Source organism: Solanum lycopersicum, chromosome 1, assembly GCF_036512215.1.
Source record: "Solanum lycopersicum chromosome 1, SLM_r2.1".
NCBI classification, from domain to species: Eukaryota; Viridiplantae; Streptophyta; class Magnoliopsida; order Solanales; family Solanaceae; genus Solanum; species Solanum lycopersicum.
In genome coordinates this window covers 4,177,736-4,321,914 of record NC_090800.1, presented here as the reverse complement: position 1 = coordinate 4,321,914, position 144,179 = coordinate 4,177,736, and the positions used below count along the sequence as shown (strand labels likewise).

Below are 144,179 nucleotides of genomic sequence, written 5' to 3'. Positions count from 1 at the left end.
CTTGATACAAAAATTCACCCAAATTTATAATCAAATTCGTAAATTTTGATGCCAATTAACATTTTAACAATCATATTTTTTAAGTTTTAAGCCTAAGGTTAAGTCCCAGTTTTTTTTTCAATATTATAATTCGAATGGTATTCATATAATATCATATTCTTAATATTTAATTACCTATCTTACTATATCAAAACCTTAATTATAATGTGATAACTATCAATAGAAATCCAAAATTAGTCAAGTAACAAGATAATACCTAAACCACAGACCCCTAGAATTGAGTCGCAAAATCTATATACGCTTGAAATTAACTATATGCTAAATTCATTCTTTATCGTATTCTTTTCCTAATGATTGGCTAGTAATTTGGCCATCATTCTTGTTAAATTTATGCTCCCCTAAACCAACAGATTACAAACATAACTTATAAATTACTTTACCCCTTATAGATTCAAATTCCAAATTTATTAGTAAATGTCACTTTTATTGTCATTATTGGTATATATATATTCCAAACCTTCAATTTCTTAAGCATGTTACTAACATAAACAATTGAAAAGGAAAAAAAATGAAAAGGGCCAGATAGTACCTGTGTTTGTAGTCTTTGACCTACGACATCTCATTTTCCTCTTTTTGTTTTTCTTTTTTTTTTAAGTTATAATAATATAATTTCTAAAATCAACCAACTTATTTTAATATATATGGGTCAAGTATCCCATGGTTTTAAATAAATTATCACTTTAGCCTTTTAATTATCCATTAATTAACTCAAGTTACACTAATATTTAAAATTTTCGAAAATGACCTTCCGGGTCATTACAATATAATATGTAATTATAGCCTTCGTACTATATTTCTCTAATTGATGCAATTTCTCATTAGCTTTCTTGTTTCACTATATCAAAGCATTTAGAGAAGTGAGAAGACATATAGTATTTTATGAATATTTTTTTATTGGGTAAATGGAAAACTGAAACGAAAATTATCGAAAATTGATAAACTGAAAATCGATAAAAAATATCTTATTTGTTTCTTGAGTTCCATATTTAAAAATCGAAAATCGATAAAGCGATCCGATAAAACATAAAACCGAACCGCTTAGATAACAAAGAAAAGCAACACGTTATCACGTTATTAGTGGTGCATAATTTATTAATTCTACATCACATAATCGACTTATATCAGTTATTAATTCTTTACTTGTTCATTTTTAACAAGTAAAATATGATTAACATGATATAAGTCAATGTAAGATGCAGAATAATAAGTTATGTACTATTAATAGCTATTATTTTTGTTTGTTAGTTTCTGTTAGAATTTTATTAATGCTAATATGATCCATATTATATGGGTTCATTATCCTAATTTATGGACCCATTATTCAACTATTGGGAAGGTAGTTAACTACCCATTATCCCATTAACGGGAAGGTAGTTAACTATCCATTATCCAACTATTAGGAAAGTGGTTAATCACCCATTATCCCACTAATGGGATAATGTTTAACTACCGATTGTTCCACTACATGAATTCACTATCCTACTACTCTAGTGGTTGGTAAATTCTCATAACCTCTTAACTGATCTTGTTGGGATTTAACAAGTGTGAATGGGAAAAGAAAAGAAAAAATATAAAAAGTGAGGAACTACTTTGGAGGGAAAATAAAAAGTCATTTCTCCCATATCGGCAAAAGAAAGGGAAATCGTTGTCCTTATAGAAGGAAACACTTCCATTACTTCTTAAATAGCTAAGAAGAAGATTCCCTCTCGCGCCGTCGTCGTCGTCGCTCGCTCGGCTTCGGATTTGGCAAAGGATAAAATTTATTTAATCAGTTTTTGTTAAATCAAATAAATCCTGTTAAAATTATCTCTTATAGATTTGCAGGTAACTGTAACATTCCAAAAAGTTGTTACTCTTTTCAAAAAGTCGTTACTTTCCAAAAAGTCGTTATTTTCCTAACAGACACAATTTTCTGAAAAGTTGTTATTTTTTCCAAAAGACACAACTTTCTAGATAAAATGGGTCTGAACAGATTTCACTGAACAGACATGTTCCTTGCTGAACGGCTTCGGCTTAGGATTCGGATTTGGATTTGGCAAAGGATAAAATTTATTTAATCAGTTTTTGTTAAATCAAATAAATCCTGTTAAAATTATCTCTTATAAATTTGTAGGTAACGGTAACATTCCGAAAAGTTGTTACTCTTTCCGAAAAGTCGTTACTTTCCAAAAAGTCGTTATTTTCCTAACAGACACAATTTTCTGAAAAGTTATTATTTTTTCCAAAAGACACAACTTTCTGGATAAAATGGGTCTGAACATATTTCACTGAACAGACATGTTCCTTGCTGAAAATGGCTATAAAAGGAAGTCAATTTTTTATTTTTTAAGAACACTGAAAATTTTTTCCTTCTCTACATTTATTTTTTTCTCAAATAAAATCAAAGTGTCGATCGACTGAGTCTATGTGACTTGTTGTTGTTCTTAAGTTCGTTGAAGTTAAATAAGTTTGAGGTACCGCTATTTCTTTAACAGGTTTAATCCATTTTATCTTGGGAGAAATTAATCCATAACCTTGGGTACAGTGAGGGGATCAAATTTCTTAAGGACACACAGTAGTTTCTGTGGACTCGGATTAATTCTTGTATTTTATATTTTTTCTTCTTCGTCTTATTTCTGTTTTCGTTTATTAACCTTATAAATACAGGTTGTTGTAAGAATAACATTCTTAAGAAATTTAACAGTTTCTGTATTTGAGGTTTCTAGAGATTAAAACCTTTATAGTTTTCTACTCTGCTTGAATTTTTAAAATTCATTCGATTAACGATTAAAAGAACATAAAAATTTTATCGTTAAATCAGAAACAGTTTGTGTAAAGATTTGTTCTTTATTGTTAGTATTTCAAATATAATTTATCTTCCATTTGTGACAGAAAAAAAAAGAGACTAATTCAAGTCAAACAAATACTGGAACAGTAAGTGCTGCAACAACAACGGTTGCACATAATCGTTCAAATGCTGCCTTAGCACCGGGTGAGAAACCTGCAAAGTTTTCTGGAGTCGACTTTAAGAGATGACAGCAAAAGATGTTCTTCTATCTCACTACGTTGAGTCTGCAGAAGTTCATTAATGAGAATGTTCCTGTTATATCAGATGAAACTCCGGCTGATGAACGATTCTTGGTTACAAAAGCATGGACACACTCAGATTTTTTGTGTAAAAATTATATTTTGAGTGGTCTGCAAGATGATCTGTACATTGTGGAAGGACTTTAAAAACTACTTGAAACACAAACGCAAGGATATGACTATTGAAGATCTCATAGTAAGGTTAAGAATCGAAGAGGATAATAAGGCTGCAGAAAAGAGGTCACGTGATAATTCAGCAATATATGGAGTAAATTTTGTTGAAGAAGATCCCACAAAATTAAAGAAAAGAAAGAAAGCATCTGGTCCAAAAAGCAATCCTCCTAAGAAGAAATTCAATGGAAACTGCTTTAATTGTGGAAAACATGGTCATAGGGCTAATGAATGTCGGGGTCCTAAGAAGGACAAGAAAAAGAATGATCAAGAAAACTTTGTTGAATCCAAAGGAGAAATGGACGATCTCTGTGCAATGCTTTCAGAATGTAACTTGGTTGGAAATCCAAGAGAATGGTGGATAGATTCTGGTGCCTCATGCCATGTTTGTGCCAACAAAGAATTATTTTCATCATATACTCCAGTACTTACAGATGAAAAATAGTTTATGGCAAACTCCGTTGTTGCAAAGGTTGAAGGAATTGGCAAAGTCCTATTAAAGATGACATTAGGCAAGGTGGTGACTTTGAATAGGGTCTCATATGTTCCAGAATTGAGAAAGAATTTAGTTTCAATTCCAGTTCTGACAAAGAATGGATTTAAATGTGTATATGTTTCTGATGAAGTAGTAATAAGCAAAAATATTATGTATATAGGAAAAGGCTACCTTAGTGATGGTCTTTTCAAACTCAATGTAGTTGCAGTTGATATGAATAAAGATTTTGCTTCTTCTTACTTGCTTGAGTCTAAATGTTTATGGCATGAACGTTTGGGACACGTTAATAACAAAACCTTGTGAAAACTGATTAACTTAAATATTTTGCCAAAATTTGAGTGCAATAAATCAAAATGTCAAATTTGTGTTAAATCTAAGTATGCTAAGCATTCTTATAAATCTGTTGAAAGGAATTCAAATCCTTTAGAATTGATTCACACTGATATTTGTGACATGAAGTCAACACCATCACGTGGTGGGAAAAAGTATTTCATAACTTTTATTGACGATTGCACTAGATATTGTTATGTCTATTTGCTAAATAGTAAGGATGAAGCAATAGATGCATTTAGGCAATATAAAACTGAAGTTGAAAATCAGTTAGATAAAAAGATCAAAATGATCAGAAGTGATAGAGGTAGAGAATATGAATCTCCATTTGCAGAAATATGTTTAGAAAATGGAATAATCCATCAAACTACTGCTCCCTACACTCCTTAATCTAATGGAATTGCAGAAAGAAAAAACCAAATTTTAAAAGAAATGATGGATGCATTACTTATAAGTTCAGGTTTACCACAGAACTTATGGGGGGAAGCTATTCTTACAGCAAATCAGATACTTAACAGAGTGCCTCACTCAAAGACAAATGTAATTCCATATGAGAAATGGAAAGGTAGAAAACTCAATTTGAAATATTTCAAAGTGTGGGGGTGTCTAGCCAAAGTCCAAGTTCCTATCCTAAGAGGGAAAAAATAAGACCTAAGACTGTGGATTGTGTATTCATTGGATATGCCACAAACAGTAAGGCATGTCGATTTTTGGTTCATAAGTCCGAACATCCGGATATTCATGATAATACGGTAATGGAATTAGATAATGCTGAATTTTTTGAACATATCTATCCGTATAAAACTAGACTTGAGTCATCTAATGGGGGATCAAGACGCAGTAAACGTCAAAAGACATCTACTTCATTTGGATCAGATTTTGTAACATTTCTTCTTGAAAGTGAGCCTCAAACATTCAAGGAAGCAATGTTGTCTAGCGACTCAACCTCTTGGAAGGAGGCTGTTAATAGTGAAATTGAATCAATCTTAAACAATCATACTTGGGAGTTGGTTGATCTTCCTCCAGGGAAAAAACCCTTGGGTTCAAAATGGATCTTTAAAAGGAAGATGAAAGACGATGAAACTATTGACAAATATAAAGCAAGACTTGTTGTCAAAGGTTTTAGACAAAAAGAAGGTCTTGATTATTTTGACACATACTCGCAGTGACTAGGATTACATCAATTCGGATGTTAATTGCACTAGCTGCAGTATACGGTCTTGAAATTCATCAAATGGATGTGAAAACGACCTTCTTAAATGGAGAGCTTCAAGAGAAAATTTACATAGAACAGCCTGAGGATTTTGTAGTTCCTGGTAAAGAAAATAAAGTGTGCAAACTTATTAAGTCACTTTATGGGCTAAAACAAGCATCAAAGCAATATCATGCAAAGTTTGATCAAACCATGTTGTCAAATGGATTTAAGATCAATGAATGTGATAAATGTGTTTACATTAAAGATACTCCAAATCAGGAAGTTATTTTATGCCTATATGTAGATGATATGCTTATAATGAGAAAAGACATTGCTAATATAAAAGCTACAAAGCGTATCCTTGCTAGTAAGTTTGATATAAAAGATTTAGGAGTTGCTGATGTGATATTAGGAATTAAAATTCTTAAAACTCCTAACGATCTAGCATTGTCTCAAACTCATTATATTTAAAAGATACTTGAAAAATTCAAATTTTTGAATTTTAAAAGGGCAAAGACTCCAATTGATGTAAATGTTCATCTTGCAAAGAGTAAAGGTGAAAGTCAGTCTTAATTGGACTATGCTAGCGTAGTGGGAAGCTTAATGTATGTCATGAATTGTACACGACCAGACATATCTTGCGCTATCAGTAAACTGAGTCGATACACAAGTAATCCTAATCATAATCATTGGTTGGCAATGAAGAGAGTTTTGGGATACTTAGATGACACTCAAAACTATGATTTACATTACAACAATTATCAAGTCGTTCTTGAAGGATATAGTGATGCATATTGGATTACTGGGTCAACTGAAACAAAATCCACAAGTGGATACGTTTTTATATTGGTGGAGGAGCAATATCTTGGAAATCATCCAAACAAACATGTATAGCTCGCTCTACAATGGAGTCTGAATTCATTGCTTTAGACAAGGCAGGTGAAGAAGCTGAATGGCTCCGGATTTCTTAGAAGATATTCCATTTTGGCCCAAACCAATGGCTCATATATGCATACATTGTGATAGTCAAGCTGCAATAGGAAGGGCTGGAAGCATTATGTATAACGGCAAGTCTCGTCACATAAGACGAAGACATAACTCTGTGAGACAACTACTCTCTAGTGGAATTATCACAATTGACTATGTGAAGTCAAAAGATAATGTGTCGGATCCATTTACAAAAGGCCTAAATAGAGAGGGAGTTAAGAAATCATCGACGGGAATGGGACTATGGCCGAGAACAAGTCATCGTGGCAGTAACTCTACCTAGATGACTGGAGATCCCAAGATCTAGGTTCAAGGAGATAAAACAAAGTCATTGATGACGGTTCAACATTGTCAAAGGAAAAGGAAAAAAATTATTATTTTATGGTTCATTCTCATGATGAGACAATGTTTAGTAACCAGGATAAAGACATAAGGACTTTTTAATGGTTTCTAAGTTTGATACAGGGAATATCAAATGGTGTATATATGGGATAACACATTTAGAAATCACCTATGTAAGTGTGAAGTGTAAGCCGCTTCAAGGAGAATCTGGTAAGGCTAGTGCTTTAAGCACTTACTATCCAAGATGTGTTCATCGCTGAAATGAACAAAACAATGAGAACTAAGAATAGTTCAAGGGTTGATTGTGTGACATATGTTGTCTAGGTATACACCAAAGCTCGACGGTTCAAAAATATCAAATCTACCGATTGACCGAGTATATCCAATATATGTTCACTATGAAAAGTTTAAAGGGAAACCTACTAATCCAGATATGATTAACCTTTACCTACAAGACACACAAGTTTTTTCATGCATATGTTTTAACAATAGCCTTCCCCATTCATGTGGGGGATTGTTGGGATTTAGCAAGTGTGAATGGAAAAAGAAAAGAGAGAATATGAAAAGTGAGGGAACTACTTTGGAGGGAAAATGAAAAGTCATTTGCAAAGTGCAAATGAAAAGTCATTTCTCACATACCGGCAAAAGAAAGGGAAATTGTTGTCCTTATAGAAGGAAACACTTCCATTACTTCTTAAAGAGCTAAGAAGAAGATGCCCCCTCGCGCCGTCGTCGTCATCGCTCGCTCGGCCTCGGCTTCGGCTTCGGCTTCGGATTCAGATTCGGATTTGGCAAATGATGTGATTGATTGATAAATTTTTTAGACAAAATTTATTAAATCAGTTTTTGTTAAATCAAATAAATCCTGTTAAAATTATCTCTTATAAATTTGTAGGTAATGGTAACATTCCGAAAAGTTGTTACTCTTTCAGAAAAGTCGTTACTTTCCAAAAAGTCATTATTTTCCTAACAGACACAATTTTCTGAAAAGTTGTTATTTTTTCCAAAAGACACAACTTTCTCGATAAAATGGGTCTGAACAGATTTCACTGAACAGACATGTTCATTGCTGAAAATGGCTATAAAAGGGAAGTCAATTTTTGATTTTTTAAAATCACTGGAAAAATTTTCCTTCTCTGCATTTATTTTTCTCTCAAATAAAATCAAAGTGTCGATCGACTGAGTCTGTGTGACTTGTTGTTGTTCTTAAGTTCGTTGAAGTTAAAGAAGTTTGAGGTACCGCTATTTCTTTAACATGTTTAATCCGTCTTATCTTGGGAGAAATTAATCCATAACCTTGGGTACAGTGAGGGGATTAAATTTCTTAAGGACACAGTAGTTTCTGTGGACTCGGAATAATTCTTGTATTTTATATTTTTTCTGCTTCATCTTATTTCTGTTTCTGTTTATTAACCTTATAAATACATGTTATTGTAAGAAAAACAGTTCTTGATGGAAGAACGGTTATAAATATGTCATTTAATTCAAAGGTCCCTAAACACATTACTTCTAAAAACTCCATACCATCTAAGAGTGAGGTTTTAAGTGCTTAGAAGATCATTGAAGAAAAAAAGAATTGTAAACTATATCACTAAAAATGACTGAAAGTATGTCGATTACACTATATTTCCGTTGTGTCATTGCTCTGTAATGTCTTACAGTTTCTTCTTGGAAAAGCACTCTTGGCCCTTTTCAAATTTGTGTTCATCGGGTTCTAAAGATTTTTTGTTCTTAGTGACATTATTTTTCTCTTTCAACTTTTGTAATTCAACTATATTAAACATATTTTATGAAATACAAATAGCAAGATGTATGAATTAATATTTCATGTTCGTACAAAGTAAACCTTTTCTTCCATATTGTGAGCTCTTAGTCGAAAAAACTAAGGAAATTATACTGACCAATTTCAAAATTTGATAAAATACTTCAATTTTAGAAATAATATATTTTTTTTGTATGAATTATAAATAAAAAAAGGAGAAATCTTTTTTTCAATCATCATTATGCTTAGTTTAAATCAAATTCAAAAAGTTTGAGTATATATTCATGCAAAACTATGAAATACGGACACTAACCATTGAGATATGTGGACTACAAATAATATAAAACTAAACATTCAGAAATATATGAATTAATTTTACCACAAATAGGAGGCAAAAAAGTGAGAACAAATATTCTGTGTCAATTTATATTGGAGTTCAACTAATTTAGATTTTAGCACCAATCAACACAATAGAGGGAAGCATTCTATGAAGTATTTGTTTGTATTTTATTTATCTTTTATCTATTATGTTCAATGTTTATACTGGAATCTAACTGATTCAGAATTTCTGCGCCGAAAACACATTGGAGGGAAGCACTCTATGAAGTATTTTATTTAATTTTTCATCTGATGTATTCAATATTTATATTAGAGTCCAATTAATTTAGATTTTGACGCCAAACAACACTATTGAGGGAAGCACACTATGAAGTATTTGTTTGTATTTATTTTTCATCTAGTGTATGTTCGATATTTATAGTGAAGCTTAAATGCAAACACATAGTAGAGAATCACTCTATGAAGATAATCAGTAAAAGTTTTAAAGAATCGATCTAATAATACTGCTTTGTTATGCCCCACTTTCGTGAAGGGTTGTCGCATCCGTGAGGGTCAGGTGGTCTGGACTAGATACTCTTTTGATTGAAATACTTGATGCTTGTGATTGACATACTTGATATTCCTGATTAATTAACTTGATACTTGTTGATTGTTGAACTGTGATTATTGAACTATGATTGTCAAGTCTTGTGGGCTATGTATTATAAATTGTTGGAGGACAAAACACTTGGCTTTGTACTTGTCAGTGTTGAGTTGTCGGCCGAGTGGTGAGACGAGGTGTAGCGTTGTCTGGTCAGCGCTGAGTTGGGATGATTTTTATGAAGGTCGTAGTTCAGGTGGTTCGATTGAAACGAAAGGAATAATAATATTCTAGCTTAGTTTTACCTAGTTTAGTGGCTTTCTTGCTAAGTACCGTATTGTTTAATATTCACTAATTTCTTCTACAATTGTGTAGGTTCCGAGTCCTAACTCTTGTAATCATTCTTCATCTTCTTCGAGGCTTTGAGAGAATATAATGAGACATAACTGCTTTTCATTCCCAAGTCGTTCCTTAATTTATGCTTTAATCTATTCGAGAAATCTTAACATTTTTTGGTGCAAGAGTTGCTACAAGATATCTGACATTTTATGGCGCCAAAAGTTGATACTAAAGACCAAAAAATCGCAACTAAAAACATTTGTGGTTACCTTAGCGTTGTGACAAGTACTTTCATAACTAAATATTATTAATAACGACTATTAATGTCACCACAAATAAAATACCCTTTTTCTTTTGAATAAAAAATACAAAACCAATATTTCTAATAATACTGCACAAATGTATTATAATAATGCATTGACAATATACTAGACGCAACTAAAGAGATTACCCAAACAATAACATTAGAAGAAATTGCATAGTTTATTAGCGAAAAAGATTAAATATATACTATTTATTTAGTGACAAGGGTATTATGCATAACTTTTTAACGAGAGGTATTCACTTTTAATTGCACAGTAATAAATATCCCGAAATTAATTATTTTTGTAGTGTGAAAAGAAAATCAATAAATAAGTACTTATTTATTTGATACAACTATTATGTGATGTATAATAACTCTAAATTATAATTTTAATAACGTTATAATCATTAAAATTTTCCAATATATGATTACTTGTTTTAAGTTCTTAAAAATATAAATTTAAATTACTTATTTACTAACAATAAAAAAATAAAATATAATTAAAAATATATTATTTTGACTTTTTATACAAAATTGTACAAATAAACATCAAAATAAAAGAACAGTTCTTTTGATGGCAATTTATTCGCAACAAAATACTTAAAATTGTACAAATAAATATCAAAATAAAAGAACAATTCTTTTAATGACGATTTATTTGCAACAAACTACTTTTTAGCAATGATTTTTTAAGAGTAGCTACAAAAATTTCTTCTATCGTGTTTTTTAGACACACGTTAGTAGCATTCCAAGAGAAGTCTTCACTCCATTTTCTTTTCTTAATATGCATTGCCACTACAACTATCAATATTTGTGCAACGATATTATGTCGCCACATAAGTCCAAAATCTATTTATTTTTCAGGAAAACATTTTCTAGGAAAACATTTTCCTTCATACCAAACATATCCTAAGAGTTTAGCCATTTGTTAAACATACATTACCTTGAATTGTGTTGTAAATTTTTTATTTATTAGTATAAAGATTTGAATTGTTTAATTTGAATTTCTAAAATATTTTAAATAAAAAGTAGATAGTTTATCTTTCTTTTTTAATTTAAAAATTGTGTATTTTTAAAATACTAACTAATATTGTTTAAGTGAAATTAAATCCATAATATTCACTATTAGAAAAATTTATGTCTCAAAAAATTTGAAGCCTACAACAAATCTATAGAAGTCTTATTCTTTGAGTCACTCCTACCTAAAATATAGGAACTTAATCAAAATCTTTCAAAACATAAATGGTGAATCAGATTGGGATCACTATTAGTTTATCAAATCTCAGATACCATCTTGTTTGATATTTTAATTGTAAATCTTCTTGGAATGTCATTAAAGATAATTTCTTATTTATATCTATTTTATTCCTTTTTATTTAATATTATTTATTTTTTAATATTTAAATGGCTTCTAATTAATAGAAATGATGTAACATAATCTATCATTTATTATTTTTAAATGGTTTATTAAATGAAACATCTACAAGTAAAAAAAATATTGAGGGAGTAGTGATTTGTAACATATGTATCTGACCAAACACATTTAGAGCCGTCAATACGGGCTAGGTCTGTATGGTCGGCCTAGCTTAACTCGTGATTTGATGGTGTTGAACTACGATTTTTGGAGCACATTTAAGAAAAGAGTTTTTAGCCAGACCAAATAAGTCTGCCGATTTGTGGGACTTGAGAAATAGGAAAAGGACTGGCCCGTGGGCTAAATAAAAATTAATTAAAAATAAAACAAAATAAATTATTATAAGAACTCAAAATATGTTATAAGTTTGAAATACTACAATTTAAATATAAATTTTATGTATATATAATAAGTACTACATAAAATAAAAATTTCCTAAAACTTCTATGGAATAAATAGGTCGTAACCTATAAGGTTTTTTTGGCGGCCTTTTATTATTGATATAATTAAAAGAAAAACTCAACAGAGTTAAGGCAACGGGGGCTAGACCTTACCTTACCAAGTCTAATGAGGTACAATACCTATACTAATTAACCCACATGAAGAAAATAAGAGCTAGAAAGAACGAAATAATCTATGATCATCACAAAGTTTATAATACACTCTATGACGATATTACAAATGAGGATGCTTACCCGTAACCCGTAGAATGTTTTCATCGTTTTTATGTTTTATTATGATCATTAAAAGCAATTAGGTTAATATTTCTATTTAGCTATTATGTTTTACTTGAAATCAAACTTAATAAACAATATAAAAATAATTTTATTTGTGAATTTGATTAACAAGTGATAAAACTGGCACCATATAATATTGTCTTGTCGATATTTATGATAATATTTTAAATTATAATTTAATTCAAAAAATATAAAAAATAGTTTTAAAAAAAGAAGGTTGGCCCTGCAAAACCCTTAGCCCAAATACTTGTTCGCTGAGCCGATAATTTTTTGGCCCACACCAAAAATAGGCTAACCCAACTTGAACCTTAAAATTCAAAGTCGGTATAAATTAACACGAATGGGATGAATCATCCCACATTAATAGCTCTAAACAAGTGGACACACACACACACAGACACACACACACATATATATAGCACACGAAAATCGTCTAAATGGGGGTATGCGCGCTTCGGGGCTTGTTTGACCTTTAAAATGGGTTGAAATGGCCGTGAGGGACAACCGGATGGATAGCCAAGGTCTTGACGGACGTTCACAAAATTTTTTGGCATTTTTGATGTCGCAATTCGGATCACCCAAAAAATAGTTAGCTAAAGCACACGAAAATCGTCTAAATGGGGGTATGCACGCTTTGGGGCTCGTTTGACCTTTAAAATAGATCGAAATGACCGTGAGGGACAACCGGATAGATAGCCAAGGTCTTGACGGACGTCCACAAATTTTTTTTGAATTTCTAACGTCGCAATCCGGATCACCCAAAAAATGGTTAGCTATAGCACACGAAAATCATCTAAATGGGGGGTATGCACGCTTTGGGGCTAGTTTGACCTTGAAAATGGGTCAAACTAGCCGTGATGGCCAACCATCTACACAGCCAAGGTCTTGAAGGACCTCCACAAAAAAATTTGGTATTTTTGACGTTGGAATCTATATCACCCAAAAAATTATTTGCTATAGCACACAAAAATCGTCGAAATGGGGGGTATGCTCGCTTTGGGGCTCGTTTGACCTTTAAAATAGGTTGGAATGGCCATGAAGGTCCACTAGATGCATAGCCAATGTCTTGAAGGACGTCCACAAAAAGTTTTGGAACTTTTGACGTCGGAATACGGATCACCCAAAGAATGGTTTGCTATAGTACAAGAAAATCGTCGAGATGGGGGTATGCTCACTTCGGGCTTGTTTAACCTTTAAAATGGGTAGGAATGGCCGTGAAGGCCAACCGGATGCATAGCCAAGTTCTGGACCGACGTACACAAAATTTTTTGGCATTTTTGATGTCGGAATTCGGATCACCCAAAAAATGTTTGCTATAGCACACGAAAATCATCAAAATAGGGGGTATGCATGCTTCGGGGCTCGTTTGACCTTGAAAATGGGTCAGAATGGCCGTGATGGCCAACCATATACACAGCGAAGGTCTTGAAGGACCTCCACAAAAAAATTTGGCATTTTTGTCGTTGGAATCCGGATTACCCAAAAAATTGTTTGCTATAGCGCACAAAATCATCGAAATGGGGGGTATGCTCGCTTTGGGGCTCGTTTGACCTTATGGCCGTGAATGTCAACTGGATGCATATCCAAGGTCTTGACGGACGTCCACAAAAAATTTTGGAATTTTTTACGTCGGAATCCGGATCACCCATAAAATGGTTTGCTATAGCACACAAAAATTATCGAAATGGGGAGTATGCTCGCTTCAGGGATCATTTGACCTTCAAAATGGGTCGGACTGGGCGTGAGGGTCAACCGGCAGCAAAGCAAAGGTCTTGACGGACGTCCACAAAAAAGTTTGGCATTTATGACGTCTGAATCCAGATAACCCAAAAGATGGTTTGTTATAGCTCAGGAAAATCGTCGAAATGAGGGGTATGCTCGCTTAAGGGCTCGTTTGACCTTCAAAATGGGTCGGACTGCCCGTGAGGGCCAACCGGCTGCATAGACAAGATCTTGACGGATGTCCACAAAAGTGTTCGACATTTTTGACGTTGGAATCCGGATAACCAAAAAATGGTTTGCTATATCACATGAAAATCATCTAAATGGGGAGTATGCGTGCTTCGGGGCTCATTTGAACTTGAAAATTGGTCGGACTCGCCGTGAAGGCCATCCAGATGCATAGCCAAGGTCTTGATAGAAATCCACAAAAAAAATTGGAATTTTTGGCTTCGGAATCCTGATCACACGAAAAATTGTTTGCTATAGCACTCGAAAATCATCGAAATAGGGGTATGCGCGCTTTTGGGTTCGTTTGACATTGAAAATGGTTCGAAATGGAAGTGATGGTCAAGTGGCTGCATAGACAAGTTCTTGACGGACGTCCACAAAAAATTTTGGAATTTTTAACGTCGGAATCCGGATCACCCAAAAAATGGTTTGCTATAGAAAACAAAAATCGTCGAGATGGGGGTATGCGCGCTTAGAGGCTCGTTTGACATACAAAATGGGTCAGACTGGCCGTGAGGGACAACCGGTTGAATAGACAACATCTTGACGGACGTCCATAAAAAAGTTTTGCATTTTTTACGTCGAAATCCAGATAACCCAAAAAATGGTTTTCCATAACACATGAAAATCGTCGAGATGGGGGTATGCGTGCTTCTGGGCTTGTTTGACCTTTAAAATGGGTCAGAATGGTCGCGAAGGCCAACCGGATGAATAGCCAAGGTCTTGACGGACGTCCACAAAAAATTTAGGTATTTTTTATGTCAGAATCCGGATCACCCAAAAAATGGTTTGCTATTGCACACGAAAATCGTTGAAATGGAGGTATGCTCGCTTCGGGGCTTGTTTGACCTTGAAAATGGGTCGGACTGGCTGTGAGAGCCAACTGGCTGCATAGCAAAGGTCTTGACGGACGTCAACATAAAAGTTTGGCGTTTTTGACGTCGTAATCCAGATAACCCAAAAAATGGTTTGCTATAACACACGAAAATCGTCAAGATGGGGTTATGCACGCTTTGGGGCTTGTTTAACCTTTAAAATGGGTCAGAATGGTCGTGATGTCAAAGGGGGTGAATAGCTAAGGTCTTCAGGGATGTCCACAAAAATTTTTGGTATTTTTGACATTGAAACCCGGATCACCCTAAAAAAATATTGCTATAGCACACGAAAATCGTCTAAATGGGGGGTATGCGCGCTTCGGGGATCGTTTGACCTTGAATATGGGTCTTACTGGACGTGAGAGCCAATTGGATTCAAAGACAAGGTCTTGACGTACGTCCATAAAAAATATTAGAATTTTTTATGTCGGAATCCATATCACACAAGAAATGGTTTGCTATAGCACACGAAAATCATCGAAATGGGGGGTTTGCGCTCTTCAGGGCTCGTTTGACCTTGAAAATAGCCAATCTATTGACGGACGTCCACAAAAAAAATGGAATTTTTGACGTCTTAATTCGGATTACCCCAAAAATGGTTTGCTATAGTACACAAAATTGTCGAAATGGGGGGTATGCTCGCTTTGGAGCTCGTTTGACCTTGAAAATGGGTCGGACTAGCCGTAAGGGCCAATCGGCTGCATAGTCAGGGTATTGATGGACGTCCACAAAAAAGTTTGGCATTTTTGACATCTGAATCCGGATAACCCAAAAATGGTTTGCTATAGCATATAAAAATCATCGAGATGGGGGTATGCGCGCTTCGGGGCTTGTTTGACCTTTAAAATGGGTGGGAATGGCCGTGAAGGCAAAGCAGATGTATAGCCAAGGTCTTGAAGGACATTCACAAAAAAATTTGGAATTTTTGACGACGGAATCCGGATCATCCAAAAAATTGTTTGTTATAGCACACGAAAATCGTCTAAATGCGATATGCACCCTTCGCGGATCGTTTGACCTTGAAAATGGGTCGGACTGGCCGTGATGGCCAACCGTCTGCACAGCCAAGGTCTTGAAGGACCTCCACAAAATAAATTGGCATTTTCTATGTCGGAATCCATATAACCAAAAAAATGGTTTGCTATAGCACACGAAAATCGTCGAAATGGTGAGTATGCTTACTTTGGGGCTCGTTTGACCTTCAAAATGGGTTGGAATGGCTGTGAATATCAACTGGATGCATATAAAAGGTCTTAATGGACGTCCACAAAAAATTTTGGAATTTTTGACTTCGGAATCCGGATCACCCAAAAACTGGTTTGCTATAGCACACGAAAATCATTGAAATAGGGAGTATGCTCGCTTCGAGGCTCGTTTGACCTTCAAAATGCTTCGGACTGGCCATGAGGGCCAACCGGATGAATAGACAAGGTCTTGATGGACGTCCACAAAAAGGTTTGGCATTTTTGACGTCGGAACGGATAACCCAAAAAATGATTTGCTATAGCAAACAAAAATCATCTAAATAGGGGGTAAGCGCACTTCGGGCTCGTTTGACCTTGAAAATGGTTTGAAATCGAAGTGATGGCCAAGTGGCTGCATATACAAGGTCTTGACGGACGTCCACAAAAAAGATTGGCATTTTTAACGTCGGAATCCGGATCACCCGAAAAATTATTTGCTATAACACTCAAAAATCGTCGAAACAGGGGTATGCGCACTTTGGGGTTTGTTTGACCTTGAAAATGGTTTGAAATTGAAGTGATGGCCAAGTGGCTGCATAGACAATGTCTTGACAGACGTCCACAAAAAATTTTGGAATTTTTGACGTCGGAATCCGGATCACCCAAAAAAATGTTTGATATAGAAAACGAATATCGTCGAGATGGGGGTATGCTCGCTTCGAGGCTCGTTTGACATACAAAATGGGTTGAACTGGACGTGAGGGCCAACCGGCTGCATAGCCAAGGTCTTGAGGGACGTCCATAAAAAAGTTTGACATTTTTTACGTCGAAATCCAAATAACCCAAAAAATGGTTTGCTATAGCACACGTAAATCGTCGAGATGGGGGTATGCGCGCTTCGGAGTTTGTTTGACCTTTAAAATGGGTCGGAATGGTCGTGAAGTCTAACCGGATAAATAGACAAGGTCTTGAAAGACGTCTACAAAAAATTTGGTATTTTTAATGTCAGATTCTGGATCACCCAAAAAATGGTTTGCTATTGCACACAAAAATCTTCAATATGGAGGTATGCTCGCTTCGGGGCTCGTTTGACCTTTAAAATGGATTAGACTGGCCGTGAAGGACAACCGGCTGCATAGCCAAGGTCTTGACGGACGTCCATAAAAACGTTTGGCATTTTTGACGTCGGAATTCAGATAACCCAAAAAATGGTTTGCTATAACACACGAAAATCTTCGAGACGGGGGTATACGCGCTTCGGAGCTTGTTTGACCTTTAAAATGGGTCGAAATGGTCGTGAAGGCCAACAGGATGAATAGCCAAGGTCTTGACGGACGCCCACAAACTTTTTTGGCATTTTTGACGTTTGAATCCAGATAACCCAAAAAATGGTTTGATATAGCACACGAAAATCATCAAAATTTGGGGTATGCTCGCTTTGGGGATCGTTTGACCTTTAAAATGGGTCGGAATAGCTGCGAAGGTCAATTGGATGCATATCCAAGTTCTTGACGGACATCCACAAAAATGTTTTGAATTTTTGACGTCGGAATCAGGATCACCCAAAAAATGGTTTGCTATTGCACACGAAAATCATTGAAATAGGGGTATGCTCGCTTCGGGGATCGTTTAACCTTTAAAATGGGTTGGACTAGCCGTGAGGGACAACCGGATGCATAGAAATGGTCCTGACGGACGCTCACAAAAAAGTTTGGCATTTTTGATGTCGGAATCCGGATAACCCAAAAAATGATTTGATATAGCTCACGAAAATCATTGATATGGGGGTATGTGCGCTTCGGGGATTGTTTGACCTTTATAATGGGTTAGAATGGCCGTGAAGTCCAACCAGATGCATAGCCAAGGTCTTGATCGACGTCCACAAAATGATTTGGCATTTTTAACGTCGGAATCCGGATAACTCAAAAAATGGTTTGCTATAGCACACGAAAATCATCTAAATAGGGGGTATGCGCGCTTTGGGGCTCTTTTGACCTTGAAAATTTTGTCGGACTGGCCGTGAAGGACATCTGGATGCATAGCCAAGGTCTTGATGGACGTCCACAAAAAATATTGGCATTTTTAACGTCGGAATCCGGATCACTCAAAAAATTCTTTGCTATAGCACTCGAAAATCGTCGAAATAGGGGTATGCACGCTTTTGGGTTCGTTTGACCTTGAAAATGGTTCGAAATGGAAGTGATGGCCAAGTGGCTGCATAGACAAGGTCTTGACGGACGTCTACAAAAAAATTTGGAATTTTTGACCTCGGAATCCGGTTCACCCAAAAAATGGTTTGATATAGAAAATAAAAATCATCGAGATGGGGGTATGCTCGCTTCGAGGCTCGTTTGACATACAAAATGGGTTGTACTGTCCGTCAGGGCCAACCGGCTGCATAGACAAGGTCTTGAGGGACGTCCATAAAAAAGTTTGGCATTTTTGACGTCGGAATCCAGATAACCAAAAAAAATGGTTTGCTATAGCACACGTAAATCGTCGAGATGGGGGTATGCGAGCTTCGGGGTTTGTTTGACCTTTAAAATGGGTCGGAATGGTCGTGAAGTCCAACCGGATGAATAGCCAAGGTCTTGACAGACGTTCACAAAAAATTTTGGTATTTTTGATGTCGGAATCTGGATTACCAAAAAAATGGTTTGCTATTGCACACGAAAATCTTCAAAATGGAGGTATGCTCGCTTTGGGGCTCGTTTGACCTTTATAATGGGTTAGACTGGTCGTGAAGGCAAACCAGCTGCATAGCCAAGGTCTTTACGGACGTCCATAAAAAAGTTTGGCATTTTTTACGTCGGAATCCAGATAACCCAAAAAATGGTTTGCTATAACACACGTAAATCGTTGAAATGGGGGTATGCGTGCTTCGGATCTTGTTTTACCTTTAAAATGGGTCGGAATAGTCGTGAAGGCCATCAAGATGAATAGCCAAGGTCTTGAAGGACGCCCACAAACTTTTGTGGCATTTTTGACGTTTGAATCCAGATAACACAAAAATGGTTTGATATAGCACACGAAAATCATCAAAATTGGGGGTATACTCGCTTTGGGGCTCGTTTGAACTTCAAAATGGGTCGGAATAGCCGTGAAGGTCAGCTGGATGCATATCCAAGGTCTTGACGGACGTCCACAAATTTTTTTTGAATTTTTGACGTCGGAATCAGGATCACCCAAAAAATGGTTTGCTATTGCACACGAAAATCATTGAAATGAGGGTATGCTCGCTTCGGGGATCGTTTAACCTTTAAAATGGGTCGGACTGGCCGTGAGGGACAACCGGATGCTTAGCCAGGGTCTTAACGGACGTTCACAAAAAAGTTTGGCGTCGGAATCTGGATAACCCAAAAAATGATTTGATATAGCTCACGAAAATCGTTGATATGGGAGTATACGCGCTTCGAGGATTGTTTGACCTTTATAATTGGTCGGAATGGCCGTGAAGGCCAACCAGATGCATAGTCAAGGTCTTGATCGACGTCCACAAAAAGATTTGGCATTTTTGACGTCGGAATCCGGATAACTCAAAAAATGGTTAGCACACGAAAATCATCTAAATTGGGGGGTATGCGCGCTTCGGGGTTCGTTTGACCTTGAAAATGGTTCGAAATGGAAGTGCTGGCCAAGTGGCTGCATAGACAAGGTCTTGACGGACGTCCACAAAAAATTTTGGAATTTTTTACGTCGGAATCCGGATCACCTAAAAAAATGGTTTGATATAGAAAAAGAAAATCGTCAAGATGGGGGTATGCTCGCTTTGAGGCTCGTTTGACATAAAAATGGGTTGGACTGTCCGTGAGGGCCAACCGGCTGCATAGCCAAGGTCTTGAGGGACGTCCATAAAAAAGTTTGGCATTTTTTACGTCGGAATCCAGATAACCCAAAGAGGTTTTGTATAGCACACGTAAATCGTCGAGATGGGGGTATGCGCACTTCGGGGTTTGTTTGACCTTTAATGGGTCGGAATGGTCGTGAAGTCCAACCAGATGAATAGCCAAGGTCTTGACAGACGTCCATAAAATTTTTTGGTACTTTTGATGTCGGAATCTAGATCACCCAAAAAATGGTTTGCTATTGCACACGAAAATCTTCGAAATGGAGGTACTCGCTTCGAGGCTCGTTTGACCTTTAAAATGTGTTAGACTGGCCGTGAAGGCCAACCGGCTGCATAGCCAAGGTCTTGACAGACGTCCATAAAAACATTTGTCATTTTTTACGTCGGAATCCAGATAACCCAAAGAATGGTTTGCTATAACACATGCAAATCGTCGAGATGGAGGTATGCGTGCTTCGGAGCTTGTTTGACCTTTAAAATGGGTCGGAATTGTCGTGAAGGCCAACAGGATGAATAGCCAAGGTATTGACAGACGTCTACAAAAAATTTTGATAATTTTGACGTCGGAATCTGTATCAACCAAAAAATGGTTGGCTATAGCACAAGAAAATCGTCTAAATGGGGGGTATGCGCTTCAGGGCTCGTTTGACCTTGAAAATGGGTCTGACTGGACGTGAGAGTCAATAGGCTGCATAGACAACGTCTTGACGTACGTCCAAAAAAATATTGGAATTTTTGATGTCGAAATCCGTATCACACAAAAAAATGGTTTGCTATAGCACACGAAAATCATTGAAATGGGGGGTATGTGCGCTTCGGAGCTCGCTTGACCTTGAAAACTGGTCGGATTGGACGTGATGGCCAAGTGGCTGCATATCCAAGGTATTGATGGACGTCCACAAAAAAATTTGGAATTTTTGATGTCTTAATCCAAATTACCCAAAAAATGATTTTCTATAGCACAAAAAAATCGTCGAAATGGGGGGTATACTCGATTTGGGGCTTGTTTGAACTTGAAAATGGGTCGGACTGGCCGTAAGGGCCAACCAGCTGCATAGACAAGGTCTTGACAGACCTCCACAAAAAAGTTTCGCATTTTTTATGTCGGAATCCGGATAACCCAAAAAATGGTTTGCTATAGCACACGAAAATAGTCTAAATGGGGGTATGCTTGCTTCGGGGCTCGTTTGACCTTGAAAATTGATCGTATTGGATGTGAAGGCCAACCAAATGCATAGCCAAGGTCTTGACGGATGTCGACAAAATTTTTTGGGGTTTTTGACGTCTTAATCCGGATTACTTAAAAATGGTTTGCTATAGAACACGAAAATAGTCGAAATGGGGGGTATGCTTGCTTCTGGGCTCGTTTGACCTTCAAAATGGGTCGGACTGGCTGTGATGACAAACCGGCTGCATAGACAAGGTATTGACGGACGTCCACAAAAACTTTTGAAATTTTTGACGTCAGAATCCGGATCACCCAAAAAATGGTTTGCTATAGCACACAAAAATCATCGAAATGGGGGGTATGCTCGCTTTAGGGCTTGTTTGACCTTCAAAATGGGTCGGAATGGTCGTAAGGGCCAACTGGCTACATAGCCAAGGTCTTGACGGACGTCCACAAAAAAGTTTGGAATTTTTGACGTCGGAATCCGGACCACCCAAAAAATGGTTTGTTATTGCACACAAAAATCATTGAAATGGGGGTATGCTCGCCTCGAGTCTCGCTTGACCTTCAAAATGGGTTGGTCTGGCCGTGAGGGCCAACCGGATGCATATCCAAGGTCTTGACGGACGTCCACAAAAAAGTTTGGCGTTTTTGACATTGGAACCCGAATAACCCAAAAAATGGTTTGCTATTGCACACGATAATCATTGAAATGGGGGTATGCTCGCTTCGGGGCTCGTTTGAACTTCAAAATGTGTCGGACTGGCCTTGAGGGCCAACCGGATACATAGTTTGGGTCTTGACGAACGTCCACAAAAAAGTTTGGCGTTTTTTGCGTCGGAATCTGGATAACAAAAAAAATGGTTTGCTATAGCACATGAAAATCGTCGAGATGGGGGTATGCGCACTTTGGGGCTTGTTTGACCTTTAAAAATGGTCGGAATGTCCGTGAAGGCCAACCGGATGCATAGCCAAGATTTTGAAGGACGTCCAAAAAAAATATTGGCATTTTTGACGTCGAAATCCGGATCACCCGAAAAATTGTTTGCTATAGCACTCGAAAATCGTCGAAATAGGGGTGTGCGCGCTTTGGGGTTCGAATGACCTTGAAAATGGTTTGAAATGAAAGTGATGGACAAGTGGCTGCATAGACAAGGTCTTGACGGACGTCCACAAATTTTTTTGAATTTATGACGTCGGAATTCGGATCACCCAAAAAATGGTTTGCTATAGAAAACGAAAATCATCGAGATGGGAGTATGCTCGCTTCGAGGCTCGTTTGACATACAAAATGGGTCAGACTAGCCGTGAGGGCCAACCGGTTGCATAGCGAAGGTCTTGACGGACGTCCATAAAAAATTTATGCATTTTTGACGTCGGAATCTAGATAACCCAAAAAATGGTTTGCTATAACACACGAAAATCGTCGAGATGGGGGTATGCGCGCTTCGGGGCTTGTTTGACCTTTAAAATGGTCGGAATGGTTGTGAAGGCCAACCGGATGAATAGCCAAGGTTTTGACGAACGTCCACAAAAGAATTTGGCATTTTTGACGTCGGAATCCGGATCACCCAAAAAATGGTTGGCTATAGCACACGAAAATAATCGAAATAGGGGGTTTGCGCGCTTCGGGGCTCGTTTGACCTTGAAAATTGGTCGGATTGGCCATGATGGACAATTGGATACATATCCAAGGTATTGACAAACGTCCACAAAAAAATTTAGAATTTTTGACGTCTTAATCCAGATTACTCAAAAAATGGTGTGCTATAGCACACAAAAATCGTTGAAACGGGGGTTATGCTCGCTTTGGGACTCGTTTGACCTTGAAAATGGGTTGGACTGGCCGTAAGGGCCAACCGGCGGCATAGACAAGGTCTTGACAGATGTCTACAAAAAAGTTTGGCATTTTTTACATTGAAATCCGGATAACCCAAAAAATGGTTTGCTATAGCACACGAAAAAAATAGTCTAAATGAGGGGTATGCACGCTTCGGGGCACGTTTGACCTTGAAAATTGGTCGGAATGGCCGTGAAGGCCAACCAAATGCATATCCAGGGTCTTGACGTATGTCCACAAAAAAATTTGAAATTTTTGATGTCTTAATCCGGATCACCCAAAAAAATGGTTTGCTATAGCACACAAAAATCGTCGAAATGGAGATATGCTCGCTTTAGGGCTCGTTTGACCTTCAAAATGGGTCGGAATGGCCGTGAAGGTCAATTGTATGCATATCCAAGGTCTTGAAGGACGTTCACAAATAATTTTGGTATTTTTGATGTCCGAATCCGGATCACCCAAAAAATGGTTTGCTATAGCACACGAAAAACGTCTAAATGGGGGGTATGCGCGCTTCGGGGCTCGTTTGACCTTGAAAAAGGGTCGGATTGACCGTGATGGCCAACTGGATGGATAGCCAAGGTATGGACGGACGTCCACAAAAAATTTTGGAATTTTTGACGCCTTAATCCGGATCACCCAAAAAATAGTTTGCTATAGCACACGAAAATCGTCGAAATGGGGGGTATGCACGCTTCGGGGCACGTTTGACCTTGAAAATTGGTCGAACTGGCCGTGAAGGCCAACCAAATTCATAGCCAGGGTCTTGACGGATGTCCACAAAAAATTTTAGAATTTTTGACGTCTTAATCCGGATCACCCAAAAAAATGGTTTGTTATGGCACACGAAAATCGTTGAAATGGGGGGCATGCTCGCTTTGGGGCGCGTTTGACCTTCAAAATGGGTTGGAATGGCCGTGAAGGTCAATTGTATGCATATCCAAGGTCTTAAAGGACGTTCACAAATAATTTTGGTATTTTTAACGTCAGAATCCGGATCACCCAAAAAATGGTTTGCTATAGCACACCAAAATCGTCTAAATGGGGGTTATGCGCCCTTCGAGCTTGTTTGACCTTGAAAATGGGTCGGATTGGCCGTGATGGACAACTGGCTGCATAGCCAAGGTATAGACGGACGTCCACAAATTTTTTTTGAATTTTTGACGTCTTAATCCGGATTATCCAAAAAATGGTTTGCTATAGAAAACGAAAATCATCGAAATGGGGGGTATGCTCGCGTCGGGGTTCGTTTGACCTTCAAAATGGGTCGGACTGGCCGTGAGGACCAATAGGCATAGACAAGGTATTGACAGATGTCCACAAAAAAAATTTGAATTTTTGACGTCGGAATCCGTATCACCCAAAAAATGGTTTGCTATAGCACACGAAAATCATCAAAATGGGGGGTATGCTCGCTTTGGGGATCGTTTAACCTTGAAAATGGGTCGGACTGGCTGTGAAGGCGAATCGGCTGCATAGACAAGGTCTTGACGGACGTCTTCAAAAAAGTTTGGCATTTTTGACGTCCGAATCCAGATAACCCAAAAAATTATTTGCTATAGCACACGAAAAAAATAGTCTAAATGGGGGGTATGCACGCTTCGGGGCTCGTTTGACCTTGAAAATTGGTCGGACTGTCCGTGAAGGCCAACCAAATGCATTGCCCAAGGTCTTGACGGATGTCCACAAAATTTTTTGGAAATTTTGACGCCTTAATCCGGATCACCCAAAAAATGGTTTGCTATAGCACACGAAAATCGTCGAAATGGGGGGTATGCTCGCTTTGAGGCTCGTTTGACCTTCAAAATGGGTCGTAATGGCCGTGAAGGCCAACCGTATGCATAGCCAAGGTCTTGAAGCACGTCCACACATAATTTTGGTATTTTTGACGTTGGAATCCGGATCACCCAAAAAATGGTTTGCTATAGTACACGAAAATCATCTAAAATGGGGGGTATGCGCGCTTCGAGGCTCGTTTGACCTTGAAAATGGGTCGGATTGACCGTGATGGCCAACTGGATGGATAATCAAGGTATGGACGGACGTCCACAAAAAAAATTGGAATTTTTGACGTGTTAATCCGAATTACCCAAAAAATTATTTGCTATAGAACACGAAAATCATCGAAATGGGGGGTATGCTCACTTCGGGGCTCGTTTGACCTTCAAAATGGGTTGTACTGGCCATGAGGACCAACTAGCTGCATAGACAAGGTCTTGATGGACGTCCACAAAAAAGTTTGGCATTTTTGACGTCGCAATCCGGATAACCCAAAAAATTGTTTTCTATAGCACACGAAAATCATCGAAATGGGGGGTATGCACGCTTCGGGGCTCGTTTGACCTTTAAAATGGGTCGGATTGGTTGTGATAACCAACTATCTGCATAGCCAAGGTATTGACGGACATCCACAAAAATATTTGGAATTTTTGACGTCTTAATCCGGATTACCCAAAAATGGTTTGCTATAGAACACGAAAATCGTCGAAATGGGGGGTATGCTCGCTTCGGGACTCTTTTGACCTTTAAAATGGGTCGGACTGGCTGTGAGGGCCAACTGGCTGCATAGACAAGGTCTTGACGGACGTTCACAAAAAAGTTTGACATTTTTTACGTCAGAATCCGGATAACCCAAAAAATTGTTTTCTATAGCACACGAAAATCATCTAAATGGGAGGTATGATCGCTTCGGGGCTGGTTTGACCTTCAAAATGGGTCGGACGCATAATATATATATATATATATATATATTAATTTCTTATTTAGTGGTAAAATATTTAGATCACTAGATAATGAAAATTTAAAAGATATTGTCTTGGCCTTGAACTTTCTTTAACACGTAACATTTATTCTGATATTGATGGTTTAGATTTTTTTATGAATTAGAAGTGTTAAGGGAAATAATACAAGTAGAAAATAATGATCTAATGGAAGTACTAAATAAAATAAAAAGACTTGATTCTTTCCAAATACACATATTGCTTATAAAATAATTTTTGCTGTTCCTGTAACCGTTGTCTCAGCTGAACAAAGGTTTTTTGAAAATAAAATTGATTAAATCTTCTTTAAGATCAGCAATGTCATAAGCGAGATCGAATGAATTATCTATATTATCATTTGTAAAGGAATTATTAAAACAAATTTATTATAAAACAGTACCCGATGATTTCGCAACTAAAATAGCAAGAAAAATAGATTTTAAATTAAAGTATGTCTGTTTTACAAAATTAATATATTAAGTGCCCTTTTTTTAAGTTTCGCTTTAGGTATCCAATGTTGTTGAGTCGGCCCTACCCATGTTTATGCGAAACATGGAAACCGAACCCATGTTAATGTCGAAATGTGACAACCGATCCAAGTTAGTATGTCGGTATGCAGAGCAACACCTAACTCTTTCAACAAGCCACAATTACAATCACGATGTACATTCTCATAATCATACAATCAATTTATTATTTCATGGCATACAATTATTCAATCATCCTTATTTACGAGTAGTGTGATCAATAACGCAACATTCACATACATTTATGCATAATAATGAAGTGATTGGAAATATACAACGCACCAACATGAAATCACAATCATCACCTACCTCGAATCCAAGCTTGAATGCCCTAAGGCATTTTAATCTTCCCTTTCAGAATTCTTTCCGCTTTTTCTAGGGCTACAAACAACAATTTATACGCAAGGATAAAAAATCAAAGGTCTAATTATCCAGATTATAACGAACTCAATATCCCTAGACCACACCCATGATCCCCATACACAGATTAGGGATTTTTGCACCATAATTCTCATATCAAAATCCTCAGCCATCGATAATTACCTAAGAAACTAAGTTCTAGAGATCGAAACATGGATTCGGGGAGTAAAAACCTTACCTTTAGCCTCAAAAATGATGAGAAAACGTCAAGAACACACATGGGATTGTTTTCTTAGCTCTCAAAGTTGAAGAGTGCAGAATAAAACGTTTTTGGAGTTTTATTAGCGACTTAAGTCGCGATTGTCCCGCTATAGCGGCCCCAACCCACCACGGCCGCCCCTAGTGAGAATAATCTCGCCACATCGCTTTCACGGATATAGTGAGAAAATTTAAGAATTCAAACCATCATTTCACAGCACACTAGTATCATATGACTCTCAGAAAATACCCGTTCACGCTAAGATTAGTTTTGGGAGTTCTACTCACCCAAATTCAATTCCGTAAAGTCGTACGAGTTCCTTAACATCTTCTCTATACATTCATGTAATCACTTCATTAATAAATCTCTCATTTGTTACAAATTTCCTTAGACCTCAGCGACTCTGATTTCGTCCAAATCTAGACTAGGATAGAAAATTCGAAGTTACTATAAAAAAAAATTGTTCCTAATTCTTTCCCCATTGGATTCTCTCTAACGGCGGAAATTAGGTCATTACAGTGATACAATGTTATCCAATTTTGTCAAAGTTTCTTTATCTAGCCAATAAATTTTGAGTTACATCAAAGTTTCAAATTTGATAGTAACAAAAATGATATGGATGCTATTATTTCATGTTTTAATTTTTATAAACAAACTGTGCTTCAATGACATCTTTACCTTTATTGGTCCAAAAGTTCCACCCAACACATGCTGACATATTTAGGGTTAAAATTTAATATATATATATATATATAGGTATGGATTTTCACAAATTTCATGACATTGATTCTAATTTTTCAATAATAGAATCTAATGTGACCAGTGGATGTAATTGCTATAAGATTTTTTCTTCCTACAAAGTTTTCATATCCCAAACAATCAATATCTACAATAAATGAAATTTTGATTAATTATATTTCTACACAGTTCAAATGTAAGTAGTGGTGAAAGAGGGTGAAGGTACTTTCTATATGACGAACTCACAAAAATTTCGGCAATTTCATACTTTAACAGTTTTGAAAAATATTGCCTTAGTGACATTTCTTTACCAAATTTCAATACTACCTATGTTACCCCAAATTTTTTTTTGGTAGTATAGGCCATTTTATTAATTAAATAAAAACAAAAATAAAGTTCTGGACCAAGCCCAAGATAAGACAATCAAAACAATTTATTTCTAATTTTATTAGGGCAAAGCCCATTTCATTAAACGTATCTATAAATATTAACTTGTTTCTTCTCACAACGCTGCCTCCTTGCTCTCGGCGGGATGTTACTCTTTATTCCTTCTCTTGTGGGTTGTACCGGCTCCCGATCTCAACATTTCCATCTCCCTTCTTCTCACACAAGATGTGTCACGCAACCAAGGTAATGTAATTCAGATCTTCTTCCTTCTTTTTCTTCATCGTTATTCTAATTAACTATATTGTTTCTCCAAGTGAAAGAGGTTTCTTTTGTTGAAAAAATTTATTCTAGAATTTTGAATTTTCTTTTGAATATAAAAATGGGCTACAAAGGAAATGTCCTTTATGGAGAGAATCAAAGGAAAATTTTTAATTTCTTACCTAGAAGATATTTATTATTTTATTCCAAAACATACATGTAATCATTACTTATTAATAGGTCTATGATATATATGTTTAGTGATTCAAGATTAAATTATATTCATGTAGTGGTACTCATACATCTCACATAGGATATGAATTAATAATCATGTATATAAAGACACCAAGTAAATTTGGAGTATTTTGAATACTTTAGAAAATTAATGAATGAAACATGAAGGTTTTACAATATGCTAAAGTGGAAATGTAAGCAAGAGTATTATTGTAACTAGTTTGGGTTAGTTTATCTACTATTATAAATAGTAGTACTAGGATGTATTTTAGGGGCTAGTTTTTGAATGAACATTTGAAGTTTAGGCTCCTTTGTGAGTTCGGGGAAACCCTCATACTTGTTCGATTGAATCTTATTGATTTCTTGGGTAAGTCTTCACTTGTATGAGTTTGATTTCTTTTCACCCTTAGAATTTGTTCTAGTAAATATTGAAAAACTTTTATTTTCTAGATCATTCATTTTTTCTTCTAAACCTCTCCATCTTTCTTTCTATTTCTTAGTCATATATCTTGTTTGCTTGATCGTAGTCCACTTTATTTTGTTTGCATCTAGAATCACATCAATTAATATCTCGCAGCTTTTCTTTATATTTCTAAATCATATATCTTGATTGCTTGATTGTGGTTCACTTTATCATTCTTACATCGAAAATCACATCATCTCACCAACACAGGGGCTAGGTAACTCTATCCTTCAAGGCATAAACAAGAGAAATCATCTAGGTCTATGCCAGAAATTGTATTAGACACTTCATGGTTCTCAACTCCTTTATTAACGACCAGGTAACAATTTCTGTTTGTATGCTAAAAAGAATTACATTTTTGATGCAAAATGAACCTCCTTTAGTGAACACAATATTTGAATTGTCTTTTCATTATGTTCCATGAACCCTATTATTCTTGGTAGGTATTAAGTGAATTTAGGTGCACCTCCAATCCCTAAATTTGTTTATATCTTTCAAATCCAATTATTAGGTTAAGATAGTGGTGAAAAATTGAAAGTATAACTTATACATGTTGCCTACACATCCATTCTTCCTCATCCTGATCCAAAATACAAAGAGAATTGACCCTAACTAGCTTGAAATTGACATGTAATTGTTGATAATATCAATATTTTTGACATATGCTTTTATTATAACTTTCACATAATGCCTAATAATGTTAATATGTTATACTAGTATGATCAATATATTGCTTGCTTCGACATTTTACTTAATTTTTGCTTAGTTTGATATTGGATTACTTAGTATTGTGTGTTGCAATATGATTTGGAGTGTGAAGGAGTTACTATTATTCATATACCTAATGTAAAGTGTCACTTGGCTTGGACCATAATGATCCATCGTTTACGTAAAAATACAGGATATAATTTTTTTTATCTTCAATAATATCTTTTTCCTCATACAAAATATTTAGGCGACCTATCAAATGTTGAGACATCGAATAATAGAATTTCATGATTTTAAAGGAGTATGCTTTGCATACATTGACAATAATGATATAATTATTATACATTTATTATATATTTACACAAATTTATAGGGAGGTAATATAGAGTCTCCCATGTCTAAAAAAGGACAAATTTAAAAATGGTCTTATAGCAAAAAATATTATTTTTGCCTTAATTAACATCCGCTTTAGATATTGAAGTGGATTTGATTGTTCAAATGAGACAGAAGAGAAAATTGATTAAATTATTTTAAAAATTAAATTTATTTGGTCAAAGTCTTCAAACAATCAATATTTATTATATTGATGGTGAATCTAATGGTTCAAATGAAAATTTTATCAACTCTTTGAAACTATTTGAATTCATTTTGACATAGTATAGAAGTTATAGACAATTGTGAATTAAAAACTATATAGACATTTGTGAATTTATCATTCATAGCAGAGAAATAAATTTATTTTTCGATTATAATTTATCTAATGAAATAAATTGAAGTATATTTTTCAATTTTCTAGCATTGGTCAATCATGTTTTCGTATTTTCAACTTCAAATTCATTAATCTTGAGGAAAAGTCTTACTTTGTATGATCATGAATTATTAATTTAAATAAATTATTGATAGGTCTTGCTTTTAGCTTTTCACCGTATATGTTCTATATAATCGAAGTATAAAAGTTGAAACAAAAAGAGAATGCCAATAACAACAAGAAATCTGAAGAACATGCAATCTAGAAAGGAATAAGAGAGTTATCAACTTAACAAAAAAAAAAGGCAACAAGCTATTCATGGTGCATAATTAATAAATTCTACAATAACTCTTACTTGTTTATTTTAACAAGTAAAATGGGATGGACATAATAAAAGTCAATGTAAGATGTAGAATTAATAAATTATGTATCCTGAGTAGTTTGTTTCTTTTGTTTGTTAGGTCATTTTGGAAAAATTCTCTTATATCAAATTTGTTTGCATCATGTTCTTCAGATTTGTTGTTCTTTTTGACATTCTTTTTCTCTTTCAACTTTTGTAATTCAATCATATAGAACATATATTACGAAAAAATACAAAAGGCAAGATACATAAACGGAATACTTGAATTAATTTCATGCTCATACAAAGTAAATTTTTCTTCCATACTAATGAGCTCATAGTTGAAAAAGCAAGGAAATTATAGAAAAATGAAAAATACAACAAATGTTTTGTCAATCTTATTACTAGTCATTCAAAATTTATTAGAATCAGAAAAAAAGAAATCCTATCTTACTTAACATCTTTATTTTTAATAAATAAGTGACAATATACTAATTAAGCAATCAATGTATAGATGAACATATGAAAAAAAAAGGAAATAAATTCATTACATGTCAAATGAGATTTAGCTAGAATCAGATCATCATCATATAATTCAAGTCATACATTGTAGAGAACAACAATTGATTGATTGAATATAAGAAGCAAATCAATATTGACTTAATTGCAAATAACAACATTAACAATAATAAAAAAAAAATGAACTTTTCTATGTATAAACAGAAATAAAATTGTATTTATCATAATTAATAATATAATTATATTTTAAAAATGAGTCAATAGTTTTTGTAAAGCATATTCAAACTATATCATATTTTTATTCTATTGTGATAGTACGTCACATCACCTCGTCTATTCCTTCTACACAATTTTGCTTAGAACTTAGATGACTGAAGAGTTTTCGCCATATACACTTATATATTATTGTATATTAATGTATGTCAACTATAATTTACATAAGCATGACAGACAAAAATATATATTTTTAAACATATATATCACATATGTGTTGTTTTAAAAATATATATTTTTGTCTGTCATGCTTATGTAAATTATAGTTGACATATAATAATATATAAGTGTACATGGAGAAAACTTTTCCGTCATCTAAGTTCTCAACAAAATTGCGTAGCAATAGACGAGGTAATATCGATATACTACCATAATATAGAAGAAAGATGTGTTATAGTTTGAATATGTTTTGCAAAATTATTAGACACATTTTAAAATATAATAATATTATTAATTATGATTAATACAATTTCTTTTCTATTTAATCATAGAAAAGTTCACTTTTGTTATTATTGTTGTTTTTATTACTGAGACATTCAACCGTGCTTTTAGGTGTCTAAGGCCACCACCTTAGATATGTAAAAATGAAAAATAGTACCAACTAATGTACTATGTATATGTCATAAAGTTTTTGTTTATATTTATTTATTTTTCAGATGATATATTCGATAATCGGTCTATTGAAAATCAACTAATTTTAGATTTTGTATTTGAGGAAAGCACTCAATGAATTATTTGTTTGTATTTATTTGGTGTATTTAATATTCATAAAGAGTCCAACTAATTTATATTTTTCCTCAAATCAACACATTCAAGGAAAGCACTGTTTAATTAATTTATATTTTATTACCGAGCTTCACAATCCAAAGAAACACTCTATAAAGTATTTTATTTAATTTTTCACCTGTTGTATTCAATATTTTTATTAGGGTTCAAATAATCTAAATTTTTCCACCGAATAAAGCATTCAAGGGCTGTTTGTATTTTATTTGTTTTTTTCATCTATTGTGTTCTATATTTTTAATGAAGCCTAATTAATTTAGATTGTACCGGCTAGCAACACATTGTAGATGAGATACTTCGTCCGTCCTGTTTTATACATTTTAAATTATTAATTATTGTGACTTATAATACTTTTTACATAGTTTACGAATATATAAATTTAATTTCAAAAAAATTAAAAATTTCATACATAAATTTTCGATCAAACTTAAACAGTTTGACTCTGAAAAAACGAAAAGTGTCACGTAAATTGGAATAGACCGAATATTTGTTTTGGTATATACCTAAATGAAATTAAAAACCATATCCATATATATCCTTTCCCTCCCAAAGATATTAAAATGGCTTAAACCAGAACTCGGGAAGGGGATAACAATGGCAGTTCCTCAAGTTCTTATCTTTAAAACCCAACTCAATATTCGTAGCCCTTTTATCCGAAAGAGCAGCTCTGTTGCAGCAGTAGCTGTTGAACCAGTAAAAGTATTAAAGAATCGATCTTATAATGCTTCAGATGGAAAAGGTAAAATTTGATGATAAAGTTTCAATTTTTATGGGTTTTTTGAGCTATATATTGTGAATTGGAAGTTTGGGGTGGTGATTTTTCATTAAAATAGGTGATGGGGATGCACCAAAATGGAAGAAATTGAGTTCAGAAGAACTTGGAATAAGTACATCAATGATTGCGAAACCTACAAGATTGGTTTTGAATGGGCTAAAGAAAAAAGGTATGTGTTCAAGATTATTATTTGATTATTTACTTGTTTTCTTTTGGGTTTTTATTGTGTTGTTGTTGATGTATAAATTTATTCAGTCTTACAAGGTAGAAAAAAAATGAGTTTTTTTCTTGAAGTTTTACTTTTTGTGAATGTGTAATCAACCACAATTCAGAAATTAGCATATATATGTAAGAATTTGTTGTAAATTGCACTTTAGGGTGTGTTTGGTACGAAGGAAAATGTGAATGATTTTCTGGAAAATCTTTTTTGGGATATAAATGAGTTTCTTGCTTACTTTTTTTTTTTTATGTTTGGTAGGTAAGAAGAAAATATTGTACCAAAAATATTTGTATATAACTTATTCAAAGTTTCAAACACTATGGGGATGGGAGTGGAGGTAGGGGTGGTGGGAATGGGGGTTGTGGGTGTGAGTGGCGTGTGTTGGAGGATAGGGAGGAGACAATTGATGTGCAATATTACTTGTTTTCCGTATTTTCATCATTTTTAAGGAACTTGTTTTCCTAGAGAATACTTGTATTGCAATTTGCAAGTTTGGTGATGTAAAGCATTAGGCTGATGTGGAACTAAGGCTGAATTCATAGGTCATCCCCAAGAAAGAAAGTTTCAAGCATCTTAGGAGGGTTTCAAATATCTTGGATCTATAATCTAATGAAATGGGGGAATTGGTGATGATGTCACACACCATATTAGTGCGGGGTGGATGAAATGCAGGCTTGTATCCAAAGTCTTGTGTGATAAGAAGGTGACCCCAAAACTTATAGGTAAGTTCTATAGAATGGTGGTTAGACCAACTATGTAGTAAGGAGCGAAGTGTTGACCAGTTAAGAACTCCTATGTTCATAAGATGCAAGTTGTGGAAATGAGGATGTTGAGATGGTTCAAACACGTGAAGAGAAAACTTACAAAGGACCTAGTGAAGAGGTGTGAGAGGTTGACAATGGTGGGTTTATGGAGAGGTAGAGGTAGGTTGAAGAAGTATTGTAAAGAGGTAATTAGACAGGACAATGACACATCTTCGGCTTGCTAAGGACATGACATTAGATTGGGGGATTTAGAGGTCGGAGACTAGGGTAGATGTTTAGTAGGTAGAGTTCCACAGTATCTCACTTTCCAGTGGGATATGCCTGTTGGTAGTTTGGAGCATGTGTTTGCTTTCTCTGCCATACCAGTCCTATTAACATTATTCACGGTTTTTTGTTCTCCGGTTTTTTTACTATCTGTTGTTCCTAGTAATTCGGTTAACGAACTATTTAGTTGTTGTTAATGTTCCTTTACTTCTGAATGTTATGTAATGCTTGCCACACTATCTTCCATGGCTTCTTCACTTTCATATTTTCTTTTTCCCTTACTGCTTTGAATTGTTCTTCTTTAGAGGGTCAATCAGAAACAACCTCTCTACCTCGACTAGGTAGGGATAAGGTTTGTGTACACCCTATCCTCTCCATACTCCACTTGTGGGACTACATTGGATTTGTTGTTATTGTTGTTGTTTACCTAATGAAAATGTTTTCAAAAAATTTTGATCAACCAAACATCGGAAAATTGAAAAAGAAGTTCTGGAAATGTTTTCCTTTGTACTAAACACATCCTTAGTCTTGCTCTTTGGAACAGTATGATTCTTATTCTCCTCCTTGTGGCCTCACCTTTCCTTTTTTTATTTGTTTTTGGCAGGGTTTGAGGTCTACCTTGTTGGGGGTTGTGTTAGAGATCTTATACTGGACAGAACTCCAAAAGATTTTGATGTATTAACATCAGCTGAACTTAAAGAGGTTAGCTGCACTGCAGTTTTTTATTGTTAAATGTAAGTTATATGATAACTAGCAACAAGAAAGTGCTGTGAGGTAATTACAGAGAAAGTATTACTGCATGAAGTACATGAATCGCACTGTTTTTTTTTTTTTTTTTTATGTTTTTGTCTTCTTAAGATTGTTTTAACTTTTATAGATAGGATATGAATTAGAAGGGAAAAAACTGTCAATTTGGGGTAGCTAAAGATTTCCTGTTGGTTAAACCTAGTGCTCAAATGGTACCCTATCTTCTTAAATCTATAACCTTCTATCTTTTTTTTAGTTCTATTAATAATGATATTCTCTTGTGTAGTCTTGAAAATTGAACCTTAGTTTCATCCTTTACTAACTTTTGTGGCAAGATGGACTTTTGATGTCCTCACAGACTTATTAGGAATTTATGAATATGGGGTTGTTAGCGAATTTGTTTTATGGGTAGGGAGTAGCTATGATATTTTTGAAGAGTCCGAGCAACATAGCTAATAGCTGAGTAGGAGTAGCGAGTTTGCTTTTCTATATTTTTGAAGAGTCCGAGCAACACAGCTGAGTAGGAGTTATTTTGCACTCAGAAGGTTCGAACACGTGGTTATTTAATGATGAAGCTGAAATTTGGCTATCTGTGATGCAATTAATCATGTGCAGGTACTAAAAATATTTCAGCGTTGTGAAATTGTTGGAAGGAGGTTCCCTATATGCCATGTGCATATCGATGATACCATTGTGGAGGTTTTTCTCAAGCAAAATCTTTTTCTTGGTTTGAAATTTTTTCCTTTTTTAGTAATCAAGTAAACTCATTACGAGTGTTAAAAGTTTCTGAGGTATCTTTTTGAGTATTCACCTCTTTCGATTCTTTGTCCAAAGCAGGTTTCGAGCTTCACTGCGACTGGGAGGAAGTTTAAGAGGAATGGCTATAATATTGTTCGAAGACCTCCTGCATGCAGTGAAGCCGATTTCATTCGTTGGAAAAATTGCTTGGCGAGAGATTTTACTATCAATGGGTACATAAAATAGATATGTTAACCATAAGCAATTTTTTCAGTATTTCAATCTAGAAAACTAAAGAAGGATTTTTGTATTGTAGATTGATGTTTGATCCATTTACAAAGATAGTCTATGATTACTTGGGCGGACTGGAAGATATTAGAAGGGCTAAAGTGTGCATGTACCTTTTACAGCTTTTTGTTCTCGTTGTTTAACGTCCTTTAATAGTGTAAATTGTGCTTAGCCTAACTGCATTTGCAGGTGAGATGTGTGATTCCTGCAAATGCTTCTTTCATTGAGGACTGCGGTAATCTAGACTATCCTTTGTTCTTGTTAATATTTGTGTCGTTCTTCTGGGATCTTATTTTTTAGGATCTGCCAATTGTGGTTGGTAATATCCAATTAATCTTTGCATTAATCTCGGGCTGACTTCTTTTAGCTCGCATTCTGCGTGGAGTAAGGATAGCAGGCCGTTTAAGATTTCGTTTTGCTCGAGAAACAGCCCATTCTATAAAAGAATTAGCATCTTCCATATCTAGACTTGATAAGGTAAGTTAATTATATACTTTTACTTTTTCTTGTCAACATAAAATATTTTTTGAGCCTATTCTTTTAATCGCATGATATAGGGAAGAATCTTGTTGGAAATGAATTACATGCTGGCATATGGTTCTGCAGAAGCTTCATTGAGATTATTATGGAAATTCGGACTTCTAGAAATTCTTCTACCAATCCAAGTATGGAAATCCAACCTTTTTGCATTCATGCTACTTATACTAATTATTACCAAGTATCTAATGTATCACTCTATTTGGCAGGCTTCCTACTTCATTTCCCAGGGTTTTCGAAGGCGTGATAAGAGATCGAATATGCTTCTGGTAAACAGGATTCTATGTTGATATAGTTACATGCATCTTCTACACGTTCAGGAAATATGTTCTCTCGTTCAGAATGACTAATTTAGATAAAGAAAGGGGCTAAAAAATTGTCTCCCAGAAAATATAGTTCTCTTTAAATTTCTGTAGGTGCAGGAATTAAAGGTGGATTAAAATTGAATTTTCCAGTTGTGTGACGTGTGTTGTTATTTGTAGCATGCAATCACATCTTCATGTTGACGTTATGCAGACTTTGTTTTCAACTCTGGACAACCTTCTAGCACCGAACAAGCCTTGCAACTCTAGTTTATGGTGAGAAACTATTTCTTCTTCCGATTTGTTACTTGCGTTTTCCATTTTCCAAATTCCATAGATCATCTATGGCGCATAGACTCTCCTGCTTTGATGACACTTCTTTTGAACCGAGGGTCTATCAGAAATATCCTCGCTACCCCACAAGGTAGGGGTAAGGTCTGTCTACATCGTACCCTTCGACCCGACTTGTGGGATTACACTGTGTTTGTCTTCTTGTTATTATCCATAGCTCAAAGAATCTGAAGCAGCAATCTAGAACATAATCATTATGAAAGAATTTTAATGATGCTGCAAAATTTTCATGTTTGTTTGCATCCCTAAAATAATTTTTAACTTTTTTACGTCTAGACAGTGCAAGTATAATACTGGAAAAAGAAGAGCGGACTATAGTAAAACTAAAACAATTTGTTTAATATAATCGAGAATATGAAGCTTTCATGAAAAGCTGAATTGGAAAAACCAAAAGATATAATATTCGGAGAATTACTGATTAAAGCATTGATTTGCGCTATAGTATTTGATCAGATTCTGATGGTGGAGCCTGAGGTAACATGAGATAATTCGTTTGACCACTCGTAATATGAATGAGTTTTGTGAAATGTTACAGCTTTTGTAATGATGCTATCCTTGTATATACCGTCCAGCATTCTCGTGTTGCTGGTCATCAGTAAAATATAGCTGTTTCACAATTAGAAAAATGAAATGTGACAACTTTTATCTTGAGAAATAGAAATTGAAGTTATAGTAGAGAATGTGTGGACTTATTTTTCGAACTGCAGATATGAAAAGTTATATGCCCGTGTTATCAGTATTTGGCTGCACATACATGTTTGATCTACGGCATCTCATGGAAGTTATCTGCATCTGCTTATAGATTATAATTTTTTGTTTCCGACTCATCAGCTTAAATAATAATTCTTTTAGGATTGCCATCTTAACATTCCATAAAGCACTGGTGGACAAACCGAGGGATCCTTTGGTTGTTGCTGCCTTTAGCATTGCTGTTCATTGTGGTGGATCGTTATCAGATGTGTTGGGAATAGTGAGAAAGATCTCACAACCACACGATACAAGGTTTCCTGAGCTTGTAGACCAAAATATTGAGTCGGATGAAGCATTATTGGATGAGATGATGGATCTTGCCACTTATGTCGAAGCTGCATTGCAAGAGATGACCGATGAGCATGTTGTTTCCCGAGCTCTGATAGATTATCCTAAAGCACCGAAGTCAGATCTGGTGAGTAAGAAGTTTCTGCACGAAACCTTTTCTAAACAGCACATATTAACTCATTCCGACTTCCAGCTTCATGTACATGATCTGGTAGGAAGTTATCCCGGCATCAGTTATCCCACCATTTATACCTTAGTGATGAGATAAGTTATCCCATATACATGGTGGAATAACTTATGCTGGGATAAGTTGTTCTCAACCAAACGATCCCTAAAATGGTATGTTCGGTATGGTGGAAATTATTTTCCAATTTTTCTACGTTCGATTGGTCAATCATTTTTTGGAAATTCTTTAGGAGAAAACAAGTTTCACGAGTGGCATTCCTCAGTTATTTGTCCTCCCCACCGTCCAACACACCTCATCTTCATCCCCACCCTCGTAGCCTCCATTTTATGTCTTCATGCAGCTGTTATTGATGTTTTTTCTCACCTTCCCATTTCAATCTGCAGGTGTTTATCTCATGGGCACTTTCACAAAAGGTCTCTGCAATATTTGAGTGTGTTAGAAAGGGAAAGGAGAAGGATTTTCGACGAAAACGAGGCCGTAAAATCGAGTATGAATCCCTAGCATTAGGAAAATTGCTTGAAGTTAGACATATTTTTGCAATGGTTGTTTTTGATACTGTGTTTCCTCCTCATCTCAAAGACTAAGAATTATTTTAGACAGTTGTGCTACATATATTATCATAACATAACTTGCTTGTTAAAATTCAATTTATTTTTTTGTATATGGGGTAAAGGTTTTCTATTTGGATAAAAGGCTCAAAATAATCCTTTATTTTGATTTCAAAATCAAACTCATTCCTCTCGACTTTTTATATGGAGCGCTAATAGTCCTCATGTTAACGTTATAGCACACGATACAATGAGTTGGTTTCTTTGCTTCAAATAAAAAATATAATATATCTAGAATTTATACTACTTATGATATAATTATATCTAGTTATAGCATTACTACATGGATGAATTTGCATAAACAAAATTTTATCAAAAATATCGTTCCATATCAATTATACGTGAATAATATGTTTCTCTCCTTTTTTGGGAGTTTATGTATTTATATAGCCATCTTTTGTAATTTATGACTGCTAATTTTGCCTTTACCTCTATCAATTTGTAATAGTACTCTAACTCAATTGCATTTCACAATTCAATGATTTTGAATTTTTTTCAAATTTAACATCAAATGCAGCTATAACATATTTGTTATTGCTTCTAGCAAACTAATAGATAAATCCACTACGGCAAATTTCCACTTACAATACATAATACAAGGAGAAATACTTTGAGTCTCTATCCATAATTTGTCTATGCCTTCAAGTGGCAGATATCTTGAGTCCAGAACCTAAAGAGTGAAAAATGTTAACAAAAATTTCAAAACGGTATATGAAATTTCTTTTTAATCAAAACGATAAAATCGCTCATAAAGTAGCGATTTTGTCCGCTTGAAAAAGTGAAATCGCTGCAATAAATTTGATTTTTTTAAAAAAAATTAAACGAAATCGCTTCGAAAGGAGCGATTTCCAAACTAATTTTTTTTTCCTAATATGTCGTTGCTAAAGCAGCGACTTAAGTTTAATTATTTTTTTTGCTTTTTTTTTAAGTTCAAATATTTTTTAAAAAAAAAAATTCAAATCACAGCGATTTTTAATTAAATTTTAATCAATGGAATGCAGCACACGAAAATTGGTCAAATTGGTCTTTGCCTACTCTGGGATTCATTTGAACTTGAAAATATATCATTTTCCTCTTGAGATGAACCGGTTTCATTTCCAAGGTCCAAACAAACGTCAATGAAAATTTTTGGTTATTTTATTGCGAGATTCGCGGAAAAAAAATTCACAGGCTATAACATATGAAAATTAGTAAAATTTATCTTTGCCTACTTTGGAATTCATTTGAATTTGAAAATGTGGATCAGTTTTTCTCAGGGGACAAAATGATTTTATTTCTAAGGTATTAATGTACGTCTAAAAAAAATTTGGTCATTTTATTTTGGGATTTCGAAAAAAAAATTCATGGCTATAACACACGAAAATTGAAAAAAATCTACATTCTGCTTTGGTGCTTGTTTGAACTTAATAATTTCATCATCTTTCCGCGGGACGAACTGGTTCATTTTCTAAGGTCTTAAAGGACGTCCATGAAAAATTTCAGTCATTTTATTTTGGGATTTCCGGATTAAAAAATAATTACATGGGCTATAGCACATGAAAACTGGCAAAATTCGCTTTTGCCTTCTTTGTGGCTCGTTTGAACTTGAAAATGCAGTATTTTCCTCGCGGAACGACCTGGTTCTATTTCTAAGGTATTAATGGACGTCTTTGAAAAATTTCGGCCATCTTGTTTTGAAATTTTCGGATTAAAAAATTCACGGGCTATATCACACGAAAATTGATAAAATCTTTCTTTACTTTATTTGGGGCTCGTTTGAACTTGAAAACGCACCATTTTCATGAACTGGTTCCATATCTATGGTCTTAAAGGATATCCATAAAAAATCTTGACCATTTCATTTTGACATTTTCGCATCAAAAAATTAATGGGATATAGCACACGAAAATTGGTAAAAATCTGTCTTTGCCTTCTTTGGAATTCGTTTGAACTTTATAATGATCCATGGCTGAAATGGTCCAATTTCTAAGGTCTTAATGGACATTCTTAAAAATTCGATCATTTTATATCAGGATTTCCAGATAAAATAAATTCATGGGCTATAATACACGAAAATTGGTAAAAATTTGCTTTTGCCTTCTTTGGAGCTCGTTTGAACTTTAAAATTCAATTATTGCTGGACGAACTAGTTCAATTTCTAAGGTCTTAAGGGACGTTCACGAAAAAATTTTGGCCGTTTTGTTTTGGGATTTCGGATCAAATAAAATCCATGGGTTATAGTATACGAAAATCGATAAAATCTATCATTGCCTACTTTGGGGCTCGTTTGAACTTGAAAATGCACCATTTTTTTCGCAAGACGTTCAACTGGTTCTATTTCTAAGGTTTTAGTGGACGTCCATGAAAATTTTTGGTTATTTTGTTTTAGGATTTCTGGATTAAAAAAAATTATGGGCTATAGCACACGAAAATTGGTAAAAACTGTCTTTGTCTGCTTTAATATTTGTTTGAACTTTAAAATGCACTATTTTCCCCGTGGGACGAATTTGTCCCATTTCTAATGGTCTTAACAGATGTCCATTAAAATTTTGGTCATTTTATTTTGGAATTTTTGGATAAAAAAAATTCATACTATGTAGCACACGAAAATCTATAAAATCTGCCTTTGTCTGTTTTGAGACTCATTTGAACTTGAAAATTCATCGTTTCTCCCTGCAGAATGAACTGGTTCTATATCTAAGGTCTTAACGTACTCCCATGAAAAAATTTCGATTATTTTGTTTTGAGATTTTCGGATTTAAAAAAATTAATGTGCTATAACACATGAAAATCGATAAAAAATCTGTCTTCGCCTGCTTTGGAGCTCATTTGAACTTGAAAATGCATCATTCTTTCCCGCGGACGAACTGATTCCATTTCTAAGGTCTTAACAGATGTTTATGAAAACTTATGGCCCTTTTATTTTGAGATTTTCGGATAAGAAAACATCCATGTGCTATAACACACGAAATTAGGTAAAATTTGTCTTTACATGCTTTGGGCCTCGTTTGAACTTGAAAATGCACCATCTTACCCGCGGAAAGAACAAGTTCCATTTCAAAGGTCATTATCGGACGTGCATGAAAATTTTTGGCCATTTAGTTTCAGGATTTTTGGATTAAAAAGTTCATTGGCTATAGCACATGAAAATCGGTAAAATCTGTCTTTGCCTATTTTGGTGCTCGTTTGAACTTGAAATTGCACAATCTTTTCCCCCAAGACAAACTGGTTCCATTTCTAAGATCGTAGCGCATGTCCATGAAAATTTTTGACCATTTGATTTTGATATTTTTCGGATAAAAAAAAACCACGATCTATAGAATGTGAAAATCGTTAAAATCTACATTTGCCTTTTTTGAGGCTTGTTTGAACTTGAAAATGTACCATTTTTCCCCGCGAGACAAACTGGTTCCATTTCTAAAGTTTAACAGGACGTCTGTAAAAAAATTTGATCAACTTATATCGAACTTTCCGAATAAAAAAGTTGTATCAAAAATTAAGTCAAAACATTATTACTTTTCTTCTTATAGAATGGGGTGGAAAATAAAGAAGTAATGCTAATAACCAACTATGATCTTTAACCCCTTTTTGATTGTTTTTAACTATTGTATTATTTTGTTAGTTTAAATATATTATTTGTTTTGATTGTTACTTATGCTTTATGTACCGTATCATTGTTATTTCATTTAAATAGTTATTATTTTACTTAAATCTTATATGATAATTGAACTTCTAATCTCAACTAGGGTCCATAGCTCAGTGGTAGAGCATTTGACTGCAGATCAAGAGGTCACCGGTTCGAACCCGGTTGGGCCCTCTTTTGATTTTTGATTCTTAATCTTTAATTTTGATGGCAAATCTAATATATTATTATTATTATTATTATCAGAACAATAATATATTTATTATATTTAGTAACAATACGGTATTACAATAAAAAAAATTGTATGATAATCGAAATATAAAAAAAAAAAAACTATTAATAGAAGAAGCATACTACAAATACTAGTATGAACAAATATTAATACTTTTCTATATTCTCTACAACTTTCTATCTAAGGTCATGTATCATTTGTAAGTTAGAAATTGCATCATGTTTTATCTAACTATCTATCCTCAATTTGTTGGGTTTGCGTTTCTCTTGAAACCATCCATAGCTAGCTTGTCACACTCCTTTTACATGTTTAAATTATTTCAGTTTTGCTTCCCTCATTTTGTCCTCTACAAAAAGTAGAAATCACTCTGATTTGACTTTGATATTCTCATTTCTAATTTTATCTCCCTTAATATGTCACACATTCATCGCATCATTCTCATTTCTATTACTGAGTTCTTAACTGACCGACATTCCGCCTATTAGAATATTTCTTTTGTACAAAACACACCCTTGAGTTAGTTCCAACTTTACTAGCAAACTTTGATTTCCATTTGGAATTTAACTAATAACTAGACATTTGTGTTAAGAATTGATTAGTTAACGTAGTGGAACTTGATAAGACAAGGTAATAGAGGCAAGGTTAGTAATTTAAATGGTAGAAAAATATTGTGTTTCTTTTTATTTTTTTAAAAATGACTCGAGTATGAAAAAGGGATGTAAATAATTTGGTTATAATTAAATTAAATCAAATACATCATAAACATTTTATCTTGGAATTGATTAAGCAACTTATTTTTGCTTCATTCATCCAAAACAATAAATTGCCACACAAAATTTGTCAAATATACGTCTCATTTGTTCCCTCTATATCGACTTATTAATTCATTTGATGACTCTTTCAAAGTCAACCTAAATTCGACAGGAACTTAAAATAAGTATATAGAAATTAATAGCATCGTCTATAAATTATAAATATAAAAGTATTATGAAAAAGACTTTAAATTAAATTAGTTTTATTTTGGAAAAAAGTCAAATATACCTTTGAACTTTTTCTATAAACTTGAGTATATGTATCAATTTTTTTTAAAGGAAGCATCTTTGACCTCTTAAAAATTTAATCAAACAGACTACACATCATGATAAACAAAATTAATAGTTTCAATAGTGAAAATAAATAAATATTAAATGAAACTGAATCAGACATAATTATTATATATAAAAATAAGTCCACTAATTTCACCAAACAATAAAGTTTGATTTGACTATAGACACGCTACGTAAATTATGAGCGGGGTGTCAAAGAAGTTTGTGTTATTTTCCATGGAAAATGGAATTCAGAAACAACAAATAGTACTCCCTCTATCCCTCGTTTACGAATCTTATTTAGATTAGCTTAAAAGTTTGTTAGACATGCTTTTAAATCATTTTTAAGATTTTAAAAATGTCTGATAATTTTAAAAATAATTTTAAAATAAGTTAAAATGACTTAAAATAAGTTAAAATTTAAATATTCTTGAAAATTCTTGAAAATATAAATAATTCAAAAGTAAAATATAAATATGAACAATTAACTCTCTTAAAATTATCACCTAGAAGATGTAAATGCGGGGCAAAAATAAAAAAAAAATGTCAACTCTCTTGAACTTACATTTCACTTATTTTGAATTATGAAAAAAGGCTCAACAATTCACTTATTTTGAAATTAAAGAAGTAATAATTCTGATTGAGTACATCAAAGTAGTTTTATTGGTTTGTCGAATACCTTAATTTTTCAAAAAAAAAAAAATCTCAAAATAAGTAATTTTAGTTTCCCTACAGTAACGTCAAACATGCTCTTAGTCGTTCAACCAAATTAATTACTCTTTATTGGTTGATTATTCTTTTAATTATGCATAGTGCTTAAGAATTACTCCCTCTATCCCTCATAATTTTTTCACTTTTTTTTTTTTTCTAATTACTTGTTCATTTTGATAAATCAAGAAATGACATTTTTTTACTTATCATACACTCAATTAATTACTTTGAAAAATATATAGCTTTTCGAAAATCTTAAGTTTTTAATTCATCAATTTCATGATTAATAAGGGTAAAATAGTAAACTTACTATATCAATTATTGTTTGTTAATAAGGTGTGTCAATTCAAAAATGAATAAGTAAATAGGGATCGAGTGAGTAATAAATAAGAAAATAATTTTACTAATTTACCCGTAAAAAGCTTCTTAAGAATTTTACAAGCAAATATGAACACTTAAAATAATCAATTTTGCAAGTATAATAAAGGAAAAAACTAATTAATGTTTTCTTAATTTTGTTAGGTGATTAACTAATATGGAATAACTATATATTTACTCTCTTTTCAATTACGTGCAAGAGGTTTACGATCCTCACTTCCAGCGTTTTTATTTTTTTAAAACACACTAGTTGTCTCATATCTTCTTTATGTTTCTAGCCTTGAATTAATTAACCTAATAATTAAAATTTATTGTTTTATATATATTTTCGATCTGTATTAAGCGAATTATTAGGTATATACATTCTCAAGATTTTTTTAAAGATAAAATTAAATATTATTATCCACTATTATAATTTTGATTATTTCTAAACTATCTTTTTTTAAAACGTAAAATAGTTAAGAATCTTACTAAAACAAAAGGTAAATATGAAAAAAAAAATTGATAACTCTTTCAAACTTTAAACTAATCAGTTATTTGAATCACAAAAAAAGTCTCAAAAATTCATTTAATATGAACTAGAGGGAGTATATTCAAAGCAAAAATTGTTTTTGTGACTTTTATTCATTAGTTTTGATTTATTCCATTGATAGTTTTATAATTTTAAGTTTTCATATGATTTAGTTACTAAGTGATATGTAATTTAATTTATCACTCATCGGCAAAAAAATTTTGTGCACCCACTTCACTAAAAAAAATTTTATTGACTCTTTTAAAGTTTGAACAAGCTTGGCGAAATTTCTGGCTCCGCCACTGTTTATGCCTAAAGCTAAACTTCTTGCCTAAACACCCAACTCTCAACATAAGGCCTCGAAAACCTTGTCAACCGCTCTACTTAACCAAACTTAATGTTCCGGATGCGATGAAAATGATGAAATTTCCCTCAGACGCTCGAAAAGCGGGAACTGGGAAGGTTGTCAGACAACTCTCCGAACTCTAAATAACACACGAGATCAAATCAATCAAACGGGAGATTTTGTACCTTCTTTCATACAAAGTTGTCATCTGAATATTAGAATGATAATTATTGTTATAAAAAAACTCCGCAAAAGATAACGTTTGATCCCATTAATCACCAAAGTCCATAATAAAAGCCCAAAGCATATCCTCAAGCACCTTATTAGCCCGCTCAATTCGACTTGGGCCAGTGATTTTTTACATAAGTTCATTAATTTCACAAGTAAATAATCCTTTTTAAAAAATTGTCTACCTAAATAACAAGTTTTAATTGATATTATTTGATTATGAAATTAATAAATCTAGAATTTGTTTACACTACAAATAGATAATATTTTAGAAAAATTATTATGAAATATACCTCTATTATTTATTACCTACATTAAGATGTACATATTAAATTATCAGTTGTAGTCTTTATTATTTTCAATTGACATATATAAATATTAGAATTTTTATTATTATTATTAATAAAACTATTAAAAATTTTATTCTACTCCTATTTATTCTTTTATATATAAAATATCATTGGCTTACACACCTAATAAGTATTTTTTACTTTTCCTTTTGTCTAAGAAATAAAACTTCTTTAACTCAATTTAACTTAAAAGAAAAAATTTAAATAATTATTTTTTTAATTATTTCATGATCCTGGTCGATCCATTTTCCAAATTTTTGATAGTTTTATAAAAAGGGCACGTATACAATATAGTGTCCCCTAATTATATAACGTGTTTAGCTCACAAAGTGCCACTTCTTATACAACGCCAAATGGCTTCAATATAAATCATACTTTTAAACTTTATATAGTAAAAATTGAAAAGATTTTTTTGCTAGTAATAATTAACTAAGAAGTTTTTTTTTTTAAAAAAAAAATCATTTTGGATTTATGGAGGCTCAACAATATCGTGCTAATGAAAAAGATGAAGATGAATTAGTGTTGGAGGATGATAAAATTGGATTAAAAACAAAATTAGAAGATGATCCAAATGTACCAAAAGAGGATAAGTCTGCTTCTAATTATCAGACTAAAGTTACTGATCCAACAGGTGCTAGTAAGTTACTCAATTTTGTATTTAAATATTTAAGCATAATACATAAATATGCTCTTTATTTTATTTTTAATTCGGGATTTATTTTATTTCATAAGTAGACATATAAACTTGTTCGAGCTGAGCATGTCCCTCCCCTATGTAAGTATATCATTTAAGTCGATTTTAGTTAAATTCTCTAGAGGTGAAAATTGCGCGAATTGAGTTAAATTTTAATGGGCTAAGACAATGATTCGATCAAAGATTCGATTTAATTTAAATTTTCTTGGATCAAAATGGGTTACGTAATGCGTTTATATATGGTTGTTAAGGCTAGATTTAGTCCTATTTTTACTAAATTTAATTATTTTATTTGTTCATTTAAAATTATTTTAGGACTTAATGAAATTGAAAAAAAAAAGAACATGTTTTTAAAAAGATTTTGACGAAATTTGTTATGATTCGATTAGGGTTTTATATTTATTTAATTTTTAATGGATTGAAATTGGTTGAACTCATGAATAGGTGGTCAATAACCCGCTCAAATCTAAGCGGATTAGGTGAGTTGATTTTGATTTTGCCACCCGGATGTCCTCCTATGAATTTTATTTTCGGAGTACAAAGTACTTGAAACTTCTATAAAATAAACATGGATCATACTTTTAGCTGCAATAAATAGGTAGTTTAATAAAGAGTGTTAAAATCTTTACGGAGATTAGTTAAATATCATTAGATTTTAGGGACAGAAACAATAGGTACATATATAAAGAGTGTTGAAGTCTTAATGGAGATTAGTTAAATATCATTAGATTTTAGGGACAGAAATAAAGAATGTTAATTGTTGCTAGAAATACATGGTTAGCAGCAATTGCTAATTAATTGCAGCTAAAGTTCATTTTTGACGTAGTGAATTAATCGAGTTTTAACAATATTAAATAATTATCAATGTTAACAAATTATCACGACAAATGTACGTGTATATCAGGTAATTGATTCACTTCATTATAATAAGATTACAAACTACAAAGTGTTCATCAATCCACTTCATTTTTTAAAAAAAGTTATAAACCGGACATGTAATTTTTATTCTCTTACTGATGATGTATATAACTAATTGAATGAAATTAATATTAATGCGCAATCATAACAGATAGCGAGGAGGTGGGAGCTACTCCGCTTGTAGAGTCATTCGAGAAAATGAGCGTAAAGGAAGAAACTAAGCCGGTGAAAGGAGTGTCAATGAAGAACTACTTGGCAGAGAAATTCAAGCCTCGAGATGAAGATAAGGCACTCTCTGAGATGATTTCAGGTACGTGTTAAATGAATCGAGTTAAATTTGTATGGATAAAAATGAATTGAGTTAAATTTGTATCGATTAAAATAGACTGAGTTAACGAATGAAAGAGGTTATGGACTTGGCAAGTAGTTGCTTAGGCATTAAACAGACAGACCCTTAAGTGAGTTGTCCATCGTATTTTCATGGGTTAATTTTGTCACCTCTAGAAAAGTACTTCGTTCGTTCATTTTTATTTTATTTGTCATATTGCGTTTTTTAAAAGTCAATTTGACTAATTTTTAAAGTTACATTAGATTACATTAATTTGATTTTAGATATTCAAAATTATATGACAAGTATTATAAATCGCAATTTTTGACATACCAATATAATGAAAAATACTTTCTTAAAATGTTAAAATCCTACTCAAAGTTCTTTGAGTTCGGCTCTAAGAATAGAAATCATTCTTTGAGTTCGGCTCTAAGAATAGAAATCATGACAAACAATAGTGGACGGAATAGTGGACGGAAACAGTAGCGGGCGGATAGAGTAGTTTAGTATTGTTAGTTGGTGCCTTGGAGTTTGCGAAGCGATTCTTCTACGCCCCTATGAGATGAGGAATTTTTCACTCCTTGTTTAGACTTTTGGGTTATTTTCTGAATTGCGACCTCGTCCGAGTCACTTCGTACAACCGGTGGGGAGCACCTCAGTATGCGGTCCCATTCCCTAAATGGGAGTCCTATTAGTATTGACCAATGACTTTTTTTATGGACTAATTTTATCACCTCTAATTTCAGTCAAACTTTCGGGACGGAAGGACAAAACCGAGGGTTCTGAACAGGTAGAACCAACAGAAACGGAAAAACCGGAGGGCGTGGCTACACAAAAAGGTTCAACCGACGAACAGAGGGACGCGGCTGCCGTCCCGGCGACAACACATGTTGAAGGTGCAGGGAAGAGTATGATAAATAGGCTTAAAGGTGTTGCTAGTTCATGGCTTCACAAAGCACCACCAGCACAGACTCCTACTAGTACCACACATGGTACTTAATTAGTTAGTTATATAAACCTTTCTTCAAAGGTTGTTATATGTTGGTTTGTCTTGTGTTTGTTTTTCTAGGTGTATGGTTTGACCTAAAATTATAATGAGTTGTGTAAATAGACTATGAAGGTTCAATTTTGTTTTGAACTAAATGGTGTTTATTTTGTGTTGTATAACTCTTTGATTTCTATGTTGTGAACTTAAATTACTTTATATTATGTATGGCTCCAAGTATATGAACTAATGGGGTTATAGGTTTATTGCTTCCTAACAATTTAAGAAATTAGGACAAAAAATTGTGTACTATTCTAGTTATTATAAAATACAGGTATGTAAATAGAAATGATTACCAGTTTAATTTAATTATTTTTAATAATAAAACCTAAACCTTTATGAGAGACTTTAATTAAAAAAAAAAAGTTGAAAAGCAATGGCAATCCTAAACTGAAATTGATTGAAATGGATGATATTATTAACTATATATTGTGATTATTTTAGAAATAAATGTTAAAAGATCAATGTGAGAAAGTGGGTGATGTACTTTGGTGCTACGATATACATTTATATAAATAAAATTGATTTTGTGTCATATATCTAAGTCGAGAAAAAAATATTTATTTTAGTGATTCATGAATAGCTAAAATTCTTAGAGATGGAAAAAATTTTCTTGAACTAATGTTCGATAAAATTTTAATATTAAGTGATGTATTATATGTTTCTGATATTTGATTTTGGTTTAGTTGTTAAAACTCTCATGAATATTAGGCACATGAAATATCGTGTTGAACAGTAAAGATCAAAATGTAATTGATAAATCTCTGATTTATTATAAAAATTTATACTTCATAAAAATTGTTTATTCCATCAATAGTTTTATAAATTTAAGTTGTATCAATGTGAATTTGATTGATAGTCTAAAGACACTAATACTTATTTGCATTTAATCCATGCAAATCCAACATGTTCAAATCCTTCATCTATAAAATTCTTTTGAAATATAAAAGGTCTTAAGTAAATTATTTATTTCACAAGAATAAAAAAGTTTTTAAAGTCTTCAAAGATGCATTAAAAAGATGAGAACTACTCCATCCGTTTGAAATTATTTATCATGTTGCGCTTATCGAAATTTAATTTGACTAGTTTTTAAAGGTAAATTAGATTACATTAATTTGATATTTTAAACAAAAAAATTAGCTATTCTAAAACTACATGAAAAATAGAATAAATTACAACTTTTTGCATATTAATAAGATAAAAAAAATGTTAGTCAGAATTTTTATAATTTAACTCTAAAAATAAAAATTATAAAAAATAATACAGAACGAAGAAAATATTTCATAAAGAAAAGTATTTGTTAGATTAGTCTATGAATTTTAATTAATATCTACATTATTAATTTCCACATCACTAAATTCTTTTCTTATAGAAGTGATAATAAATAAAAGGATGTGCTGGCTCTTTATTGAAATCTTTGCTCCATGTTGCAAGTTATTGTCAAGTGTCATTGACACTTGTCTTATGATGAGCTTCTCCTTGGCCTATAAAAGATATGAAACCTATCACACATTAAGTTAAATTGTATGTAAAATGATTTATATCAAAAGAATTTATATTTAAAGTGTACTTAAAAAGTCTTTAAAATGTGTTCTTAACAGATGAAAAAATATATATTCAGTGTACAAGTGTTTAAAGACACTTGTACTAATATTTGTCATGATTTCACCCTTTATCTTCTAATTTATTCTTTTGTCTATGCTTCAGCCAAAAAAAAAAAAAAGTAGAAAATGTTCATCCTTTACCTACTTTGACTTTTTTTTGTTTTCTCTGTTCTTTGTTGTTTACTTTTATAATTTCTCTTTTAATAATTTGTTGATATTAATTAATCTGTTAATATCACAATAATAATAAAATTATCTGTTCTGGAATAGTAGCACTAATAGGATGAATATTATTATTATTATTATGATATTTTAAAATAGTATATTATTGATACTTGAATCGTGTTTGACATTATCTTAAGAAACTATTTTAATATTGTGAAATACTTCTCATAGTTAAAATAAGTCTTTTCTAATTAAATAGAGGATACAGAAATTAAAAAATTTATTAATATCAACAAGTTATTAAAGGAAAATTATAAAAAAAAGTGATGAGGATGATGATGCTTTTAGCTTTTCATTTCTTTTGTGGTATATATAGCTGAAGCACAAAAAAGGATGTAGTACAAGGCAAAGGGTAAAACATAACAAATGTTAGCACTCATTAAATATTTGTGCACTTTAGACATATTTTTTCACTTGTTATTAAAGCTTTATAATAAAACATTTTGAAGACTTTTTAATACACACTTCAAAAATAATTCTTTTGAACCAAATCATTATTTACGGGGTGAGTTTTCATGGAAAAATTTTTAGAAAATATTTTACTGAAAAATGAGTAGATTTATGACTTATTTTCTCATGTTTGGTTGGTGAGTAGAGGATATTTTAAAAAATGATTTTAAATGTTTGATTTATGAATGAAAAAATATTTTTGAAAAACAATATTAAAATTTTGACGTTGAAAAATATTTTTTAAAAAATAAATTTAAATTATTTTTTTTGAAGATATTTTAAAAATATTTTTTTGGGGGGGGGGGGGGGGGAGGAGGGGTTTAAAATATTGAAATTGAAATATTTTTTAAAAAATAAATTTAATTTTTTTTAGGGGTGGAGGGATGATCGGCGTCGACAAGAGCACAGAGTGAAAACATAAATTTTTGAAAATATTTGAAATTGATGTTTATAAAAAAATGTAATCTTGAGTTCGATGAGAGTTTTGGAAAATGTTTTTCTGAAAATTGAAGAGAAGTTATTTTTCTTAATTTTGAGAAAAATAAATTGATTTGAAAAATATTTTTCAAAATTTTGTCCCCACTAAACATGAGAAATTTAATCAGAAAATATTTTCCTTCACACCAACACCCATAATTTCACATAATTTTCAAATGAATTTACACACAAACAAATAACTTGTTGGATTTTTACATGGATCAAATCTAATAGTTGGTCTCTTGAACAATGAACCAAACTTAGAGATAAGATTTAACTTACAGAATTACTAATGAAATATAATATCCTTATAAATTAATAATTCGATGTAAGATAGAGATTTTATTAATTATATTTAGCCTCAAAAATTTTATTATTCGATAAATTTTGCTCTAGAAGGCCATGCATATACCTGATTATTTATGAAAGCTCTAGTGATTAGGTCAAAGTCACATAAAAAATGTCATACTTAACTTCTCATATAGGTGAATTTATGAAGTGTATATTATTTTCAATACACCAACCTTAATTAAGAACTATCAATTCACTAAAAGTGAATAATGCTTCTCTCATAATTAGTAGTAATTTAAGTACTCATAATTATTAGTAATTTAAGCACTCTCAGTTAGTTCTTAGTGTCGATATTAACTTGATCTTACTATATATGATTTCATGTGATTTCCAATCATATAGATTGAATTACTATCATTATTGACAATTATATTTGCCTTAAACTCATCTCTTTTGAGGTTAGACAAATTAATTTTCTTCTTACAATTTAGTTGATGAATTGACTGAATTCAATTTTGAATTCACGTAATTAATTGCAATTATTTTATCTCTCAGTAACAATTCCTAGGTCGATTAGGGAGAAAATGTTGAAACCTCATGAACAAAAATAGCTGCATAACAACATAATGCCTTAATTTCATCAATCTGCTTTTGCCTATAAAATTTATTCTTTGTAATATCAATTGTAGCTTGACAATCAAATTGGTTAAATTATAGACGATAATTCACCCTTTATTAAATATTTCTAAGAAATTTTTTAGCCCCACTAAGCCTCAGAGCTATAAATTCCGACTCCATAGTCGATCTAACTCATATGTTTAGCTGATTGTTAGGCTATTGCACCAACACTTAAGATAAACACATATCAATTAGTGAATTTCTTTTTATCTGAATCATAAATCTAAATTGTATTACGATAACCTTCTAATTTAGAAGGAGATTCGCTATACATGATATTATAATTCATGATTCCTTTTAAATATTTTTTCCGTCTGATTAATGCAGATTAATGATCTTTATTGGAATTGTGAGTATATCTATCCCGTTTACATATATCATATGTTATACTAGACCTTGTAAAATTCATTAAATGTATTAGATTCACAATAATCTTAACATATTTAGATTTAGCATTGGATTACCTTTGTTCTTTTTCAATTGAAAGTTAGCATCATAAGGAGTCGGCGAGTGGCTACATATATCATCTCATAACATTTAACTTTTTCAAAAGCTTTTTGCACGTAGTGTTCTTGTGACAACATTATATCATCTTAACTACTTATAACTATAACTTTCAAAATCTTTCAAAATCATACTTAGTTCACCTAGATCATCAGTATCAAAATTAGTAGACAAAAATAATTTGGTACTTTTCATAATATTTGAGCTTATACCAAATAATAAGCAAATCATCAACAAGAAAATTATCATATAATTATTATCAGCCATTTAGTATAATACATTCATCCATTTCAACTGAAGAAAAACTACCTCTCAATAAGACTTGATCTAATATTTTTTGTCACTTTTTAAAACAAAAAATTTATATACGACACTACAATCAGTATTTTCATTAAATATGCAATCAGTGTTGAATCTATTTTTTTCTTGTTAGGTTCAGCAAAAGAACTTAAGCAAGGAGCCCCCCACCCCCCACCCACCCACCCACACATATTTTTATTCCTATTTACATAGTGAAGATTTCAACGAATTGAACCCCTTGGACATTATGTAAGATTACTAACTTTTTAATTACAACACCGAACTTTTGGTACATTTTAAGTGAAATATCAATCAATTAACACTAACAAACATTCGGAGAAAGTCAAAGGGGGCGGAGCAAAAGTATTAGTTACACCTTCTAATGAACCAAGTAATTTTTGTTTAATTAAATTCTTTATTTATATTAGAAAAAATTATTAAATATGTTAAAGAATGACAAAAGTCCCATATCGGTGATTAATGAGATGGGTGAACTCTTTATAAGGCTTGGACAATCCTCCTCTCTTTGAGCTAGCTTTTGGGGTGTGAGTTAGGCCTAAGACCTAATTTCACATGGTATCAGAGCAGGGTCCGTCTCACCCGATGTTGGGATCCCAAAAATTAAAATTGCCCACGCACCAGATGCTAAGCACTCCTCCATCCTTTGAGCTAGCTTTTGGGGTGTGAGTTAGGCCTAAGACCTAATTTCACAATAAGTAATAGTTTAACTCAATAATTATATGAAATATAATTCCTACGATAAATTCAAAGCTCATAAACTTCAACTGTCCACTCGATCTAGACCAGCAACACCAAAAACAAAAATTGAAACAATATGATATCTTGAATTCATAGAATTTGGTGAACCTATCAGCTTTTATGGAATTGAGAGAGTATTGCAGTGAATTAGAGAATTTTATGGGATTAACTAAAGGTCCACAATTGTTTTGTAAGTTTTTTTGAACATGTGATTTTATTATTAATCTAATCAATTTTCACATTTGAAAAAAATAAAAGAATTAGTTTAATATATGTGTATTGCACACGTATCTCATATCAATCAATAAAACAATATACAAGAATGAACAAAATTATCAAATCACAGATGGTAATTGTATATAATAGCAGACTAATAATCTAAAATAAATGGAGTAGCTACATTTTGATTTAATTGTGCTCCATAGCAAACGTTAGCCAAAGTTTGTCAGTCGCCTCTCTCCCAAAAATCTCGCTCGCCTCTCTCGCTTTATACACAAAAGTGTATAAATTGTGTTTTTGTTTTGTATAAAGCGAGAGAAAATTGTATATACACATGCAAAAACATATATATTTGTGTTATACACTTAATTATACAATTTATAGACATTTTACTTCAATTCAATTGTAGACAAATGCAAATTTTATACAAAAATAGCAGCGAAAAAGGCCAACGAATTATACAATTGTGAATTATACAATACAATTTTCTCTCGCTTTATACAACAGAAGTGTATAAATTGTGTTTCTGTTTTTCTATAAAGCGAGAGAAAAACATATATCTTCTTCTTATACACTTATAATTATGCAATATACATACATTTTACTTCGATTCAATTGTATGCAAAACAAATTTTATACAAATATTGCAGCGAAATAGGCAGTGAATTATACAATTGTGCATTATACAATTGCAGTGAAATAGGATAGCGAATTATACAATTGCAGCAAAATAGGCCACCAAATTATACAATTTAGGCCACCGAATTATACAATCGTAGATGTATAGCGAATTATACGGTTTCTATGTTTGCTATGGAGCGCAATTATGCAAACTTTGGTATAGCATACAAATATGAATTTTTTGTTTGTTATATGTGAAAGTTGCCCAGTAAAAAACAATATGAAATTAAGTAAAAATCCCTACAAATATTTCAGTGTGAACCCAATTATTACTATATCGTTTAACTTAAAATTACGATGAGAATCAATAAATTTTAAATGTTAGATTCATCTTAGCGAGAAAACTCATTTTTTTAGCATATTGTAAAGGAAAAAATGACAACAAGTATACTAGCTAGCTTTATTTATTTTTTTACTTCAAGCTTCTTTTTAACTAAAAGAGCAAAAAAGGACATGATAACATTACTTAGTTTTTCTTGTCCTGCATTATTAGTTTCGAAAAATCTACTAACATTATTTGGTAAAACATTTAGAAAATATAATTTATATGCACATCATCGACGTTTCTATTAAATCCCCCAGATATAAATTCCCCAAAATCGTTGACAAACATTTGATCTTCAAACTTGAGTGGTTGTTGAATCATATTGTTAAAATCGCGATTTATGTCATTGGTAATAACTTCATTCATCCTTAGTGCTGGATCATATTGCGCGAAAGTATCTAAATGGAACATTGAATCGTCGCATCCAAAATTATTCTTTGGAAGATCTTGATTGCTTGTGTTCATGATCTTGAAATCCTGACAGTTAAACCAATCTAATGAGAGCCATTCAGAAAACAATACTTTGGGTAAATTTTTTTTGTACTTTTCTTTTGCAAATTCGTTATTAGCAGATACAGATTGATCTGTATCTGCTAATAATGAACCTTCTATTTGTTCAATTGAGTCCATATTACTTGAATTTTGGGAAGTCAATTTCATTGAGGAAGGTGAAAATTCTCCATTTTCAATTGTATATGTTCTAGCATGCCCTTCTTCACTTTCAACCAATTTGGGCATCCTCTTCTTTAGGTGAGAGTGCCAATGATTCTTTATTTCATTATCAGTTCTTCCAGGTAAATGTTGTGCTATTTGAGACCACCTACACATATATTAACAAAATTAGCAAATAAAAATATTTAATGTCTCATCGATTGATGTTTAAGTGTGAAATGACTCGCTCATTTATTAAATTAACTTATCTTGATTTATATAAATTTTGCTCACCCAAAAATTGAATTGATTTGGATAAAGTATATAACTATAATAAAAAGAATATTCTTTATTAGTTTTTTTAATATATATAAAAACAAATAAATTAATTAAACTTGGTAAAATTAAGTGGTTGAATTGGGACCAATTATTTAGTCTATTTTAACTTAATCTATCTCGACTCAACTAATTATAACTTGATAATACAAGACAATTCACTCAATAATTATTGACTTTAAAGAAAAAGTTTAAAAATAAATAACATGTAACTACTTTTAAATAATTATATAATAACTGATTTATTGATTCAATTCATTTTAACTTGTAAAATTTAATCTGAGCCACCAATTGGCCATTGTCAAAAGAAAGGAATCTTGACATAGTCTGATATCTTATGAATTCCAATAAAATGAAAGGCATATTATGATAAATTAATCATTGTCAAATTATATTAATTAACTTGTCATAGTAATTTAACAAGTCTCTCACTACTTGAAAAAAAGTCAACTTCTGCAATATTTATCGATTAAAGCCAAGTAAAGTGGACTATTATAAAGTCAACTTATAAAAATTATTAATAATTAATTCTATGGCTCAAATATGTAACCTATAGATTACGTGAAAATATTTATTAAACTAAAAGTGTACTTATAGGATTAATTCTTACTTGTTGCCTAACATGCCATGAAAGGTCAGGATTGCCTCTTCCTCATCAGTGCTAAATGTCCCTCTCTTTAAGCCTGGTCTTAAATAATTAATCCATCTCAATCTACAACTTTTTCCTGTCCTTTGCAACCCTAATTAAATTAAAAATAGAAAAATATTACAAGAGAAATTAATGTAAAATATTGCATTCATAATTAATTATTTATATTTTTTTAATATAAATATAAAATATAAGTAAAAATTACTAAGTTCTCGTGAATCATATCTTACAGGCTAGGTTCACACCCGATAGAAATACCAAAAGGTTCATGTCAACTATATAATTTAAAGAATGTTTTAATTGATAAATATCTTTTGTATATTTATATTGAGTTGAATATCTCTGTCATAACAAAAATTCTATTATTTGTTGACTTCTGTTGCAATCCTATTTGTTCCTATAGATGTACCTTTGTCATAAGCCAAAGTTCCTCTATTTTAAAATATATATTTTTCCTTTCAATAATTTTAATTTTATTTTTATAACATGGCAAGTTGGGAGTTGACATATGTTTAAAATTAAAACTAAAAATTTCTAAAGTCTTTCTTTAAATTTTTTTCCTTGAACTTTATAGCTCAAACATCGTCACCCCTAAAATGAAATGGATATGTAGGGAGTATGTGATGTATTATATTAAATAAAATAGGTGCCTTACCTCTTGAATGAAATATTTGTGAAAATGAAGCATTAAAAATAGACAAAGGGCTACCAATGATGCTAATTTTACTAGTAACAAGGATGTCATAAAAAATATATATATTGTATATCTTGGTATTGGTACTTAATAGAAGTAGAAAAGTGTTTAGGATTAAAAAAAATAGTCAACCATTCAATAAGAGGAAATTTTTTTTACAATTTTGGTACAATATAATTATGAGCAAAATTTAACAATTGTAAATATATGGCATTTTCATGATAAATACACTGACAAAACAAAATAGAGCTTAGCCCTAATCAACCTCCAAATATTAGCTTTAGAGGCGAGAGTTGTCTAAATCTATACAAGGAGTCCCATTTTCTTTCTCACAATCGATGCAGGATTAAATATCCTACACATTCAGTACTGAACATCTGAAACGTAAAAAATATAAAGACAGGGTCGCATATCGAGTAAACAATGAATACATAGTACGTACTCCGCTCATCCCTTTTTACTTATCAATAATCGACTTGACAGATCCCGCCAAGAAATAATTAATAAAATGATAATCTTATTGTATTCACCTTTTAATAAATTTAATATTCTGAAAAGGATAAATTAGAAACTTACTGATACATGATATTTCGTTTTTTTCGAAAACTGAACAAGTAATAATGAACATCTATTTTTAGTATAAGAGGCGAAGGAAGGTTTATAGTTAATTAACTAACCAGCATTGATTGGCACAGATGCCCAGCAGACATGACCATGTTTGAGGATATAATCTTTGAGTTTTTGGTCTTCATATGGAGACCATAATCCCTTCTTATGCTTTTGCTTTGGCTTTGATTTGTCAATTTGCTTGCATCCCATTATTTTTCAAATAAATAAGAATTAAAGAGAATATATATGTTTTTTAAAAAAAAATCTGAATATGGCCTTGTGAGAGAGTTTGATGGTGAGGATTTAAAGGGAGGATTAGTTGAGACTAATTACTCATTTTTATAAACAAATCAAACAAAAAAAAATAGTTTAAAAAGGGACTATTTGTCCCTAAAGAATGAAAGGGATTATTTGGCCAGGATTTTCCAAAAAATGAAATTTTAAAATAATGTTTGATTATAGCTAGTATATACTTGATCAACTTTTGAAATGGTTTTGAAGATGTGGTTTGAATTTGAAAAATTGATTAAAGAAATCAAGTGATTTGTTCTTTGATAACTAAAAGAATTATGTTTCTTTTGATTTTAATTTATGTGATGTAATTTCAGTTTACACGAGATTAAAAGAATACGAGAAACTTATACAAATGTGCTATAAAAAAATATTTACCATTTATAGCAATAACATTTTTTTCACTTGATCACTTTTAATTCATTTATAATATAAGTTTAATACATAATACAAAGAACAATTTATTATTCACATATAATACAAGTTTTAGTGATGGATAAATACATTTATCATACATTTTGATATACTTATAATACAATGTGACTTTTTTTTACCAAACAAACACAATATATTTTAAAAATAATTATAATTCAAATATATTGCATAATAATTCACTTTTAATACATACTACAAATTTATCACAATTTTGCTATAAATGATAATAAATAAAAAATATCGCTAAAATCAGTAATTATTTTTTAAAATGTATAAATTCATGTAATTTTTCCATCAAAGAAATATGAAAAGACTTTAAAATGTTCCAACCTAACCTTTCAAATAAATGAGTTTTTAAATAAAATATTACAAGTTTTTGTTAAGTTAGTGAGACCCAACAACAACAAATATATATCGTAAAATTTCACAATATAACATAGTGTACACTACATACTTATCTTTTATCCTAATATCTGTCCTCCACAAAAAAAATTCTAATATCATATCTTAGCTATCTAAAGATGCATCATATCATTGTCTTATCACCTCTATCAACTTCTTCATACAAAGGAAATATTTATTTCTTAGGTTAGATACATATTCCAAGATAAATTTAATTTCGAGAGACTTAATTATAAATATATTTTTATATCAAGAGTACGAGTACATATGTAGATCTTAGGGTGGATTTTTGTACGGAGGAATTGTCTTTTTTAGAAGAAAAAAAATCATGTTTTATCAATAAAAAGAATTGGAATCATATTTTTTTTTGAAGCATACACGTTTTTTAAAAATAAAAAAATAATATTTTATATAAAAAGGAAAAACAAATTTCATAAACAACAGTTTGAACTTATTACTTTCTACTGATCCTCCAACACATCCGGTCCGTGTCGCTATACCCTCAGGTCAATGATTGAGCTAGAAAGTGCGACTTGGTTCACTTTATATATAATATTAAAATTATTTTTATGTATATATAATAAATATTTAAAAAAAATTAAATTTTTATATATGTAACTTTTTGTTTTTTAAGTATTTTAGCAAAAATTCTAATTCAATCACTATCTACGCCAATCAATCACTATAGTGTTTAACTAAGATTACCAAAGAATATTTTATGATACAATATTTTAAACACACTTGTATTTCCTCTTTTCTTCTGCCTTTCCTTCAAGTAAAAGAATTAACCATGTTGAATAAATCTTAACCTAACCATATCTTAAACATAGTTATAAACCCAAGTTGAATAAATAAAAGTAATTTCTCAATCATTATTTTCACCACCCTCTTCTCTTCTAGAAAATAATACAAAAAGTAAATATTTTTTTTCTTTTTTTCTCCATTATGATCAAGTCCTTTAATTGACTTATTCTAAATATAAAATTAAGTGCGTTTTTGGTAGGATGGAGGATTTTTATTCATTTATTTTGTAAAATTTTAATTTACTTTTTGAAGGGGTGTCAAAAATGAACCAAACATAGGTATCCATTCAGAATTTTAAGAGTTGAGTTTAAGATATTTTAAGAGAATTTTCAATTGAACCCAATTGGATCTCTAATTTCGACCCGTTTTAAAACTTTGTATAAAAATATGTTTCGATATTGAAGGTATGAATTATTATCTATTTAACATATTTTAAGATTTATCTATTCATTGGTTACTTTTTTTTAAAAAAAAAAAACTTGAGTTGAAATTCAAATTGTGATTATAAAAGTTAAATATCACTATGTTAAAATTATTGAGATTAAACGGATCATGACCCAATCCATTTTTTTAGCCCATTTGAGCTCAACTCATTTGAGCCCAAAGTAAACTTGAGCGGGTCAAGACTCAATCTGATTTGTATATGTATATTGGTTAGATAATTATATATTATACATATGTATTTGTATATATGACAAGTGAGATTGGGGGAGAGGGGAGACAAGCGAGCGAGATTGGGAGAGGGAGGAGAGAGACGAACGATATTGGGAGAGAGGCGAGCGACAGAGGGGAGAGAGTGGGATAGAAGTGAATTGTATATGTATATTGGTTAGATAATTGAATATTATACATATGAATGTGTATAAAAAGCAAGCGAGATTAGGAGAGGGAGGAGAGAGGTGAGCGAAAGAGGGCAAAGAGTGGGAGAGAGGTGAATTGTAAATGTATATTGATTAGATAATTGTATATTATACATATGTATTTGTATATTCTGGCGAATTATACATATAAAAATGTGGTTATTTATACGAACTCAAAGTATACCCACATAATTAAATTATAAAGTTAGTCATGAGTGGTAATTATAGCAAATTATAGTTATGATGAGTAATTAAGTAGTATAAGTTTGCTTAATTGCGTAATTTTCCCTAGATAAGTCCATCCTTTGGCAACATAGAAACATTTTAAAGAAATGTTTATTTAATAAAGGAAAAATTGTATATAATAACAAACTATTAGTTTAAATTAAATGCTATAAATATAGTTTGATTAATTGTACCACATAGCAAACTGTTGTTATTTCTCCTCTCTCCAGTGAATCTCGTTCGTCACTCTCGTTCTCTCCCTCGCCTCTCTCGCTTTTTTATACAACGCAGATGTATAATGCGTTTGTGTTTGTATAAAGCGAGAGAAAATTGTATATATCCCCTCTCCCAGATCTCGTTCGCCACTCTCCCAATTTTTGCTCGCTCGCTCGCTCGCCTTTCTCACTTTATACAAAAATGCAAATGTATAAAAATGCATCTATGACTTATAAAGAGAAAGAAAATTGTATACATACATATATTTTCATTCCACCCTCTCCCTTCTCCCAAATCTCGCTTGTCACTCTCCCAGATCTCGCTCGCTCACTCTCATCTCTCACTTTATACAAAAATGCAAATGTATACTAAAGATGATTATACAACTGTTTTATGATATATGTATAGCGAAATTATACAACTGCTTTCTTTTGTATATCTATAGCAAAATATACATATTTATGTTTGCTATGAAGGACAAGTATGCAAACTATAGTTATAACATATAAATATGATTTTTGTGTTGCTATGAAAGTTATTTTTTAATAAATTCTTAGCGAGCCCATATACCCATGTGAATATATTAATAAAAAAAAAATCTGGAAATCGTTTTTTCCCTTCGAATTTCAAATCAATTCAAGTATTTGAAATTATTTTTGATAGAATTTCATGTCAATTTAAGTACTTAAAACCATTTTCCTTTGGGTTTGATGTCAATTTTTTACTGGATGATCATGACTATATAAACTATTATAATATTAAGAAATTTAATATAGATGAAATTCGTAAAAGCACGTGGATCGTCATTAATATCTTTGTTTGCGATAATTGTGACCTCTTGAGGGAATTGATGATTGCATCAAAAATGTGATGTTAGTACATCTGAGATTTCTTAATTGGTTAATTTTGTATCCCAAGGGCTATGAAAGAAGGAATATAAGGACCAAGACGGACATAATCAATTTTATAATCGCATATCACAATCAGCTCATAATCGCAATTTTTTTCACTGAATATTTTCTTTTATTCTTTTTGAGCTACTTAGTGAATATTCCCTATTCACAATGACACTAATTTTGAAAAAATTAAGAGTCTAGTAAATAATAGTACAATCTAGGGGTGAGCATGATACGGTATTGAAAAGTTTGATACCGTTATTTGATTTACGATTTTTTTAAAAATATTATTTTACTATCACATCAAATTAATTCGGTATAAATTAATATTTTGTATATCGATTTTGGTATTTCATGGTACTGTAAATAGTTTAATATAGTTTGGTCAACTTCAAGTTTTAAACTTACATATATTTATATAATAAAGAATTATGACTTTGACTTTTTAAGAAACAGCTCAATTATATCATATTACCTTATACATATAAAAATACTCAAAATAAAATATAAACAACTCTCTTTATTAATCAATCACTCAAAGCGAACATTAAAATCAAAATATAGTAATCAAAATCTTTGACATATAAATAATTAGTCACTATTTTTATATAAGTTGACTGGACTTACCATGATATTCATTCAACATACCATGATATAATTCATTTTTCTTTCTTTGTAACTCACTAAATCCAAACAAATATTTTGGGTGTAATAATTTAATGTAAATTGTCAAAAATAACACTTGTCAACACTAGTAAGGAAATAATTTAATCTGAAATAAGTATAATTGAGTCAACTAGAAAGTCAAAGGAAAAAAGAAGGTCTATATAAACACCAATTGAAAAAAAGAAAAAATAAAGAACAAAGAACAAAAAAAAAAAAATACAAATGGCTTCAAAATTTTGTTTGAAAATAGTTTTAATATTAAGCCTTGTTTTTGTATGCACTAATGCTGATGACAAAATTTTTAGTGTCATATCCTATGGTGCCAAAGCAGATGGAGTGACAGATGATAGTGAGGTGAGAACCAATTCATATTACCTTTTAATGCATTTTTAATTAATTGTCATTTTTTATATACACACAAATACTATATAAAAAAAATCAGCTTTTAGCGGTTATTAATATGTACGTTAACAAAGCGTGTTAATATCTTCATTAATATAAATTAATTGTCATTATATTCATTGTTGCTATCAATTTTAGAGACGTTTATTAATTATCATGAAAAAAAATCATATTTAGTGGAAATTAAATTATTGATGATTAATTGCCGCTAAAACTCAATTTTGACATAAGAATGAGTCTCTTTTTTTTTTGTGTGTGTTTATTTTTATTTATTTAATTCATTATTTCATGTATAACATGTCTTCTTCTTCTCTTCTTTTTTTTTTTTTTGGTAAATGAGTAAATATAGTTTTTTTCCTATTTGGTGTTTTAATTAATTGTCATATATATATATATATATATATGCATATTAACAAAAGGTGTTAATATCTTTATTAATATTAGTTAATTATTATTGCATCTAATGTTGCTATAAGTGCATCAGACATTTACTAATTTCCATGAAAAAAAAAATTTGGCGGCAATTAAATTATTATTGTTGATTAATTGTCACTAAAAATTAGTTTTTTTACATAGTAAAAGTCTCATTTTTACTTTTTAATGTATCTTTAATTTTATTCAAGTCTATATAATGATGTCTTCTTCTTTTATTCATCGATTTTCATCCGGTGTTCAATATCCACATTAGAGTCTGACTAAATCTGAATTTACATCGAAGGTTTCACTGGAGTCTGACTAAATTTGGATTTGCACCAGAAGTCCCACATTGGTGGGTGTAAAAGCACTCCCTAAGAAAGGGGATTCCCCACATCCAAAGGGATTCAAACCCGAAATCTCTTAATTAAGAATAAAGCAATACTTACCACTCCACAACGACATTTTATGATAGTAAATATAGTTGCCATTATTCATGTAGATATAAGAAATTTAGTGACTAATTAAATATTCTTTTACTAATTTTTTTATTTTTTTTTTATAAATATAAGGTATTTTTGAAAGCTTGGAAGGATGCATGCAAATGGAATGGAGAAGCTACATTTTTGATACCTCTAGGAACATATATGATATATGGTGTAACTTTTTTTGGACCATGCAAAGGATCCTTAATTGTTAAAATTCAAGGAGTTATTAAAGCTTCAACAAATCCTAATATATTTTGCAAGGGTTCTTGGATTTCTTTTGAACATATAAATAACTTAGAGATTAAAGGTGGTGGAACTTTAGATGGTGAAGGAGCTTCTGCTTGGGGACAATCTCAATGTGCAACTCGTCCTTATGTAAGTTTTCATTAGTTTTATTTTTTTCAGTCGGTGTTTGGTATTTAAATTGGAGTCCCGATTAAATTTGGATTTCTGTTGGGAGGTCTTAAGGGGTAAAACACTCCCTTACGAAGGCGATTATGTCCTAAGGGTTCTCGACCAGAGACCTTTTGGTTAAGGATGAAGAAGTACTTACCAATTTTCATTAGTTACACTATATTTTTTTTTGTCTAAATTACTTTGATTAAGATTAGTTATACTGAATTTTACGTTATCTATTATCTGTTTTAATTTATTTTTTTAAAATGCTTATTTGATAAAGCATTAGATGAAAGTTGAAGTGAAAATAAATCATTATTTGACACGATAAAATTTTAATTTTGGTCTCTAAATTAATTTGTGTTCTTATTTTGTTGTATTCATTTTGTGCCTCCTCTTGTGAAAGGTAAAGTAAATTTTTAATTTAAAAAAAGATTTTGTACTATTATAAGGTCACAAATTGGGGTACACATGACCGGATTAGTGCGAGTTTTTCAAATATCAAATCAAATTATTTATGTCGAACTTTTAAATTTATAAATCAAATCAAACTAATAAAATTCAATTTTTTTAAACCTAGTGCTCCAAATATTTCTTTAAGTCCTATCAGAATATGCGATTTGATTCGATTTTCTGTTTAATTTAATAAAGCTTGTGTTATTTCCTTGATCTTTTTATGGTTTACAATTAATTTCTTTTGTGTGCATGTGAAGTTGTTACTAACTAAATATTATTTTCAATATTTTTTTAGACTATTGGATTGAGTTCTATCCAAAATGCAATTGTGCATGGTATACACTCTATCAATAGCAAGATGTTCCATTTTGATATCTATAATTCCAATAACGTGACATTAAGTCATGTACATATAATTGCACCAAGTGATAGTCCCAACACTGATGGAATTCACATTAGTTTATCGTCGAATATTCGAGTTTTCGATTCGAATATTGGTACTGGAGATGATTGTATATCTATATTTGCTGGAAGTCAAAATGTTAATATTTCTAGAGTCACATGTGGTCCTGGCCATGGAATAAGCATTGGAAGCTTAGGGAATAAACCAAATGAAGTTGTTAAAGATGTACATGTGAAAAATTGTACTCTTATTGCTACTCAAAATGGAATGAGGATTAAGACTTGGGCATCATCAAATGTTGGTGCAGCTACAAATATATATTTTGAGGATATTCTAATGGACAAGGTGGATAATCCTATTATTATTGATCAATATTATTGTCCTTCACATACTTGCAATATTAAGGTACTAATTTCTTTTTTCCTTCATTTCATCTTCAAATTTTATATATTGAGTATGTTTACTTGGGGGAGGGGGGTATGGGTTCAAACGAATCCGAATTCACTAGTTTTTTCGTAGATTTTATATTTATATTAGAAAATTAAAAAAATGTATGTATATTAACTTGCAATTAAACCTCCCACTAAAACTGAATGATGAATGATGACTCTGTGGTACAGAATTAGTGGTGAAAATACTTTTCATACTAGTGTTGTGGGTTTGAATTCTACTGTCGATAAAAGTTTCTATGTGTAAAAAAAATATATGTCTTGCAATATTTTTCTCTTTTATCCTAAATTAAAAAATCCCAAGCATGATTTGTAATATTTTTTCCGTCCGTCCTAAATTTAGAACCCCCAAGCATATTTTGTAACATTTTTCTCTTCTATCTTAAATTTTAAAACCCCCAAGAATGCTTTGTAATATTTTCTCTTCCATCCTAAAATTTAAACATTCAAACTCCCAATCCCGACTTTGCCACTAAACTCATAAGACATGTTCAATAAAAAATAAACTTTTTGAATAATACTTTTCTTTATTTTTGGCGAAATTCTTGAATATGAAAGACATTTGAAAAAAATTGTTATTCCTTCAGTTTCAAAAAGAGTGACCTAGTTTGACTAAGCACGTAGTTTAAGAAAATAAAGAAGACTTTTGAAGCTTGTAGTTCTAAATTAAAGTTTTGTCAAATGTACGAAATTATCTTTTAATTTTGTGATCTTACACATGTCATGTGAAAAACTGAAAGTAAAATGTTTTTTTAAAAAAAGGTCATTCTTTTTTAAACAAACTAAAAAGGAAATGAGAATATTCTTTTTTAAAACAGAGGGAGTAATAAACAATAAAATGAGTTTTTTTTTTGTTTTGTTTTGTGAATTACACATATTTTAGTATCCCAAACACACATATGTCTATGTGAAATATGAAAATTTGTATAAGCTTTATACTTTGTATTAATTTATTGATTTCACTCTCATTTTATTTATTTTTTTAATTTGTAGAAAAGCTTAGTGCAAATCAAGGGTGTGACATTCAACAACATAAGAGGAACTTCAAGTTCATTGGTGGCAGTGAATTTTAATTGCAGTTCTTCATTATCTTGTCAAAAAATTAATCTTAATGATATTGATTTGATTAATTATAATACTAAACCTACAATTGCATCGTGTGCTAATGCCATTGGACACGCCACCGGCATCGAGTTACCTCCGAGTTGCTTAAAGTCTGTTCTTGAATCTTAAACTTAGGGTTATTTGAATTTCAATAAAGTTAGAAAAAAAGAACGATCGATGATTTCTTATAGATTGAGATTTTTTGTACTCGATTGATTTCTCTAAATAATAATTCTTAATCATTCTTGAGATATTATTGATCTTATATGAGATTTTGTTATTTTTAATTTTGGAAAACTTTTTTCTGTTAAGGCATTGATGATTGTTATGGAAATATTGAAAATATGACCATTTGCAAAAAAAATCGAATTTATTTATTTAATTGAGTATATATATCTCTTACTTGTATAATTTTTTTAATACTTTTAATTTAGAATTAAATTCTCATTATCTATTGATCTCATTTTTTTTCACTAAATAGAAATTTAAAAATTCATATGCTTCACGCTGTTAAAAAAAATTGAAGTGAAAAAATAACTTGATATACTATATATAAGATAAAAACAACACTAGAAAACTTCTTCAAGAGACATTGCGATTTATTTTCTTTTTATTTCGATAAGTAGTGATTCGGACCATTATGAAAGATACTATTCATACATTAATGTTTGTATTTCTTTAAGGGAATAATACCTATAGCTTTACAAGATCATGGGGAACAATTGTTTGAGTTCGAAACAGATCATGGCGTTATGCGAAAGCTTATAATTCACAAATTGTATGATAATGAATTAGATGACAAATAAAACTATACTAAAAGACGTAAACTGATGATAAAAAGAAAAATATTTTAAATTGTTGAGAGAATAAATCTCCCCATAAATTAAAGGCATAATACATATATTGGACCCTAAATTTGGTTTCAAATTTTAACTTTGACCTTCAACTTTCATAATGCACAAACATACACTTTAACCATCCAACTTTTAAATAAATAAATGCATGAGTCCTACATGACAAAATACATGTAAGATACCACGTAGGACAAAAAATGATATGTAGGATGACATGTAGGACATGTATGCCTATTTGTTCAACTTTATACAAGTTTAAGTGTCTAATTGTGCACACCCAAAGTTGAAGGACATAAATGTGATTCGAAGCCAAGTTAAACGGCATATTTATGTATTATGCCTAAATTAAACTATTAAACGTCTACATTGTGGAAGTTATTGTGTTATGTTATGAGAATAGGGATCTTCAATTAATTATAGATTTTCAGAATTTTCTTCTAAGGAAAGAATAAACTAATATTGAAGAAAATTATATTTTTCTTTCAGAAAAAGTTAAAACATTAATGGTAATAATTTGACTTTTCTTTAAGAAAAAAAAACTTTAAATAAGAAAAGAAAATCAGGGCAAAACTCTAACAAATCTCCCTTTTTGACTGAATTTTCTTATCAAAACTTGATTTGTCTCATTCATATGCTTGATAATTTTGTTCTTCACAAGATCTTCATATATCATTGCTGCTTACCATGATTTAAAAATTGATATGAGTTAAAATTTAAAGTCTTGTGTTAAAAGTTATGAGCAAGGTTGAAAGTGAAGTAAGATGCATGAGTCAAAGTGAATTAATATTAAGGGAAAAAGTTCTGATATACCCCTCAACTTTGTCATTTGGATCTGATATACCCCTCGTTATAAAAGTGGCACATATATGCCCTTACCGTTATACAAACTGCTTACATATACTCCTGCCATTACAAAATAGCTCACATATACCCTTCATTTAACGGAAGTTAAAAGATTAGTTTTTAAATTTATATTTATTAGTTCTAATTTTTTTTTAAAAAAAAATATTTAGGAGTATATATGATTCTTCTATCAAAGTTCAAGGTATATTTTAATTTTTTTCATACATAAATTATTTTTTGACTTCTTTTATTATAATTATTTGAGTTTCTTATTCTTATTTTGTTTTTTTCTTACATTCCTTAGTTTAAAGAAAAAAAATTAAACTATTTTTTTGTGTGTATTGTAATTTAATTTCGTATTCGAAGAAAAAATTTGTTCATCTACAATAAGTTTTACAAGAATATTAGTGAAACATAAAATAAATTTGATTCAAAATAATAATTATAAATTAGTCATTGAAACAAAAAAAAAAGTCAAAAAATAATGTTTGACGAGGATTAAATTTTCTCATATAGGATTATACTTTTTAGAAAAAAATAATAAAAATTTAAATTAAAATTATTTTTTTTTCATTTCCGTTAGAGAAAAAGGGTTGAGCCATTTGTTTACAAGTAGGGGTATATATGAGTCAATTTCATAAAAAGGGGTATATCAGCTCTAAATGACAAAGTCGAGAGGTATATCAGACCATTTTCCCTAATATTAATATCATAAGTTAAAAATGGAGCTCATGCATTAAAAGTAAGATGCATGAGTCAAAAGTGGCGCTCATGCTTTAAAAGTAAATATACATGAGTTAAAAGTGAAGCTCGAGCATTAAAATTTGCAGGGATTGAAAGTTGGAGCCCAAGCTCTAAAGTAAGCATGAGTTAAAAAGCAATTCTATTTTATAATATGGAGAGCAACAAGATATTGTTGAAAATATATTTGAAAATTTTCTCCACATGTAGTAGCGCAAAATTTTTTATTATTATCACGTTGATTGCAAATTGATTTGAAAATCATTTGAACATGTCTTCAATCTTGTTCAACCATTGGATGATTAAATCTGATATCACTTGTTGGGTTACGAAGGTGAATAAGGTGTCATGCAAAAACTTACAATTGTAAATCATAAAGTTGATAAATCAAATGACAACTTATACTAAAAACATATTATTATTATTATTATTATTATTATTATTATTATTATTATTATTATACGAAAACTAATATAAAGAAAATATTAAAACTGTTGAGAGAATAAATCTTCCGTAAACCAAACCCTTAAATTTCTGTACTGTGAAAGTTATTCTGTTATACCATGAGAATATGAATCTTCAATTTATAGATTTCCAGACTTTTACTCTAAGAAAAGAATAAACTAATATGAAAGAAAAGTATATTTTTTCCTTCAAAAAAAATTCAAGCATTAATAATAATTCTAATAATTTTTTTTAAAAGAAAAAAAATAAACTTCAAATAAGAAAAAAAAATCAGGGCAAAATCCTAACAACAATACCTATTGCTTCACAGTGATCCACGTCATATTGTAGCATTTAGGGTCAGTCAACAAGAATTAAGTGATTATTTAAGTTATTTGTGTGTCGATACATGAAGTTTTAGTGATATGAATTTCAAACACTTTTTTACAAAAATTTTACAAGACCCTCCATAATGAATTGGAGGAACAATGCCTATAGGATAACTTTGATTCATACCACTTTTTAGCATTATAAGGTCACTCAATAGTAGTTAAATGATTTTCTCAATTTTTTCGTGTTTTATAACATGAATTTTTTAGTGATGGATTTTGAGGAAAAGAATTGCAAAAACTTTATAGGACCCTCTGTAATGATCTGGGAAAAAAATACACAGTGTCACTATGATCTCGCCACTTTTTCGGCATTTAGGGACCACTCAACAGGAATTAGATGATTTTCTCAATTTTTCATGTGCGTTAGTACACGACATTTTTGGTGATATAATTTTCAAACACTTCTTTAGCAATTGGAGAACAATATCTCACTTTGATTTACGCCACTTTATTAGCATTTAGGGGTCACTCAATAAGAATTAGACGATTTTCTTAATTTTTCGTGTGTATTAGTGCATGAATTTTTCAATGATATTATTTTTTTAAATGACATGGGGGAACAATGCATACAACGATTCACGCCATTGTTTTTAGCATTTAAAACCACTCAACAATAATTAGGCGATCTTTTCATGGATATGATTTTGCAGTCAAGTACATGAAGTTTTTGGGGATATGAATTTCGGACACTTTTTGGCAAAAACTTTACTTGACTTGGGAGAACACTATCTATAGTCTAACCATGATTCATGTACTTTGAAAGTACTTAGGCTCAATAAGTATTAGATAATTTTCTCAATTTTTCATGTGTATTAATATATGAATCTGTTGGTGACATGAATTTCAAGAAGTTACTTTGCAAAAACTTTACAGGGCGTCCTACCTAAGTAAACAATACATATTATTTCACCATGATTCATGTCGGCTTTTTAGCAATTAGGATCACTCAACAAGAATTAGGCGATTTTCTCTTCTTTTTTTTCCACGAGAGTTATTACCTAAAGCTCTTGATTATATGAATTCTAGGCACTTCCTTTCGCAAAACTTTATAGGACCCTCGTCCTTCTTGGAAGAACAATACTTATAATCTCACCATAGTTGATGCCACTCTTTTAGAGTTTAGTAACCACACAATAGAAATTAGGTAATTTTCTCAATTTTTTATGAACAAAGCACATGAATTTTCTGGTGATAAACTTTTTTGCAAAAACTTGACAAATACAGAACCCTCTATAATGACCTACGAAACAAATCAAATAATACATATAATCTCACTATGATACACGAAACTAATTTAGCAGTTAGGGGCTACAAACAGGAATTAGATGATTTTCTCAATTTTTCGTATGTGTTAGTACACGAGTATGTTGGTGATATGAATTTCAATAACTTGTACAAAAATTTTACAAAACCCTCCAAGGGAACAAATATCTATCATCATGATTCACACCATTTTTTTAACATTTAGGGTCATTCAACAGAAGGTACAGGCCAACATTTAGGATATTTCTAGACCACAATAAGCTAGTTAGATGGTTAGGAAAATCCTAGATGCTACAAGAACTGTGCAACAGATCAAGAATAAGATACAACTGATAGGAGATCATCCCAAAACATAGCTGAGGTTTTTATCCCAAAACATTGGTTTAGAAGAAAGTGATTCACAGAAGAAAGATCAGTTAGAATTGCTTCTTCTAAAAGCCTCTCCGAACGAAAGAAACTTAGCAGCACTATGTCAATATTCAACAAGCAAGTACGCAAAAATATGTCAATACTGTAACTGCAAAGTTGCATATTAACAGGCTATCATACTGTATCCATCGCTGTGGCCGTCCAAAAGAAACCAATTTAAGACAAACGATCAGATAAGAGTCATCTATCTGCCTATTGTAGAAAAGTGAATCAAGTCGCCCTCAAACTATGGGAACCAAAACAAATCATTTTTATCGCGGAGGAGAATTTGAATCTCCATCTACTATCTATTGATTGATCATGTTGAACTGCAATCTGGAAAGCTGTTGAGGAATTGTAGATATTACAGGTCCATATCTCTGCGATGAATTAAGAGAGCATCAGTATGCTAAGAAACTATTATAAAGATGGTCGCAGATATGATTACTACTCGCTGATGAAAGATAACACAATCCTGAAAAGGACCCTTTCATCATAGTTCTTACATACAAACTAAATTGAAAGAACAGAATAGGAGGCAACAGAGAAACCATAAATCATTCTATACCTGAACATTGTCATAAAGCTCAAACAATGGCACAGCAAGAAGTTTAAGATTTTTGGGGACAGCAAAGTATTCTCTTTCAGATAAGTGAACAAGGTAGAGCTTCTTACACTCCTGCACCACATTCAAAGAGCCAACTAAATCAGGCAAATATGAAACAAGGGATAGATTAGTGATTCATGAAACAACGGGATAGATCGGTCGATCAGAAAAACTTTATACTACTGTACCTTAGGTTTTGTTATATGTGGAGGACAGTATGGATACATTATGGTTTCAAAGTTAGGCCTCCACCAGGTGGCTATGCACTCACCTATCTGCATTTACAAATGCCACATCATAGGAAGATGTATTTATTTATATTTCAAAAGTGATAGAGAGAGAGGGAGAGAGTTATACCTTATATAAGAACAAATAAAGCGAAGTAATAATTGGGCTGGTTGGCTTTTGACACGCTTTTTATCCCATTTCAGCCCAAGTAACTTTCGGCCATGTTATCTATCGGTATAAGAACAAATAAAGCCAAGTAATAATTGGGCTGGTTGTCTTTTGACACACTTTTTATCCCATTTCAGCCCAAGTAACTTTCGGCCATGTTATTTATCAACTTATAGCCCGTTTGGCTAAACTAAAAAAAGTAGCTTTTTAAAGTTGTTTTTGAAAGTCAGACCTTTAGTAACTTTTAAATTAAAAAAATGAAAAGTAGCGGAGTACCTACTTCTCAACTTTTTATCAAGTCAAACAAAAAACGAGTCTCAAGTGAACAAAGAACTATCAATAAGTTCTACTGATGATGGGATAAACTGAATCGATCAAAAATTATGGTGGATTATGTTTGTGCATACAACGTTACACTTAACACTATGCAAGAAGATGAGGATCTTGAACCTTTGTCTGTCGAAGAATGTCGATGAAGATGTGAAAATGGCATGAGGCAATTCAATCAGAATTGAATTCACTTGCTAAACATGAGGGGTTTGAACCAGTAGTCCAAATTCCTAATGATGCAATAACTTTTCGAAATGTCATCAATTTAGTTGTACATGGAAGTATTGATACTAGTTCAGAAGATACCGAATATTAAATATATCTAGATGATAACATATCCATAACCTATCCTGTGATCTATTTAAGTTAGGTGATCTATCTAAGTGTAAAATACAGTAGTGATTATTTATAGCCAAAAAGTAGTGTACAAACATATTCTAATAGAATTGTATAAACCTATTCATATTCTAACACCCCTCAAGCTAGTGCATACAATTCATGTACCTAACTTGTTACAAATGTAATTAACACGAGGACCGATGAGGAGCTAGGTGAGATATCTACAAGTTGATCACCTCGACTTTAAAAAATTGACAATTGATCTCAATGTGCTTAATCTTCTCATGAAATATTGAATTTGATGCATAATGTCGATAAAACAAAGTGAGATAAAATTACAGTACTGAACTTCTCAAAACAAACTTGCAAAGACTGTTTCAGGCCCTAGAATGACTCACATAATCGACATATGCCGGAGTACTAGATCTGATGCCGGAAAGTGGCCACAATCTAAGAAATAAAATTATAGGGGTAGGGTCAAAATGATGGCAAGACCCAACTAGAAATAGAAATTATATTGGAAAGGTCGAATTGATGGAACAACCCTATTGAAAAAGAAATAATATGGATAGGATCGGAATGATGGCAACATCCTACTGAAAAAGAGAGATTATATGGGTAGGGTCAGAATGAAGGCACAACCCTATGCAAATCGAATTTGAGGAGTCACTGGAAAGACGAATGGAACTATGCAAATCAAATTTGAGGAGTCGCCGAAAAGACACAGTGTTATACAACTCAAATATGAGAAAGTAGTCCGGAAAAATCCACAATACTACGCAAATTAAATATGAAAAGTAGTTTGGAGAGAAGCACGATGCTACGCGAATCACATATGCAAAAAAGGAGTCACTGAAAGGATGGTACGGTGCTACACAAATTAAATATAAAAAGTGATCACCGGAAAGATCACATGGGTACACATATAGGGTATTAAAAAGTAGTCACCAGAATGATGGCACGATGCTACACAAATAAGATATGAGAGTTTTACCGAAATGACGACATGGTGCTACAAAAATTAATTATAAAAAAGTAGTGGCCGGAATGATGGCACGGTGCAACACAAATTAACTATGAAAAAATAATCACCGGAAAGATGACACGACACTATACAAATTAAATATGGAAAAGCATTCATTGGAAAGACGACATGGTGCTACAAGTTTTGTTAACACAATCATTGGCCAGACGAGCGACACATATGGATAATAGTCACCCGCCGACAACGGAAGCTCTTTGATTGTTTACCAAGATTGTAAAGGCTCTAATGCCATATGAAAAATATAGGAAAAGAATATTATTGAATTGTTGTTGAAGAATATTATTGAGTTGTTGTTGTCTACAATATTACGTTGAGAGCCTATTTATAGGAATACTAGAATACAATCCTTTACCAGGACTACTAATTTTATTTCTATTTTGTATTCCTATTCCTATTATAAAATAGGGTTGTATAAACCTATTCCTATTCTAATAGGATTGTATAAACCTATTCATATTCTAATAGACCCCACATGGCATCCACCTTAGTTTTACAACACTCCCTTGAATGTCTATGTAAAAGAAAAGTTCGAAGGAAAACATATATATAGATAGACATCCATAACATCATTTTAAACTTATTTTAGGTTATCTTTAACTATGACAAATACTCTCAAAAGCTAAAAATGACTTGAAACTATATTTGGCCAACTTTTAAGCAATCCAAACAGGCTCTTAGTCCATTTTAACCATCTCGCCCATTTAACGCCTATATATTCAACCACACGAATTATACTTCAAAATTAACACCTTATACCATAAAAGATGTCCAATCCTTGTTTCTTTTATCACTATTTCCATACAACATAAAGTCTGTTGAATACCTCCAATACCCATATATCTCGTATACAGAAGAAAAAAACAACTATGATTCAATTTGTTTGCCTTTAGTTTAAATTGGCACAGAATTTAAGAAAGTAAAAAGACTTAAACATTGTTGTCTCAAACTAAACATGTGTTAATGTAGCAAAATGTCGTTTAATCTTGTGGTCTTAAACATGCCACGTGTGAATTTGAAATTAAAGAGTTAACAAATTAGGAATGAGACGTTCTTTTTTAAATAGACTAATAAGAAAAGCACAACAAACAAATTAAATCAAAGGGACTACTAAACAGTGTAACAGGCACCTAATTACCTTCCAATTTGGCTGATTGGCAGGAGGATTAGCAGCAAGTTTGCTGGAAAGTTTCCTTTTCAAACCCTCGATTTCTGCAAATAACGGAAGAGAGAAGAAAAACATAAAAACATAGCAAGAAATTCACGACTTAACAGAAAAACAAAGGGAGAGAATATGGTAAGAATTTAATTTAATTCTTAACAATATGATAAGAATCAATGTGTCACAAATAAAGACAAGAACACACCATTTTCTCCTGGCTTTAGGCGTCCACCTGGGAGCTTGCAAAATGTGTTCCCAATTTGCAGAAGAAGAATATGAGGATGGTTATGTTCTTGTACCTGTGAATTTTACACACAATTAGTGATATCTGAATATTTGATAATCAGAGTGTCATCTGATAAAACAAACTTCTCCGATCTGGTTGATTTAGGTGCCAAAATTAGTATTTTCACACATCTTCTATACTGTACCACTTTGCCACATATCTCTACAGAATCTATATGAAATGTGAAGACTGCACAATTTCAAATTTTCAATAGTATGAGCTAGGTTTTTTGAAATTTGGAGGAAAAGAAAGCAGCTGATAAGTCATCTTAAATTCTTAATTTGATGAGCGCGTATATTCATTCTTTTCCCCTCACAAAATCGTAAGACCTGCTAATAGTAGCTCTATGAAGGAAAGAGCATCAATCGCCGACAGTCTCAACAAGGAAAAAACTTTTCAAAAGGTGAGGCACTACCAAGAGAAGAAAAGGCTTGATATAAGGAAAGGTGTACTCAAGCCATCTGTCCTACATACTTCTTATTCAAACCAACTAACACGATTCACCAGTTCTTCCAACTGTACAAAAATACTTAAGAAGTGTGGTAGATAACTATCTAAACATCAAGTATCCTTCAATTCTGAAATAGTTTGGTAACATTACATAAATCCTATGTACCATTCTTCTCTACTACAGAGGTTCTTCAAAACTAAAAATAATTTAAAACTCACATTCATCCCTGCATTGACATGCAAATCTATAACTAGACTAAGAATATCAAAAGATAACACTGAACCAACTGTGAATGTAATTAAAACTTCCTTAATCCCAACTAAAATGAGCTATTTTATAGATCCTTTACTTCCTTTGTGCTTTTAACTTATCCACCTTGATTTCAGGAGATCGTCTGCTATTCACTACCTTAATAATTTCAATCATTATAGTATTGCATCCACAGGCACAGACCCAAAGTCTACTTAGGATATGTTGAAACTATTTCAGGTAATATTCTTTCACTTATCCTCTCTGTGTCACTTGCATCCTCTATTTGACTAAACATTTCTAACCTGGTCCAGTTTTGTATAACCACACATCTTAGAAACAACAATCCCATACCCAGTGTAATCACACAAGTGAGGTCTAGAGAGGGTGGGGTAGAGATGTTTCCCATAAACCCTCGGGTCAAGAAAATCGTTTTTCAGGACAGGTTTGGAAAAAAATGCGCGAGTAAAAAAATATGATGAAAATATTGAAAAACAAAAAGTAATAACAGTAAAAATAATAAAGATAACCAAAGTAAAAAATACAACAATAATAATAATAAAATTGAAGAATAAGCTACTGCTAGCATATTAATGATAACACATTTATCTTATCATCCACATTAATAGAGGCCCAAGCCACCCAACAGTTAATACCACACGCATTGATAGTGCAAGCCCCTTATTATTTTTAATAATCAGACTCCACTTTGTTTTGTCCAATTTTCTGACTCAAGCTCTCATCATAAAGCTGCAAGAAAAATCTTCATGCCAGACTTGTGGCACTGTGAAATTTAGCATAATCAAATATGCTATTATATGCTTTCTCCCGGGCTAATTAACATCAGATGGAGATTCTTCCTCCTTCCTAGAAACTCCAAATAGATCTTCTAAACTAAAAGATAGCATGCATAAATACAGGTCCAATTCAACCATTTTGCAAAATTTGCCTCAGAGAAAGGAAAAACAAGCTAACCCTAATTATGGATGAGCTAACCAACACAATACTAGATGAAATCTCATAGTCTATGCTATTTGCTGATTATATTGTGCTAAATCACATAATTGATGAAACCCGGGAGGTGTCAACCAAAAGCCGCTTGAACTAGGGAGAAATGCTTTAGAGAGTAAACGGATGTCTGATTTGCAGTATAGGATAAAGTAGTTAAGAGTATAGAACTGTACAACATTTGTTCCTCTGTTTGGTTACTACTTTCTTTCTTGGTATAATAATCGTTGTATAACTTATACAGGAGTCATAGTTTTATTATATACCATCTCCTATGTGGGATAAGCATTACATTGATTTGTTACACATGAATAATAATCGAATTGACAAAATTTCCTTCTCTCCAGAGATTTTTAATACCTTGATCATTTCTCTTTCTTCAAGGACCAAGAGTAAAATTGGAAACAAAAATTTATCCAACTTAAAACCAAACACATGATTTAAATTGTACACTACATATCTCATTTTTTATGCAATGAACCAAACACCTGATAAAAAGTAATCTTTGCATCACAATCCCTATATTTTTTTTTTTTTGAGATTCACAATCCCTGCATTATTAATCCATGCATTACAATCATTGTGCAACTTGTTTTTAAATCACACGACTCCTAAAGACTTTAGGGTAAATGGAAGTAGAAAGGTATACATGCACACCAAGGTTAGTCATTAGTCAACATTGAGAAGAGCAGAGAAAAGGTCAAGACTAGCCGAGATTGAGGTATCAAAATGCAAATAATTAATATATACGCTTGCCATTTCAAGAGAATTTTAGGATAGATGAAGAAATGAGCATGCCAATGAACCTTTTGGAAATCAAATGGCTATTAGACATGAAAGGGAAGCCACAAAGTTATATCTGTCTGTTCCTTTTTCTTTTCACCTCGTGACATTTTTTCCTTCTGTCTAACAGCCAAAGAAATCTCTACGAATCAACATATACTTGTGTATACTAATAAATGCATCACCCACTATCTTAGATTTTATAATAGGTGGCATTGATCATCAAAATAAGCATGTGATAATTTCTCTGATCTGATTATTCTTTCCAAGATACTTTCTTAACTCTTCCCTAACAGGTTTCGGGCATGTTGTACAACTTCTAACATTACCTCAGTAAAGTATTACAACAACGTACCTGTGATCCCATAAATAAGGTCCGAGGAGGGTGGGGTGCACGCAACCCTTACTCCAACCTTAGGTAAGGTTTAATAAGACCCTCGGCTCGAGAAAAGCATTTTCGAAATAGGTTTGAGAAATACAAAGAGTGAAAAGTTCTCAAAATAAAACAAGAGTGGAAACTTATATAGCAAAACACGGAAGACAAGTAAAGTATTGCCGACAAAAAAATAGTAGAGATAAGCAAAGTAAAAAAAGACCACACACAATAGTAGTGAGACAGATAGGGGAAAGGTAAGCAATAAAAATGTTCTAAACTAGCGCCAAGTTCACCCACAGATAAGAGAGACAATGCTCAACTACCAACCTTCTACCCAAATCCTCGACCTCCCCTTTCTCCTATGTATAGCATGCCCTCGATGTGTCATGTCATGTCTAATCACCTTTCCCCGATTCTTCTTCTAGCGCTCCTCAAGCCTTTCACTGCCACTCTCACACCTCCTCAGTGAGGCATTTATGTTCTCACTCTTACATGCCCTAACCATCTCAATCTTAGATGCCCTAACCATCTCAATCTCGCTCCCGACATCTTTTCCACCATGGAGGTCCACGGTGGTCACTCCCACCTTGTCCCGAATATAATCCTTCCTAATGTTATCCCTCTTAGTAATGTTTGTAACAATCAATAGCCAAAACTTGAAAATGCGGCAGATTAGTTGAAAAACAGCCACTTGAGCTCAGGGTATTCAGTTCAAACTTCAGGAAATTTTCCTAAAATTATTCTCTCATGTTGCCTGTTGAGATTCGCATCTAGGTGTATTGTAAACAAAACTTGTCTGCTTTATAAGTGATAGTAAACTAGCAACAAGATGCAATACACAGAACATAAGTCAGCATCTAGGACAAAACCAGACATATACATATACATCCACCCCAGAGGTTGAGGCTTCGGAAAAAGTGACAGTAATATCAAAATGGGGTGACATTAAAGCTAATGCAAATAGAAGCCTTAAAAATTGAAATGAAGAATGGAGAACCATACCAATAGAATTCCTTCAACACTTGTCCTTACACCCTCCTTCATGTAGCTGCAAACAATACCTTATCTTAGATGTTTGTTAACAAAAAAAGGTAGAACACGTTTAGGCGTGAATTCTATACTTAGGTATTTTTGCAAATGCTCAAGTGTGATACTGAACTTCTCCGAATTTTCAAGTGCTATACTAAATTATTGAGTCTAAGGTCCATTCACAAATCTACAACTTTCACAAAACCATCATTTCTAAATGAAATTCATGTTCAAAAGCAACTTCAACTCCAACAATCTAAACGCCTATTAATTTGTCAATCCAAATAATCAAGTATTAGATATCTATGCGTCCAAAGAAAACAGAACAGTCTTAAGTCCCCGAAAGGGTTTAAGCTAGGGTTTTATGGAATCACTTAGTCCAAGAACGAAAGTGAGTATGTGTTCACTATAGCCGACGAGAAAATTTTCCAGAACGAAAGGAAAAGCTACGTACTTGACTTTCATACGAGCAAGGCGATCGGCAACGGATGTATCCTTCTCCATTTTATGCTCTTTTGTACCAAATGTATAGCTAGAGAGTGGGTATGTATTCACTATAGCGGACGAGGCCATTTTGATCAGTTCAATCGCTTCTTTTGGGCAAGAACGGCGAGAATGATTTTCCGGCGACAGTTCGCCGGTGATATGGTTTCTTCTTTCTTGGTTTTAGATGCTTCTGGACTTGAGAAAAAGATTTTGAAATTATATTAGGATTTCATTAAATACATATTCGCCATGGTATCTTCATCTTGATTTTTGAGATAATTATGAAATATATAATCGATTAGGTATTCGTTAATTTGGTGAATCGTTACTTTATTTTGAAGTGTTTTAAATATAATTATTAAGAGTTTTAACATAAATATATTTTAATTTTTTTAGATAATTTTTTCCTGATATAACAATAGAAATCTTTGAATGAATTTGAAATGTTTTATGTTCGTCTTTTTAATAGAAAATAAGTATGATTTTGTTTGTATAAAAAATAAGTTTGTGATTTTAGTGTATGCAACATTTAGAGATTCAATGAAGAAAATTGCTAAATAAATTGGTGTTGACTTGAGATACAAATGTATGAAGCTTAAGTATAAGATAAAAGTCAGTAATGTCCCTTTGAAAATAAACAATGAGATTTGTGTAAGAGTGTATATGTCGTTGAAGAAAGATAATAGGGATTTAAAGAAGCATGCCCTTTGTATGTCTGTATTTATGAAGGATATCACAGTTGATACACAATTATGAGTGCTTAGTGTATCATTCGTGAGTGAACAAATTCTGATATTATTTCAAACATCAATAAAAAAAATAATGACAGATGAAGTTTACAAGGACAAGGAAACTTTAAAATTTGTGATAACGTAGTGTGTCATTGATCATATGCTCCAGTAAAAAACAAACAAATAAAGTAAAACCATGTATGTATATTTGTATACTTAATTAAATTGTTCTACTAACAATCTTCATGTATGTATTATGTGTATTTGTATTTTTAATCGTTTCAAAAGTTATACTCTTTTTTGTGTGTCTGAGAATTGTGGATGAATAATGAAGTCATCTAATATCAATTCATTGAGAATGTTTATAATAAGAAATTCATAAATGAGCATACATGTCCCTTGAAAGGCTAGGTGTATTGTTAATGACACGCAACAAGCAATTTTGTTGGAAGGATAATCAAGTCCAAACTAGTAAATCATAAAAGAAAGTTAACACCAGAGGATATACAAGATAATGTTAGACTAGACTTAGAGTAGATGTATCCTACACAGTAGCATGAACGACTAAGGAAAGTCTATAAATTCATTAGAAGGGACACCATCTAATTCTTATAGTAAATTGTTGAGTTACTTATACATATTGAATACTATCTATCCTGGATCACATATAAGAATGAAGAAATCGATGAAAATCAATTTTTATATCTTTTCATTTCTCTCTTTCCGTTCATAAAAGAGTTTTGAAAGTTGTAGCGTGATTATTGTAGTGAATGGCAGCCACATCATGAGACTTATAATGATATGGAGCAGATAATTCATTTATTATGGATAATATTTTATGTAGTTTTTATAATTGTATTTTTTAATGAAATATTAAATTTCTATTGTTTGTTCAGGAAATAAATTGCCACTAGCGTATGATATTATATTGTTGATTTAGAGAATGATGCATCCTGAACTTGATTCTTTGAATAATTTAGAGAAGTTCCTGATTTAAAAGAAAATATGTATATTGTATTCGATGAGAACGAGAGTTTTGTAAGACAATTTTGAGAGGATACAATGGAGTCTCACATTATGCTTATACATAACATATGTGGAAAAATGTGAAGGGATCATACAATAGGCTTCCGAAAGCGTTTTATGCCATGACAATAGCACACAACAATTTGATTTTGATGTACGGGTGAAAAAGCTTGATTAAGTGATATGAATTTATGTAAAAAAAAGTTGCAAAAATCTTTATAAGACCCTGCTTAATAACTTGCAGGAATTATATATGTAGCGTTACCATGATTCACGTCATTCTTTTTAGCATTTAAGACTACTCAACAAAAATTAGATGATTTTTTTAAATTTTTGTCTGTAAAATACATGAAATTTTTTGGTGATATGAATTATACTTTACAAGACCATCTGTAATAACTTGGGAAAATACTATCTATAGTCTAACCATGATTGACGGCACTTTGTAAGCATTTAGGAGCCACTTAACAAGGATTAGATAATTTTCTCAATTTTTCATGTGCATTAGTATATGAACTTTTTGGTGATATGAATTTAAGAAATTATTTTGCAAAAACTTTATAGAATCTCCTTAATGACCTAAGGGAACAATTCACCATGATTCATGTCTTTTTATAGCTGTTAGGGTCACTCAACAAGAATTAGGTGAATTTCTCTTCTTCTTTTTTTATGTGAGTTATTATCTGAAGCTCTTGAATATACGAATTTTGAGCACTTTTTTTTCCAGAATTTTATAAGACTTCGGAGAAAAATACTTATAACCTCACAATTGTTGATGGCATTCTTTTAGAGTTTAAGAACCACTCAATAGAAATAAGATAACATACATGAATTTTTTGATGATATAAATTCCTAAAAAAAAACCTCTGTAATGACCAAGGATAACAATACATATAACCTCACTAGATTCATGACACCTTTTTAACAGTTAGAGGCTACTAACATAAATTAGACGATTTTCTCAATTTTCCAATCTTCCAAATGTGTTAGTAGATGATTTGTTTTTTCGAAAACTTATTTTTGCAAAAACTTTACAAGACCCTCCGAAAGAATTAGGGGGGACAATATTTAGGTTGGCAAAAACAAGTCAATATTGTAACTGCGAAGTCGCATATTGTACCCATCGTTGTGGCCGTCCAAAAGAAGCCAATTTAACACAAACAATCAGATGAGAGTCATCTATCTGCCTATTGTAAAAAAGTGAATCAAGTCGCCCTCAAACTATGGGAACCAAACCAAATCATTTTTATCGCGGAGGAGAACTTGAATCTCCATCTACTATCTATTGATTGATCATGTTGAACTGTAATCTGGAAAGTTGTTGAGGAATTGTAGATATTACAGGTCCATATCTCTGCCATGATTAGAAGAGCGTCAGTATGCTAAGAAAATATTATAAAGATGGTCACATATATAATTACTACTCATTGTTGAATGATAACACAATTCTGAAAAGGACCCTTTGATCACAGATCTTATATGCAAACTAACTTGAAAGAACAGAATAGGAGGCAACAGAGAAACCATGAATCATTCTATACCTGAACATTGTCATAAAGCTCAAACAATGGCACAGCCAGAAGTTTTAGATTTTTGGGGACAGCAAAGAACTCTCTTTCAGATAAGTGAACAAGGTAGAGCTTCTTACACTCCTGCACCACATTCAAAGAGCCAACTAAATCAGGCAAAATATGAAACAAGGGATACATCAGTGATTCATGAAACAAAGGGATAGATCAGTCAATCAGAAAAACTTTATACTACTGTACCTTAGGTTTTGTTATATGTGGAGGACAGTATGGATACATTATGGTTTCAAAGTTCGGCCTCCACCAGGTCGCCACGCACTCGCCTATCTGCATTTCAAAATGCCACATCATAGGAAGATGTAATTATTTAGATTTCAAAAGAGAGATACACACACACACAGAGAGAGAGAGAGAGAGAGAGAGAGTTCTGCCTTATATAAGAACAAATAAAGCCAAGTAATAATTGGGCTGGTTGGCTTTTGACACGCAATTTATCCCATTTCACCCAGTAACTTTCGGCCAGGTTATTTATCAACTTATAGCCCGTTTGGCTTAACTTCAGAAACTTTTAAGTTAAAAAATGAGAAGTAGTGGAATACCTACTTTTAACTTTTTAAAGTCAAAAACAAAAAACGAGTCTCAAGTGAACGAAGAACTATCAGTAAGTCCTACTGGTAACGGGATAAAACTGAATCAAACAAAAATTATGGTGGATAATGTTTTTGCATATAATGTTGCACTTAACATTATACGACGGTGACGATCTTGAATCTTTGTTTGTCAAAGAATGTCGACGAAGATGTGACTGGCCAAAATGGCAAGAGACAATTCAATTCACTTGCTAAACGGGAGGGTTTTGAACTGGTAGTCCAAACGCCTAATGATGCAATAACTTTTCGAAATGCCATCGATTTAGCTGTACATGGATGACTTGAAATACATTCGATGGATGTGGTTACGGCTTATTTTTACGGTTCACTTGATAATGAAATTTATTTACAAGACTAGGAATACATATTGATAGTAGTTCATACAAACAACAAATATTAATTTTTTAGTCTGCATATACTAAAAAAAATTTCAAATGATTTTTACATGGACAAAGTACATAGATTAAGTACTCCAATGATTTTTTGATCACTTGAAATGAGTAAAGATCCATTCCGATCTCAAGAAGAGAATGATGAACCTCTTGGTCTTGGAAGTACCATATCTTAGTGCAATTGGTGCACTTAGGTATCTTGCTAATGCTACGAGATCTGACATAGCTTTTTTTATTAATTTGTTAGCAAGCTATAGTTCTTCCTTTACACGAAGTCATTGGAACGAAGTTAAACATATATTGCGATATCTAAACGGGACCAATGATATGGGTCTGTTTTATAATAACAAAGATAGTGCCGATCTTATTGGTCATGCAGATGCGGTTATTTATCTAACCTACATAAAGCTCGATCTCCAACAAGCTATTTGTTCACATACAACAATTTCATGGCAATCTACGAAGCAGTCCATTGTCACTACTTTTAATCATGTTGAGATAATAATTTTTCATGAAGCAAGTAGAGAATACATATGATTGAGATCAGTGATACATTTCATCAAAGAAAAATATGTTTATGAGTGTGATGTCAAGGTACCCAGAGTCCTCTTGACAATGTTGCATGCATAGCTCAATTATGAGGCTTCATAAAAGAGATAGAACGCAACATATTTCACCAAATTATTCTTCATGCATGATCTTCAAAAGAACGGTGATATTGATGTACAACAAATTCATTCAAGTGATAATCTAATAGATTTATTTCACCAAATCTTTACCCACCTCAACTCTTGAAAAGATGGTACACAAAATTGAAATGCAAAAACTTAACCGTATGAATTATGGTCTTTATCAAGGGGAGTTAATACGCGTTGCACTTTTTTTCCTTTGGCTAGGATTTATCCTATTAGGCTCTAAAAATTTTTTAATGAGGCAGCAAGTATATTTTTTCCTTCAACTTTACTTTTACATGGACATCTAAGGAAGTGTTGTAAAACTAAAGTGGATGCCATGTGGGGCCACCCATTTGAGGAGTATCATCACTTGTAATGTCGTAAAACAAAGGTGAATGTCATATGGGCCCACCCACTTGATGACTACCATCACCTGACCAATTGAATGACTTCTTAATGGCCAAGAGAGATGTTTGTACATTACTTTTTGACTATAAATAGCTACTACTTCATTTACGAAGGAATATATAATCAAATACAATACAATATTTTTTCTCTCTTTGCTTGTTTGTACAAAGCCCCAAGCATAGCCAACTGATTTTACAGCATTGGTTGTTAGGCCACTGGTCCAAAACCTCTTTCTCTCTCTTATCACACATTCTCTCGAAACCATTTTTTCCTCTTTTCTCCTCTTCTAAATTCTATCTCTATGAAATTTTTTGAGATCTTCAAATCTAGTTCTCTGGAATCCTGATTTATAGTTAGATTTGATGATTCCTTTCATGTCCAAATCCTAGTTTTTTTTGGATCTTTTTTTAAAAAAATTGTTGGGCTGAAAAATTGAACCCATGGTGGGCTGTGTCTGCTGCTGATGATCTCGGAGCCCCCACCAAAGTCATGGGAGGTGGGTGACTTGGATGCTAGCATAAGACGACTTATACTTTCTTCGTCGAAGAATTCAAAGGACACTGATTATTCATCTTCTTCTATGAAGAATAATCAATATGAACTGCCTGATTCCTCGACTTTGGCTGTGCTGTTTTAGGGAGAGTGTCTGATGTTGTTAACACAGTGGATCAATCTCTCCGTGAGGCTTTACAAAACCCTCGAGAGTATCTTTCCATTTTGAGGATGGAGCAAGATGTTGAAAAGTTCATCAGGGATCCTGGTCGACAAAAAATGGAATTCCAACCGCTGCCTACCTCCTATTTGCGGCTGGCTGCTCACTGCGTGGCACAGCATTATTCACTACAATCAATGGTTTTGTTGGACAATAGTTTACTGGATGGCTCGGGTTCAAAAATATTTTGAGCAGACTTCTGAATGTCGGATGCCTTTGAATCGCTTGGTTGACATTCCGGTGAAATTGCCTCAAGGAGATACTAATGTGTTTTAAGGTTGCAATAAAGTGTTATGAAATAACTAACTTAGCAAACTAAGTAAATTAAGAGGAAGAACAAGCAAAGAGAGAGAATATTGTATTCTCTTGCTTCGTAAATAAAGTAGTGGCTACTTATAGCCAAAAAGTAATGTACAAACATATCACTTGGCCATTAAGACGTCATTCAATTGGCCAGGTGATATAGTCGTCAAAATGGGCGGGCCCCACATGGATCCACCTTTGTTTTACAACATTACAAGTGATAATACTCCTCAAATGGGTGGGTCCCACATGGCATCCACCTTAGTTTTACAACGCTACCCTTGAATGTCCATGTAAAAGAAAAGTTGACAAAAAATATATATAGACATCCATAATATCATTTTTAACTTGTAGGTTATTTTTAACTATGCCAAACACTCTCAAAATCGAAAAATAACTCAAAGTAGATTTGACCAACTTTGAAGCCAATCAAAACAGGCTCTTAGTCCTCCATTAAACCAACCCACCAATTAACACCTATATATTCAACCACACAAATTGTACTTCAAAATTAACATCTTATACCATAAAAGATGTCCAATCCTTGTTTTTTTTATCACTATTTCCATACAACATAAAGTGTGTTGAAACCTCCATACCCCTATATCTCGTCTACAAAGAAAAAAAAAAGCTACTATGTTTCAATTTGTTTGTCTTAGTTTGCCAATAATGAAAATTTGACTTGGCAGGGAATTTAAGAAAGTAAAGGAACTTTTAAATGTTGTGGTGTTAAACTAAAGATGTGTATAATGTACCGAAATGTCTTTTACTCTTGTGGCCTTAAAACATGCCACATGGGATGTTGAAATTAAAGAGTTACCAAATTAGGAATGAGAAATCCTTTCTTAAATATAGTAAAAAGGAAAAGTAAAACAACCAAATTAAAACAGAGGGACTACTAAACAGTGTAACAGGCACCAAATTACCTTCCAATTTGGCGGATTGGCAGGAGGATTAGCTGCAAGTTTGCTGGAGAGTTTCCTTTTCAAACCCTCGATTTCTGCAAATAACGAAAGACAGAAGAAGAACATAGAAAATTAGCAAGAAATTCACGACTTAACCTATAAACAAAGGGAGAGAGTATCATAAGAATTTAATTTAATTTGATTTAATTCTTAATAATATGATAAGAATCCATGTGTCACAAATAAAGACAAAAACACACCATTTTCTCCTGGCTTTAGGCGTCCACCAGGGAGCTTGCAAAATGTGTTCCCAATTTGCAAAAGAAGAATATGAGGATGATTATGTTCTTGTACCTGTGAATCTTACACATAATTAGTGATATCTAAATATTTGATAATCAGAGTGTCATCTGATAAACAAACTTCTCCGATCTGATTGATTTATGTGCCAAAATTAGTATTTTCACACATCTTCTATACTGTACCACTTAGCCATGCATCTCTACAGAATCTAGATGAAATGTAAAAACTGCACAATTTCAAATTTTCAACAGTATGAGCTAATTTTTTTTAAATTTGGAGGAAAAGAAAGCAGCTGATAAGTCATCTTAAATTCTTAATTTGATGAGCGTGTATATTCATTCTTTTCCCATCACAAAATACTGAAACCTGCTAATAGTAGCTCTATGAAGGAAAGAGCACCAATCATCGGCAGTCTCAACAAGGAAAAAACAGCTCAAAAGGTGAGGCGCTACCAAGAGAAGAAAAGGCTTGATATAAGAAAAGGTGTACTCAGCAATCTGTCCTACATACTTCTTATTCAAACCAACTAACACGATTCACCAGTTCTTCCAACTGTACAAAAATACTCAAGAAGTGTGGGAGATAACTCTCTCAACATCAAGTATCCCTCAACTCGGAAATAGTTAGGTTACATTACATAAATCCTATGTATCGTTCTTCTCTACTACAGAGGTTCTTCAAAACTAGAAATAATCAAAAAATCACATTCATCCCTGCATTGACATGCAAATTTTATAACTAGACTAAGAATATCAAAAGATAACACTGAACCAACTTGAATGTAATAAAAACTTGTCCTTAATGGCTTAATCCCAACTAAAATGAGCGATTTTATAGATCCTTTACTTCCTTTGTGCTTTTAACTTATCCACCTAGATTTCAGGAGATCGTCTTTTGCAGCAATTGCTATTCACTACCTTAATAATTTCAATCATTATAATATTGCATCCACAGTCACAGACCCAATATCTACTTAGGATATGTTGAAACTATTTCAGGTAATAATTTTTCACAAATCCTCGCTGTGTCACTTGCATCCTCTATTTGACTGAACATTTCTAACCTGGTCCAGTTTTGTATAACCACACATCTATCTTAGAAAAAACAACCCCATACCCAGTGTAGTCCCACAAGTGAGGTCTAGGGAGGGTGGAGTAGAGATGTTTCCCATGAACCCTCGGGTCAAGAAAATCGTTTTTCAGGACAGGTTTGTAAAAAAATGCAGGAGTAAAAAGATATGATGAAAATATTGATAAACAAAAAGTAATGACAACAAAAATAGTAAAGATAAACAAAGTAAAAAATACAACAATAATAAGAAAATTGAAGAATAAGCTACTGCTAGCATAATAACAATAAAACATCTTGAAAAAAAAGGGTTTGGAGAGGTGTCTCTGATGGTGGAAGACCACCGGAGAGAGGGACTGAGGCCCAAAGGGGGTCTTTCAGAAAGTTTCTTTGGGAGATATGCCTGGGAGCTTTTCTTTTTATTTTGGCATCATATTTTAGGAACTATAACAAATCTATCTTAGCATCCACATTAATATGGCATTCACCTAGTGGATATTCTAGGCCTTAGAGGCCCAAGCAGCCACCCAACAGTCAATACCATACACATTGATATTTCAAGCCCCTGCTTATTCTTAATAATCAAATTCCACTTTGTGTTGTCCAATTTTCTGACTCAAGCTCTCATCATAAAGCTGCAACAAAAATCTTCATACCAGACTTGTGGCACTTCGAAATTTAGCATAACCAAATATGCTATCATATGCTTTCTCCAGGTTAATTAAGCATCAGATGGAGATTCTTCCTCCTTCCTAGAAACTCCATATAGATCTTCTAAACTAGAAGATAGCATGCATAAATACAGGTCCAATTCAAGCATTTTTGCAAAATTTGGCAAGTCATAATATCAGAGGAAGGAAAAACAAGCTAATCCTAATTATAGATGAGCTAACCAACACAATACTAACTGAAATCTCTTAATCTATGCTATTTGCTGGTATATTGTGCTAATTCACTTAATTAATGAAACCAGGGAGGTGTCAACCAAAAGCGCTTGAACTAGGAAGAAATACTTTAAAGAGTAAGGGTGTATGATTTAATAGGATGAAGTAGTTACATTATAGAACTGTACAACGTTTGTTCCTCTGTTTGGTTACTATTTTCTTTCTTGGTATAATAATCATTGTATAACTTACACAGGAATCATCGTTCTATTATATACCATCTCTATGTGGGATAAACATTACATTGATTAGTTACACATGAATAATAATTGAATTGACAAAATTTCCTTCTCTCCAAAGTTTTTTAATACCTTGGTCATCTCTCTTTCTGCAAGGGCCAAAAGTATAATTGGAAACAAAAATTTATCTAACTTAAAACCAAACACATGATTTAAATTATACACTACATATCTCATTTTCAATGCAATGAACCAAACCCCTGATAAAAAATAATCTTTATATTTATTTATTTTTTTGAGATTCACAATCCCTACATTATTAATCATGTATTACAATCGTTGTGCAACTTTTTTTTAAATCAAACGACCCCCAAAGACTTCAGGGTAAATGGAAGTAAAACTGAATACATGCACACGAAGGTTAGTCGTTAGTCAACATTGAGAAGAGCGAAGATGAGGTCAAGACTAGACGAGATTGAGCTATCAAAATGCAAATAATTTAGATATATACGCTTGTTATTTCAATAGAGTGGAAGTATAGATGAAGACGTGAGCATGTTAATGAACCTTTTGGAAATCAAATGGCTATTAGACATGAAAGGGAAGCCACAAAATGAGAATCTGTCTGTTCCTTTCTCTTTTCACCTCGTGATATTTTCTCCTTCTGTCTAATAGCCAAAGAAATCTCTACAAGTCAACATATACTTGTATATACTAATAAATTCATCAACCACTTTCTTAGATTTTAAATAAGGTGTCATTGATCATCAAAATAAGCATGTGATGATTCATCTGATCTCATTATTCTTTCCAAGATACTTTCTTAACTCTTCCCCCTAACAGGTTTCGGGCATGTCGTACAATTCTGACATTACCACGGTAAAGTATTACAACAACGACATACCTGTGATCCCATAAATCGGGTCCGGGAGGGTGGGGTGCACGCACACCTTACTCCTACCTTAGGTAAGGTAGAGGGGTTGTTTTTTATAAGACCCTCGACTCAAGAAAAACATTTTCAAAACAGGCTTGAGAAATACAAGAGTGAAAAGTTCTCAAGAAAAAACAAAGAGTCAAAACCTATGTTGAAAAACACGGAAGACAACTAAAGTATTGACGACAAAAAATAGTAGAGATAAGCAAAGTAAAAAAAGAACACACAATAGTAGTGAGATAGATAAGGGAAAGCTAAGCAAACAAAATGTTCTAAACTAGCCCAAACTCACCCACATATAAGAGAGACAACACTCAACTACTTACTTACCTTCTACCCAAATCCTCGACTTCCCCTTTCTCCTATCTATATCATGCCTTCATCTGTCCCCGATGAGCTGAAGATGTGTCGTGTCATGTCATGACTAATCACCTTTTCCTGATTCTTCTTCTACCGCTCATCAACCCTTTCACTGCCACTCTCACACCTCCTCAATGAGGCATCTATGTTCCCCCTCTTCACATGCCCGAACCATCTCAATCTCACTCCCAGCATCTTTTCCACCAGGGAGGTCACTCCCACCTTGCCCGGAATATCCTCCTCAATGTTATCCCCCCAAATAATGTTTGTAACAATCAATAGCCATAACTTGAAAATACGGCAGATTCGTTGAAAATAAGCCACTTGAGCTTAGGGAATTCAGTTCAAAGTTCAGGAAATATTTCTAAATATTCTCTCGTGTTGCCTGTTGAGATTCGCATCTAGGTACGTTGTAAACAAAACTTATCTGCATTATAAGTGATAATAAACAAGCAACAAGATGCAGCACACAGAACATAAGTCAGCATCTAGGACAAAACCAAACATATACATCCACCCCAGAGGTTTATTCTTCTTTTTTTTTTTATTGGGGGAGGGGGGATGCTCCCGAAAAAGTGACAGTAATATCAAAAGGGGTGACATTAAAGCTAACGAGAATAGAAGCCTTAAAAATTGAAATGAAGCATGGAGAACCATACCAAGAGAATTCCTTCAACACTTGTCCTCATACCCTCCCTCATGTAGCTGCAAATGATACCTTATCTTAGATGTTTGTTAATTAAAAAAAAAGGTAGAACACATTGAGTACTAGAGAACCTCAGTACCAGTTTAGGCATGAATTCTATACTTGCGTATTTTTGCAAATGCTTAAGTGTGATACTGAACTTCTCCGAATTTCAAGTGCAATACTAAAATATTGAGTCTAATGTCCATTGAAAACAATCTCTCTACTCACCCGAGACCCTACTTGTGAGATTAACTTGTGTATGTTGTTATTGATGATAAATACTGGTCATTTTTAAATGAAATTCATGTTCAGAAACAACTTCAAATTCAATTAATTTGTAAATCCAAATAATTAAGTATTCGATTGAGATGCGTCCGAAGAAATCAGAACAGTACTAAGTCCCGAAAGGGTTTAATCTAGGGTTTTAGGAAAATCAATTGGTCCAAGTACTATAACGACAAGATAATTTTCAAGAACGAAAGGAAAGTTAAAAAGGAAAAGGAATGTACTTGACTTTCATACGAGCAAGACGATCAGCAACGGATGAATCCTTCTCCATTTTATGCTCTTTTGTACCAAATGTATAGCTAGAGAGTGGGTATGTGTTCACTATAGCCGACGATACCATTTTGATCTGTTCAATCGCTTCTTTTGGGCAAACGGCGAGAATGATTTTCCGGCGACGGTTCGCCGGTGATACTGGTTTTCCTCTGTTTCCCTCCTACAGAAATTGATTTGCTATTAAGGGGGAAAATTTTCAAAACAGTTGCACTTGCATATTTTAACAGGATCTTTTAGTTATATATATTATTTTTTTAATATTTATTTAAAATAGTTGTATTTTAGTTTTGTTGAAAGCTTGGTTTATATATATATATATATATATTTGGCAGAATACAATTAGGTAATAACATAATGGAGAAAATGAATTTATAATTTTGCATGTTTTCCTTTTTCCATAGAAAATAAGTACTATTACAATTTGTTTGTATAGAAAATAAGTTTGTGATATTCTAGTGTGATTGAATAATTGTAGATTTCGTTAAATGTTGTACAAAATATAGTAAAGCTTATTTGTTTTTATTTTTTTTTAAAAAATATTATATCCATCATCGATATAACTTTATAGTTCATAGTAATACTTTGTAGTTGATTGTTTGAAATACAAGATAATTTGTGGTTAAGATACATTCAGGTAATGATTGAAATAATTTCGCATACAATTTACTAAATGTTACACAAAATACACATTAATTATAATATATTTTTGAAATACAAAATATAAGATAAATATATTTGACAGTCATAAAATATAACTTTTTGAGAATACAATGTGTGTTTGTTATACATGAATATTAACTTGGTTGTATTGATTACTAGGATACAATTATTAATTTTGACTGCAAAAAGTAAAATACATAAATTTCTCAATCATTGTGTATACTTTTATGTTCTATTACATGAATGTAAATATGCATATATTGTGGAAGCAAAAATTGTTAAAATACAATATAGTTATGAAGAGTATTAGTATTTTGTTCATACATTCTAAAAGATGGAACCAAAAAAATTCCTATAGTGATTACAACAATAAAGGCAAATATGATGTTAGAGTATTCAACATTTGGAAGCTTAGGTATGAGATAGAAGATAGTAATACATCTTTGAAAATACATAACGAGATTTGTGTAAGAGCCTATATATCGTTGAAAGAGAATAACGATTTGAAAAAGCATTCCCTTTGTATAACTGTATTTATGAAGGATTGTGAATTAACTGAGAGAAATCTTGATGAAGACGAGGTTGAAATATGTGGAATAGATGAAGGTGATACATTTGATACACAACCATTAGTGCTTAGTATGTCATTCGTAAGCGATATGAACATTGTGATATTATTTCAAACATCAATAAAAAAAAGTAATGGCAGATAAAGTTTACAAGAACAAGCGAACTTTAAAAGTTGTGATAATGCAGTATGTCACTGATCATATATTCCAGTGAAAAACAAATAGATAAAGTAAAATTAGGTATGTATATTCGTATACTTTTATATTTGTATACTCAATTAATTATTCTATGGACAATCATCTTGTATGTATTATGTGTTTTGTATTCTTAATCATTTCAACAATCATACACTTGTTTGTATGTCTGGAAATTGTGGATGAATAAAAAAGTCATCTAATATAAATTTATTGGAAATGTTTATAGTAAGAAATTCGTAAATGAATTTTTATCATATTGGATACTAACTATCATGGATCACATATAAGGATGAAGAAAATTGATGAAAATCAATTTTTATATCTTTTCATTTCTATCTTTCGTTCATGAAAGAGTTTTGAAAGTTATAGCGCAATTGGTGTAGTGAATGGCGACCACTTCAAGAAACTTATAATGATATATTTATGTCTGCTAATACTCTAGATGGAGCAGGTAATTGATTTATAATAGATAAAATTTGATGTAGTTTCAATAATTGTATTTTTTTTTTATGAAATATTAATTTTTTATTGTTTGTATTCAAAAAATATATTGCCACTAGCATATGATATTGTTGATTCAGAGAATAATGCATCATGGATTTGATTCTTTAAACAATTTAGAGAAGCTCCTGATTTAAAACATAACATGGATGTTGCAACTGATGGAAACAAGAGTTTTGTAAAAGCAATTTCAAAGGTATGCAATGGAGTCACACATTATGCTTGTACATAACATATGTGAAAAAATGTGAAGGAATCATAAAATAGGCTTTCAAAAGTGTTTTGTGTCATGACAAAGGCATAAACACAATCTGATTTTGATGACTAATGAAAAATCTTGAACAAGTTGATGTTCGGATAAAAGATTACTCTGAGTTGGCAGGGGCATGAACAATGGAATAGGGCATATGCAACACTTGATTAAGGATTTATTATGACATAAAAAATTACTGGTAAATAATTTTTCTGAGGAAGTTAGACAGATGTTTTGAAGATGGAATTTCGCAAATCTTACATCTGCTTCCAATACATTCACCACACTTTGTGGTAAACCTCAAGAAATTCTTGCTGAAAATGAAGAACAATCAATAGGTATGACGATATGTTCTTGATTAGTCTTGATACTCCCAGATGTTTTGATGATATCCTTACAAATGTAGGGATTCGGTCTTCTACAGAGTATACTCATGCAGGACCATATGCTATAAGCTGACCACGTCAGAGTTTGGTGAAGTCGTCAGTGTAACACACCAATCAAAAGGGACGAGGTTGTTTGTACACCGATTAATTAATAACTCTTCATGATTGATAAATTCAACATTACAAACACCAAATCATTAATTCATGCAAAGTGAGAAATTCAAGTTTCAAAACACAAAGGGACCTCATAGATTGCTTTTTTGCTTCCTGAACTAGTTGTTTCTTTGAGTGCTTGTATTTGATATTATATTGTAGGATTCATTTCGCTTATGATAGAAACATTTCAACCTTGGTTGAATTATTGTAAAAACTTAGTTGAAGACAACTTAGTGTCTTACGTCAAAGTATATATTAATAAGTTTGATTAGTATAATGGGCAATGCATGCTTATTTTGGCTCATTGAGTGATAATGTATTACTCAGATTAGCGATTAGGAGGCTAATCTCCGTGTGATTGTAAATTGATATTTACTTTGGCTTGTCAAGTTTAGTAAAAGCAGTTTAAAAATCTTGTGAGATCGTGAATTTACTCCCTTGAGTAAGGAGATTTCCACGTAAAGTACATGTCTCATCTTTACTTTCAATACGTATCTTCTATTCATTATAGCTATATTAAGAACCTGATCCTATCGTACTCAGTAATCACACACATTCCAATAATTTTATTCTTTTTCTTTCTTCTTTTGTATTTCATATATTTATCTATGAAAACTTTTTATTAACAAACACATGAGAGAAACTATCAAAGTCTTTAGCCTTCAAAAATATTTCTCTTTTGCCTTGGTATTTTCTAAAAGGTTTGCTAGTATGTTTTGCTTATGCTACTAGAAATGCTTAATTTTTGAATTGGCTAGCTTCCTAATCAATAACAAGTATTCATTAATAATAACATTATAAACATTGTATCTTTTATTGATCATATCAATCTCCTATAGAGTTCATGGAAACTTCTAGAAGTATGAGTCATTATTATTATCACAAGCAATACTCAATCTCGATGATCACTTAACTTTTAATATTTCATATAAAAATTCATTCAAATTCATTTACAATTCTAAAGTCACTCAATCAGTTATAAATATTGTGTGTTTTCTTATTCCTCTATTTATTTTTATAGCTCTTTATAAAAAAGAAAGGGGGTGCGGGTCAAATTTGCATCTTTGCGCCCTTTACTTACTGAAGGGATAGTGCGTCCGATACATGATTGGTTAATGACGATTCTCAATAGCATCTGTATAATATCGAATTTCAATTATTTATTTAATGCCCATTCACACAATTTTGGAATTGAATGTTGACAAAAACTGCAGCAAGCAACTTGAATATAGAAACCTTATTCTGAATTTATTTATTTTTATTATCAAGTTATGAACTCCCATTATTTGTTGGAATTTTTGTTATCCTTCTTTTTATCAAGTTTTTTTTATGTTTTTTATTTTGTTTCAGCAGGTATATATCATAATTTGTTATTATTGATTACTTAGTTTAAATATGTCAATTACAAGATGAAATTTATTTAATATTATAATAAAGAATTTTGTATTTTAAAAAGCTAAAAAATAAACCTCAAACAAAAATATATATTTTTTAATAAAGAATAAATTTAAAGCCATTTATTAATGTTTGACTTTAGTCATTAGTTCTATTGAGCCGTTCTTGTATGACTTTATCCTGAAATGAAAGTTATACTTACGAGAGATGTTAAAAAAGATTTCACGAACTTTTGCTATGGTGTTAGGAACAAAGATGGAGACACCTTTTTGTTCTCAAAGACACTAATGCTTCTTTGTTTATCTGAGATATTCAGGGTGAAGCTAGAAGTCTGAATACAAATTCACTTGAATTTATAACTTTTTTAACAAAATATATTTGTACTAAAACAACAAAATCTTTTTTTCTTTGATAATTTTGCACATATTTGGCCAATCATGGTTAATATAGTGCTTAGCTCATTAATTTTGCTGAATAAGTCAAGTTTTTTTTTTTTAAAAAAAAAACATAAACTATCACTTTGTATTGCTACTTTAGAAAATTACATTTGAATAAGTTCAATTCTAGGCTTGGTTAACAAACAAACAAACAAATTATAAGTCAAAATTGTTGAAAAAATCCTATGTTTTAGAAATAATTGAGTTGATTTTTTTTTTTTATATATATAAGGATTTGATCAATTCTTAATTTGATATTCTTTTTTCAAACCAAAATTTATACGAAATATATTACTTCACCAAACATGACTTTTTGGAATTCAAATAATAGTAGAAAATACTTTTATTAAAATAAGAATAAGACATGGTGTACGTGAATTGAGATAGAGAGAATTGTTGTTATTATATTATATTATAATATACAAAATAATAGGTAGTTGTGATCTATGAGGATTAGCATCTTTCTTGATGAAGAATAAAACATGGTTTACATCATTACATGTATTTATTTATTTCCCTATATTATACTATATAGTATATATACGATGTGAACATCTTTCGTAGAGATATAAAATTTACTAGCATCGAGTATATATACTAATTCAATATATGTATATCGTGATTTAAATTTATAGTTTATTTTATTTAACTTTAATTAATTAACATGTGTTTTACTTTATCAAATGATTCAAATCATATAATAAAGAAAATTACATTAATTTAATATAAACACCTCGATATTTTTCCTAATTAGATATTATTGTTCAAATTTCAATATAGAGATAAGATAATTCCATTTTAATATTTTATTTGCAAAATTTTAATGAATTAAGTTGATATGCATTTTTTAAAAAATAGTTAAAGTGCGCATAAGATAGCTCAAACATTATTATATTTTTTTCTTAAAAAAATTATTTTTCATGTAAATAATAAATAATATTTAAATAATAGCAAAATAATATTTGTAAAAATCACCATCTACCATTTGTTTCTTAGGAAATTACATTAAATAGAATTGTGTTTGAATTTTTGACCTCCAATTCTCGCATAGTAAACCTTCAATTTCAAAAAAAAAAAAATCATTGACCTTGAAGTTTTTTTAACGATAGTTCGATCTTTATATTAATTGAATTAAATTTCAATTCGCAATAAAAGTTTTATATTTGAAATAAGGTACTTTCTAACAATAGTTACTATGTACTCAAAGAACTCAAACGGAAGATATTTGATTAAAAAAGTATTACTTAATACAACAACACAATTATTGATTCTAAAAATTTTACCATGAGACGAGGAAAAGACTTAAATATGTCATTGAATTTTCAGAAAAAACACTCATTTATGTCATCAGTTGTCATTACCGATAAAGAAAAAACTCATTCATGTCATTTAACAATATTTTTTCAAAATCATTTTTAACACATAATCAGTTATAATTTAGACACATAATTAAAAAAAAAATTAATTCAATATTTATTTCGAAACATAGCCGATGAGATAGGTAAAGTTAAAAGTTCAACATCACCCCATCTATAAAAAGAAAAAAACAATTTATTCATTGGTCTATAGATAATAGAATTCGTAAAAACCAAATGCTTTTTCTATCACTAATTATTTATTTATTTTTAAATTGATATAATGAATTTATTATTTTATTCTTGTTAACTATAAAGTAATTGAATCAAAAAATTTAAAATTATTAAATAAAAATATATAAATTAAAAAAAATAGAAAAATAATTAGAAACGGATATAGTAAGGTTTCAAAAATTGAAGACCCATTCAATTTGTCGGCGGAGTGCATTGGACAAGGACGAGTCTACTTTTTTCCTCTCATTCCAACTCATTGTCATCTGAAAAAACTCAGGTTCATTTCTTGTATATCTTTTTTTTTTTTGTGTGTGTAATTTTATGGCTTATTATGCTTCCCAGTAAGTAGAGAAATCAGAATAATTCAATATTTGTTTTAGTGAATATTAATGTGCTTGAGTTGAACCCTATGAGCTGTACTTAGATCTAATAACTGCAAATTTCTGGTGGATAAATCTACATTTTGGGCAAAATTATGTATATAGCCGGAATTTTAGTAGCTCAGTTGGTTGATTATTCGAACTTTCACTTTGTTGGTGGGATGCCCTATGTCTTCCTGCAATTAAGAAAAAAAAAAGTGTAGTATGTATGCCATATTGATTTAGGTGCTTTTGGTACGAAGAAAAATGTTTTTTTTTTTTTTTGTATTTTGGTTTGTTTATTTTATCTGATGAGTGAAAATTGATGTGTTTTTTTCAGGATAATTGGTTAAGACTGCATCAACTAAACAAAATTTGATCATATTGGGGAAAATGTAATGGATTCATTCTCTATAAATTGTATTATTTAGCTATTTACTTAAAGTCGATTTCTGCTGCTAATGTGTGTTTGATAGACAAGGGATAAAGAAAAGAAATTATGTTGGAATATGATCTGTTGCATCCAAGGGTGTAACTTAGTGGTCGATGAAGTGTGTTGAGAACCATAAGGTTTTAGGTTCGAATACTAGTATGGTGTTTTCTTTTCATCTGTCTTGGTCTTGGTGGATAGAGTTAGCAGGCACCTGTTGCAAGTAGGAGATGACAGGCATCCTTGAAATTAGTCGAGGTCTGCGGAACCTGATTCGGACACTGTTTTGATCAAACAATTAAAGAAACGAATAGAAGTAGCCGATTGTTGACTTAATGTTCTGCTTAGCACCCAAAAACTGAAGTATTTTACTAGGAGGGTTGGTTATACTTTCTTGTGAAGTTTCATATGAAAATATTGCTTTCCTTGAAAGGATAACTTGGTTGGGTGATTTACAGTTTCTTTGCTTGAAGCAATGTTGTCGTACCCGTGTCGGATTCTCCAAAAATGCACTACTTTTGAAGGATCCTACACACATACGATGACATTTTTGAGAGTCCGAGCAATATAGTTGAAAACCATAAGGTTGGAGTTTCAAATCCTAGCAAAGACAAAGTAACTAGGTGATTTCTTTTCATCTCATGGCCTTGGTGGATATAGTTAGTAGGTACCTGGTGCTAGTGGGAGATGGAAGGTATCCCTTGGAATTAGCCGAGGTGCGCAGAACCTGACTCGGAAATTCTCTCTTAAACGAAGAACTAATTATATTATCCCTATTAAAAATGTGAGTCCTTGTCGAAACTAGTTAAGGAAAATGGCGTCAAGTTGTTTGACCTACTCTTTTTGGAAGAAGCTGAACCTTTTTGAGATTGTCTTATGCGATTAGTTTAGTATTGTTACTGATGTTGTTTAAATTTGCTTCCAACATATTTCATTGATGTGCAGGGGGGCACATGTAAAATGGGATGAGGCAAATCTGGAAGAAATTGAGGCAAATAAGCCAGTGAGGCAGAAAATAACTGAACCAAAGACACCATTTCACCGTTCGATCGACGATGATGATGGTATGTTCATGCAATTTCTATTTGTTACCTCATAATAGAAGTTCTCTTGCACCAAGGGTGTTGTCTAGTAGTCAATGAAATGGCTTACTATGAGTTTTCAAGTTCTTATTGTAGCAAAGACAAAAACACAACATGACTTCTTTCCATCTTCCTAGCCTTTGTCGAGAGAGGTACTTGCTGGTGGGAGGTGGCAGGTATCCCCTAGAATTAGTCGAGGTGTGCAAAAGTCGGTTCGGACACAATTTTAAAAGAAAAGATAAAATAAAAGAACAGAAGCTCTCTTTTTATGCACCAATAGATCAAATTTGATGGTGCTGTGCTGCAAATTCTATTTTTTTTACATGACTATAAATATAAATAGATGAAGTGTACTAATGTACAGTTACTAACCTGGTTCAGGACACTAAAATGGTCATATTTTTTGCCGTCAATGGTGTGCTTCTACCGAGGGATGGTTGGGAATCATATGATAGACAACTTAAGAGCTTCTTTGTTTGTTGTGTTATCCCTTTTGAATGAGTCTTAAGTCATTTTGATGATATATAGTTTGCCTTGAGGTTGGTTTTGATTTTTGTTGATAGTTTGATTAGATGTCTTTTACAAGTATTTCGTTAACTCTAAACACTAAAGTTGATTTATGTTCTTCTTGTTAATATTTCTATTGCCTTGGAAGCTTCTCATTTGATACTTAACCTTCTAGATTTTTTTTTTAAAATTGTGGTACGTTGGAGCTTAATGACTACTTATGAACGTTTCAGATTTTCTTTATTGTATGTGGCAACAAACATTGGATAATATATTAGGCTATTTGTTTACAACAGTCCAAGAATTATACTATGTAAGTCGAAATCTTCAAAGTTTCAAAAACAAAATTTGAACCGGTGAAAAACAAGCTGTGCTCGACTTAATATTATCTTCTGGGAACGTTTGAATTCTCAAATTGCGTTGATGAGACTTTATTGAAGGAAATTTGATAACCTGGCAACCTTATACATATAACAAACACATATATAATGTATATGAATAAGTGGTCTTGACCACTATGTAAAAGTTATAATGTGTGCCTCTTCATAAGCTTCATAATCGTCCTTCTAGACGTGACCCTCATAAGCCTAACCCACATAATGCCTTCCTTTTCTCTTCATGTCATTAGCTGAATTTGGCATTATAGGTGGAAGAAAGGGCTCGGGATAGATTTAGGATGGGCCATTGTGGCATTTTCCCATCTCTAGTCATGTAGATTTTCGTTTAAAGGATCTCATAAGGGTAGCGATGTAAGCATGAGATTTTTACTCTATTTAGTGTATTTCACTAGCAAATAAATTATCGTAAAGTATTTGCTATTTTCTTAATTTTTCTCTCATTTTTTGCTATTGAAACTTGGTTTTTTAATGTTTGTTTGGATATGGTATTGGATTTGCAAATGGATGGTGACAGAATTGAATAGGGTTATATATTGTAATGTGTTAAGGATAAAGTTAAATGTGACATCATGTTAGTATACAAGGACTAAAACTATAATTTCCCCTTTTTTGCTGATTATAACGATACTATATAGGATCTCCATCTCCGTGGGATACTATTGAGGAGGCCAGTGCATTTGATGAAGCTTCTTCCAGTGAAAATAAATCCCGACAGTCTGGCTGGCCATCTTCTGACGATGAGGCTGATATCATGGACCAAGATGACGAAGGTATAAAACTTTTATCTGTATTTTATGTCTCAATATTGTGCTTCAGATTTCTAATTCTTGTTATACAGAAGATACTACACGTCTACACCGCAACAATAGTATGTCATATAGAAAAATTCGTCAAAGTATCTTGCTTTTTGTGTGCTTTCTCATTGGCGGTTGCATCAAGTGGTGAAAGGTTATGTTATAGATCACTTGCTTTCTTGCATTGTTATTTTTTGTTATCAACTGTCTGCACTTGACGTAACTGGTAAAGTTACTGCCATGTGACCAAGAGGTCGTAAGTTCTCGCCATGAGAACAACCTCTTGCAGAATTGCAGGGTGATGCTGCGTACAATAGACCTTTGTGGTCCAGTCCTTCCCCGGACTCCATGCATAGCGTGAGCTTAGTGCACCAGGCTTTCCTTTAGTTTATTTGGATTTAACGACTGGGTTAGGTTGGGGTTGCATAAGTGAATTCGATTATGCTGTATGTTTTATATAGTATGCACGACCAACTATGTCCCGTTCTTTGATTTGTTATTCTACAACATCAATAGATTCTGGTTCAGAAAGGAGCAGGAGCTTTAGGGAGCAAAGACGAGCACACTATGACGAATATAGGAAAATCAAAGAACTGCGTAGAGAGGGCTCTTCTCTTGAAGGAGCATCCGACGATGAGGTTGAGGATCTTGAGAAAAGGGATGGTAGGTCTAATACATCATCGTCATTGACATCTGCTGTTGAGGGCATTGACATTTCGGAAGGAAGCACAGACGATTCTAAATAGTCCTCCACGCCAGCCAATCGAACAAGGATTGTCCTGAGTAAGTACATGTTTTTTCTAAGAAGGTTGTTATAACAACCTACTGTTCTGTTCTTCATATGTTCACTTTTTCTTGTACTGTTATAAACTATAGAATTGTTGTAACACAACACTTTGGAGCCACAAGTAAGTTTCTTGAATGTATTCAAGTTTGTGTACTTTTGTAAACTATAGAGTTTCTAAAGTACAACATTTTTCAGTCATTTTTCATTCTTGACTAGCTTCCAAACTAATGCTCTTCACTGTTACATTAATGATACTGTGTGGGTGTACGTGACCGGATTGATTCGGATTTTTCAAATATCAAACTAAATCACTTGTGTCAGATTTTTAAATCTATTAACCAAACCAAATCAATAAAACTCGAGTTTTTCAACCTCGGGTTTTTCCACTAAAGTATTCATACAAACATATAATTTACTTGTAATTCAAATATTTCTTCAATCCTACTAAAATACAACTATCTAAGGTGTTTCTTAAGAATATAACACAAACAATGATATGATTAATGACACTAAAATTTTCAAAAAAAAAAACAATATATATATAAAATAATAATAATAATAATAATAATAATAAAAATAAAATAATAATAATAATGAAATTGTGTATAACAAATATTACAAGTTAACAAGTTATAATGAAAATGATCATAATTTAAAAGTACTAAATCATGCCAAAAATAAGTTTAATAAGTATTAGTTACATGACTGAATATTAAAGGAAATTAAAATTAGATTATGTATTTCAATTGTCTAAACCAATGTAAAATCAAAGAACAAATATTCAATATTATAGTCATCCTTAGTGTTAAATTGATATCCTTGTTGCATTAGTATTAATTTGATTTTGATTTAAGTTTTATTATAATTACCAATACACGTGGACTATAATCTTTATGGAACCATCCAAAATTCTAAGTTTCAAACATGAAATAATATATTAAAAGATAAAAACTATGAAAAAGTATAAGAAATATTTAAAAATTATATCTAAGTAAATATTTTTATGTGTAAAATAAAAATTTAAACTTATATATATAATTATCTATAATTTCTTCCTATAATTAGAATGACATTATATAACGACAGGGAAATATACAATCTGTCAAAACATTATTTAATATTTCTTTCTATTAGAATGACATTATATAACGATGAGAAACGATACAAAATAATACAATACAACATAATACAACACAACACAATACAATACGATATATATCAAGCAAGTACACCATTTAGTTTTTTTTTTATAGCATGAGCGCTAACAAATATTATTACATAAATTTTAGAAAAATAATGTAAAATATACTTTAGTTTTACGTAGAGACAGAATTAACACATCATACATTTACGTGCCTTGGTACACATGGGCGTAACTACATACCTTTTAGGGTGTTCGGACACGCTTCGTCGCAAAATTATATCGTATATATAAGTAAAATATTTTATAAATTGATTAAATAATGTATTTTGAATACTCTTAACATAATAAGGTGTTGTAGTCTAGTGATTTAAGGTTTTATGAGTTCAAATCTCGCTAACAGCAACTTTAAACTCCTTTTTTCTTCAATTTTTTTTATGTATATTACGTTTTTTTCTATAAACTTTCATGTATACCCTTAACATAGTTTTTTTCCTCTTTTTTCCAAATATTAACATACTTTTTTTTCAATTTCTTTTTTTGCATATTACGTAGTTTAATTTTTAAAATTTCTAGTTCAATTTTTTTCATGTATATGACATGTTCTTTTTCAAAAATTTCATACATATTCTGTAGTTAATTTTTAAAAATTTCTAAAGGGCCTTTCATCTTTTTCCTCTTTTTTTCAAAAATATTCTTATTATTTTACGTAATTTAATTATTAAAATTTCTAGTGCACTCATTCAGTCAAAAAGAAAAAATATATTTGTGTACAATTTTTGAATATCCTTTCTGGAATTTTGGCTAGGCCACTAACGGTTTTCTGCCTATAAATTTGCTACTAACTCTGAATAACGAAGAATTTTTTGAAAATTTCAAGTTTTTAATTTATCTACTTCGTAATCAAAAGGGTAAAATTATAAACTCACTCTATTAATTAATATTTTCTTAATAAATGTGTCAATTAAAAATTGGATAAATAATTAGAGATAGAGGATGAGAGTAATAGTTACTTTACTCTTATTGTGATTTTCACTTTTATTGTTTGTACACCACATAATATCCGGCATGTACACGCATTTGCATGTCCTCATTTTAGTTTTGAATTATAATTATTTTGAACTTCCTTTCGTTGTTTTTGAGCGAAAATTATTTTTTTAAAGCTAAAATTAACTAATAAAATTTATGGTATTCCACATTTCATTATTAAGACTAGAATTTTACTAATGATATGCTTTTAATATTGCTCATTGCTAAATATTCTAGCACAATATCAAAAATAGATTAATTTTTTAAATTCTATTAGTGCCAAAATAAATTAAAATATAAGAAGCAATATATATTATTTGAAAGTCACCTAAAAATAACATATGTTATTTAAAAATAATGTAAAAAGTAATGTTATAAGTTACAATAATTGATAACTATTTAATACATACAAAAAAATTAATTTACAATCCAAATTTTATTTATGACATATTAGTTGAAAAAGGAAAAAATTACATATATTGAATTTCTAGTTTCTAGATGAGCACTCAAGTATGTCCTTATGATCAATAAAATTGAACGGTATCTTTAAATTTAGATAATTTTTATATTATAATCACTTCTAATAATGCAGTCCCCTACCAAAGGAATTAAGAATTGATTTGCAATATTATAATCGCTCAAAAAGGAGACTGAAATATGCATTTAGGCACAACCATGTATGATTCATAGCCCTTATCAATGATTTCATTGCATAAGTTCCGGCAGGCAAACCTAATGGATTTTGTGCTAGGAATTTACAAGTCACAAACATATCAAATAAGTTAACATACAATCTCCACTATTTTTAATATGATATATATAGTGTATATCTAAATGAAATAAAATAGTTGTTACATTATTTGTTTAACTTTGCTATAAACCCGACCACCTAATTGAATACAATTGAAAATTTTGATTTATTCCCTAACATTGATCATGCTGTTATTTTTATTAAACTAAAAACACTACTTCCCTCTCAATAAGACTGAGATTGAATATATCCCCAACTTAAGGCTGAGTTGACAATATAACAATTCATATAATCAAACATAACACATTAGCATACATTTATAAAAATTATTATACGTCACACAATACTACAAGTGTTTAAATATTAGGTAACTTTTTATTGATTGTAGTTTTGAAAAGTTTTTTTAATTGAGTCAATTATTACATTAACTATTAAAATTATTCTAGAAATAGTAAATATTTTAAAAATAAAATTAAGACTCCACTTAATGACTATGATTAGAGTTTTATTTTGTGACATCCTAACTTGGGGAAAATATTCCACATTGACGAAAATACGTTAGAGATATTAGATATACGATTCATATGTGTCTAGAAAAATTATTAAACTTTGTGTTGTATCTATTGAATTACTCAACTTAAATATTTGAACCAATAAAATCACCCAACGAAACTTATCATGAATCAAATATATCACATTATTTTATCAATACACATGCAATTAGACTCATTCACAATCCTACCCATTAACCAAAAACTCCAAAACCAATTAAATGATTATTTCTCCCTTAACTAAAGGTCTCAGGTTCGATTCATGAATAAAATAATTTTTTAACAGAAAACAGTTCCCTCCAAATAAAAAAAGCAGATATCGAACACTAAAAAATAATTAAAAAACCCTAAAATTTTTAGAGTCTACATACTCCTAAATTCATTCCTTCCAATTCTCATTCTCCCTTTCTCTCCCTCCCTTATTTTTCACTTCTAAAAAATTGTTCTTTGACTACTTCTTCCTAATTCTAGTTCTTTAGTTATTTTAGTTTCTTTCATATTATAATAGGTCAAAGCAAAAAAAAAAAATGAAGTAAAATACTGAAAATCCACTAGCTTTGAAACATAAAACAATCCAATTAAGAAAAAAAATAAAAAAAATAATCCATTTCGATTTTCCAAAAAAATATTTTTTCTTTAAAGTTTTGAGTTGAGTGATTGAACTGGTACGTCTAAATTTTGACTTTCCTATATAAATTCTCAAAGTTGACTCATCTTTTCAGTATTAACTCAAACTTTTCCATATTTCTTAAAAGGCATAATACACATATTGGACCTTAAATTTGATTTTAAATTTTAACTTTGACCTCTAATTTTCATAATGCACAAAAACACACTTTAGCTATCCAACTTTTAAATAAATAAACACATGAGTCCTACATGACCACAATACACGTAATACACCACGTAGGACAAAAAATGACATGTAGGATATGCGTGTCTATTTGTTCAACTTTATATAAGTTTAAGTGTCCATTTGTGCACATTCAAAGTTGAATGACATAAATGTGATTTGAAACCAAGTTAAATGACAGTATTATGCCTTCTTAAAACTCCGCGCTCAAGTCAAACTAAAGTATTATCATTTATTATATCCCTCTTAACCTAACAAACATTTGTAACCAACATTTCTCCCTCCATTCCATTTTCCTTGGCAACTACCAATGCAGTTATACATAATTCAATTTGTTAACTCAAATTTTCCCTATTTTTTAGAACTTCATAACAAACACTCAATTCTCTTTGTGTGGATAAGCTATATTCTCATTGATTTCGTATATAACTCGTACTTCATTCAGTAACTTAAAGAGTTTAATCTTTCAATTTTCTCTCATGGCTGGTCCTAAAACGCCTCCCTACTATAGCCCAACGTACAAGAAGAATGGAGCAAACTACCCGTCTTCACCTCATTCGATACGTATCAATGTATATACATTGGCTATCGCGTTTACTATCCTCTGTTCTATGTCGTATTTGATAGGCAGAGGATCCATTTCTACCTCCCCTGTTTCTAACGCTTCTTCTTCCGTCCCCTGCATTCCGTTAAAAATCACTTCTTCAACCTCTGGAGTATACAAAAATTCTTCCTCTGGTGACGAGGAAGGGGAAGGCGCGGTATCTGATGATGTGAAACTTTATCCACCATGTGACTTCAAATATAGTGAGTATACGCCTTGTGAAGATCCTCAACGATCGTTGAAATTCAAGAGGGATCGATTGATATACAGGGAGAGGCATTGTCCTGACAAGACTCAGTTGTTAAAGTGTCGTGTACCAGCGCCTTATGGTTATAAGAAGCCGTTTAAATGGCCTAAGAGTAGGGATTTGGCGTGGTACGCCAATGTACCTCACAAGGAGTTGACGGTGGAGAAGGCCGTTCAAAATTGGATTCGTAAAGAAGGAGATAAGTTTAGGTTCCCTGGTGGAGGGACTATGTTTCCTAATGGTGCCGATGCATACGTTGATGACATTGATAAGTTGATAAATCTTAAAGATGGTTCCATTAGGACAGCCATTGACACGGGTTGTGGGGTAATTTTACCATCTTTATCTGTTACAGGATCGCGTTTTTTACATGTTTGTTATAAAGTAATCACGATGTGAACTATGCAGGTGGCGAGTTGGGGAGCTTATCTTCTATCGCGAGACATTCTAGCAATGTCATTTGCACCTAGAGATACACATGAAGCACAAGTTCAATTTGCTCTTGAGCGAGGCGTTCCTGCATTGATTGGCGTGCTCGCGTCTAAGAGGCTTCCCTATCCATCTAGAGCTTTCGATATGGCTCATTGCTCTCGTTGCCTTATCCCTTGGGACCTATATGGTGCGTATAATCAAGTAAATGAAAATGTGTTATCTCTTAGATACAAATTTTGTTTTCTTATATGTTATGTTTAGATATTGGTGTGTGGTGTATATATATATATATCAGATGGCGCGTACTTAATGGAAGTCGATAGAGTTTTGAGGCCCGGTGGATATTGGATACTCTCCGGTCCACCAATTCGTTGGAGGAAATATTTCAAAGGATGGGAAAGAACTAAAGATGATCTTAACGGTGAGCAAACCCGAATTGAAGAGGTAGCTAAGAAACTCTGCTGGAAAAAATTCGTCGAAAAGGATGACATAGCAATATGGCAAAAGCCCTACAATCATTTCCAATGCAAAGAACAAAAGAAGCAACTAATGTGTTCTGTCCAAGATTATGATAAAGCATGGTTTGTCCCTCCGTTTCATTTTACTTGACGATGTTTGAATCATATGATCTTAATTTAAGTTGTATACGTTATGTTTAGGTATACGGAGCTTGAAACGTGTATAACTCCCTTGCCCGAAGTGACAAGTGAAGAAGATGTGGCTGGTGGACAATTGGAGAAATGGCCTAAAAGATTAAACGCGATACCACCAAGGATAAGCAGTGGAAGTGTGAAAGGGGTTACGGCTGGATCATTCGAAAAAGACTCACAGCTATGGCGAAAAAGAGTTAGTTATTACAAGAGCATAGACAACAAACTTAATCAACCAGGGAGATTTAGAAATCTATTAGATATGAATGCTAACCTTGGTGGTTTTGCTGCTAGTTGGGTTGATGATCCTGTTTGGGTAATGAATATTGTGCCTGCTGAAGCAGAGGTCAATACACTTGGTGTCATATATGAAAGAGGGTTGATTGGAACATATCAAAGCTGGTAAGAAATTCACTCCCCCCCCCCCCCCCCGCGACACACCCTCCGTTCAAATTTTTAAGTAAATAAAAGTGTGCTCTGTGTCACGTGTCCTCAAACCTTTATGATTTCATGGCGAACATGTATACATCTTTGAACTTCTCATTTGGTGATATCCTAGGGTTTGTTGTTTTCGTTTTCTAGGTCATATATTAACCTAGTCAGGAAGTGGAGTTGGTTAGGTGATGGTATATCTTTTATGTCACCGTACCACATAGTCCACAATGTCTTACACTGCATTGGATCTGTCAGGGTTGAATCCCCTTTTTTGAGCGATCGCTTTTGCCTGTTGGTTGAATGTCTTGTTGTGTCGTGTCTAATTTGGTAGGGTGTCACTTTGCTTCCTTTATACTCCACTTTATACTCGTTGGAGGCGAGAAACTTTTGTTCCCTTCTCCTTTCTACTGTCCTAAGGTTGTTTTAGAGGAGCAAGTTTACCTTCAGTGGAGAAGGGAAATTTCAATTGATAAACGGTTTTCCACGAGCTAGGACGTGGAAATAAAATAAAACCCTATGTTCCAATTGACTAGCCTATTAAACCTATTTCGAGAGTTAGAAGTTTGGATTGTCACTCAACTTTGGGGAATTGACCATCATAGTCACTCAACTTAATTTATCTTTCAAAACTCACTCAACTTTGACAAGTTAGCTTCCATAATCATATCATTATTTTCAAAAAAGAACATATTTTTTGGTACCTAATCAACGGCGTGATAACTATAAATTTTAGATGAAAATATTTCATGGTCATATCACTACATCAAAAATGATTTTTAACGTCAATTAACACTTTTTATATGGTAAAAACTTAATTCTTTATTAATGTATCTATTTATAATCACTGAAAGCTATTTTTATCGTAATGCGTATTTACCATGAATTTTGTTGCAGGTGTGAAGCTATGTCAACTTACCCAAGAACATATGATCTTCTTCATGCTGATTCAATATTTACTATGTACAAAGAGAGGTAAATTCTATCAATCATTTTAAATTTTATATTCTCTTCGTTTCTATTTATGTGAAAATGTGCTATTTTGAGGGTCGAACACATTTTCTCAAATTTCCTTAAATATTTTGAATGACTTATAGTACTTATCAAATATAAAATAACTCATAAAATTTTCTTATAACATATTTGAAAAATTTATACAAAAATTCATAATCAAAATTAAGTCTTTTAACCATCGTACTCTAAACCCCTTCACAAAAGTTAGAATAGACATTGTTCTTTTACTTTTATTTCCCTTCACATATTTTTTCGATTTTTTTTTAAAAAAAAATATATATTGTCCAACATAAAATATTATATATCAGATAGCCCAATACACCCTATGTAACATTATACCTAGAGGAAAACACTATACATAATGGGTCAACTCTACAAAAAAATGTCTAATAATATATAAAAGATGCTTATAAACAAACATAGGCTAAACTATCCTTTTTATACGTTATCCGTTTCTATAAATAGTTGGTCAATTATACTTGTCATTTTACAAAATCAATGCATAAATTATTATACTGTTCTTTTTTACCCTTGTGAGTTACTCCTTTTTACTTTGCACTTATATAAGAAATGATGTAACTTTACTCTTCTACCCTTATTTAATGCTTTCTTAAGTCAATTTTATTAATAAATGAAAAGATTAATTAACTACTCTATCAAGGATATAATAGGCAAAATATGATAATTTATGCATAAATTTTATAAAATGACAAGTATTATGGTCCAACTAGTTATAGAAAAGATTCACATATAAAATAGAGGGAGTATTAGCCTTAAAATATACATTTCACCAACTTAGAAAAGCTAAATAAATTATTTATGTTCATTGGTTAAATTAATTAATCAAAATAAACTAATTCATATTAATTGATTGAAAACCTGAGTTTCAAAAAAATTAAACAAGGGTAGAATAGTAAAATTCTAAAATAGTGACGTAAAAATAGGAATGGATGGAGTATTTTTTTAATATGACTACATCAATGCACATACTTTTGCGTAATATTTTCTAATATGTATTGAATTCCCTTGCTGAAAATCCTGATTCCGCTATATGATTGACCTTTTTCATGATATACTTGTCCATTTTGATATGTAGATGTGACATGGATGACATATTACTAGAAATGGATAGAATATTAAGGCCAGAAGGAAGTATAATTATACGTGAGGATGTAGATATATTAGTTGAAGTAAAGAGGATTGTAGATGGGCTAAATTGGGAGAGTTTGATTGTGGATCATGAAGATGGCCCAATGGAAAGAGAAAAGCTTCTATTTGGTGTGAAGACATATTGGACAGCACCAGCAAACACCACCACAAGCCCAAGGATCTAATTTTGTAACGACGTGAACAACAACAACGTATTCAGTATAATTTCACGATTGAGGTTCGAGAAGAATCTAAGTTTATAGCACGTCAATAACAATAACATATTCAGTATAATTTCACGACTGAGGTCTGGATCTAGTTTTGTGAAATTAACAATTTTCTATCTTCTTTTTTTTGTTTTTGGAGTAAAGTAATTGAAGGAATTTTGATTTAGGCATTTTACTCTTGTGACTAAATTTTGTATAGTAGTTTGTCAAAACTTTTGTGAACAAATTCTATTTGTCTTGATATGACTAATGGATTTTTGTTTTATGTCTTGAAAGTGCCTTTTGAATTCTTTATCATATTTTTTCTTTTTTTATACTGTTTTTTTTCTTATTAATAATAATAATAATAATAATAATATATCAAGCAATATGAACAATTTATGTCAGGTGAGCCACAAAATGAATTATAGAAGAAAATTAATTTACACTACAGCAAAAATCATCGCTAGCGGTAATTAAAAATTAATTGTCGCTAAATTTATATTTTTAGCGGCAATTATCACTCTTTTTATATGTCCGTAAAGCCTTTAGAACTAATGTCTGTAAAGACTTTAGTACTTTTTGTTACTGTCAACTTTTAATGCCGCTAAAAGTTGTTTTTATTATAGTTTTAACTCCCCATAAGATGGTATAAAAATAGGAAAAAAATTATATGGTTAAAAAAACATATACTAGTTAATTAGTCATTATAGCTATAGTTTTTGTTAATTACCACTCGCAACCAACGTTCAATGATTATTATGTGGGTTGGGGTTTCGAGTTTGTATAATTCACAAGTTTCTATATACTTTCAGAATTTGTATAGCTGTCTAAAGATCAAATTCTTGTGTTAGTATAAATTTATTATTTATACAAAAATAACTCAATTATACAAACGACACAGCTTAAACTCTAGCTACAACATGTAAATATGCAAACTATAGCCATAGAGCATAATTAAGTTTATTATATCGACTATTTGCGGATATTCCATATAATATATTAAAAAAATGCAAGAAAGCTGATTGTCAATATCTTTAATTAGGTCATTCACACAAAGGGTGCTCTCATCTTATAAACACCTCTATATATACACTTCCATTTTCTTTCAACAATGATTCATAAGTTATACAAACAACTCATATATAAATTCAAATAACAATCATGGCATCTGTGAAGTCGTCGTCGTCGTCATCATCATCATCATTTATTTCCTTGTTGTTGTTGATTTTGCTTGTGATTGTACTGCAAAGCCAAGTTATCGAGTGTCAACCTCAACAGTCATGCACCGCGTCACTTACTGGCCTGAACGTCTGCGCCCCATTCCTGGTCCCAGGCTCACCTACTGCAAGTACGGAGTGTTGCAATGCAGTACAGTCGATTAATCATGACTGTATGTGCAACACTATGCGCATTGCAGCTCAAATTCCAGCTCAGTGCAACCTCCCTCCACTCTCTTGTTCTGGTTAGGCCTCTTATTAAAATATAATTTTAAAGATACTAAATTTGCTTGAAAGAGCAAATCTGTATCAAATTTAGGATAACTTTTAGTAATCACATAGCTTTTAATATGAAATTACAATCTATTCCTGTCTGGTTTTTAGTTATAATAATCCCTTAAAAAGTAATGTATCGGATACATTAATATGTAGCTCAAATACATTAAACAGTAACTTGTACATATTATAACATAAATCCGTTACATTGATATGTAGCTCAGATACATTAAAGAGTATCTTGGATATATTATAACATAAATCGGATACATAATATGTCTCTCATACACATTAAAAACTAGCTCGGATACATAATATGTAGCTCAGATACATTAAAAACTAGCTCGGATACATATTACGTAGCTCCGGTACATTAAAAAACTAGCTCGGATACATATTACGTAGCTCCGATACATTAAAAACTAGCTCGAGTACATATTATGTAACTCGAATACATTAAAAAATGACTCGAATACATTACAAAATAAACCGGATACATAATATGTAGCTCGTATACATTGAATATTGGCTCGAATATATTAAAGAAATAAAAGATTTTAGAGGTTTTGTAAAAAAGCAGGAGATATATATTGAAAATAAGGATAACATAAAACGTGTATTTGAGTAATTTTTTCCTCAAATTTATTATATTATTAGGATGATTTACTCACTGGTTTTTATTTTTTGTTGCAGCAAATTGAGTTTGAGATCAGTGGCCAGCAAGTTTACATCTGCTACATGAGCAAATTAAATAATATCGTAACAATAAATTAAAGTTGTCTTTTTTTTTTTTTGGTTATGCAACAGACCAAGGGGGTCATGAGAAAAGAGTTTGTACTATCATATGATTATCAATAAAAAAAATTATGAGACTTTGTTAATTTTCTATTAATTATTTCAAGCTCAAATATTGGAAGATTGAGACACTAACGTTATAAATTAGCTTAATCTATGCTAACGATGAATATAACTTAAATTTAATTTTTAAAAAAGGCAGTTCGAATGCACCAATAGAACTCTCCGATATTAAGATATGATATCTGGGCATAACTCAACCTCAAAAGCTAGCTCACGAGGAGAGATTTGTCCAAATCTATATAAAAAAAACTCAATTCGCATCCCTCTACCGAAATTGAAATAGGATTTTTTTTTGTCATATATTAGTTTCAATTTATGTAGCCCATTTGGAATTTTGAGAGCTGCTCAAATTTTCTTTTTGACGGAAATTTCTTTATACGTCTTTTAACCATTTTAAATTGTTAAATATAGTAATTTTTCACGCAGTTTTCAAATATATATAAATTTTATTTTAAAAAATTTAAAGATTTTATATCAAAATTTAAAAAAATTAAATCTTGAAATCTTAACTATATCCGATAAATTAGGGACATGAAAAATAATATTTTACAAGTAATAGATGAGAAATATACTTATACACACATATATTGCTTGACATTGCTTACGAAAAATTCTGCGTTACGCTACAATTAGGTGTCACTTTGCATTAGTGCACATACACACTTATTCAATTTACATAATTTTATTTTAATTTATTGATGTTGATGAAGTACGTTCATCTTCTTCTAGCAGCAGTTTCTCTTTGTGCATTAAAGTATACAGCAGCAACAGGGGAACCCAATCCATTTTCTACCGCAAATTTTCGAGCGTTGAAATGATCTCTTGTTACTGGTGGTTTCACTGTCTGTCTTCCTCTATTTTGCTTATATAATATGAACACGTATCGATGAATTCCAATCACTGGTTTTGGACTCTCGTAGCTCACTATCTCTTTTCCTGTATAAATTTAACGTATTACTACATATCTAATCATTTGTTAACGATATAATTAAGTAAATAAAATGTTAACGGAAAAGTTAAAAGTTAATTTGCTTATTTTTTACCAAAAGAAGCATCAGTTGAACCAGGAATATCTGTCACAATCCTGAAAAAACAAAACCAAATTTAATTTCCATGCAAATATGATTACCCTTTGAGAGAAGTAGTGGAAACACTATCAAATTTGGCGTAAACGGTTCGGTTTCATTTTCGAACTATTAATAGTTTTAAAAATACTTATTTATATGATTAAATAAACTTAAAAATACACTCTTGTTATTAGAGGTAGAGTCAGGATTTTCAATAAGGGGATTCAAAATCTGCAGAAATAGACACATGCAGTAGCCGAAGGAGGTCCGACATCTACTATATATACATATAAAATTATTTTAACCATGTATAAACAATATAATTTTTCGCCGAAAGGGGTTCGGATGAATTCCCTTTGTACAAGTGGCTCCGCCCCCCGTTATTGTAACATGAGTGAAGTACGTCCCTAAATTCTTATCAGAATGTTTTTAGCAATTCTCTCAGTTTTTTATGAAAAGATTTATGTTCCTACAAAAATTTGAGACCACTTGCTATATCAAGTGACGGATCATAAGTGTATCAGGACTGTATTTAAGTTTAATTAATCAAGTAAAAATATATTTTTAAGACTTTTAATAATTAAGAAATTAAACTACGTAAATTCAATTTTTTTTATCAACAATTAATATACTTACCAGTGGAGGTGTTCCCTTAAGTAAGGATCACTAGGACCTGGAACATCTGGATCAGTCATGATCTTTTCCAAACAAAAGAAATAAAACAACATAGTTAGAAGGAAAAAAAAAAAAGAAGAAGATAATCTAAAAATGAAACCAGAGTAAGTTGCAATTCTTCAACTATCAATATATATGATAAAAAAAAATATTTTGAAATGTTTGATCAAAATATAAATATTTCTTATTTTTCAATTTAATCGTCATATTTTTCTTTTTAATCCGTCTTAAAAAGACGGTCTCTTTTCTATATTTAATAAGTTCTTTAAATTTCAACATCATACATGAAAAATCTAATTAACACAACAAGATGTGTTCAGTCAAACTAAGACGCTTAAATTAGTGAAATGACAGAGATAGTTTAATTTGAATATCAAGAAACGAAAAATATCACATAAATTAAATATAACGTACGAGTGTGTAAGCAGATCTCATGTCTTCGCCACCAATCTCGACACGAGGCTTAGAAGCAATGACAAGAGGCATGAGTTCATGACCATTAAAGACTTGTTTGGTTCCATTATATATCACATTCATTTTCACACTTGGATTGAAACTATCAACAACTTCTCCTATAACTCTTGCAACAATAAGTGGTTCAATATCCCTACAAGACATATTGTGTGTTTTTTTAGTGTAAGCTATAGAGGCAATGGAGAGATATATGTGAGATGGTTTTAACAATTTTACTTGCAAGGAGGACTTTATATACACAACACTTTGAGTGATGGCAGAGGTAGCTTTTGATGACGTATTCATCTGAACTCAATATATTTTATTTAGACTATAAAAATTTATTTGTAAAAATCTCATTAAATTGCAATTTTTTCGTATATTTCAATTTATACGATATATTTTATGCCGTCGGTTCAAAAGAGAATTGACATTTTTCTATATTTAACATTTTAATTTAGAAAAATATGACACCTGAGTGGGAATGGAGGTAGCTTTTGATAGCGTATTCATCTGAACATAATATTTTTCATGTATACTTATAAAATTGCAATAAATAATTCTTTTTTCAATAACAATTTATATGACATTTTTTTCTTTTAATGCGTTAATTCAAAAGCGAATTGATATTTTTCTATATTTAATATTTTAATATATATAAATATTTTTAAAATTCTGAATTCGCCACTCGAACGAAACAAATGATGATGGGTGGGGGAGGTTAAGTTTAGAGATTCGATGGGGAACAATTAAAAATGTGACAAATTGAAAGGTTATCTATGAATGGAAAATCGAATGTTTTTTATAACAATAAAATTTACCAATATTGGCAATTCATGACGGAAAGAGAAATCACTAGAGACGGTAGAGAGTTAATACAAATATATATATAACATTTAATTATTGGTATGGGTTGTGTTTAAATTTGAAGAAAAAATAATTCAGATTATTTATTTTCTCATCATATGAATATGTATAACATATTTATATTTATTTAAAAATTGAAGAATATCTAACTTTAAAAATCATGCAAAAAAAAAGAGTAAATAAATTAGAAGAATCTTGGTGTTATCAAATTAATACTTTGTTGGACGAAGCACACGGAAAAAAAAAACTAGTTATAGTGACAATTGAGGTCATCGATGGAATCAGATTTTTATTAAGTGATTTAAAATAAAATAATATAAATATACCAAAAAAAATGAAATAAAGAGTTAATATATATAATTTATATACAAAATATAATTTTATTTTAAATATATAATATAATTTTTCGATGAATAGAATTCGAATGAACCTCTTATGGTGTTCTGGTTCCGCCCCTAGTCAAGGCAGTGACCGTCGACTGTGAAATTGAGAATTGCAGAGATTGGTATGAGTTATGACTATTACTCGATAACCTTACCTAAGAAAGATAAATATGTGATATGTATTTAGTTTTTGCTATACACAAATATAGTTTAAATATATTCCGATATGTAGCTAAAATTAAGATTTTATAGCAAATTTATCTCTTTATCTTTTCTCTCTCCCTCCCTCGCCTCTCTATGTTTTCGCTTGTCTCTCTTCTCTCTTTGTCCCCTCTCTCTGCAATACAAATACAAATGGTAACAATCAATAATACATATAAAATAGAAATAGTCAATGATACAAATATAAATGATAATACACACATCGTAACACATAAGTACAATAAATACAACCGTAATTTGTTAGGACTTACAATAACGATACAATCTTAGTAATCGATATAAATAGTATTCGTTAATATACTTGATACAATTGATTTGCATCAACGAATTGAATGTAATAGTTTTTGATACAATTGTATCTATTGATACAATCAATTGTATTCGTGATACAATAATTATTAATCGGATATACAAATCAATAATTGTATCTCTCTCCCAAATCTCGTTTGTATCTCTCCGTCCTCTCTCAATATCGCTTGACTCTCTCCTCCTTATAATAGTAGGTTTTGATACAAACCAACTAAATAAATTGTAATTGTGATACAATTATCGATCAGATATACAGAACAACTATATCACTCTCCCAAATCTCACTTGCCTCCCCCCTTCTCCCAATCGTGCTCACTTCTCTCCTCCTTCTAACATATAGCTACATTCGTAATTAAGCAAATTATAGCTAAAGAGCCTGATTATGTTTCTAGTCTTAGCTGTTTTTGAAACTTCCTCTTATCTTTTTCTGTTTTATCAAACTTATTGCTTGACATATTCAATTTGGATTTTCGAAGTTTAAATTTTGTCATATCTTACATCGTATTTTCTTTATTTTTTTTTATTTATCATATTTTTTTAGAGTCAAACTACTTGAACTTTAACCAAAATATTAAGATGTATTTTTTCATTAAATTAATATGAAAAGAATTTCAATTTATATTATTTTTCATATAATTTTTCGTATATTTAAATTTTAAATATCAAATTATGCTAATTCACTTTTAACTCCAAAATTTAAACAAATTAATTCTCATAAAGTGAATTGTGATAAGGGTGTATTATTTATAACCTTAAAAACTCAATGCATGCACAATACTTGTGATGCCTTTAGTCCGTTGAGTTATTAGAATGAGGAATACTACTTTTTGAATTTGAAAACAATATTCTAGACAAATGGGAATTCAACTTTTTGAGTTTTGAGGTTCTTAAATTGTGTTGTGTAGAAATGAGAAATGGAGAATTAATTTTATTATGGAAGCAAAAAAAAGTACAAGTTTTATGTTACCTTTGTTAAATTTGGTAATGACAAGACATCTTATACAAATTCTTGGCCACCTTTGCTAGCTATTATTCTTTGCCTACTCTAATGAAACATGAAACTTATTTTTGGTACTGTTCAATTTTAATGCTTGATTTGACATCACTTTTTTGTTTTGTTATATTTTTAGCCATTTTTGAAATTTTCTAGATTGATTTAGCATATTTTAGATCGAACTTCTAAAATTAACTTATTTTAAAAAATATTTTTGAAGTAATGTTTTTTGGGGAAGAACACTTTATGTGTGATTAAGCAATAAAAATACTTTTGAGCATGTCTTTCGGAGAGTACATTCTATAAAGTGATTTTCAAAAGAGTGTTTTCGAGAAAAACTACAGTAAAACCTCACTAAATTACTATTTGATAATTAAATCTCTCTAAGAAAATATATTCCTCTGATCTCGATCAATGAAAAAATTATCTATTTTGATAAGATAATATATTTTCAGAAACTCCAATATACATATATGGTCTTATTAATATTATAAGTTAATATTCTTTTAAAGGTATAAATATATCAAGACAATTTAGTGAAATGTGATTCTATTGTGTTTTGATTTTCGTTAAATTTTAAATCTAGTTGAAGTTCATCTCTAACTTTTTTTTTGGATCCAAAAGTTTTGTTATTGTCTTTTTGAACTGCATCATAAAAATGTGAAGATTTTTAGATGCGATAAGTGTTTCCTTACGTGTAACTGGTTCCAAAGGTATTGTATAATCTTCAACTTCATCATCAACATTATTTTTTTATGGGATCCACAGTTTCTTCTAAGTTCTGAACCTTTGAACGTGTATCATTTTCTCCTGGGCAATCCAATAGGCTATTGACGTCAATTTTAATGCGGTAATCGAGATCATTAATCATGACCTCAAGTTCTTGAATGATTTTTTCACAAGTGGGTTCATTCAAAATTCTCAAAGATTTTATTCTTCAAAATTTTGTGGCAGTGTCAAAAATAATTTGCTATTGTCTCTTGCTAAACATTATATTTGTCGTTCAAGTCGGCATTGCAAAATTGATAGCATCCAAAATATTAATCTTTACTTGTTTAGTTTGTCTCGCTTAATAGCTTTTTAATATCCTACGATAATATCTGTTGCGATAATACATTTTGGAGGCTCTTATTATCCTAGCATCACAAGGTTGAATGTCAAAACACTCTTTAAATTAATAAACATTAATTTATTGATTAAATAATAATAACAACAATAATAATAATATTTCATGGTCTCAACTATATTAATTTAGTGAGGTTTTAATGTATTTCTTTTAGCTTACAAAAAATAGTTTTTGCTACTTGCCTAGACTACTTATTTTCTCCCATAGACTTGGTCAAGCACCATATTATTTTTTTTTTTATGAAAAAAAAATGCACGTTTGAGTTTAGACCTCCCGAAAGCTTGACCAAATAGGCTATTATAATTATAATCGCGTCAAAGTCCAAAACCGAGGTATGATTAAATGTTAAGACAATGAAATTGGAATCGAGAATCGATATACTTCAAAATCAAATCGAACCAATCAATAAACATACATGCCTAGTCTCAACTGATAATAAACACTCCAGCTTATCTTCACCATATTTCGTGCACACCAGAAGTTGACGTAACACATAAACTTCGAAGGTGTCTAGATGATAATTTTATAAGTCAAAGTGTTCAATTAATATAATAAAAATAAGTAAAAATATCTAGGTATATACCGTTAAAATTGAGTGCTTACTTACCAGATGACCAGATGAGAAGTTCTAAATGTTCCCATGTTGAGGTAATAGGGAATCTAACGAAAGGAGAAATCAGTGGCAGCAAACAGCATCGTTTTCATTCTTAGTTTTTGGAGAAACCACATTTACAAAAGTGGTAATATATTCACATAAAAGTAAGCCTTTTCAATTTTTATCGATTTAATATTTAAGATTATGAATATTGTATTTTTAAAATTATAAACTAATACCTATACCATTTATTATCGGGAAAAAAACTTCTACAGAATATCGAAAAGCTACATATGACTAATCTCAACTTGGCTAAATTAATCATTATTCTCATATAAATTTAGTCATACATGATTCTTAATTTCATACCAAAAAAGGAAAAATAGATGTATTATACAATGTAGTTTGAAAGAGTATTTTGACTAATTTAGATAACAAATGGTTGGTGCCATGCTACTACTTGTTAGTGCAAAAATATCTGTCATTTTACCTTTTGAAATTTTAATGATATTTAAGTGTTTTACCTCTTTTTATATATATATGTGTCTGTGTGTGTGTGTGACAGTATAATGGCTATTTAGGAAATTGAGGCAAAAAATGATTGATGAATTTTCCATCAGTATTCCACCAAAATCTTTAAGCCCATTTTCATAAATCATGGCAAACTAATAAATAAAATTAAATATTATAATCATACTTTAATTTAATTTTGTGATGTAGAAAATTTTTTGCCAGTCACTTCTCTCCCTCAAGTTTTCGCGCGCCACTTTCTCTCTCTCGCTCGTTTCCTCTCACTTTTATACAAACACAAGTATATAAAATATGTTTTTGTTTGTATAAAGCGAAAAAAAAATTGTATATATACATATATTTTCGTTCCCCTCTCTCCCCTCTCTTAGATCTCGCTCGCCACTCTCCCAGATCTCGCTTGCCACCCTCTCCTCTATCGCTTATACAAACAGAAACGAAATATATAAATTGTGTTTCTGTTTGTATAAAGCGAGAGAAAATTGTATATACACTTACAAATATATATGTCTTCGTCCTATACCTTATAATTATACAATACACAAATATTCCTCTGCCAATTTTCTTTTCTCTTTCTCGTTTTATATATACACATATTACACAATTGATTTGTATACAACTGCTTTCTTTTGTATATGTATAGCGAATTATACAATTGGTTTCTTTGTATATGTATAGCGAATTATACATATTTATGTTTGCTATGGAGCGCAATTATGCAAACTTTGTTATAGTATACAAATATGAATTTTGTGTTTGCTATATGTAAAAGTTGTTCTTTAACATAATACATAAACATGATCCTTAACTTCACTTCAGCTGATAATTATACCCTCTAACTTTGGGAGTGCACAAATAAACACTTAAATTTATATAAAATAAACAAGTAGACACATGTGTACTATGTGGCATAATACAACGCCACACGGAACACAAAATTATCATGTAGGACAAATGTGTCTATTTGTTCAATTTTATACAAATTTAAATGTCTATTTGTACATATCAAAAGTTAAAGGTCAAAGTTATCGGTTAAAGTCAGTTAAGAGTTGTTTGTAACGACTAGTTTGCACGTTATTCTTTAGGTATAATTTGTCAGTGAACGATGCTATGTATTTACGCATTCAAAAACAGAAATGTATTAGCAGTGATACGTAGTAACAGCAACAACAACAACACACACAGGGTATGAGAAGGGTCGTGTGTACTTTGTGAAGGTAGCTAAAGAGATTGTTTCCGTACACCCTCAACTCAAGATAAGGTGTACTAATCAAATTAGAAGATAAAATAAATGATACACAAGCAAAGAAAACTGCTTTTTATAACTTCAATTCAATAGTCAAAGCAAATGCTAAAAATAATTCAAGAGGTATCTAACAGATGCAAATAACAAAGAGAGAATTTAGACAAAGTAAAAGAACAAAAAATAAAAGCATAATATTGATGAGATTATTTTCAACATTAAGTCCGTTGTCTCCGAGCTCTCTTCTTTGGCCTTCTATTTTCGTGAGGCACGATGACATCAAAAAATTCCACAAATCATTTTGGTTTACGATATCTAAACATGAGACTCCACATGACCAATAACTAGTCCAAAACTATAGCCTATGACTACGGATTCCCAAGTAAATCCACTTAAGAAATATGACTCGTCTTCATCTTAGTTTAATATGATATTGGGATAGGTCTTTCAAATCGGTTACCATTCAAGAAAATCGGTACTCAGCACACATAATGGTGAAAGACTCTCCGTGAAATTGTTCCTTCTCAAGTCCAACACCCTTAGACTAGCCATGCTTCTCAAGCAACTTGAAATCGAGTTACTGAAGTTGTTGTGTGATAAATCTAGAAATCCAAGCCAGCTCATGTTACAAATGGATGAAGGTAGTGGACCTGAAAGAAGTTAAATTTAAGATCAAGATACTCTAAATTGTGGTAATGAACTTGTGGTAGGTGGCTTGTTAATGAATTATGCGAAAGGTTTAGGAACCGCATAATTCATGTTGTCAAAGATCTTGGAGGTTAGAGAAAACGTCAAGCATTTCACCTGAAAAGGAGTTAGATGAAAGATCTAAACTTGTCATGAGAAGCTTCAATTTAGAGATTGTGAAAGATATACATATGGTCGCTGAAATTGAAATTGTGAAAGATATATATATGGTCGGTGAAATTGAAATACCTAATTTGTATATTAGTATATTCAAGATCCACATACCTTAAGGAGGAAGACATATTCATAGGTATAGAAGATGAGATGTTGACATCAGGGAGAGAAAGTACAACAATCTCTACTCGCATTCCATAAGACCGTTTTTGGGAAGTTTTGAAGTATTGTGTCCAATGTTTTCTAATCAAGTTGTAATCCATCCCATGTACATCAATATCTACTCGTATTCCATAAGACTGTTTTTGGGGAAAAAGTATCACAGGATAGTAATTGGAGATTTTTCATTTTCCATCTCATCCTCCATATTTTTCAAATGATAGAGAAGAAGAAATCAAACTAGCTAGGGAGATTTCAATCCAAACACTTAGCATTCAATGCCCCCCTTCCCCAAACCAAAAAAAAAAGTAATATAATGTGAACTTGAAACAAATATCTCCTATATAAATTTTTCTCAACCACATATACAAAGAACCAACTTTATCAACTTAAAGACAAAACCATATGTAACACGTTACCAAAAAAAAAAGAGTAGAGGGTAGAGTGTGTAAACATAACAACCAACTTTTATGTGTCATAAGTGTTCACAACAACTAAATCATACACCATTCCCTTCGTTCACTTTTATTTGTTATGTTATTCTTTTTGAAAGTTAATTCGATTTATTTTCAAAGTTAAATTAGATAAAAAAAATTAGATATTCAAAAATTATATGAAAAGTATTACAAATTGCAATTTTTTGCATATTAATATGATGAAAAAATACATCTTAAAACGTTAGTCAAAGTGTTTTTTTATACTTTGATTCTAAAAATAGAAATCATGACAAACAATGGTGAACGGAGGGAGTACTAACAACAACATACCGAATGTAATCCCCAAGTGGAGTCTATGGGAGAGTGCTGTGTTCGTAAAATTTATCGTAACTTAACTTGTGTAGGTAGAGATGTTATATCGAATATTACAAATTTGCCATAAGCATTAATAGTACAAGGAGGTAATTCACTACAAGAAGTCAAGTTGCCAAAATTTAATGGGCTTTTAGAAGTTGCAACCAAGAAGAAGCCCAACCCAAGTTTAACAGGAGTAAGCCCACCTGTGAGGCCTACAAAAATGCCCAAAAAAATTTATCTGTATATCTATATATAAAACATTAAATAAAGGTAATATATAGATAGATAAGGTGATGTAACACATTTCTATAATTTGATATTTCTATTTCTCCCTTTTGGATTTTTCTTGCTATTTATATTATAGGTCGAACACGATGATATAAATATAAAAAATCAAGCCAAAAAAAATTAAAAATCATCCCACAAATTAAATTGCTACATACAAAAAATTACTATATATATATATATATATATATATATATATATATATATATATATATTGATCTTGCAAAAAATATTTCTATTTCTACATGTCACAATTGGATATATAAGCTACAAGAAGGATTCAATTTTTTATTTTTCTTTTGAAAAATACTAAATGACCAAAGAATAAGGTCGTTACAAAAAATAATTAGCAACTAAAAAATATATGTGTGGAGGATTATATGCAATCATTTCTTATTCAGTAATGGACAAAGGGTATTTTAACATAGTTTAAGGATTGACCAATTAAATAACACTATTTCGAATGAAATCTACCCGTTAGTATAAGAATCTTGAAGTCCTTTAAGTACTCGCTAGAACAAGGAATTTTCATTTCTTTCAGAGTCCTAGATGAATTCCTTGAGTTTCCTCAAGAAAGGCACACAAGTCTTTTAGATGTTAATCTAATTGATTATTCTGAAAAAAATATATTATCTTTCATAATTAGCCCTTCCTGTAACTTTTTCTTTGAAAGTATCAAATCAAGTCTATCTGAAAGATCGATACAATAAAGAAATTTCTTACTCACATGAACACGCCTACAAACAAGTACAAAATAGATTTGTTGTACCCAAAACATAATTGACTTATCGACTTGATTTCGTGAGCACTTCCTAAAAAATCAATCGGTTAACAAATTATCAATAATCTAATCCTCATCCAAAGATTATTCAAGTCAAATTTCAAATACATTAGTTGATCCAAAACTAATATCATATTTTAATTATAAATGCTTTTATTAGTTGTTTCCAAAGAATAAAATGTCGTACGTACATAAGGTCTAATAGACTAATCAATTTTATTTTCAATAATCTTTGAAAGGAAAAAGATAGCAAATAATCATAATAATGAGGTAATATGATTTTGAAGAACTTTCAATAATATATAATACTTTATGAAACCTCATAAAAGATTTAGGTACTTTGAAAATAATTAATACAAACAATGATATATATATATATATAACTTTATCATAAAAAATCAATGTGATAAAATGTTGTAATAAACGTAAATAAAAATGATTATGAAAATATGAATTTTACGTTTATTACAACATTTTATCACATTGATTTTTTATGATAAAGTTTTAATGAGACATTTAGTAATGCCTATTTCTAGATTTATGAACTACTTTTCTTCATTTATATTTTTTCTCACTTAACTTTTTCAAGTAATATTGTAAATGCCCATTGATTACTCCAATAGCTTCTAGAAGAATCTTACAAATAGCTTATAAGTAGCTCTGCAATTAGCTTTCATAAAAAGTTCACAAAATAGCTTCCTAAAGTAGTTTAAGCACCTTCTAAAAGTAAACCTACAAAATAATTTTTTTTCTTTTTTTATTTTTCATTCGGTGTCTGGTACCCACATTAGAATCTGACTTAATTCACATTCATGTCAAAAAATTTCATATTAGAAATAAATTGCTCCCTAACAAAGACGACTCTGTATCCTAAGAGCTAATTCAATTCATTTTGTTCATAAATGTCAAGATAAATAAAATCTCTTTTATTTCGTACTTTTTAATTGCATGTCTTTTTATTTTATATTTGTTATTATTTCATAACATGTTCATGAGATATAAATTGAAAAAAATAATTAACTGAGAATGTTAGGTGGGGGATCAAGAATATAGGAATAACTTTACATTCTTGTGGAATATTAAACCCCTCTGGTTTACTAAGTTATTCTTATTTACTGAAGTTTTTTTCGGAGAATTAAATTATATTAAAAAGAACTAATTATTGAATATTAAGGGCATATATAATTAAAAATACTTTTCCACTTTAGTTTTGAATTTCTAAAATAACAATTATTTCATGACAAGTTTTTTGAGCTTGGAATAATTATTCCCTTCGTTTCTAATTACTTACTCACTTTTTCTTTTATAGTTATTCTTAATTATTTGTCCATTTTGACATATCAAGAAAGGATAAATTTTTTTTACCTATTATATCCTCCATTAAATGACTAATTACTTTGAAAAATATAGAACTTTTCCACTTCATAATTAATAGGGGTAAAATGATAAACTCATTACGTCATTAAGTATTTTCTTAATAAGTGTGTTGATTTAAAAATTGACAAATAAAAAAAGACGGAGAGAGTATTAATTTGGGATAGAAAGAGTAAGAAGTGATGTCAAATCAAACATACTAATTAAACATTTACAAATTGTGTTTCATGTTTCATTAGAGTAGGCATATTATGATTATGGACATGCTTATAATTTACAATAATTGCTAGCAAATGGGCCAATAATTTGCATAAGATGTCTTGTCATTACCAAATTTAACAAAGTATCCGTGCTAAGGTAGCATAAAAATTGTACTTTTGCCTCCATGATATGATTAATTTTCCATTTCTCATTTCTACACAACACAAGAACCTCAAAACTCAAAAGTGGAGTTCCCTTTTATCTAAAATAATTGTTTTCAAATTCAAAAAGTAGTATTCCTCATTCTAATAAGCCAATGGACTATAGGAATTGCGGGTGTTGCTCAGCCCCTGACCCATCCAAGGGTCGTTAAAATGTGTTTTAAAAAAATGGACTAAAGGAATAAGAAGTTGTATGATGGCATTAAGGTCATAACTCATAAATAATATTTTATATGTTTTAATTCATGTGACATCATTTGACTCCACAGAAAAAGAGAAGATTTATGAAATTTATGGTCTAAAACTATTTTAAATATTTGTGTGACGATAAATCATTTTATAAGTACAGAAGAGAACATTTAAAGTTGAATTGTTTCTATCTATAAAAAAGATGTTATTCTTTTGGGGCGAGACCCATAAATAATACTTCATATGTTTTAATTCATGTGACTTCATTTGACTCCACATGATGTTTAAGAAAAAGGGAAGGTTTATAAAATTTATAATATAAAATTAATCTTAAATATTTGTGTGACTATAAATCATTTTATAAGTATAGAAGAGAACTTTTAAAGTTGAATTGTTTCTAATTATAAAAAAGATGTTATTCTTTTAAGGAGAGACTAAAAAAAAGTATCACTTAAGTTGAAATAAAATAAAGTATAGTATAAGAATATAACACATGAGCGAATTTAGGCTTTGAAAAATTCTGAAATTTTTCTTAGATTTCTTTCATGTCTAGCAATTTTCAAAATGAGAAGAATGTTTATTTATTGTTGCTCGAAAAACGCAAGAAAGTTACCTCTACAATTCTCGATATTTTCATCCGCTTAAATTTCAAAATTCAAATATGCAACAACTTTGGCGAACAAAAGAGAAAGGTAGTATGTAATTTGTTACAAATTGAAAGAGGGTTTATGCAGCAATTGTGATAAAACCTTGACGAGCAAGAAGATGAGAAAGGGAGTTTTTGGATCAGATTGAAATTATTGATGTATTTGGCACATTATTGATTATACGTATCTATTTTTTTAATTTTATATCTAATTAAGTGTACATGTGTATGAATAAATATACGCATGTATTGGAGATTTACACATTATTGGAGATTTATGCATGTATTTGACACATTATTGAGTTAAGATTATATGTATCTATTTTTTTTTCCAAAGTATCTAATTAAGTATATATGTGTTTAACAAAATATACACATATATCTGAATAATAGAAATAGTTCGTAAATCTGAGTTAAAAAGTCTAAACTTTGCTGAATCACCAAAAAGAAAAAAAAAGATTTTAGTTGTTTTGATTTGTAGGACTTGTGATATGTGTCATATCTTTTAAAGTCATTACAAACATGATTTTTTCTCTCTTAAATTAATAACTTTTATTCATATCTCTTAATTAGGTGCACACCTCAGTTAATGACTTTCAATTACATCTCTTAATTAGACACACTAATTGATACGAGATACATATATCTCAAAGAGACAAATACATATGTTCGAGATTCAAAATATAATAAAAAAATAAAGTATTACAAATTAGAGTGAATTTAAGTAATTAGATTCTAACGTAATGAAATTTGGATACAATTAGCCTAGCTAGGGAATTAACATTAACACCAATTTTGTGCTTTGCAATGATTACCTTGAGACCTTGGAGCATTTGTTTTTATGAATACTTGCTAAATTAGCTACAATGAGGAATGAACTTATTTTATAAAACATACTAGATCAATTACCTAGTGGGATTAAAAGAGCTTTTTTGCTAGACGAAGATATATTAGAGTTGAACATTCTTTGTCGAAAAATTACACTATATATAAAAGTCAAATTTTACTTTTGTGGCAAGGAGTATTTTGTTTTTTTTTTACGATAGTCCACGTAAAATCTATAAGATATTTAAAAATATATAGTTTTGATGTGAAGTGAGCAGTAGCTCGATGACAATGGGATGTTAAAGTATGCAGGGTAGTCAAAATCAATTCCAATAGAATATTTTTTTGTTTATGTTTTTGAATTTAATATCCAAAGTTTGAACACCGTTAATGAGATTTCTGATTATGCTGCTACGATAATTTTCTAGAGGGCTGGAAGTGGAAATAAAGGAAGCATAGAAAATAAATAAAGTTATCTACACTCTCTACCCTCTCCAGTGGTTTCTCTTTCCGTCATGAATTTGCCAATATTGGAAATTTATTTGTTATTAAAGAACATTCGAATTTTTCCATATATACACAACCTTTCAATTTGTGACACTTTTAATTGTTCCCCACCAATCTTTAAACGTGTTTATATATATTAGGTCAATTTCGATATATTTATAATGTAAAGCAAGTTACATATTTTATATAGTTAATTTAATCAACTAATAGATACCAGTGACAGATTCAAAATTTTTATTGAGAAATTCAAAAAATAAAAGTATAAATGTGTGAATAAGCCAATGAAACACAATTCCAGGGAAGTAGTATATATATATATATATATATTTTATAGATACAACAAAGACCTTTTAGCATGTTTGGATTTTGTTGGATTTAAATCTACTCTTTTAGCAAATTAAAAAAAGATTGAAAGATTGGTCGTGAAACTAAATGAAGAGAAGCTAAAAAAAAATATTTACTATGGTTGGACACAAGGGTTAATTTAGAAGCAGATCTACCACTATATTAAAATTTTCTTCAAAATCAATATATTTATATAATATAAAAAATTTACCTTATATATATTGCGTTACTTTTTACTAAGGAAATTCGAGTAAATCCCTTAAAACTCACGTGGATCCGTTCCTGATAGACGTACTCAATTGACACATATTATAGTTCAAATATCTAAATGATATTCATCCAAAAATTTAAAAATTATAAAGTTATTTAATCATTTATATTTCACATTAAAATAATACTAAATTTAGATGAAGATGCTTCCTTGTAGCTAGCTACCCCACCTCAAATTTTAATGTCCTATATAAAGTCCTTCTTGCAAGTAACATAACTACCATATCTCTCTCTATTGCATAGCTTATACTAAAACAACACACACAATAATTAGTTTAAGTAACCAAAAAAAGAAAGAAAGAAGGATTAACATGTCTTGTAGAGATATTGAACCACTTATTGTTGCAAAAGTGATTGGAGAAGTTGTAGATAGTTTCAATCCAAGTGTGAAAATGAATGTGACATATAATGGAACCAAACAAGTCTTTAATGGTCATGAACTCATGCCTCTTGTCATTGCTTCTAAGCCTCGCGTCGAGATTGGTGGCGAAGATATGAGATCTGCTTACACACTCGTACGTCTTTATATGTTTTTACATCATGTGTTTTTCCAGTGAGTAACGTAAATTCATCGTTTTTCTTTTGTTTGCAAAAGGTGATGATTGATCCAGACGTTCCAGGTCCTAGTGATCCTTACTTAAGAGAACACCTCCATTGGTAAATGATGAAAAACATATGTACCATGATGTTATTTACTACTAAAAATTATTTTGTCATAATTGCATGGATTTAAAATTTGGTTTTTGCTTTTTTAGGATTGTGACAGATATTCCTGGCTCTACTGATGCCTCTTTTGGTAAGCAAATTAAATTTAATGTTTTCGTTTTCATGATAGTTATAATAGTAAAATTACAATTCAGACTTCTATTTGCTCTGATACTAAGTTAAACTGCACAATCATATCTTATGTAAGATATATGATTGCTAGAGTCAGAGATAATTTTATTTACTTAATTACGTTTTCATCTGACACATAGAAATTTGTGTCATAATGCAGGAAGAGAGATAATAAGCTACGTGAATCCAAAACCAGTTATTGGAATTCATCGATACGTATTTGTATTATACAAACAAAATAGAGGAAGACAAACAGTGAAACCATCAGTATCAAGAGATCATTTCAACACTCGAAAATTTGCGGTAGAAAATGGATTGGGTTCCCCTGTTGCTGCTGTTTACTTTAATGCACAAAGAGAAACTGCTGCTAGAAGAAGATAAATCACCAATCATCAACATCAACATCGACATCAATAAATAAAAGTAATATTAAATATAATAATATACGCAGAATTTTTCGTAAGTAATGTCACGTTACGTTACGTAATAATAAGTGTCCTGACTCCTGATCATGGATCGTGTTGTACACTTGCGGCGCTTTATCTATCTATTTTTTTTTTTTGTCGTATCTTATCTTACTTCGTCTTTAATTTTGACTCTACTTTGTCCTATTATATAATAATGTAGAGGATAAGATTATTTTGATGTATTATTAATTAAATTTAAATTTTAATAATACATATATGATTTTCAGTACCTATATTAATAGTTCAATGAATTACTTGTACCGTAATTCACGAATTATTTTATAGAGATTAAACTAAATGCTTACTCACTTTGTTTTAATTTATGTGATTATATTTTATTTTTAAGAATCAAATTATTGATTAGAAATTTGTAAGGGAAATCCTTAGTTTTTTTAAAATGAAATTATATATATGAAAACTACGTAAAAAAGTGTTTATAAGTCATAATAATTGACAATTCAAAATATTTTATATGAAAACTACGTAGAAGGTACTATAAGTCATAATAATTGACAATCCAAAATATTTTAAAAATATATGAAAAATTTACGATTAAATATAGATTAGTCTGAATCTCGATATTCAGGAATTAGGTGGGGGTGGAGGGTGGGGGGGTGGGGGGGTGGATCGTCGGCCCATCAATTGGTGCACCCGGTTAAAAGAGAGAGTAAATTGTAGGTTTAGCAAATATAAAATCATATTAGTGTTTTATAGCTACAATTTTGTTATTTGTGCTCCGTAGACAACTATGTATATGTATTTATGATTATGTTTGTATATTAAAATTTTAAATTTGTAGATAATTGAATCGAATTATAATATTTGTATATCAAATCTCTCTCGCGCGCTTTAAACAACACAAATTATACATAAGCGAGAAAGAAAGAAAGATAAAAGAGAACTAGGTAATTAGGGAAAGATCTTTATTATAATTATAAGTTTATAATTACAATTTTATTAATTTAATTTTAATAATGGATAAAATAATCTTCCTCTACGATCTAGCTAAAAAAGAAACTAATAATGTGTGAATTTTTTTATTTTTACTTAAATAGAAAGAATCACCATAATTTAATGCAATATTTGTCACCATAATTTAATGCAATATTTGTATGAATAAGTATCATATAAAATGCAATATTTGTATTGATTAGACATTTGAAATGGTAACCATAAGGGATGAAAAGAGCAATTATAAGAAGGTGTGGATGTTACTAAAGTAACAATCCACTATATACAATCAATTTATAATCTGGCGATGAATGGTGAAGTTAGAAGTATTATTCAAAGGTGTTTAAGATATAATATGTACGTATAAAAAAATTTATTATATAATTATTTAAGGGAAACTTACATAAATATACTATAATAAAAAAATATTTACCATTTATAGCAATAATATTTTTATCTCACTTGATCACTTTTAATTCATTTATAATACAAGTTTAATACATATTACAAAGAATAATTTATTATTCACATATAATACAAATTTTAATGATGAATAATACATTTATCACACATTTTAATACATTTATAATACAATGTGACAATTTTTTACCAAACAAACATGATATATTTCAAAAAACAATTATAATTCATATATATTGCATGCATAATTCACTTTTAATTCATATTAGAGATTTAACAAAGTATTGCTATAAATGGTAATAAACAAAAAGTATCGCTAAAATCAATAATTATTTTTTAAAATGTATTAATTTATGTAATTTTTCCATTATTTAATATATAATATAATTTTCATTGAATAATATTTGACTGATCATTCTGAGCTATTTTTGGCTACGCCACTACCCATGATCAAATATATTCCTAAAAGTACTTGTCGATCAAATAATTTTAAACTATTAACAAATCTTTCATGTATCGTTCTCTCACTTTTGATTGTGAATGTGCTTTAAAAAATGATTATTTAACAATTAATTATCATCAAATGACAATAGATAGTAATTATTATGTAAAAATATATTTTAGCATTTCAATATGATGAAGACCGTATACATACTGCACAATTTTGTGGATAATTTCTAATAATATGCTCATTCCGTTTCAAAAAAGATGATTCAATTTAATTTGAAACGAAATTTAAAAAACGAAAAAAAGATATTTTAATATTGTAATTCTAAATTAAAGTTAAATATTCTTTAATCTTGTGTTCTTAAACATGCCACGTAAAAAGTTAAAACTAAAGTATTGCAAAAAAGAAAAGAGATCATTCCTTTTAAAGGACCAAAAAAAATTATTTTTTTTAAAACAGAGAAAGTATCTAATAAAATCAACGATCATGATTCACTAATACATGTTCGTATCTTATAAGTAAAATAGAAGAAAATAAATAATAAAACCACCAATAACAATGAATTATTTTAACACAGAATTTTTCGTAAGTGATGTCACGATATTTAATAACAAAAAGACTATTGCTATAATCGGTGCATACGCTTTGCCAATTAGGTTTCACTTGCGGCGCGCTATCCATTTGTTTGTCGTATTTATTTATTACTCTTTCATGTTACCCTTTCCAAAGGGTTTTTTCTAGTTTAATTTATTGGTTGAAACTTGAAAATAATATAAGTAATAACAATATCTTTTCCATTTCTAATTACTTGTTCGATTTTTAAATTAATATAAGAAAATAATAATTAATATAATAAATTTATTATTTTATTTTTATTAATTATAATATCGATAAACTAAAAAATAAAGATTTTTAAGAAATTCTATTTTTTTGCAAAATTAGTTAATTGAGTGTATAATAGGTAAAAGAATTGTCTATTATTGATTTGTTAAAATGAAAAAAAATAGACAAATAATTAGGGACAGAGAGGATATGTTTCATTGTCAATATCCATATATTAATAAGGAAAAAATAGACAAATATAATCTTGATCTATTTATTTTGAGTCATACAACTTTGATTAACCCTAGTTCGCCATTTTTTGGCATTAATCTAGACCATCTAATCTGAGATAAATCGTATTGATAATGCCATTTTAACCAGTTTTTCCATTGATTTATTCTATAACTCTGAAGTTTTTATGTTTTAATTCCAAATGAAATATTTCTAGTGTTTTAAAATAGTACTTTATTTTAGTCTTAAGGAAACAAGGCGTTGTGTTATATTGAAGAACATATCTAAATTTAGAAAAATTAATAACTTGGGTTTGTGATAATTTGTAAAATACATATGCTTGTGACAAATAGGATATATCACAAAAAATATGTGAATTTTTCTTACTAATATTATAAAGTGACTTTTTTATAGTCGAAATAAACATAAACAATCTCCGAAAGGCCTTCGCAGAGCTGAGCTTTAGGGGGTAATACTTTTTGTGGTCTTGCACATGGAAAAGTCAAGGTAAATGGTATGCAGATATCCTCTGTCATAGTTTTAGGACATTAGTGTCGTCGTCCAAAAACTAGAGCATATATGTCATTCACTCTAAAAGAAGACTAAATATAGACAATAATTAACTTATCAGTTGATTCGTTATTTAAGATAATGTCACATTTATGTCTGTTAGTATAAAAAGTATATATGCTTTAGTTAGACGATACGAATACGAATTCTAAAAAAAATATAAAGAAAGATATCTGCATATAATTTTTGATAACACGGAGAGTATGTTTGTCCTTGTTCCCTATTCACGATAAAATGAATTCTTGGCTTACTTACACTGTGGTGAATTAGTTTACTTCAAAAATTTACCAAGAAATGTTAGTAAACATGGCATTATAATATATATTTGAGGAGTATTATTTTGTCGAAAAATTATATTATATGATTAGATCAAAGTAATTTTCTTATGTACGCATATAATTTCACACATTATCACTCCTTAATTTATATCAATTTTTTACTTCTTTATATATTAACAATTTAATATATCTCAATTGAAATTTTGATTCTATCACTATACGTATAAGTATGATATTATCTAATATAATATATTTAGTTTTCGAAATGACACAGCTTCAAAATCTTTAGTGACGGGTGTACACATCAACATAATCGTGAGACCTTTTAAAACAAAATAAAATATTATAAGCTCCATAAAACTCCAGCCAATGCATCATTCTGACTTTATTTCTCTTTTCATTAAAAATTGACAAATATATAAACGGATCTTTAAATTTGTTAGGTTTTTCCCTTAGGTATCTTCATTATGTTATTTTTCTATTGAATCATTAAATCACCCATAATTTGTTTCTTTTAATTATTGTTGGCTGATATGGAACAAGATTTTGTGAGGGGTATTAATAGAGGATATATATGTTGCTCCAAAACTCATTAATCTAATTGATTTTGAAACTGTTCGAGAATAATTGTGTTTTACTTCAAGTCATTTGAACTCGTTAGAAAACAAGTGAGACGAACACAGCGTTTGTCTTCATTCCTTCAATCAAAATCATTACAATAAGAACACAATTGAAGGCATTTACAATAGAAAAGCCGATCAAAGTCAACCAACAGTGTTTAAAAGGAACAAATGGGTGGTTCAACGATTCAATAGGAAAATGACATAGTTTAGGTACCTGGGAAAAAAACACACAACAAGTTTAGGAATCTGTTTATGAGTTCAGCCTTAAAACTTTAAAAATAAAATTAATAAAAACCCTCGTCTTGTTCTACCTTCATTCTTCATGTCTCGTTATTATTATTCTCATGTTAATTAAAGCTAAATATTGAGTAACTTGTTTTTAAAATTTTCGGTTCATATGTTTGTATACAAAAATATTTCGTATATGTAGTATAATTTTAATTTTTTATGGTGCACCTATATATTAACATTTGTCAAATACATAAACAGATTCCTAAGCTTGTTGAGTTTTTTCCCTCAGGTATCTCAACTATGTAATTTTCATTTGAATAATTGAACCAACCATAATTTGTTTCTTTAAAACCCTGCTAGTTGATTTTGATCGGCTACCTTCAATTGTGTTCTAATTGTAATGATTTTGATTGAAGGAATTAAGACAAATGTTAGTCTCATTTATTTTCTAATATGTTCAAATAACTTATGTAAACACAATTATTCTAGAACATTTTCACTATCAATTGGACTAATGAGTTCTGAAACAACATATGTATCCTCTATAAATACCCCTCACAAATCTGGTTCCACATCAGACAACGGTATTTGTTTAAACGAAACAAATTATGGATGATTCAATAATTCAATAGAAAAATGACGTAGTTGAACAGGGAAAAATTCTAATAAATTTAGAGATCTGTTTATATATTTGACCATTGAAAAATCATCCAAAACTTACAAATTCTTCGTAATAGTTTTTGGCCATGGCCATGACACTACGTACAACTTACGTGACAAAAAATGTCTTTTGCTTATTTAGTTAAATAAAAATAATTAATAATATCTCTTATTACTTATTATCCTGTTTGTACTGAATAACATAAGAAGAAGTGTATCTTTTATTTATTATATCTATTTATTTTGACCATATATAATATTATTAAAGAAAACGTACGCTTAAAAAAACAGACTAACTAAAATGGAACGAATTTTGTATCGATCCACTCTATCGATTTAATGTCAACTTCTTTTAAAAATAAATTAAATTTAAAATCGATCGGATCTATCGATTGTTTTAGGATAAATTATTTTGTTGGTGTAGACTGATATTGGTTGGTTTATTAACGATTTAAAAAAGAAAAAGATTACGTAACAAGACAAACATTTCATATTTATTTACGATAAATTATTATAGTTTAAAGTAATTACAATTCATAGCTACAGATAAGGTTTCTCTCCCTCCCCCCCGGCCCTCCCTCTATCTCTCTCCATCTCAATAACAGCATCCAAAAAAAATTCCACATAATATGACAATTGTATTTTTGTGTGTTTTATCGAAAAGAGGTGATTTTCGAAAGAGGGTATTTTTGACTTTTAGGAGTCGCCACTTAATTTTGCGAAAATTAAGAAAACTTGTTTTCAAATAATTAAACAGAAAATTGTTTGAAAACTTTTAAGGGTTCGGGATTCATATTAGTGTCTTAGGAAGGTGTTAAAGGCACCTAAGACACTCCGCTAATTACGGTTTTCCAGCGATTAACTTATTTGACTATTATTTATTTTAACTTTGCAATTTTGAAATCATTAAACTTATGAGAAATTTACTTAGGCGAATTTTCAGATTTTAAAGCTCTTTAAATTCAAACTAACTTAGAATTTGAATTTTGAACATGTTAGAGTTTTAAACAACTTACGAGTTGAAATATTTATCGTTTTGAGATTCCATTTTAGTTTTGAGATTTGATAAAATAGAAGGCGCTTCGAAGGGGGTTTGGAGTTTTCTAATCTTAAGCTAACGACATTCAAAATAAAACGTAAACAAGTAGCAAAGAGAGATAGAGAGAGAGAGGGAGAGAGAAATTTTTGGGTCCAAATTCGGATTCTGTTCGCCTTGACCGAATTTTGGACCCACCTGCTTTTGGGTTTTAACCCGTTTCAACCTGTCCTAATCTAAACATATAAAATAAATACGAGAAAAGAAAGCAACAAGGGCTTATGCCCATTACAAACAGAATACAAAAGAAAGTAAATAAAAATCCAATTTCGCTTTCTTTGATTTCTTCAATCTCCGCTACGCTTGATTATATATGACTCGAATGAAGGGAATTTTAGCCTTTAAGGCCCTTCCGAGATGCACGGAGGAGGACGGATAAAGGGGAGTCCCAAAATGGACTCGAGAAGAAGTTTCCCATGCAACAAAGTAGAAACGAATTAGTATGCGAAAGATGGACTAATAACACGCATCTTGAATAAACGGAGATAAAAAAAAAACAGACTATTACGAAGTCAAAAATTAAGAGAAACAGAAAACTTAAACATAATTTCCAAAGAACCGAGACATGAAACAAATGGTGACATGTCGTGCACACACACATACTGATGCACTTGTCATATACAGAGATTATACCACCACTATTTAACAAAAATGAGCAACAGTCTTATTGAACAAACGGACCCCAACAAAGCTATCACACTTAATCAAATCTCACGAAAGAAAAAAAACTGATGCAATTCTAAGATACAATTCCACCTCGAAAGCAACACACTTAACAGCTTGGGAGCAACAAAATACTTGGAGTAAAGAAACTATAACATAACTCAACAATACCATCAATAAAATATCGATGCCACTGAATCTCTTAAAGAAACCAAATCCTGAGAGAGCTACAGAATAACCAGCGGGCATGGATGACGTGAGGATACAGCGAACATTTAATTTAAAAGGACGAAACAACACCTATGATGACCCTAAATAACAAGCAATACTCGTCAACAGAATCGAATTTATAAACAAACAAAAAAAAAACATGGCCAGCAGATTAAGCAAACAACAATTAAACAAGCTTGACATGAGGAGAAACAGAGATGAAAGCATAGGAACAACAGTTGACGAACAGCAAAACCACACGAGAAATCACCCTATGCGTCGGATTCGGGAGAGGCCAAATGGCTAAATACATTCGCAACAAAACATATCCAAAACGGAAGAGATATTACCTGTTGAGGAGCAGCGACTGGGACGGCGCGAGCAAGACGACAGCAACTTCCACCACGACGCGAGTTTAAGAGTTCCAACAAGCAGCACAGAGGCGACGGAAAGCAGGGAGACTGCGCTATGATGTCTTTTTCTGTGTTTTCCTTTTCTTTTCAAAAATCTCAAATATCTAACAATTTTTCAACTCCCAAAATTTCTAGCGCTCAAAATTCTAACCCCTCTGAAATTTTGATAAAAATCTCTAAATGTTTAACGATTCTTCAATTCCGAAAATTCCAACCCCTTTTCTGAAGGAGAAGAGGGGTTTAAATAGAAAGGGAAAAGGTTGCGGAAGAGGGAGGGCGGGGACGTGACCTTTGATTTCAAAATTTGAAATCTCTTCCATTAATGGTGCACCATCCCTTCTGAAAAGGTTCGTCCTTTGCGGAAACGGAAAAAAGGGGAAGGGATGGCTAGCGTGTCTACTACAGCCGAAAACAGGTCTGCCACCGCCGAAAGCAGGTCTGCTGCGAGGCGTACTGGCGAGGAGAGAGGGACGCGCGAGGGAGAGAGGTCGCGTGAGAAACGCGGGTGGGGCTGCTGTTTTTCTGCGTTTTTTACAGGCTGCGATGGGATGGGGAGAGAAAGGGAGAGAGCGTGAGGGAGAGACGCGGAGCATTTTGGAGAGATTTCCGATTTGGGGCTGTCGCGCGTCTGTTTCTTGGGAATTTGGTGTATTTCTGTTTTCTGAAAACAGACGTGGGGAAGATGGGAGAAGGGAAAGAAGAAGAGGGAGGTCGCGTGGGGAGAGACGCGTGAGGGAGACGAGAGCGTGGGGGAGACGCGGGGTTTTCCGGGTTTCGTTTGTTGTTCTGGGTTTCTATTTTGTTCTGGTTTTCTGTTGGAAACAGATTGAATGTGCTGAAGAAGAAAGGGGGGGGGGAAACGGGTTATTGGGGTTGGGTCAGGTGTTGGGTCGGGTTTTTTGGGTGGTTTTTGGGTTTGAATTGGGTTGGGTTGAGGTAATTGGGCCTGGTAATTAATGTTGGGGCTGAAGATTAAGAGGGCCTGGGCCTGGGGTAAAGGAATGGGTTTAAGATATACACATATACATATACATATATGTATATACATATATGTATATACATATATGTATATATGTACATATATTTATTTTCGCAAGGTTTATAAAACTAACTAACTCATACCGACGCGGGTCAAAATTGGGTGTCAACAACTGTCCCTAATTTTACTCGGGTTGACGCAAGCAACTCGAGGAAGATGAAATTGACCAACCAATTTTGATCAAACCCAATCGTTTTACAGGAAGGATTCGACACAGGGTTTAGGAATTATAGACGAACCCTTGCAAACGGGTCTCCTACATGTCTCAGGCTATATGAGAATTCAGGCCACTTGTAGTTCAAATAGATTGATTTATCGCACGATTTTGAAAGAATCAAAGCCACTTCGATACCGGATTATGAAGGTATTGAAATGCTCGAGAATAGAATTCGAGAGCGAATGTTGGAATACAGCCGAGTTTTCAACATTGAATCCGCCTACATACCCTTAAACCTTCGGAATCAGGCTGTGTGTAGTTCGACTCGATCGTTGGAAAAGGAAAACTATTATGCTAGCTAACCTTCGGTTTTGGACGAGTGACACATTAAACGAGTGTGAAAAAGAGGCTTGTAACCTCTTAGCCATGAATGTGGCGCGCTTCACACCCATAATTAAGAACTTACACGGACATAATTTCCAAATCTTTTGGCGTATTGTCACTCAGATTGGGAACTTGCTTCCGATAAAACAAAACTTTCGGAAGCGAGACAGAAACTGACAGAACTAGAGAAAACCCGTAAGCCTCGAGAGGGTGGTTCGATTGTGGTGGAAGTCGCTCCTCTGCTCGCGTCCTAAGAGTTTGACACTCCTCTGCTAAGAAAAAGTTCCACGTTGTGCTGCATCCTTTTTGATGTCGTCCGCACCTGTGGTTTTGGAGAATTCATCCTTTCGGATGCTCTCGACAAAGACTGAGATAAAACTCGTCAGCTTAAAAATGCAATTAGGATGGGAGACAGTGTCTTTTACCATGTCGACACTTCATTGTTCTCCTCCATGTTCGACGTCGACTCGATCGGTCTGACGTCCAGCAAATAAAGCTTATGCCTTGCGTTTTGCAATATCATCTTCAATGTATTCCATACTTGATGTCGAAATAAATAAATAAATGCTGATGCGATATTGATGTTTCTTTTGTTGTCATCTTCGATGCTCTCCATGATGTTTGTTTTTATAAGAAATAACATAATGCAGTCGAGGCCAATGGATAAGTATTGCTCTTTCTTTATCCAAGTACGTCTTCTTGCGGGTCATGAATATCTTCCCGCGCTACGTAAATTCCTGCGAGATATGAATCTTCTCGCGATGCATAACTTTCAGCGAAGAATAAAATCTTCTTGCGATATGCAAATTTTGACGAGGCATGAATTCTTCTCGTCGTGCCTAAATTTTGACGAGGCATGAAATCTTCTCGTTGTGCATAATTAATGACTCACGATGCATGACTTCCGCGATGCATGATTTTCGCTATGCATGAATTCCAGCGAGGCATAAATTCTTCTCGCGACGTATAAATTTTGACGAGGCATGAAATCTTCTCGTCATGCATAATTATTGACTCGCGATGCATGATTTCCGCGATGCATGAATTCCTGCGAGGCATAAATTCTTCTCGCGATGTATAAATTTTGACGAGGCATGAAATCTTCTCGTCATGCATAATTATTGACTCGCGATGCATGATTTCCGTGATGCATGATTCCGCGATGCATGAATTCCTGCGAGGCATAAATTCTTCTCGCGATGTATAAATTTTGACGAGACATGAAATCTTCTCGTCATGCATAATTATTGACTCGCGATGCATGATTTCCGCGATGCATGATTCCGCGATGCATGAATTCGTGCGAGGCATAAATTCTTCTCGCGATGTATAAACTTTGACGAGGCATGAAATCTTCTCGTCATGCATAATTATTGACTCGCGATGCATGATCTCCGCGATGCATGATTCCGCGATGCGTGAATTCCTGCGAGGCATAAATTCTTCTCGCGATGTATAAATTTTGACGAGGCATGAAATCTTCTCGTCATGCATAATTATTGACTCGCGATGCATGATTTCCGCGATGCATGATTCCGCGATGCATGAATTCCTGCGAGGCATAAATTCTTCTCGCGATGATAAATTTTGACGAGACATGAAATCTTCTCGTCATGCATAATTATTGACTCGCGATGCATGATTTCCGTTTGATTCACCTTTGAATCTGACTGGATATTTTGTAAATTTCCCATTGTTGAGAATGGTTTGAAATAAACAAACACATTCATAAGCATCCTGACGCAAACGATATTCCCGCTTTCAATAAAATCACTGGTTTTGGAGATAGTTTTCTCCTTCTCCGTATTCATAAGTCGGAAGAATTCGGCCGATTTTGAAGCGAAGCTATAAACCTGCATCCACAGAAAAATTGTCAGTTTTAAACATACTGATCTGTGTCGATCCCTTCGGTTGTTTGCTCCTTGTCTTGATGTCTCCGGTTGATTTCCCGATTTCCCGACTTTTGATAGATAAGAAAATATCTTATGCCAAAACAGATGAAATATAAAAGGAAAATTTTT

At 31.6% G+C, this 144,179-nt stretch overlaps 11 protein-coding genes, 1 long non-coding RNA gene and 1 other non-coding gene across 18 annotated transcripts; 8 read left to right on the top strand and 5 right to left on the bottom strand.

The window, feature by feature from the left end:
* The first annotated feature begins 32,766 nt into the window (after positions 1 to 32,766).
* LOC101268130 (uncharacterized) lies at positions 32,767 to 39,245 on the top strand. The gene is made up of 13 exons (XM_004228396.5): positions 32,767 to 33,081; positions 33,176 to 33,286; positions 34,970 to 35,067; positions 35,728 to 35,811; positions 35,950 to 36,083; positions 36,167 to 36,239; positions 36,328 to 36,373; positions 36,506 to 36,615; positions 36,696 to 36,803; positions 36,885 to 36,944; positions 37,192 to 37,253; positions 38,181 to 38,493; positions 38,937 to 39,245. The coding sequence occupies exons 1-13, from the start codon at positions 32,850 to 32,852 to the stop codon at positions 39,135 to 39,137; spliced, it is 1,632 nt and encodes a 543-aa protein (XP_004228444.2). The 5' UTR covers positions 32,767 to 32,849; the 3' UTR covers positions 39,138 to 39,245.
* Positions 39,246 to 42,885: 3,640 nt separating this feature from the next.
* Positions 42,886 to 42,957, top strand: TRNAC-GCA (transfer RNA cysteine (anticodon GCA)). Its single transcript has one exon. It is a non-coding gene; the product is annotated as a tRNA-Cys (tRNA).
* A 4,077-nt stretch (positions 42,958 to 47,034) lies between these two features.
* LOC104649215 (low-temperature-induced 65 kDa protein-like) lies at positions 47,035 to 49,745 on the top strand. Of its 2 annotated transcripts, none has more exons than XM_010327994.4 (3): positions 47,035 to 47,255; positions 48,388 to 48,546; positions 49,311 to 49,745. In XM_010327994.4, exons 1-3 carry the CDS (start codon positions 47,096 to 47,098, stop codon positions 49,562 to 49,564), a joined length of 573 nt encoding a protein of 190 aa, XP_010326296.2. In that variant the 5' UTR covers positions 47,035 to 47,095; the 3' UTR covers positions 49,565 to 49,745. The 2 variants fall into 2 exon arrangements, with proteins under 2 accessions (XP_010326296.2, XP_010326274.2); XM_010327972.4 differs by having other exon boundaries at positions 47,035 to 47,261.
* A 6,478-nt stretch (positions 49,746 to 56,223) lies between these two features.
* LOC101245196 (transcription factor LAF1-like) lies at positions 56,224 to 59,371 on the bottom strand. Its single transcript, XM_004228812.3, has 3 exons — positions 59,130 to 59,371; positions 57,720 to 57,849; positions 56,224 to 56,942 (listed from the first exon to the last, which is right to left on the bottom strand). The coding sequence occupies exons 1-3, from the start codon at positions 59,269 to 59,271 to the stop codon at positions 56,327 to 56,329; spliced, it is 888 nt and encodes a 295-aa protein (XP_004228860.2). The 5' UTR covers positions 59,272 to 59,371; the 3' UTR covers positions 56,224 to 56,326.
* A 4,254-nt stretch (positions 59,372 to 63,625) lies between these two features.
* LOC101245486 (exopolygalacturonase-like) lies at positions 63,626 to 68,097 on the top strand. Its single transcript, XM_069293014.1, has 3 exons — positions 63,626 to 65,549; positions 66,367 to 66,820; positions 67,858 to 68,097. Exons 1-3 carry the CDS (start codon positions 65,320 to 65,322, stop codon positions 68,095 to 68,097), a joined length of 924 nt encoding a protein of 307 aa, XP_069149115.1. The 5' UTR covers positions 63,626 to 65,319.
* A 4,770-nt stretch (positions 68,098 to 72,867) lies between these two features.
* Positions 72,868 to 81,781, bottom strand: LOC101268418 (pre-mRNA cleavage factor Im 25 kDa subunit 2). The gene is made up of 7 exons (XM_004228397.5): positions 81,426 to 81,781; positions 80,945 to 80,990; positions 76,995 to 77,088; positions 76,766 to 76,839; positions 73,709 to 73,795; positions 73,482 to 73,592; positions 72,868 to 73,293 (listed from the first exon to the last, which is right to left on the bottom strand). The coding sequence occupies exons 1-7, from the start codon at positions 81,542 to 81,544 to the stop codon at positions 73,222 to 73,224; spliced, it is 603 nt and encodes a 200-aa protein (XP_004228445.1). The 5' UTR covers positions 81,545 to 81,781; the 3' UTR covers positions 72,868 to 73,221.
* Positions 81,782 to 84,211: 2,430 nt separating this feature from the next.
* Positions 84,212 to 94,095, bottom strand: LOC101268710 (pre-mRNA cleavage factor Im 25 kDa subunit 2). The gene is made up of 7 exons (XM_004228398.5): positions 93,773 to 94,095; positions 93,235 to 93,280; positions 89,048 to 89,141; positions 88,809 to 88,882; positions 84,984 to 85,070; positions 84,756 to 84,866; positions 84,212 to 84,568 (listed from the first exon to the last, which is right to left on the bottom strand). Exons 1-7 carry the CDS (start codon positions 93,889 to 93,891, stop codon positions 84,497 to 84,499), a joined length of 603 nt encoding a protein of 200 aa, XP_004228446.1. The 5' UTR covers positions 93,892 to 94,095; the 3' UTR covers positions 84,212 to 84,496.
* A 6,015-nt stretch (positions 94,096 to 100,110) lies between these two features.
* Positions 100,111 to 104,523, top strand: LOC101243734 (protein phosphatase inhibitor 2). Of its 4 annotated transcripts, none has more exons than XM_004228399.5 (5): positions 100,111 to 100,245; positions 100,668 to 100,722; positions 101,703 to 101,821; positions 103,380 to 103,514; positions 104,055 to 104,523. In XM_004228399.5, coding segments are annotated over exons 2-5 (486 nt in total). In that variant the 5' UTR covers positions 100,111 to 100,245; positions 100,668 to 100,720; the 3' UTR covers positions 104,285 to 104,523. The 4 variants fall into 4 exon arrangements, with proteins under 4 accessions (XP_004228447.1, XP_010326509.1, XP_025885495.1 ...); XM_010328207.4 differs by having other exon boundaries at positions 100,234 to 100,309; XM_026029710.2 differs by lacking the exon at positions 100,111 to 100,245 and adding an exon at positions 100,330 to 100,582.
* Positions 104,524 to 109,075: 4,552 nt separating this feature from the next.
* LOC101244023 (probable methyltransferase PMT15) lies at positions 109,076 to 113,670 on the top strand. The gene is made up of 6 exons (XM_019214080.2): positions 109,076 to 109,828; positions 109,910 to 110,120; positions 110,229 to 110,514; positions 110,593 to 110,985; positions 111,913 to 111,990; positions 113,126 to 113,670. The coding sequence occupies exons 1-6, from the start codon at positions 109,130 to 109,132 to the stop codon at positions 113,361 to 113,363; spliced, it is 1,905 nt and encodes a 634-aa protein (XP_019069625.2). The 5' UTR covers positions 109,076 to 109,129; the 3' UTR covers positions 113,364 to 113,670.
* An 871-nt stretch (positions 113,671 to 114,541) lies between these two features.
* LOC544145 (protein 108) lies at positions 114,542 to 115,751 on the top strand. The gene is made up of 2 exons (NM_001309296.1): positions 114,542 to 114,849; positions 115,574 to 115,751. The coding sequence occupies exons 1-2, from the start codon at positions 114,549 to 114,551 to the stop codon at positions 115,579 to 115,581; spliced, it is 309 nt and encodes a 102-aa protein (NP_001296225.1). The 5' UTR covers positions 114,542 to 114,548; the 3' UTR covers positions 115,582 to 115,751.
* A 559-nt stretch (positions 115,752 to 116,310) lies between these two features.
* LOC101244310 (CEN-like protein 1) lies at positions 116,311 to 118,223 on the bottom strand. Its single transcript, XM_004228401.5, has 4 exons — positions 117,895 to 118,223; positions 117,442 to 117,503; positions 116,782 to 116,822; positions 116,311 to 116,674 (listed from the first exon to the last, which is right to left on the bottom strand). The coding sequence occupies exons 1-4, from the start codon at positions 118,096 to 118,098 to the stop codon at positions 116,454 to 116,456; spliced, it is 528 nt and encodes a 175-aa protein (XP_004228449.3). The 5' UTR covers positions 118,099 to 118,223; the 3' UTR covers positions 116,311 to 116,453.
* Positions 118,224 to 124,249: 6,026 nt separating this feature from the next.
* On the bottom strand, positions 124,250 to 125,581 carry LOC101245085 (uncharacterized). Of its 2 annotated transcripts, none has more exons than XR_182295.5 (2): positions 125,173 to 125,581; positions 124,250 to 125,004 (listed from the first exon to the last, which is right to left on the bottom strand). It is a non-coding gene; the product is annotated as an uncharacterized lncRNA (long non-coding RNA). The 2 variants fall into 2 exon arrangements; XR_011220446.1 differs by having other exon boundaries at positions 124,250 to 125,028; positions 125,173 to 125,577.
* A 6,302-nt stretch (positions 125,582 to 131,883) lies between these two features.
* Positions 131,884 to 133,195, top strand: LOC101245388 (CEN-like protein 1). The gene is made up of 4 exons (XM_004228404.5): positions 131,884 to 132,173; positions 132,254 to 132,315; positions 132,414 to 132,454; positions 132,656 to 133,195. Exons 1-4 carry the CDS (start codon positions 131,970 to 131,972, stop codon positions 132,874 to 132,876), a joined length of 528 nt encoding a protein of 175 aa, XP_004228452.1. The 5' UTR covers positions 131,884 to 131,969; the 3' UTR covers positions 132,877 to 133,195.
* The last annotated feature ends 10,984 nt before the right edge of the window (positions 133,196 to 144,179 follow it).

Coding starts and splice junctions, on each gene's coding strand:
- LOC101268130 (XM_004228396.5), top strand. CDS start 32,850: ATGAAATTAAAAACCATATCCATATATATCCTTTCCCTCCCAAAGATA. Junction 36,240..36,327: donor AAGATATTAGAAGGGCTAAA/GTGTGCATGTAC, acceptor CTGCATTTGCAG/GTGAGATGTGTGATTCCTGC. Junction 37,254..38,180: donor CCTTGCAACTCTAGTTTATG/GTGAGAAACTAT, acceptor TAATTCTTTTAG/GATTGCCATCTTAACATTCC.
- LOC104649215 (XM_010327972.4), top strand. CDS start 47,096: ATGGAGGCTCAACAATATCGTGCTAATGAAAAAGATGAAGATGAATTA. Junction 47,262..48,387: donor TACTGATCCAACAGGTGCTA/GTAAGTTACTCA, acceptor CAATCATAACAG/ATAGCGAGGAGGTGGGAGCT. Junction 48,547..49,310: donor ACTCTCTGAGATGATTTCAG/GTACGTGTTAAA, acceptor CTCTAATTTCAG/TCAAACTTTCGGGACGGAAG.
- LOC101245196 (XM_004228812.3), bottom strand. CDS start 59,271: ATGGGATGCAAGCAAATTGACAAATCAAAGCCAAAGCAAAAGCATAAG. Junction 57,850..59,129: donor ATCTGTGCCAATCAATGCTG/GTTAGTTAATTA, acceptor TAATTTAATTAG/GGTTGCAAAGGACAGGAAAA. Junction 56,943..57,719: donor CATGGCATGTTAGGCAACAA/GTAAGAATTAAT, acceptor ATATATGTGTAG/GTGGTCTCAAATAGCACAAC.
- LOC101245486 (XM_069293014.1), top strand. CDS start 65,320: ATGATATATGGTGTAACTTTTTTTGGACCATGCAAAGGATCCTTAATT. Junction 65,550..66,366: donor CCTTATGTAAGTTTTCATTA/GTTTTATTTTTT, acceptor CTCTATCAATAG/CAAGATGTTCCATTTTGATA. Junction 66,821..67,857: donor CACATACTTGCAATATTAAG/GTACTAATTTCT, acceptor TTTAATTTGTAG/AAAAGCTTAGTGCAAATCAA.
- LOC101268418 (XM_004228397.5), bottom strand. CDS start 81,544: ATGGCCTCGTCCGCTATAGTGAATACATACCCACTCTCTAGCTATACA. Junction 80,991..81,425: donor CTTGCTCGTATGAAAGTCAA/GTACGTAGCTTT, acceptor TATTGTTTGCAG/CTACATGAAGGAGGGTGTAA. Junction 73,294..73,481: donor AGCTTTATGACAATGTTCAG/GTATAGAATGAT, acceptor AATTCATCGCAG/AGATATGGACCTGTAATATC.
- LOC101268710 (XM_004228398.5), bottom strand. CDS start 93,891: ATGGTATCGTCGGCTATAGTGAACACATACCCACTCTCTAGCTATACA. Junction 85,071..88,808: donor CCAATCCGCCAAATTGGAAG/GTAATTTGGTGC, acceptor TTTGAAATGCAG/ATAGGCGAGTGCGTGGCGAC. Junction 84,569..84,755: donor AGCTTTATGACAATGTTCAG/GTATAGAATGAT, acceptor TAATCATGGCAG/AGATATGGACCTGTAATATC.
- LOC101243734 (XM_019214085.2), top strand. CDS start 101,695: ATGTGCAGGGGGGCACATGTAAAATGGGATGAGGCAAATCTGGAAGAA. Junction 101,822..103,379: donor TTCGATCGACGATGATGATG/GTATGTTCATGC, acceptor GATACTATATAG/GATCTCCATCTCCGTGGGAT. Junction 103,515..104,054: donor CATGGACCAAGATGACGAAG/GTATAAAACTTT, acceptor CAACATCAATAG/ATTCTGGTTCAGAAAGGAGC.
- LOC101244023 (XM_019214080.2), top strand. CDS start 109,130: ATGGCTGGTCCTAAAACGCCTCCCTACTATAGCCCAACGTACAAGAAG. Junction 110,121..110,228: donor TATCCCTTGGGACCTATATG/GTGCGTATAATC, acceptor TATATATATCAG/ATGGCGCGTACTTAATGGAA. Junction 110,515..110,592: donor CAAGATTATGATAAAGCATG/GTTTGTCCCTCC, acceptor CGTTATGTTTAG/GTATACGGAGCTTGAAACGT.
- LOC544145 (NM_001309296.1), top strand. CDS start 114,549: ATGGCATCTGTGAAGTCGTCGTCGTCGTCATCATCATCATCATTTATT.
- LOC101244310 (XM_004228401.5), bottom strand. CDS start 118,098: ATGTCTTGTAGGGATATTGAACCACTTATTGTTGCAAGAGTTATAGGA. Junction 116,823..117,441: donor TTAAGGGAACACCTCCACTG/GTAAGTATATTA, acceptor TTGTTTTTTCAG/GATTGTGACAGATATTCCTG. Junction 116,675..116,781: donor TTCAACTGATGCTTCTTTTG/GTAAAAAATAAG, acceptor AAATTTATACAG/GAAAAGAGATAGTGAGCTAC.
- LOC101245388 (XM_004228404.5), top strand. CDS start 131,970: ATGTCTTGTAGAGATATTGAACCACTTATTGTTGCAAAAGTGATTGGA. Junction 132,174..132,253: donor TGAGATCTGCTTACACACTC/GTACGTCTTTAT, acceptor TGTTTGCAAAAG/GTGATGATTGATCCAGACGT. Junction 132,316..132,413: donor TTAAGAGAACACCTCCATTG/GTAAATGATGAA, acceptor TTGCTTTTTTAG/GATTGTGACAGATATTCCTG.